This window comes from Eleginops maclovinus, chromosome 23, assembly GCF_036324505.1.
Source record: "Eleginops maclovinus isolate JMC-PN-2008 ecotype Puerto Natales chromosome 23, JC_Emac_rtc_rv5, whole genome shotgun sequence".
NCBI lineage: Eukaryota > Metazoa > Chordata > Actinopteri > Perciformes > Eleginopidae > Eleginops > Eleginops maclovinus.
In genome coordinates, this window is record NC_086371.1 from 18,588,809 (window position 1) to 18,732,987 (window position 144,179).

Genomic DNA, 144,179 nt, shown 5'->3' on the forward strand with positions numbered 1-144,179 from the left:
ATTGCTTGTATGTCTCCTTAACCCTTGTCTAAACATAAATTCCAATTTGAGTCCTAAACCTTCATTTGAAACGAGAAAAAAATATCCATCCTGCAGAAGATTTTCTATCCCTGTGAGGGAATTTGGTCCTCTTTAACAGCAGAAATACAAGTGCACGCACACACAGCTACAGCCGGTTCCCCCTTTGCGATAACTCCTACAAAACGCCTGTCATCCTTACTCAGTCATACACAAGCAGGGAGTCAGCGCAAGCCGATGGATCAATTTACTACAGAAAAGCTGTGGCATTCTTCAAATGTAATGGGCTTTGATGTGACGCTGAGCTGCATTACAGAGCCCTGCTGAAGCCACTGAAACCTCTTTTCATCTGCCTGCTTCCTATGCAAAGGACGCCGGCAGGAAACGTGCCTCGCTTCTGCTATGCTGTGGTTTTTCATTATTATTCTTGTGTTTAGAGCCGTGTGGCTCAGAGCATGCACACATACACTCGCACATCCTCATTTTACTTTACATTAATTTATGTTTTTTCCAGATGCATGTGAAATAACTTCTTCCTTCCAGCTTGTTTCATATGATTGGTTCTGCCTGCCAGCCAAACTTTTGACCCACTTTATGACACTCACATTCGGTTATCATAACAAAAAAAAAGGCCTTACTCTTGTGAGATTTCTCTTTGTTTATAAAGTATGATCCGCCTGTGTAACACTCCTTCCACAGCTTCAGACTGCCTCCTGGTGGAAGGTTGCTTCGTAGCATGTGTGTGCATTGGTACTTTTCTGTGAGGAAGGTTTTGCAAATTGATGACTCTCTGCACTGTCTCCCTTTAAAATATATACATTGGTAAAATTGACTCTTCCAATTGGACATACACTTAAAATATGGGGTCTTTCTTTTATAGCTTTTGTTTCTAACCACAAGAGTAAACCCAAGGCTGCCTTCACCCAGCACCCTGCGGCACTTCACAGTTCTCGGCCATTTTCTGTTCAAATTCAAGTGCCTTTTTATATCAGTATGTGAGACACGTTACACTGCCATTGCCCCTCCTTTTTTACCAATTGTTATCATGCTGGGAATTGCAATACATCCAACCCCTACCATTTGGCTTGTGATGCCCGCTTAATGGCCACACAATTGGCTGACCCAACTTTCAAATCACTTTGTCAGGCTCATTAAATAAAGATAATGCAGAATTTGCTTTGAAAAGCTTTATTTATAATAATACTTAAAAAGTCATCCAGGGGGCAAGCGGATAAACAATAATACCATCAACATTATTTACTGCTCTTGGCTTGGAGGCAGAGGATTTTATACTGATGAATGAGACATAAATTGCTTTGTTTCAGTAGGTAGTTTGTTACTGGGACTAATGGGGAGGTATTTGAGCAGGGAGCGCACACAAATTACATGTATTTTAGTATTGCTCAGAGTCCATTGACTGGTGTTAGGCATATTAAACAATGGTTTTATTCATTATAGTGTTTCATTGGAACATATACCATTAAACATTTTATGCCATACTATACCATGACTTATTTATGCAAAAATATGTCCAAAAATATGTAGGTAGTACAGCACATAATAAGAACACATCCATGAAACTTTTCACAGCCTTTCCCATATAAGTTTGAAAGTTTTACTAAAGAGGGATTCATTGTCGAGAAAGGGTCACTTGTTGCCTTACATGTACAGAATTAGAAGTTATTTATTTTCAAATGGATTGCCATTTTATCATGAAGTAAAATGCACACATGGTGTAGAGATAACGTTCTCCTTCAAACAGAGTAAAAACAACACAGGAGACGGATTACTGTGATCACCAATTTATTCCTTTAAAGTTGGCATCTATAAGAAATAAAAGAGACAGGCAAAATATGAATGATTTGAAAAAGAGAGTCAAACTGCAGCTGAGATTCAGAAAATAAAATACAGACCCTAACAAAGATGTTCTGATAATTAAAAGAGGCCAGAGGAACTCACCTCAATGTCTGTGGGCTTGTAGTCATGCAGTTACCACAAGGGTTTACAAGGCAAGTAATTCAAATATTCTATAGTATCTCAATCCCTTTTTATCTGTGAGAGAACGTTGATAATTTCTGGTAGCAGCAAGAAAGTGACCTTTTATGATTCATGTTCTTTTCAGTGAAATCAACAATTATAGCTTAAAAACAAGCTGTGATATCTGGCACTGTAAAGTCTTTCACTTAAATCTCGATCCTGGAGGGCTATACAAATGTCAGCGTATTAACTAAGGTCAATTCATCCATCTTCAGAGAAAGTGTTCCTTGATCTTAAATAGTGTAAGTGTCCAGGAGTTCAGTGGTCAGTCTGTTTTTTAGGTAACCAATACTGCTCCACTATCCAATAGTCTATGCATTGGTTGGCCCAAGTGGAATATTTCTGAGCATATCTCACGATTACCCATTTTATTTTATTTTACCATTTTATATATTTACCACACAAGCAGGGCTGCTGTACTGCATCACACAAACTGTATCTATGAGTATGTTTTCTAATTCTGACTGTTCAAGGTGATATGTTGGTCATGAAGAGACAGTAGTTCAATATCCACCATACAGAAGGCAAGAGGGTTGATGACTAACATCAGAGTTCATGGTGTAGAGAAGATAAACTATTCCTTTAAATCACATAACATGGGTATATCTATGGCACATTTATCAAGGTAAAAAAAAGCTCTTATGCTTCACTCAGTTAAAGAAATACTTCACCCCAAAAATGACCATTTGTATATTAATTACTTTCTCTGAATTCTTGAAGAAAACTATTTTTATTGCCTACACGATAAAGGAAGAATAACAAAACTGGAAAACATTCTTGATGAATTTAAGTAAATGGGGGCAAAAACGTCCCTTAACATTTTCATTTAGAGGAGGAAGTATTCCTTTAAAGCTTGTATTTGTTCGCCACATTGCTGCGGCGCCATTCCGTGGAATGTAGCACTATGTTGAATAAAAAATCAATCAAGAAAAAAAGAGGAAAACATAGAAAGTGTAAGACTTGCAGCCTCCTGCTGGCCCAGGCACTCAAAGGCAGCATGTCTGGTAGGAGAGGGGCCACACATGGGGAGATGCATCTAGGTCCAGGCACCTCGTCAAACACTCACTAAATTATTTTACAGCTATTTCTACACAACAGATGGTAAACACTTTGTCCCACATTAATTCCTAACCACTGACAGTAGCCATTTTCAATGCTGACACCACGCCATATGAAATTTAAAAAATGGATAATGAGATCATGAAAATGGCGCCAGAGAAAAGTACTTATTTACAGCTGACAGGCATACATACAGAGCTGCATCATCACACAGGACCATACTGTAAAACAAAGCTGGTACAGCACGCCTCCCATTCCTGATCTCCTCAATGTCATTATTTCAGACTTTTCCCGCCACTTGATGACAAATCCAGAAAGTCACGCAGCAGCAGTTCTCATTATTAAAAAAAGATACTCCAATCATTGCCCTTTCATGTGAAACTATAAATTATTATTGCAATGTCTAATACTAAATAGGGACATCTACATTATTTAATAGTATAAAATGAGCCATAGTCAATTGCTGCCAAGACCAATAGACGCAACTAAAGTACCGGAGTTACAAGCAGTGCCCTATGGCTAATATCCAAATCACTGTAATAATGATGCTCATAGTCCTGAAACATTGTCTAAAAATCTCTACAAAGTGTGTTTGCTAGTTATGTTAATTCCCAAACCACGCTATGTTAATGCAAAGAGTCTGATTTGAATAGCCATACATAACAGCTCAGCATACTATCCAAGGTTGGCTGATGCTGCATGTTCCTCATGTATACAATAATTGGGAGAAAAAACAGTGACACCTGGTGCTTAGTCTTATAAACTGATTTAGTTGATCAAGAATTAATAATTCCACCTTCAATGGACCTAAGCAAGAAGCATCTTTGGTCAGCCAAGTACAACGTGTATTAAGGAAATACTCTGAACCCATGGGGATGATGAAGGTGTAAAGAACACATGCAAACTCCCAAACAAGCCCAATGTACAACTGTAATGTGTAAAAATCACTTCTGCTATTAACCAGAGGATTTGGTGATGCAGGGCAGACCCAGCTCCAATCTCTGTGTGGATGGATTCATTGGTTTATCATTGTCACAATACCACTGAGCTAAGGGAGGGTCTAGCTCTGAGAAAAGTACTCCAGGACAAGGCGGAGGTGTCCCAAGCGGTCTTTGAGGGAGGTCAGGGACAGGACAGTGGTTTGATAGGCAGGGTCCAGCTGCAGGACGGACAGCAGCCACCAGCACCAGGCCGGACCATTGGAAGAGGCCTAGAGGATAGTAACACAGGATTAGCATAGAAAAATGCATAAACTATCACGCACAGCCAGTCAAGAATTCACAAGAAATAATACATTTGTGGAAAAAAACTCAGAATTAAGGTCACACATATTAGGAATTGGAAAAAAAGAACCAATCTTGCTGAGAAAAACAGTGTTGTTCCTTGACAAAAAACCCAATTAAAAAAAACCATTCACACCATTTTTTCATTTATTTTTGTATCTGCGAGAGCATCCTTTTTTCTTCTTTTTTTAGTTTTCTTTTCTTAAATGTACGACTAATCCTTCACATTTTTTGTTATTTTTCAGGATGCTCCCTAATTATTCTTATTTCTAAAATTACCCCTCATTTTCAATGATAGTTTCACAAGATGGAAGAAATGTGTGCGATACAGTTTGATTGGTAAAGTATATACTGAATCAGCACAAAACAATAACTAAACTGTGACAAAAAAAATCAATTATTATTTTCCTAGTGATGAATAATTACTAGTTATTATAACTTAAGCGTGTTTAAATTACCATTCCATCACAAATAAATAAATTAATGGACCATGGATAAAACATAATTAAAAAAACACAGAGGTAAGTGGACATACTAGATAGCTACTTGGAAAGTTCTTCGATGCATTAACCTTAGCTATGTTAATAATGACTCACAAAAGGCATAAATAGATAGAAAAGTCATACTGGTGTGTAATAAAATAAAATTTTAGCTGTGGGATACATGAGAAGAGCAAATAATTGCTCTGTGGTTCCTGGAAGTTGCTAGAAAAAGGGTTGTGATTAAAGCTACAGTAAGAACCACATTTGTGCTAACCTGAATGTCCTCATCCTTGTCTGGCATGTTGCCGTACTGTCTGTTGATCTGCTCGCGGATGCGGATGCCCAGACGCTGGTACCAGTCCTGAGCCTGCTGGTACACACTGTCATGGAGACCCTCTAGAAGCTCCAACTCACTGCCATCAACCTGCAAGAAAATTGAGAAGAGGTTCAAGTTGTAATATTTTCAGTGGATCTTCTTTTTGTTTTGCTGTTAGTAAATAATCTCTGTGACCCTGACCTTCAGGTCCTCCAGGTACTCGATATCAGCGGTGTGGTAGCCATCTCGCTGACCTCTCTTCAGCACCTTAAACCTGCTGCAGCCAACTGCGTCCACAAAGGAGCGTCCATCAGGCAGCAGCTCCAGGCTGAGGATCTCCAACATGCAGCCATTGTCTGCAAACCTGAGGCACAGGAGGAAAAATATTACAGTCTCAAATTTATACACTGGTTTATTATTCCTTAATTTGATGTATCAAAACAAAAATAGGTCAGAATAGGTAGCGCTTTCTTTGAAGACCACATCTGTAGTTCATTATGACGATAATTATAGTAATTATGTTGCTGTCAAAATAATGCTTTCGGATTCATCATAAGAAAGAACATTTCTTAACAAAGGGATTGTTTACGATAACATTTTTTTAAAAAGTGTTGTATGTCCTATAAAAGGCTTTACTAGTATGGCACTTAAACTGTCAAAGTGAGTCATACTATATTATATAGTAACAGTGTAGTATTATAAAATACCAAATAACATTAAATCATAGGATTGCACATTCTATAGTGTGCCATCAGTATGTGATTAATAGCTCGTAGTATATTATGTTATAAAAATGTACCTCTCCGACATCAATCAGAAATCCAGGCAGGAGCATACATAAAAAGGTTCAGAAGGTTTATAATAATTTCCTGTGTTTGTATAATCTTAGCAAAGTGGCTTGTCATTGACGTTTAGATTAAAATCAGAAAAATTTCATACATTTAATTGACTTCTTTTTTAAAGCGGGGGGTCCACTAAAATGTTATTAATGAGGCAGACCAACACATAAAGTTTAATAAAATAATCAATCTAATGAGTTGCAGAGGCAGAATGATTTAAAACAACATCATTTTGCTCATTGTTTGCGTAGTTTAGTATTAGTTGCGATGGATATTTATTTATTAACTGCTGGGAAATTGCAGTGGCATCAATACATTACATGGCATCAAACTAGAAACAGATATCTGATGGAGAACGAAAAGATTCCGGCACCAGATTGGTGACCATGCTGCTATTTCCCACCCACTCAGGGTCACTTATGACTGATCTAAACTTTGCCCACTGTGCTGCCTGCTTGTGCTCACACTGCTGAAAATCCCGTCAGGCTCCACCTCGCCTGCCGCAAGCTTCACAGTGAGGTAAATCTCGAAAATAGTCTCCCCATACCCACAGTCCTAATAACTGTACACACCTGTGGAAATGTACAGACCTTTACCTCACTCGTCTAAACTGGCTATATTTCAATGCTGCTTTAGTTAACACACAATTATCTACCCAAATCAAAACATTCTTTATAAAAAACTAAAAGAGTAACTTGCATACCCCTTGCCATGCTCATAGCTGCACATCCCAAACTTTTTGGTGCCAGTCTCCATGCAGCGACGCATCATCAGCCGATATCGAGGTTCAAAGATGTGCAGGGGGCAGGGCACGCCAGGGTACGCCACCGTGCAAACAAATATAGGGATGTCCTTAGTTAGACTACAAAGGAGAGGACAGAAGAGAAAAGAGAATATAAGCTGAGGCAGGAACAAAAAGATAAATGTAAATAAGGGAGAGATTTGTGTGACTAAGCAGGATTAGGGTTACTAGAATGAATCACAGGTGTTAATTGTTTGTGTGGTGGGAGCCTACTTGGACAGTTCTGCCATCTCCATTTCATGGACCTGTTTCCTCTCTGCTAACTGCGAGGGAAAAAGGCTGGTCATGATGTCCTGAAGCAGAACTGTGGGGTTGTACTTCCTGTTTTTAAAGTACTGTGAAGAGAAAAGTGGCCATAATCAGCTATCATTGCAATATTAGGATGCTTATAACCAATAAAAGATACTTTTAAAAAATATTTTTGGACTTCAACACAAAACAAACCCAAGCATTTAAATATATAGTTTGGTGCAATGAAGTCCTGCAAGCAATTTAAAATATGAATATAAGATTTTGGTTTCAGCTTTGTATGCAAGTATTCATCTATTCAAATGGTCATTAAGACAGTGTTATTTATCATGTCCCTATAAATAGATTTACTGAAAGCAACCAACAAAGATTAATGTATCATAGGGCGTTCCTATGGTTTCCGACGAGTACTGACAAATCCTGTTGAGCAGGTAATACATGCAGGTAAGCTTGGAACCCATCAGCTATCGTCTGAGGATCATTTTTATCTATTTATTAGCTTTATGACAATCTGAATCTTTATCCCAATCAGAGGTAAAAACAAATGCTTTAACAGTTATTAATTTTAGAAAAAAATCAAATAAAGTAAATAAATAAAAAACATATACAAAACTAAGAAGGTAAATAAAAATAAAATAGAATGAAAATGTTTTTATAAACATGAGAAGTTGAATGAAAAAAAAACATTTTTTATAATAAAATGTTTTTAATGACAATATAAACGGTGGTGTATTAATGAAAGTATTAATACTGATTCATTTTATTTTTATTTGTATATCTGTTTGTAGAGATAAGCAGCAGACGTCTCTCCATTATAACTCAATTCCTGTGTTTCATGTTGCTAATCGGACTTAAAACAATGTGGGGACCAAGGAAGAGGAATTATTTGCCCTTATATACACTTCCTATATTTGAACCCTTTGAAACCTTTGCTAGGATGATGGCCAAGTACGGTCTGAGATGGTCTTAAATGTGATGAATTGATAATCACCTCTTGTAGTGGCTGTTTACAGAGGGGACAGCGGAGGTTGTGGTCCAGACTCCTCTCTATGCAGTTTTTGCAGAAGGTGTGACCACAGGGAGTGGTGACTGGCTCAAAAAACAACCTTCAGACGAGTGAAACAGCATTTGAAACAGCCAGAATGAGGATGGATGTTTGTGTTGTTTGTAAAGTTCCTAGTGAGTGATTTTGTCGTGCTATGTGTGTTGAACATTAACAAGAGAGAGAGGAGAATAGGATTAACCAGATTTATGACACTAAGACAGCAATGCATTATTGATTAGAGGGAATAGAGGACACCGACCTGATGCAGAGAGGGCACTCAAAGTCTGACACGGTGAGAACACTCAGAGTTTTCTCCCTGCTCTGACCACTTTCACCTGAAAAAGAAAGAGAGCTTTATGATGCCCAGCTGAGGAAAAATTAAGGTTATCATGCAATTTCAAACCATCTGGTAACTGTTACTGCAAAGCTGTTTGTAGCGACAGTGACACAGAGGTTTCATGATGAGGACAATGATGATGAAGATGGCAGTCAATTTATCATAATGGTTTGTCTGTGTGTACACTGCTGTGTGTGCGTGCGTACCTCTGTCTTCCCTCCTCATCATCATCTCCTCGTCCTCCTCAGCAGCAGGGAGGAAGGAGACAGCTTGGCAGAGGCTGAGGCAGCACTCTGTACCCGTATCATGCTTCACCTTGGAACCCTAAACACAGATAAGTTAAGATATCAGAATCAAAATACTTTTTTTTCCAGTGGAAATTGGGTTTTGTGGCACTTAAGAAGAAAAAAATATAATACAAATATTTAAAAACAGAAGGAGTTAAAGTAAGAATGTGCAATAGAAAAATAAAACAAAACACCTTTTTATTTTGGAAGAAATTGGGTTTTCTGTGACATAAAAAGAAAATGTCAATATATATATTTCAAGTAAATAAATATATAAAAAACTGTAGAATTTAAAGTAAGAATGTGTTTTATATAATCATTAGCAGTTAACGTAAACATATCCAACAAATGATAAAATTAAGTAAATTAAAATTAAAAAATGTATATAAATGTTAAAAGTTAAGTAAAAATGTGCACATCATACTGATATATACACCGATCAGCCAAAACTTTATGACAACTGACAGGTGATGTGAAGAACATTGATTAACTTTTTACAAGGGCACCTGTCAGTGGTTAGGCAGCAAGTGAACACTTTGTCCTCAAAGTTGATGTGTTTAAAGCAGGAGAAATGGGCAAGCCTAATGACGTGAGGGACTGTGACAAAGGCCAAATGGTCAGAGCATCTCCAAAACTGAAGTTCTTGTGGGGTGTTCATGGTCTGCAGTGGTCAGTACCTACCAGATTTGGTCCAATGAAGGAAAACCGGTGAACCGGGGACAAGGTCATAGGCGGCAAAGACTCATTGATGCGTGTGGGGAGCGAAGGCAGGCCCGTGTGGTCCAATCCAACAGAAAAGCTACTGTAGCTCAAATTGCTGACATAGTGAATGCTGGTTCTGTTAGAAAGGTGTCAGAACACACAGTGCATCGCAGTTTGTTGCGTATGGGGCTGCGTAGCCGCAGACCAGTCAGGGTGCTCATGCTAACCCCTTCATGGAAACGACAATGGCCTCTTTCACTAGGATGATGCGCCCTGCCACACTACAGAAATGGTTCAGGAATGGTTTGAAGAACACGACAACGAGTTCAAGGTGTTGACTTGGCCTCCAAAATTCCCTCATTTAAAATGGCCGCAAAAGGGGGACCTACCCAATATTAGACAGGTGGTCATAATGTTTTGGCTGATCGGTGTATTACATGTATATTACAAAATATACAGTGGTGTATAAGTTGCAGGAAGAAATTAATGCTGAATTGCATAGTTTAAAAGGGTATGGCTGCTGATGGTGAAGTCAGTCCTTGTGACAATGTATTGACTCATTTTTAAGGTATGTATGTTTTTCCATTCACACCTCCCATGACTGTAAGTTAAAGTGCACATAGCTTACCTGGTGTGCCTCTCTCCTTCCTTTTCCCTCACCTTCATCCCCACACACCTGATTGTCAGGGTGAGTTGGCACCTGGGAGCCACTGAGACTGGTAATGGGGCAGGTCCCTTTCAGGTACTCGGACACCACTTGCAAGATGCAGGACACCTCTTCTGGCACTGCCCTCCCCTCTGCCTCCAGAACCTGCCATTTAAATTATGTTGTAATATAAAATGAGTGACATACGAGGTATGAATGTAAAAGTGTTTTTTTGTACCCAGTTTTAGACACCAATATCAAATATATTTTTATAAGTGTAAAAAAACATATTTTCAAACATGTGATACACTTTGCATGTGAAATGTATTTAAATTATACACTGTTTAAATTCAATAGTTGTGAAAGTAATGTAACTTCTTACATTTGGTTATTTCACTACCACGTATTTTGGACTGGGCTGTAAAACTGAAAAGTCCTAAGACATAAGTTTAAACATTAAAGAGCCACTATTAACCATAAACTAAAACCACCAGACTCAGGGACAGTTTTATCCCACAGGCCATAAGACTACTTAATGCCTGAGCTTGCAATATTTGTAGTGTTTTTTAAAATTTGTTTTATGTCTTGTAATTGCATTGTTGAGGAACCAGTGATCCTGGTTGTTCATTCATTGCATACAACACTGTAGTTCTGTCTATGATATGACATAATATATAAATGTCTGTGCATCTCTAAGCAGTTGACCAATCACAACAGAGCAGGCCAGCTAACCAATCAGAGCAGACTGGGCTCTGGTTTCAGATAGAGGGTGAAAAGAGGTGCTGCAGCACAGGCAGGATGAGAGAAATAAAGACTTTTCTGAACATTAAAGCATGGAACCATGCCACAGTAAAGGCACAAACAACAATTATGAACCTGAAAATGACTCATAACTTATGGGAGGTAACTGATCACCTCATAGACGTGCATGACAGATGTAGAGGTGTCAGTCTGCATCTGGCATTGCTGCTATTTTCACAGAAAAATGATAAAAAGCGAAAATAAAACAATACATGCAACTGTATCACTTTATATAAACATAGCTAAGCTGTTTTGAATTATGATCCCATACATCCCAATTAAAATCTTGGTGTTCCTTTCCCTTAAAGAACCCTTTGGCGAGCGATTACAAAAATCAACATACCTTCTTGATCTGGCTCTTTGCAGGGGCAAAGTCAGCTTGGAGTTTTAGGCAACGGTGGAACTGGATGAGGGCATCTGTCTGCTGACCCATTTCCAGCAGTACATTCCCTTTACGAAAAAAGCCCTGCACAAATAGAAAAGGGACATCACACCACTTCCTGTATGAATGAAAGAAGTCTCTAAAGCATCTCATTGCATAACAAAAAAAAGTCATCAATAAGTCTATGTAACTTATATTTATAATCCCCTATTTTTGCAAAAGATAAATGATGTGAAATTGGAAATGTGAGGACATGTTTGTTGCAAACGTCTCGAAAAAACAATATAAATTAATATATACTACAGGGAGCATTGCTTCATTTGCAGCGAGCCACCCACTGGCTGAATGACATTATGACATACTGTAAGTAGCTGTTTGCATAACTTTGTAAATGACATAACATCAATAGAAGCAGAGAAAATCGCTTTGTATACTTAGACTAAACTCTAAAAATACAAGGGCCCACACCTTTTTCTTTGTAGTTATGTGTGTTGTTACATGCATGTTACAAAACCAACAGTGCAGTGCATTTTTCGGTTCGATTCAGCATTGACTTGCACAGGGTGGTGAACTGAAGTGAAGCCCTAAAATTGGTGTTGTTAATGGATATCTTCAAATAGAGATTATACAAGCGAGAGTAGTGTATCTGTTGAACACTGTCAAAGTCACTCACCTCAGTCCAGTTAGGGCGAAGGCAGCAGAGGTAGTCGAGGTCTTTCAGGGCATCAGAGAAACGCATCAGGCCCCAGTTGGCTTCAGCTCGGTCCATTTTCAAACTCTGATCATGTGGGACTGAGGATGAAACAAAAACAGAAGAGAGAGTAAAATAAAGACATTATATTGGCTCGTTTGGGTGTGACTTGAATGCTTAGACATTATTTACATGCCTTTCTACACACAAACATTACCAATTTGTATTGCTATTACAGAATCAGAATCAGGTTTATTGCCAAGAAGGTTTGCAAATCCAATTAAATATTGTTCATACTTTAAACAAATAAAGAAAAATATTTACATAGAATATAAATATATAAAAAAGTAAAACTAAGCACATTGAAAATATGACAAGATGCAGTTTATTACACTTTAACGTGGCAAACTGTGAATGCTTAAAAAGGAGGAAGATTTATACTGAGATGTGCAAAATTAAAAAGAAGAGAATTTGCTCACATGATGTGCAATAATGTAATTCATAATGTTTAGGAAAAGTTCAAAATATGTTGTATATGCACAATCGCTTTACGGTAATTTTCCATTGTACTTTGTCTTAATGAAAAAAATATCTTATTTCAACTACAACACCAATGTGTGCATGAGTGTGCATTCAAGGAGCCACTATTATATAAAGCTGTTGATTCACTCAAGTCTTTGCTTTGACTGGGCACAGACTTTAATTACAGACAGTCCTTTAACAATGCCCACTTTATGAAATAATAAATCAAAAAGTCACGGCACAACCTCAAACATCCAAAGGCAAGAAAATAACATGATGTAAACAACCAATCGGCCCGACGCGGATTATTGCATAAGTTTGAAGAGGGCTGGAGCGAGGGAAGCAGCAGCATTTAATTGGGTTTGCAGAGATGGCAAACAGGTAGGTTATCCAACAATACACTTATTCACCAAAGCACGAACACTCCCATGATCCTAGGACAACTTCTGACAAGATACACTCATCTAGGGCAGAAGTTGTCTCTTACCTTTTGCTGCTGCTGCATGGAGAAAATAGGGTCAATACAGACAGAGGATAAGTAACTGTGAGGACAATATCATCTGTTTGCAAGGGTGTTTCTATAAATCTAATAAAAATACTACACCACATCCTCATTTCCGTCTTTTCCAACCATGATATGACCACATAAATGTGACAGCTGACATACACAGGCGACAAGTTACACCAGACAGTGCATCTTTCTAATGCAGCACATAAAATGAGTTTTTCTTCTGGAAAGGGGGCATCTAGAGACTTGTTTACTGACCCAGTTATATAGTCAGGTCATCAATAGCTATTATGAATACAAGGCTTCCAGATCTGTGCTTGACCCACCGACACCTGCTGTGTCTCACTGCTGTGCAAATTAGGACTGGACAGCAGAATGGGCTGCACTATCAGTCACCAGCACTGGGCACAAGCCAAAACTGTGAGCAGTGCGTAAAGGTAGGACTCTGAACTGTCTTCCTCCTTACTTAATCCTGGGAAACTGTTTATACAAGCAGAGCTGCAGGCTTGGGTTGACACAAAAAGGGAACAAACGCACTGTATTGTTGTCATGGTGATGTGAATGTGTCCCTTACCTAAGTGTAACCCTTCGTTGGCGATGCGTAAAGCTTCCGTGAAGTCGTTAGATTTGAGCTTCTCCTGTACTTGGCACTTTGTCTTTGTCTCGTCGGGGCAGCACTTCTCGATAATGCTGATGAGCAGGACGTTGTTCTTCATGCTTTTCACCTCTCTTTGTTTTAACCTCTCTTTGCACGACGGGCATTTGGACGGCAGGTAGCCCCCCACGCACCTCCGGCAGAACGTGTGGCCGCACGCCATGGTCACCGGCTCGCACATCAGGAAGAGGCAGAGCGGACACTCCAGCATATCCATTGTGGCTGGGTTATGTCACCGAAAAAACGTCCCACGGGAAAATAGGTTGCTTTTTTGGCAAAGCAGCGAGGGGTGATAGTATTGTCTGTGTAATAGTATTGCATGCGCCACTTAAATAACAGACTGACAGCTAACGATCCAGTTAATGTGTCCCTTCTTCGATCACATCTGTTCGAACCCGACCCGGTTTCTTTCTAGCTAAGCTACTCTACAGATATTAATGAGCTATCATAGAATCTTATGCTCACCCTACACATTCCCTTTGCAGACAAAAATGTATCCATTGACCCTATCCATTCTCAGCACTAACTTAGTCTTTGGTTTGGGACACATTACGTCTTCCCCGTTCCACCAGGTTGAATAAAACAAAACTCAGCTTGCAGGTCAATGCGCCGCTTTCCTCGCCACTCCGAACTCCGCAAACGCAACGCGAACCACACCAGAATATTTTCATATTCGTAGTCTTTCTTTTTAGTAGTCCGTGTCCGTTTTTAACCCCTACAGCGACGTATCCACAGCCACAAAGCTGGGTTACTGTGTTACACCATTACGTTACATAAATAAAGACCGCGTGATGCAGCAGCGCGCAATCCAATTGGATGAAAGGAGGGCTCTCTGCCCTGTTGTGAAACCCAAGGATGCCGAGTTTCATAACATAATGCCTGCGACAAAAGTTCTTGGACTTCTTTCGGTATAATTAAAACATCTGGGAGGTATGTTATTAGTGGATAATGTCATGAGTGTGATCACAGTAGTTTCTATAATGCAAATCAATAGTGCAGTATATGGAAAATACCCTGTCGCGCTGTAGGGAATCCCAGCAGAGGATTATGGCAGGGAGGGGGCGGGGGGAGGATCATGACATATAGCCAGTTGTGTTCATCCCCAGATTCTGCTTATATACCCAAAAAATTAGGCCACGTGTAAAATGGCTTGAAAGTCTAGAAGTGAAGACAATATGCTGTGAGTTACTGTTTCCTGCAGTTTTACTCATGACATGACCTGTTAGATAAACTGTTATACAAGTCTTTCTTTGCATGTCAGGTGGTGAAACCTGTCTCTAGGTCTTGTCATATAAATCCTGGTTTAAACACGTTTTATAGCGATTTACTAATAAGTTAGTTACATAACCTTTTTTCCAATGTGTTACTATTAGTTTGCTTGCATTTAAAAAAATATTATTATTTTAACTACGTATTTGCTTGTTCTTGTTTTTATTTTTTATTTCTAATGTCCTCCTATCACTCACTATCATATTTTTCTATGCCTCTTTAAATTTGAATTACCTTTAGTGTGAAAGTTTTCTTTTTCCTAAATATTTTTGCGTTACATATTCTTCCAGTGCATATCACTCAAAATAGTACTGTCAAATTTTGTATGGATTAATGTAAACATACCTGGGTGAACTTGCATTTTTTCACAGGAGTCAAATAAGGAGGTGTTTTTGAATATTTAAATGTACCTGTGAAGGATTTGGCTTTGCGTTGCAATAAAAACAGTTCCATTGAAAGCAACATAACACAGGTCACATTGTATAAATGCTTTATAAATGCAAAAAGGGGAGGGCTTTAGGAGGACTGACTATGTAACCGTTTTCCCTTAAAACATTGAGTTTAAATGAAAACAGCATGTCACTCCCACTGCAATAGTAATTGTCTTTATTGATTTTATTACAAAAACTGAAAGTTCTCACCCAAGTTGGTCAGCTTTATATTTACATTGCCCAATATCCACACAGAAACGGTTAATATTATCTACATAATGGCTTTTAAATAAAACACCATTCATTTCCAGTTAGGATTTCAGTCCAAGTGAAAACACACCAAATGTGTTCATATACTTGCTCAAAGTACAGCATACAAAAAACCAAACACATTTTTGGTGTACAAAAAAGAAGCACGACTACTCGACAGAAAACTTAAGCAATTTCATCAATAATACTGCACATGGCAGCATCCTTGTCCCACATTTTGTCCCTCTTTGCAGTGGGGATGCTCTTATCCTGGTGACCTGCTGCCATACAGCTAGCCCCTGCTTCATCTACATCCATCGGTTCTGTTTTCAGCCTGGGGGCCTGTCCAGAGGAGCAAACCACACTTGGTGCAGCAGACACACTCCTTGTCTCATCACTGGCACCATCCAGGCCCTCTATCTGTGGTAAGTCATCAGGTAGAGAGGCGAGGCACCCCTGGATCATCTCCACCACCCTCTCCAGATGTTTCTGGAACCTCTCGGCTGTCTCCAGTCTCTGTCTCTTCTGCACCTCCATCATTACCCTCAGTGTCTCCCTTGCTTGATGTGGCCTGTACTCATTTATCAGATGGTGCATATGAACAAACAGTAGCTTCAAGTCCTCCAGCTTCTCCTCACGCTTTATACTGCCAGGGCTTTTAATGAGGATGTCTAGCAGGTCCAGAAAGTTCACAAGAATAGACATGTTGAGCTTTTTAAGCTCTCGTTTGTGGTCAAACTGCATAGGATGGAGCCTTTCGATGCCTTGGCTCTCCAGTGGCCGGATGATGAGGTCGTCACACTGAAACTGGTTGCCAAACATCATGTAGCTGTCTCTGATGGGTGGAGGTGGCTTAGGAGCCAGACCCTTGCGGATGTTTTCATCTGTGTACTCTTTGATGTACTGCATAGGCGGCGGTGGCAGGGCACTAACCTGCTGTGGTTCACCCATGATCCTGATCTGAAACGGAAATTTAAAAAATGTAATGATGACTGTGTTGCAAGTTACATGGAAACAAATGTTTATGAGTGCATCCAACTTGTGCTACGCTCTAGTGCTTATTGTCTATTACACCATTATTTGAGTACCAAGAACACAAAATAATTACAGACAATGGCAATATTCAATTCCCAGAGTATTGATTTGAGTATTTGATTGAATTGTTATTGCTGTGGCCAGTCCAGTGATTCATACGACGTTAGTCATACGTATTTTTTGTTAACAGTGATATGATACGTTTAATTGTCTTCTCTTGTTTTGTATATTAATTATGATTGTCAACAAACGAACCGGTATGGGCTGCTGTATAAAAAAAACCACACATGATAAAATACTAACCTTGGATGTTGTGGAGTAAAATCATAAAATGTATGGATTGTAACATTGCAAGTAAACGCTATTTAAAACTCTAAACCTTTCATAATTAGGTTCAACCTCTTTGTAGAAAGAGTCTCCATAACATGTAATGTGATAGAAAGTTGCTAGTGGTTGGTAACTTAACAAGCGAGCAGTGCAAGTAACGTTAGCGGCTAACTGTCTTAATGATTAGTGATCAGATATGATCATTTACTATCTGAACATGTGTTCACATTTGGATTGTGTTGCTCTTTAGCTAACAACCGGTCATAATTGTTAGCTAAACCAATGCTGTTTAGAGAAAAATAAAACGTAGCTAGCTAACTAGCAATGCGGGCTAGCAGTGGACAGTACTTGTGCTAACCTCTGCTTACTAGCTTATAACCGCGATATCGCACAATAACAAATGACGCGAATGGAAAAACAGCGATAATACTTGTACAAACCTCTTAAAAGACTCCTCAGTTCCTGAAGGTACACTTAAGGTATTAAATGTCACCGAGTTATCAAATTGGACATGTAGCGTTTAGCTACACAGACAATAGCTCATGACTAGCCTTACGTTCACTGACATGAAGGTTCTGTCATTGGCTGACTGAACGCCTTCTTCTTCTCATCTTCCAATGGTTTCATGGCGGGCGGCAGCCTATCGTATGAGGCGCATTACCGTCACCTACTGTGCTGGACTGTGGATAACCAACAGGAGACCATTAATGTGTGAAGTCATTTGTGTAGCACTACACTATGATAGTAACAGTGGTGGGGAAAGTACTCAGATCTTGTAATTGAGTAAAAATAGAAGTACCAGATTGAGGGAATACTCAAGTACAAGTAGAAAAGTATTAGCATCGAAATATACTTAAAGTACCAAAAGTAAAAATACTCGTTATGCAAACCGGTCCATTTCAGAACAATATAACTATATGTTTTGATTATAATTATTGATGCATTAAAGGTATATCAAAGCTGGTAAAGGTGCAGCTAGTTTTAATGACTTTGTATACTGCATGTTAGAATTGGAATTTAATCCAGGTGTAACTAAAGTCTTATTTAAGTGTTGATTATATTTCTTGTTATAAATCAAAATCTGCAAAGTAACTGAAGGTAGTAAATGTGGATAATTAAATGTAAGGGAATAATAGTACACCAGTTACCTCTGGATTGTAGTGCAGTAGAAGTACAAAGTAGCATAAAATGGAAATACTCAAGTAAAGTTTCAAGTTTCAAGGTTTCAAGGTTTCAAGGTTTTATTTGTCATATGCACAGCAGATACAGCGTATATGTTGGCAATGAAAATCTTATGTCGCGTGCTCCTCCAACAACTCAACATACATGGTGCAAATAACATAAATAAAATAGTGCAAAAAGAGAGAAGAATATTTACAGTAACAACAATAAAGATTTGAGGATGTGAAATATATACATATGTGGAATACATTGAAAGTATTTAAATACTTGTGGAATGAGGAGGTATGGGCAGATGCATATATTATGTATAGCAGATGTATATGGCAGATATGTATAATATATAGATATGTGTACTATAAACAGATATGTATGGCAGATGTGTATAATATATATATATATATATATATGTATGTGTGTAAAAAGATGTGAGTAGACATTCACAGAGGTCAGGAGTTCAGCAGTCTTATAGCCTGTGGTATAAAACTGTCCCTGAGTCTGGTGGTCTTGGTCCGGATGCTGCGGTACCGTCTGCCAGACGGCAGCAGACAGAACAGATTGTTGCTGGGGTGATGGGGGTCCTTTAATATCCTACCGGCCTTCTTCCTACACCGCTGGGTGTAGAGGTCCTCCATGGATGGCAGCTCCGTCCTGGTGATGTGCTGAGCAGTTTTCACCACCCTCTGTAGAGTCTTACGGTTGAGGGCGGTGCAACTGCCATACCAGGCGGTGATGCAGCCAGTCAGGATACTCTCGATGGTGCACCTGTAGAAGTTGCAGAGTATCCTGGAGTCCAAGTACAAGTACTTCAAAATTGTACTTAAGTTCTCTACTTGAGAAAATGTACTTAGTTACTTCCCACCTCTGGATAGTAATAGTAGTAACAGTTATAATAGTAGTGAAGTTTTTATATATTTTACACAAGAAAGTCCTTATGGTGGTGCTATTGCATTCATCAAATCTTCCACATTTTATCAGATATCAGGATCAATTGTGCAAGTGTTGTAAGACGAATGTCAGAGGATGGAAAAGTGTTGGTGAAAAAAGTTGGACTTTCCAAAACTTTTAAAAATCCAGTATTTTCCTTCAAAGCGTAGAAATCCATTGTTGTTTGAAGTGATAATCAATAGTTTTCATTACAAAACCAACCAATTACTTGCAATATGTCTCTCCTTTTCTTGTGACTGTCATAATGGCAAGTGGAAAGTGAGATTAAAAAGCAGAGATGGACAGAGGAGGTTAATCAAATTATATTAAGCCAAAACAACAATATTTATTACAGAACACCTCTTCAAAGTGTTCCCTCAATCTTCATTATTGATGCACAAATGCAATAATTTCCTTTTATTGCCTGGATTCTAATATTCAAGTTTAATACACAAGTCCTTTGGTTTTCAAGTAAATTTCAAATGATGAATAAATTATCTTTTGTTCAGGAAATTTAGCTTATATTCTAAATATTTTTGGATGAATTAAAACCCCTGCCAGATTGTTAAAAAATATATATAAACATTGTCCCATCATCAGAATACAAATGTTGACGAAAATTGTTCAAAAGTGCCGAGAATAAAGAATCCACCCCGTGCTGCAAACTCTACACTCTGACTTATTGCGACATAGTCTAAAGTGAAAGTTCATGTGAGCACTTGTATGGTGTGTGTGTGTGTGTGTATGTGTGTGTGTGTGTGTGTGTGTGTGTGTGTGTGTGTGTGTGTGTGTGTGTGTGTGTGTGTTTATATAAACGCACAACCCATTTCACGCCGTAAGGATGTGGTTTACCTAGTGCAACAACCTTTTTATGCCGGAAGCTCCACGGCAACTGTTAATCCTCTCATTTTTTTCTTTCACTGCTAGATACTCAATCACTCTCTGTACGGCAAAAGCCACCACTGTTTCTCGCAGTGGTGTTCATAGCTGTTACCATGTTCCCCAGGGTGATTTTGAAAGAAACTATGATTAAAAAATCTCAACAAAAGAAGAGAACTTCACCATGCAACTACAAGGAGAGGTTTTTTCTTTTGGACACCCAAGAGCTGAAGTATTCTGAATGCCGCCCTGGTGTAAGTATGCATTTAACCCATAAGTAGACTGGATTTAAATGATGAAATTACAATCTGGAGGCTGAATCTGTAAATTGTGCTTCAGAAATCAGCTAGAATTTGAACACATAAAGTTACTTTGATGTTTATTTTGTTCAGAAAAAGCCCTTGCTGAAAGGTTGCATCGAGCTGTCCAGAATAAAGTGTGTGGAGATTGTGTGTAGTGATGCCCCCATACCATGCAACTACAAGTACCCTTTTCAGGTGAGGTTATACAGAATATTTCAAGTGTTATATACAGTAAGTATGATATATTTCTAAGCATGTAGTATAAGTACAAAACACAACAGCAAAAATATAATTTTTTTAATTACAAATGTCTCCACAGGTTTTTCACAACACCCACTACCTATATGTTTTTGCCCCAGACAATGATTGCCGTCAGAGATGGGTCAGAGCTCTTAAAGAGGGTAATACAATAATAACAATTTTACAAAATCATGTTTCAACACTGAAAAAACTGAAACATTGACTTAAATTAAGTTAAATACATAACTGTATTAGGTTACAGTTAAACGCAATAATATTAAGTTGAACCTCTTTAAACTTGATATTATTGCTTTCAACTGACCTCATACAGTTATGTGAAATGTGTTGACATAATACACCTAATTAAAGTAAACGTTTCAGTTTTTTCAGTGAATGACGGTCCAACACATTATTGTGAACATTTGATTTTAATCCGGAAGATGTGAACTTAAAACCTTGCTTTTTTCATTGTGTCTGATATAGAGACAAAGTATAACAGTTTGGTTGAAAAATACCACCCAAACTTCTGGATGGAGGGAAAATGGAAATGTTGCCAACAAACAGAAAAACTGGCGACTGGTTGTCATGTGTATGACCCAATTGGTTTTGGTTTGTATCATGTCTTCACTTCTCTTGTTTTGCGTATGCGTATTTGATTAAGCTCAACATGGCATTTTCCATATGGACCTTGATCTACACAAGTATTTAGCATTCTAAAATGTGTATTATAAAATTGGCTATTTTGTGTTTTGGAATGTACTGAATAGATTTTCAAATGTCCTTTTTCTAACTCCACAGCTTCTAAAAAGCCTCTTCCTCAACTCCCAGATCAAGAGGTACCATTTTCTAAAGATTAAGGCCATGTGTTGCTAAATATTTATTCTTGTTTTAGTTAATACTCTTCAAATTACACAGGATAGGCAAAGTAAGGTCTTTGATATCAATTGTGTTTCCTTTACCAATTGCATATTGGTTTGTTATCTTGTATTTCTAAATTGCTTGACCTCCTTTATAATACGGTGTTGTAAAACACAACATGGTAATTGTTACATTACAAATAACCCAAATATCATTGTTACAATTTTTGTTACGTTTCTGAGAGTCTGTCTCTATGGGGTGTTGACATGCATTTTTTTAAAGAAAAATATGTAAAGCTGAAGCATTTCGTCTTTTAAAAAATACTCATCCTCAAAATATATGTTGCTAAAACCAAAGAATTGATTACTTTGGAGTCATACAGCTCAGTGTTTTTTATCAGTTTTTTGTGATACTTTTTTATTATCACTGCCAGGTGGGACTGCATGACGCAGATCAGAGAATGGTCTTTGCCCTGCAAGACTACACTCCGGTCAGAAATGATGAGTTGTTCCTTCAGAAAGACCAGATGTACACCTTGATTAACAGCTCAAGCTCTAAGTGGTGGGCCGTGCAGGATGGAAAGGGGTAAGCCACATAAAAATGCCCCTCTTGTGCTTAGTAACAACTCAAAATAATGCCGCTTGATGATTAATGAATCATTTTTCCTTACACTTTTTCAGCAACAGTGGCTTTGTACCCAGTAATTATGTGGCTGAAAAAAATGGCAACAACTTCCAGAGATTTGAGTGGGTTTGATTTATTTCTCAGCTTATGCATCAATTTAAGATGTGGGTATCTGCAAATCCTTTCTGCCCTTTTTTAGATCAACTTATTTCTGTGTAATTTGTTCTCTCACAGATGGTACAATAAAAACATGACCAGAGGGGAAGCAGAGGCTTTATTAGTGAAACAGGTAAAACAAAAACAAAAATGTTAGTGTTTAAGAATCCAGTAATTATTCCATTTTCATTTGTTTTTATGCTTGAGGCAATGTTTTGACAGAAAAAACCTGCTCCAAGTTCTAGTGATAATTAGCAGCATGTTGCTTCCCGCGTGACGCAGTGCACTTTAGCTGTGATCCTGCCACATACAGCATTATTGCATTTTGCAAAGAATAATGCAAATGCGTCTGCAAAACATGAATCTGAGAAGACATGGGTGGTAAAAAGATGTCTCACACAACCACAGTGTTTCCTTTAGTTTCCTGCCTTGTTGTGCTTTGCTAATTTTGCAAGCTGGATTAGATAGAAATGAGTGCTGGTATTAGCTGCAGGTTAAACAAACAACCAATTAATATGTCTAACATTTCAGATTTATTGTTTCATTTCTAATATGTTTCTACTGTTAAGGGAAAAGAAGGGGCATTTATGGTGCGGGACTCAAGTCATGTGGGAGTCTACACTGTTTCAGTCTTCACCAAAGCACCCGGGTAATCCTCCTTTATGCGTATTTAACTATAAATAATGACATTTGATCTATTGTTAATATGATACCTAATATATGTATACTGATATATTTGACGAAATGTGACAGAATCTTTGTATAAATAATCACATGTTCTAGAATCTTTAATAATGTCTCGCCACACCTGGTTTATCTTTAAAAGGAACATGACATCAAATCAATGACACGTTTCTTTATCTTGTGCTGTTTGGCGTAATTCGATGTGAACATTTCACACGTTCTCACTTTGGGAACTTGGGCCTGAAGTATTGCATAAAAACATTTCTTTCTTTTCTCAAGATCTAATGGTGAGAAGAATCCGAGAGTTATACATTACCATATCAGACAAACAGAAACGGGAGAGGCTACATTTTACCTGGCAGAGAAATACCTGTTCACCACCATTCCTGAGCTCATCCACTACCACCAACACAATGCTGCTGGTAAGATTCCTGACTTCCGCATACAAATCTCAAGATCAATTGCCAAAAGGAACTTTCATACACATAGTTAAGACTGTCAAAAGAATATGCTTCTCTTAGATGTTTATGAAAAAGATTATGTATTCATATTTTTAAAATCTGTTTGGCAGGCCTGATAACACGTTTGAGACACCCTGTCTCTCACGATGGAGGAAGATCTCCAGACATTGTTGATCCCTCCAAAGGTAGGATGTTCTTTTGTGTGATCTGGTGGTGAATCTAAAGCTCAAAACAATTATGACTTAAATGCTGAGGTTTTCGTTTTTGCTGACCTCTTGTGGTAATCATGGAAGTATACTCAGGGTGTGTTCAGGACTCACTTTGACTCTTTGGTGTTCTGTAACAAACCTGGAACTCAGAATTCTTTGGTTATAATACAAAAAATAACTGACATTTCATATGTTGTTTTTTATTTCTGTATAGTATTATTATTTTAAGAAAAAACAAGAAAAAAAGAAACAGACACAGCTCAGCCTGATATAACAGTACCCAAAGTCATAATTATTACATTAAATACAATGCAGATTTTCTTTATTTTTCTTAATACTTATTACCAAAGATAAGGAGCTTGTACCTTCAATGATGGTTCAGGTTCCATACAATTCCTGAACGCTTAAGAGAAACAATGAACACATACTGTATTTGTAAAGTTTAACAGGTGACCAGAAAAAAATACATGTTTAATTAGTGTTACTAGCCACAAGAGGCTGTGAACTTGTGATTTCACAACAGCTTTGACGTGTTACAATATCAATCAAACTTTAGCTGTTAAAAGGGCTGTTTCCTTTTGACATATAATATTTCATAAGAACAATGTTGCACGCTAGCAGACTTGCAGGCAGAATTGTAATGGTGCTAACGGTTAGCTCAGGAATGGTCCTGGTAATCCAGCATTACTTTTTTAAGAATAAAAGTCTGTTTAACCTGTTTGTTGATTTAAGGAGATTATCAGTGTTGTTGTTTTCTGCCTGTTTGTGCTCTACAGACCAGTGGGAAATCCAACATGCAGATCTGACCCTGGGTCAGGAGATAGGCAGCGGACAGTTTGGGCTCGTGCTGGAAGGGAGATGGGGGGAGAAGAAGGTGGCAGTGAAGATGATAAGAGAAGAGTGCATGTCAGAAGAGGAATTTAAAGACGAGGCAAACGTCATGATGTAAGTGCACAGCATACAGTTTATTAGTACAAAGTAAGTGATTTTACAGACGTTTATAACAACAAACACAGCATGTGGATTTATTTACCAGTTTTAACTGGACAGTTTTATATTAACTTATAAACATAAAAATGTTGCAGTGTGACATACATTTCAGCTGCTGGATCTATGTGTTTAACAGGAGAATGTCCAACCCTAAGCTGGTCCAGCTCTATGGTGTGCGCACACAGTGTTCCCCCATGTGTCTGGTGTTTGAGTTCATGGAGAACGGCTGTCTGTCAGAGTACCTGCGAGCCAGGAAAGGAGAACTGTCTCAGGAAACAATGCTGGGGATGTGTCTGGATGTTAGTGAGGGGATGGCATACCTGGAGAGCTCCAACTTTATCCACAGAGATCTGGTAACCCCGACAGATAGGAACCTTTTATATTTCATTTTTGTATTTACGTTACATTAAAATAATCCTCTGTTCCTCTTTTTCATCTGCAGGCTGCCAGGAACTGTCTAGTTTCAAAGAACAATGAGGTGAAGGTATCTGACTTCGGCATGACCAGGTATGCTTTTCACTAAATCTGTGTCAAACTTTTTTATCTCACTATTAGTTTTACTATATCTTAATGTTGTCTTACATCCAATGCTCTATAAAAATGTATGTCCTCTCTCAATTCTGTAGATTTGTGATTGATGATCAGTACACAAGCTCACAGGGCTCAAAGTTCCCCATCAAGTGGTCGGCCCCAGAGGTGATAAAGTACAGCAAGTTCAGCAGCAAGTCTGACGTCTGGTCATTCGGTGTGTTCATAACTCTATATCTTTGCACAGACTTTTAAGTATTTGTAGTAAAATAAGATCCCTCCATTTTTAAACATTTTTATATTTTGAGATTGCATGTAGAGCTTTTACCGGGGGTCTTGGTCAGGAGTTTTGGTGGCATGCTATAGTGAACTAAAGCTAAACAAGTCTATGATTCAAAACAACAGTCAGAAGCAAACAGAAGCTATTTCATTGAAAAGGTAAAATGTCAAAGGTTGATGGGCATATATGAGAAAATAAAGTTACATGAGTCCTTGGAAACATGCAAAATAGTTTATGCAAAACAGCTTGCATGAAAAAACCACGCTGACCAGACACAGGAATTGATTTTTTTTTTTCTGCATCACTTTAAACTGTTTACGTCTAACAGTTTCTCTGTTGACCCCTGATCAGGTGTGCTCATATGGGAGGTGTACAATGAGGGCCGTCTCCCTTATGAGAACCGCAGCAATGTTGAAGTGGTGGAGTCCCTGAACATGGGCCTGAGGCTTCTGAAGCCCCGCTTGGCCTCAGATGCTGTCCACCTGCTCATGGAGTGGTCCTGGAAGGAGGTGAGCACGGATTTTTAACGTGTAACTAGAAGAACTGCTGAGGTACACAACATGCATGACCCAAAAGTCTTTATAATACTTATTTTTTTAAAATATATCCTCTCCCTCAGAAACCAGAAGACCGCCCAACCTTTGCTCTCCTCGTGCATGAGCTGGCCTACCTCTCAGACCAGTAAAGATGGGATCCGAGGTTGAAACCTATGAAAATAGCTATATTTATTTAATTTATTGATTAATCACCAATGACTTGTCAAATGTCTGTCATTTTGTTTTCATTCATTTGATTATATAACAAAAGCCATTTGTAAATGGCTGGATATTGCACTTTATCTATTTCTCTATACAGTCTTTTCCTGAAAAGTATCACACACTCCATCTACACTGCAGTTTATATAAATATGTTTCCAATATTGTATTAAGTCTCTGTTCACGAATCCGGTGGGATGGTTATGCTATTTAAAAAAACTGTGAATTAAACAGATTTTTACTATACATGTTTTTTTCCTCGCTGATTCGATTTCAGTATATTTAATGCCCTAAACAGTTAAATATAGCCCAATTTCCTTCAGAGCTCATTTTAAAAATGCACTTTGGATATGGTCACTCAGGGAATGTTAAGAATGCTACTAACTAATAATCAATACTGTGACAAGAGTAGTGTGTATGTGGTTCCACAACGACAGATTAAGAATCAGTTTCAGTCTGTCATTCAAATGAAACAGACATTTTGTTCATTTGGTGTAGAGGCCAACAATGGAACTACAGGCCTTGCAATGCTCAAAAAGGAAGCATACAGAAACATACACACTCCCAAAATCCCTACCAAGCCACATTTAGATATAAATATATATTACACAAGAAAAACAGACTTGTTAAATAATTAATTTAGCATCACACAGATCTTGCTTTTTCCTTCAATTAGCCTATTTTCAATGTGGGAAAGGAAAGAGGAGTCAATGAAAAAGACAACACCATGGATTAACACACTGTATAGTAGAATGCATTGCATGAGCACCTTCATGTTGTACTACACCCAAACAGCCAACAAGTGAGTTACCTAATAAAACAGCCAGTCATCCTGCCAGCTACTGAACCAATAATGACATAATTTTCATTATTATAATACTCGAACATCTGTGTAGCCCAAAATCTTACAGTGCAGTCTCATCATCGAAGTGGGTCAGTATTTTTTGTTTATTTCAAACGTCATTGTATCTAACATCTTTAAAGATCAACTCACACACACACTCCAACCATCAGGTCTAGATTTACACCTTAATCCAAATGGCAGTATAAATAATATATTTAGATTCAACTTCCCTTTAGAGGACAATACCCTCGGGCCTATTTCACACCAAGGATCAAAGTTCCCATGATCCCGGGCTACTTCCCCCCACAGACAGACATAGGCCCATTAGGCCTACTTTTAATATGAGTACTATTGTTAAGGCAGGATACATTCTCCAAAAGCACAACAATTAAATAAAAAAAATACATTAAAATTGTAGGCTACCAATTACACAAAGCTCAAAAGAATGTAATCAACATGTCGGGGGGCCCGGCCTCTCATCATCAGCCGTCACTCTGTGTGACTGTCCCTTTAAGAAAATGCACTTGCAGCCATTTTCTGCTCTTTGTGTGGGGTGGATTAGCAGCGCTGGGTAGGTACGGGGCGAAACTAGAGCATCAATCGGCACAGAAGACGAGGGGAAAAAAAGATCAGCAAACAATATATCGCCGTCGCACGCCGCGACACCGTCCGCCTGTCTCTGGATCTTGCCGGACGGACATGCAATTTACAGGTATGTGTTAAATGTAGAGATGGATGGAGCCGCTGCAGCGCTTAACGGGGGCTGGTGATGTGCGCTGGGTAGTGATGATGGCTGGAGACTGGAAGGCTGTTTTTCCCCCCTTCTTCTTCCTTATTGCACCGTGCATCAATCCAGTTAGTTATATATCATAGGCATAAATAATATAATATGTTTGATCGCTGAGAAATCGCCCTCCCTAAACCGGAGTGAGCGTCCCGGTTTTTCGCGGATTATTCTGAATGGGATCCCCGTTAGCTTGCATCGGCATCGTAGCTCACACTGAGATGGGTGGGGTGAGGAGAGAGGGTTCCTGTGTAGCAAGTGCACTGATGAAAGATGGATCACGGTAAAGCTAGACGATTTTCTGACCTGATAACAGCGTTTTCGCCGCACAGAGGATAGAGATGTCCGCTATGATAAGGAGGGGAGCGAATTTGATGCTTCAGACGGCTCGATTTTGCCTCGTCGCTTTTCACTCTTTCATCATTTTCTGCATTTTTTCCTCTCCTCGATCGCCCCCCTGACCGACCCGGATAGTAGGGCACACCATGTATGCACTACAGCCGTTTCCACAGCCATGATGGCAGGCAGGCCTGTTACTGATGCACAAATGACAGCCGGGTTTCACCTACTTCCGTTTCACACAAATGCTAAGCACAGCTCTTGTCATCTAACACCAAACTCTCCACCATCGATACTGTGATAATTATCTAACCATCCACCCGGTAACCTGGAGTAGGGACATGATTGTGCTACTGTTGCAGACTCACCGAGTTGTAGATCTGTATGCCGGCCCCTCACCAGCAAGCAGTGATGTAATGACAGGCTGTGGATGATCTATGCTGCTGATTCTGATCTATAGTAAATGAAAAATAATTATACTATTGCAGTAAATGGAGGTCAATATACCTTAAAATCACAATCATATTCCAAAATGTGTATAGCATATGATGCCCTTGTTCCTTAGAAGCCTGGTTGGATTTTGAAAAAAAACAATTAAGGAGAAAAATAGTTTCCCCAAAGAAGGGACAGACATGCAGTACACTGTATAGGTAACTGATTTGATATGACACTCAATCTTGAGGTTTATTTTCCTCAGTCATGTTGATGTAATGTCTGGCCGTTAAAGACAAAAAGATTCATTGATTATCAGTAGATATTCATGAATTGTAAATCAAGCATATCTCCAAAAGATTTCATGTTCCCAAATGCGATTTAATTGTAAATAAAACGTCTTTGAATTGTGGGCTGCCAGTTAGACAAAACAAGCATCAGCAAAGCTCTGAGAAATCATGACAGACATTTTGTGATAGTTCATAAAGAAAATAACAATTAGTTATATCCCAAAAAATGGCCTGTATGGCTATTGGGACTAGTTTTGTTGTAATTATGTATAGAAATCTTATACAGCTGTGGAAAAATTGAGACCACTTCAGCATTATCATTTTTTGTCTTGTTTTATTTTTTATAGACATGCGTTTGAGTTGAAATTATTATTTGACCTTTTTTTCCTCAGTGTCGGAATTCAACAGACACTGGAATGGCTGCCATACATGTAGAGATAACAAATTTAGAAAAATGTGGAGTGGTCTCTTAATTTTTTCCGGGGCTGTATATGGTATTAAAATAGGATACAGCTCTGGAAAAAATTCCACTCCAAATGTTTCTCTACATGTATGGCAGCCATTCCATTCTAGTATCTGTTGAACTCCAACACAAAATAATAAACAAAATAAAAAAATCATTTTACTCAAACTCATACCTATAAATAGTGAAACCAGAGAAACTCATAATCCTGCAGTGGTCTCAATTTTTTCCAGAGCTGTATACATGTTTTCATGTTATAGCTATAATAATAATACTTGTACAAATATATATATATATATATATATATATATTATTACAAGTATTATTGTAATTGACCCTGACAGACAAGCGGGAGAAGATGGATGGATATTATTACAAGTATTATTATTATAGCTATAACTTGAAACCATGATCATGAACGTTAATGGTACTTTGCCTGTTTTGATTTTAGTACATTTAGACACAAAGATAAAGCCTGTAGACAGAAATGACCAATCAACCAACCAACCAACCAACCAACCAACCAACCAACCAACCAACCAACCAACCAACCAACCAACCAACCAACCAACCAACCAGGGAGCCAAAGAAAACAGAAGTAGAGGTAGGCCTACACCATGCAGAACAGATTTTGAACAGAAACCATTTTTATGTCACAAATCATCAGCCGTGGATTTCATTTTATGTCTTTGTTTACTATCCTCTCTTCCTGTCAAGCTTGGTCATGTGTGCCAGACCTATACCCCCCCCACATTGTATACTCATGTGATGGTTATTGTTGTTGGTCTAAAAGGAGAGCATGACATCATGGGGATCATGAGTCGACAGCAGTTTTGCTGTTGCTGAAATGACAATCAGCCTGTGAAATACCACGGCCATACCAGTGTCCGGCACATGATGACTGCACAGATGCTGCTGGAACACACATGTGACCGGTGTCGATGTGCGTGTTGGTCCTGGAATGTGATTTAAGTGATCATTTGTGTGCTTGTATCTGAATTGCTCTAAGATTGCTTCCACGCTGATCAGATCTCATCTTATTGTGAGGGTGAAAATATATCTTACAAAGCTTGCCTTGGGGGGGAGATCCCATTGAATAGTGTGACCCTGGAGTTGACACACTTTCTCTCACTGTCTGTCTTTCTCTGAGGCAAAATGTATTACACACATGCCTTGCAGCACATGCAAGTCATGCTTTACTTCTACAAATGCTGCTTTTTGCTATTTTGGTACTTTTCCTACTCTGCCTCATTTCCATTTTTTTTTTGGGTCATAGTATTTTAAGTGCTTCCTTGAATCCCTTGGAATATTGTAGTCACGAGGAGATCTGATCCAAGCATCTCATGTTTATTACAGTAGCTTTAGTTATAATGCCAGATTGGCCGGAGGGAATTTTGCTACGCATATTATTGATATTCAAGTAAAACTACTGTATGAGAATATGTTGTTCCATCGGAGGCAACTGGCCTACTGCTATGTTACTAAGTGTCCAGAAGGGAATGAAGGGGCCCTTCCCTTGCTTTTGTAAAGATGCACACACACACAAACACACCAACTGTTGAACAGAGTCGGGTACAGGGTGGGAAAGTTTACTCAGCCAACAGGCTTCCGTCCCCGTCTGTATTCCCAAGCACAGATGGGAGTTTAGTAGCACTGAGCATGTTTGTCTGCCTGACAGAACCCCTTGTAGCAAGCTGCTTGTTTCGTTTTCTATAAACTGAACAATTAAAAATAACCAACTGAGTGTTCATAGAATAAAAAAATTAAAAAAAGCGAAGTGTGAAAACAGGTTGTGAAGCCACATAAATGGCAAGCATACTAATGCAATTTAAATCTGCATGTATCCATATATATTTTTCATACTTGTGTTCTGTCAAAATTGGTCAATCAGTTAATGTGACTTAGCAGAAATCTGCCAATGTCTAAAACTCCAATTATGTCAGTGTCCTCAAATGTTCACCATGAAAATACAGTATTTATGTATTTACATAAATATATTATATCATTTGCGAATATAACTAGTACAAATAATGGCAGTTTGGGAGATACAACAACATTGATACTCAGAGATACTTACTCTGGATTGACTTATTAACATCCCTTTGTGACTTGCATTTCTTTGTCCAAACAGTGAAGTGTTTCTCACTGAGTTATTTAAGACTAAGCCATGTCTGAATTTTGGTGGTTTACTTCATATACATATCACTTTGTATGTATGTATTAATGTTTGCTCACTATGACAGTAAAGTCATTCTACAGGAAACTCCACCCAAATCCTTTTCATGCTTTTTGTCATCATACAGTATTACTGTGCAGACACATCTGCGACAAAACCGAGAACAATGTGTCTCCTTTTATGATGTAGGCATCTGTCTACATGTTTTGCAAGTAACATACATCCGTGATAGCTACAAGAAGACTTCATTGTCATTTTGGTCATTATTTGTAAGATATAAATTGGTTATTTACAGACAGGGCAAAAAAAGCAGTTTGACTATCCCCAAACTTTATCCGTTTTGAATATGAAATGACTGTGTACATAAACAATTATTACTTAATGCTGCACTTTGCCTACCTATGGCAAGGAGCAGAGAGACCGTGATGTTTGGTTTTATCTACCTCTTTTCTCTTTGCTGTTTTGCCCTCTCGGTTCTATCTGTGCTCTCTCTGGCTGTGAATATTAAGCTGATTATCGGCCCTGTCAGCCTTGTCTGCCAGGTCAGATGTAAAAGACACACTTCTGAGAGGCACGTGGTGTAAGGGTGGGTGCATACACACTGATTTTACTCACTGCTGTGGCTAGGTTGGTGATTTGTAAGGAAGAATAGGGCACTGCAATGCTGTTCTGTTTAAAGGATGGATCAGATGGAGAACTATCATTAAAGTAGCTGTTTAATTTCAAGCCACATGCATTGTGTGCACGTAGGTTCTGTTTCCATATATATTTCCCCAAATTCATTTCAGTAAATCACAAAAATATCAGTGATAGTCTATGAAAAAAATCACTTTCCTTGGCAGGAAAGCGAATGTTGTGTTTTTCAAATATCATTCAGTGCAATAACATTTTACACCTCTATAACCAATGAGATTTCAAGGTCTTTGCATTTCAAGAATTATATGCTTCAAGTATGCCTCTAGTCAAATGAAAAGAAACGGAAACAGCAAAAGGCTTTTTTTGCTCCCGCTGATTATAAGTCTGATATTGACATAAAGAGAAATGAGAAAGGATACAGGTGCATTGTGAAAACAGTGATATACTGCACCGCATAGCCAAGACAGGGTTTCAAAAGAGGAAGTGGTCACATCACGTCACGTCACGAGAATGTTTTGCCCTACTTGTTTATGAGTGATAAGCACTAGCGTCAGTCTACAAGCAAACATTGATATTTTGATATTTCACATCACTGACACATTTGATCTATTGATTTAGCAACTTCTCATCTGAAGCTGGATGTTTCACCATCAACAATTTTTCCATTAGGCCTATTTTTTAACAATTAAGCTAACTATTGCAGACATTTATCAATTTCTTTTAGCAAAAGATTTAGCTTAATACGTTTAGCGTAATGGTTATCAGGGCATTTAGCTAATAATGTAGCTAGGTATTCAAACCATGTACCCATTACTTTAAGGTTACAATTTAGCTAACTATTTTAACAGATTATCTATTACTTTTAGTAATCTTTTTCGACTGTTCATCCATTACTTTAGCTTAATGATTATTTTCATACATCCTGGCATACATAGTTTTCAGCTGTTCTGACTCAATATGTGGATATATTCATTCAACCCAATCATATTCTCTTTCATTAAATCTATAACAAAGTGTTTTCATTTACCACCCAGCAACTTCAGAATGACCCCCTATTGTACAAGTATTACTGGTTTTATATTCAGTCTTATTTTGCACGTTTCTACTTCCTTTAATGGAGCTTTTAATGCAACTTTATCTCATATGCTCACTCTATTTTTGTCTATTTCTCTCAGACTGGGGTGTTGTGTGAGTGACGCCTTGTTGTTACCATGACGACCCACGTGACCTTGGAGGATGCCCTGTCCAATGTGGACCTGCTGGAGGAGCTGCCCCTCCCGGACCAGCAGCCATGCATCGAACCCCCTCCCTCCTCTATTATGTACCAGGTACACACTCCCACTTGCTGTCACCACCACCCACCATCACATACAGTTGTTCAGCCATTTTCAATATACCCCTTTCACACTTTTTTCTCTCCTTCTGCAGGCTAATTTTGACACCAACTTTGAAGACAGGAATGCATTTGTGACTGGCATCGCACGTTATATAGAGCAAGCTACGGTCCACTCCAGCATGGTGAGAAATTTGCACCAGTTTAAGTAATTAAACATGCCATGTTTTGCCATCATGTTGTTCTTTTACATCAGATTGGTTGAATCAATTTTGGTTGTCTGTCTTGAATAGTTGCTGTTCTCCTTTCAGTAAACACAAAAACAACTGGGAAGCAGCCTCACTCCCTTAAAGAGAGCCTTGTTTGTTTGTGAATTGATTATCATTTGGCCCTTTTGTAAGGATTTGGCTAGGCCTGTGGCCAGACACACACACACACACGCACACAACACACACACACACACACACACACACACACACACACACACACACACACACACACACACACACACACACACACACACACACACACACACACACACACACACACACACACACACACACCACCTTCACACAATGAGGCAGGCAATGAACCACTAAACCTCTTTCCCCTGATGGTGAGTGAGCAGAGAGTGTGATTTGACTGGCAAAGAGGGGAAGTAGCGCTTTACTTAACCTTATTTAATCAGGAATTCCCATTGAGGTTGAAGCCGATCTATTTGAGGACACTCCTCTCTTTAGCCAGAGCCAGACTCACACTACCTCTGAATGGAAGAAATGTTCCCTTGCTTAAATATTTATCATGCCCCATTCATCCTGGAATATGTGCCTGGTCTGAGACGTAGGAAATATCTTGGCTGTCAAGTGCGTATGCTAAATTTCCATTTATACAAAACAAACGAGTAAGACACACATACTGGCTCCTTACAAATACATATCAAGCTTTACCTGTTTTGTCTGTTCCATTAAACATTTGTATTAACTGAACACATTACATACTTTTTTGTGTAAAGGAATGAAGGTGCAAGTATTGTACATGTCTTTAGGTCAGATGAGGCCATCTCTCTTAGAAATGTATGCTAACTTTATTTTGTCCATTTGTGCAGAATGAAATGCTGGAGGAAGGACATGAGTATGCTGTGATGCTTTACACATGGAGAAGCTGCTCCAGAGCCATTCCCCAGGTAATACACACACACACACACACACACACACACACACACACACACACACACACACACACACACACACACACACACACACACACTTTTAACAACATAACTTATCCTTTGCTTTTATTGTATCCACATCAAATGTTTTTTTTGGACAGTCCAGCATGAGTATGGTAGAAGTTGCTTAACGCAAACTGTGTTACCAAACCTGATGTCATTTAGAGGACTGCCTCCTCAAAATGACCATTTGTATAAGTTACCCTATTTTACCTTGTTTTTTTTTCCTTTCATTTTCAAATTTCATGTAGAAATATTTTTTCTTGCTTGAGGAAAGTATGGATGTTGATATAAATGGATATACAATGTATATAAAATTGACATACAAAGGCTCATTTCTGTTCAAAATCCCCCTTCTTTTCCATGAGGACTTAATCAGAAACAGTTGACACATTTTCTCATTATTGCACATAATATGGGTCCCCTAAATTGAACCATGGCACATAATACAAACATATATATAATATCTACTGTATGAAAAAAGGAAATCTTTCTTGAGGGAAAAAATTAAATAAGAGCAAGAATTTTGCATGAACTAAACGGACTGTCCTGCTTCAAAATAATGACGCCCTCTTGTGTTTTGCTAGGTGAAATGCAACGAGCAGCCCAACAGAGTGGAAATCTATGAGAAAACAGTGGAGGTGCTAGAACCTGAAGTGACCAAGCTCATGAAGTTCATGTACTTCCAGGTAAGACTCAGCTACATTATGTTGTAGTTTACACCTTATGATTGAAATGAACCAGAAAGGTTAAGAGACATACACGGGTAGAATTTGGCTCAAATGATGATGCAAAGTACCCTTTGCATGTTGAAAGGTTGTAGGTAGTGTTTTTGTGGTTGCTTCTAATAATTCCGTCTATCCCGATTCTTACAGCGGAAAGCCATAGAACGTTTCTGTAGCGAAGTGAAGCGCCTGTGTCATGCCGAGAGAAGGAAGGACTTTGTGTCTGAGGCCTACCTGCTCACTCTGGGCAAATTCATCAACATGTTTGCGGTGCTGGACGAACTGAAGAACATGAAGTGTAGCGTTAAGAACGATCACTCCGCCTACAAAAGGTAACGAACCAGAATATTGATGACTTCTAATTTATAATACTTAACTGGAGTTATTTTTTTGTTTAACGTCTCTTCCTCTTCTGCCTCCAGGGCAGCTCAATTCTTGAGGAAGATGGCTGACCCTCAGTCCATCCAGGAGTCCCAAAACCTCTCCATGTTTTTAGCAAACCACAACAGGATTACTCAGGTTGGTGTGCAGACTCAAGACTGTTTTTTTAGGGTGTGGTCAAAATATGGATTATGGACAATTACTTTTTGCATTAACTAGAGTTTTTGTACACCATACTAAAGTTGTAAGAGGATTCAAGGCTGTTTCTTTTTACCTCAAAACACCTTGTGTCTTTAGTAATACAGCGTTATGGCAACCTTTTAACATAATACTCCAGGAAATGAGTTGCTAGACAAGCAGATCAGATGAGATGAATGACTCATCACATTTGTACTCTCTGAAAGGGTGGCGTGAGGAATAATGCAGTCCGAATAAAAGTGTCTTCGGAATCCATTTAGCTCTTTATATCAACATGTGACCGGCTGAAGAACTGGTATTCAACTTAGACATTTGCTCTAATAATAATGGCAAATACAAAAGAAGAACATTTGTTTTAGATTATTGTCTTACGACTGTAACCTGGCAGTTAATTTAAAATTCAAACACAATCATAATGTTTTAAATCATATTTGTTATTTGTTTGATTAAAAAAAAAAATCAATGTTATTTAAAACAAAACAGTTTTCTTAGTGACTAAAAGCCCATTTCACACATGATTTAAAACGTATCATAATCAAACAACCATTTTCTGTAATTGTGTTAAAGATGCTTTTCTTTAGTTTCATTGTCAATGCACTAATGTCATTGTTATTGTTTGTCTACGGACAGGATGAGTCCTTCCTTCTATGTATGTGCAAATGAATTGATGTGAAGGTGACCTATTTTTCGTCTCTTTTTGTGTGTAGTGCCTGCATCAACAGTTGGAGGTGATTCCTGGCTACGAGGAGCTTCTGGCAGACATTGTCAACATCTGTGTAGACTATTATGAGAACAAGATGTATCTGACACCCAGTGAGAAACACATGCTGCTTAAGGTACGCACATCTTTTCCTACTGCCAACATATAACAGTCAAAGGGTGATCTTCTGCTGGCCAATCGTCCTTTACCTGATGTAAAACAAACCACCTGTGTGTGTGTGTGTGTGTCAGGTGATGGGCTTTGGTCTGTACCTGATGGATGGGAACGTGAGTAATATCTATAAACTCGACGCCAAAAAGAGGATCAACCTGAGCAAGATTGACAAGTTCTTCAAAGTAAGCCTTTCTGCTGTTCCTGCATCTCTTTCATCCAGAGTTGAATTTGTGTGCACGAGATGAATGTGACATTTTTTCCCTCGGTTTTTCAGCTTCAAGTGGTGCCTCTTTTTGGAGACATGCAGATAGAGCTCTCCCGCTACATTGAGACAAGTGCCCATTACGAAGAAAACAAATCCAAGTAAGAGGATGTCTAGTTTACAGGAATGCATTTCCCTTTATTTGTCAAAAGGATTGTGAACCGTACTTTTAGTCAGCCGTGCATCTGTCTCTAATTGGAGTCCTTACTTAACAATTTAGAAGAGCAAGTCTATTCATTTTAGTCCTGTCATTTTATCTTTGGCCTGACACTTGGCCTTTAGGAGTGTCTTTGTAGCACTATGATAGAAAATGGCATTGCATTTTTTGCCTCCTGATCATACTGTTGGCAATATTTGATTAAAGTTCAAGCTCCTTCTACCTTAATCAAGAGCGATTTGGTCAGATGGAGTCTTTTATAAAGACAAAACCAGCAATTCTTCACCATCGTGCCATCTGCTCCCGCTCACTACTTACCCTCCAACTTCTCCATTGTGCCCAGGTGGACGTGCACCCAGAGCAGCATCTCACCGCAGTACAACCTGTGCGAGCAGATGGTGCAGATCAGGGAGGACCACATCCGATTTATTTCAGAGCTGGCGCGCTACAGCAACAGCGAAGTGGTGACGGGCTCGGGCCTTGACAGCCAGAAGTCCGACGAGGAGTACAGAGAACTGTTCGACCTTGCTCTGAGGGGTCTGCAGCTGCTGTCCAAGTGGAGCACGCATGTCATGGAAGTTGTGAGTAAAAAAACAAGACAGGCTTGAGCATTATGTGTGGGATCCTGTATGAAAAGTTTGTGGTTTTGCCATTGATCGTAGAATCTCTGATCTATTTATAACTTCCTTGTGTCCTCCAGTACTCGTGGAAGCTGGTCCATCCCACGGATAAATTCTGTAATAAGGACTGTCCTGGCACAGCTGAGGAGTACGAACGAGCCACGCGATACAATTACACCAGTGAGGAGAAATTTGCGCTGGTGGAGGTCATTGCCATGATCAAAGGGCTACAGGTAAAACATTGGCAACCCTAAGTGCCTCCTTTTTTATGCTCCAAACAGCTAATTTTCATCTTTTAAATTTCACACAGGTTTATGAAAGAGTGCAGAAACTGTTAGAGCTCTATTTTTTCTGAGACTTTTCATTTTAGTAAGGCAATTCTAACAGATTATTTGATTTAAAAAATGACCATTTGGGAAGTCATCTGGACGTCATCTTTAGTGAACTAATCCACTCACGCTCACTTAATTTCCTGCAGGAAAGTGAATACATGTATCTTCCTACATGTTAGTATGTCAGTATGTTGTTCCTTGAATACCGAAATGATGGTCAGTAGCCCAAATACAGAGATGATGATAATGGTGTTGTTATGATCTGCCTAGGTTTTGATGGGCCGGATGGAGTCAGTGTTTAACCAGGCCATCAGGAACACCATCTACGCAGCGCTGCAGGACTTTGCCCAGATGACCCTCAGGGAGCCTCTGCGCCAGGCTGTACGCAAGAAGAAGAACGTCCTCATCAGGTACGGTGATTATTCGATCACTTTAAATTTACCCTTGTGGCTTTTGTGGGACTCATTAAGACCCAAAGCACTTCTACAACACCGTTATCTTTGTCTATAGTGTTCTTCAGGCCATTCGAAAGACTGTCTGTGACTGGGATGGGGCAAGGGAACCTCCAAATGACCCCTGCCTGAGGGGGGAGAAGGACCCCAAGGGTGGATTTGACATCAAAGTGCCCCGCAGGGCTGTAGGACCCTCTAGCACACAGGTATGACATGCAATAGATCAGTGTGCTCAGGGAAAATATTCTATGTGAAATGGCTCAAACTTGGGTAATGACACATTTGTTCTAATGTTCACATGCAAACAAATTCAGTTTTTAGTATTTAGTTTCTCTTTGAGTAAGGCTTTTATTCTGAAGGTCAAAAATAGTTGCTTCTCTTTCTTTTCCTTTTCCTCCTACATTTCTTTCTTTTGAATCAACCCCATGCCACATCAAAGTATAAGCAGCAAATGACGAACGTTTTCCTATGTTTCTTATTCTTCCCTCATCAGCTGTACATGGTGCGCACCATGCTGGAATCATTGATAGCAGATAAGAGTGGCTCCAAGAAGACTCTCCGCAGCAGTCTGGATGGACCCATAGTGGTGGCCATAGAAGACTTCCACAAACACTCCTTCTTCTTCACACACCTGCTCAACTTCAGCGGTGAATAGAGACAGAAAATGACATATAATCTGTAACAACTATGGCCAAAATCTCCCTCATGTGTTTGAAAATTAGTCATTAAAGTCCTTCTGCTCCCTGATGTATTTCCCTGGTGCAGAGGCCCTGCAGCAGTGCTGCGACCTGTCCCAGCTGTGGTTCAGAGAGTTCTTCCTTGAGCTGACCATGGGTCGCAGGATCCAGTTTCCAATTGAGATGTCCATGCCCTGGATCCTCACCGACCACATCCTGGAGACCAAGGAGCCCTCCATGATGGAGTAAGACAAACACTTCTAGCCAAAAACTTGCATTATGTTTTTAACTCAAGAAAACAGCACTATTATAACTACCATTCTTTCTCCTCCAGATATGTGCTGTATCCTCTAGACTTGTATAACGACAGCGGCTACTATGCTCTCACGAAGTTCAAGAAGCAGTTCCTTTATGATGAAATCGAGGCTGAGGTAAGCAACAAGATGAATACATTTAAAATAACAATGCAACAATCCTTTCCACAGTGCCCTCAGTGTTTTCTTTGCTCTTAGGTAAACCTCTGCTTTGATCAGTTTGTCTACAAGTTAGCTGATCAGATATTTGCCTACTACAAAGCAATGGCTGGAAGGTAGGAGAAGTGACTTCCTCTGTATTTGCTCGTAGTTTTTTGCCAATGCTGCCTGTACAGTCTTTATTTTTCTAAATCACATTTGTTTTCACAGCGTTCTTTTAGATAAGCGCTTCAGAGCAGAGTGTAAAAACTATGGCGTGATCATCCCGTACCCTCCCTCAAACCGCTACGAGACGCTGCTCAAACAGAGACATGTGCAGGTACTGGAGACATGAGAGCAGTCCTCTACACCTTTTTCTTTGTGTGTTTCACTGTATTTCTTAACCATTCGTCCTGTGTCTTGCAGCTTCTAGGCCGCTCCATTGACCTGAACCGTCTGATAACCCAGAGGATCTCGGCAGCGATGTACAAGTCCATGGACCATGCCATCAGCCGTTTTGAGAGCGAAGACCTCACTTCCATCGTGGTAAGGTCACAGACCAGGGATAGCATTAGGGGGGATTATTAGCAGGACTATAGTGTGAAATACATTGGAAACTATAGATATCCTGCTATGCACTTGAGCACACCCTTTTTGGCCACCTTTCACTTTGTGTGCGGGATTCAAGTTCCAAGCATATTGTGACTTAAAAATATATTTTAGTACATCATTTGTACAGGTAGCTGCAGTACTGACTAAAAGTAAAAAAGAGAAAGGTAGTGGAATGGAATGTAGCTCTTGCTCTGACAGGTAAAAACAAGATTAGAGGAAGAATAGTTCCTCTTCTCCAACTTCTGCTTTTTAGCATGCCACTCACTCACAAGCACAGGTTGAATACTGTGCAGTGCATTCCCAAGCATCAATAGTCCTAAAAATAACACTGCATTCTAAAAAAAGATGTTGACATCAGGATATAAACATTGTCTGCATCTTCAAAATAAATTGTTCTGTTACAGAATACACAAGTGTGTAAAAAATGTAAATAAGTCTTCTTATGGATATAGCTTTTGTCTTTTCTTTATTTCAGTTTAAGGTCATTTAAAAGTATTGGAAAGTAAAAGTAATTTGGTAAGGATACATCCCTGCATGTATCCTTACCAAATCAACATTCTGTTCTCTTACATACCCTGTATTTCTTCCCTACAGGAGTTGGAGTGGCTCCTGGAGATCAACAGACTCACCCACCGGCTCCTTTGCAAACACCTGACACTGGACAGCTTCGACGCCATGTTCCGCGAGGCCAACCACAACGTGTCCGCCCCCTACGGACGAATCACACTCCACGTTTTCTGGGAGCTCAACTTCGACTTCCTCCCCAACTACTGCTACAACGGGTCCACAAACCGGTGAGTTCAGTTTGCAGATATTTTGTTTTATTAGTAGCTTTTTTTTCAATCTTTTGGTTTTTAACGTTGCTTCCTCTCATCAGCTTTGTACGTACAGCCATTCCCTTCACCCAGGAACCTCAAAGAGACAAGCCAGCCAACGTGCAGCCTTACTACCTGTATGGGTCCAAGGTATGGGGCCACTGATGTTTGTATTTGTAAAGACTTTCCTTAAGACTTGTAGCAGTAGGTCTAAAGAAAACCCGTCTTCCTACTGTTCCACATTAACACTTCCTTCCGTCTCTCGTTTCTTCCTCTTTTCGCAGCCTCTGAACATTGCCTACTCCCACATATACAGCTCTTACAGAAACTTTGTCGGCCCGCCCCACTTCAAGACCATCTGCCGTCTCCTTGGTTACCAAGGCATTGCTGTAGTGATGGAGGAGCTGCTCAAGATTGTCAAGAGCCTGGTATTTAACTCTATTTTCCACTGCACATGGCTCCTTCCTCAGGGTGCTTGATTCTCACAGTGTTTTTGTCTTCCTTGTACCCTATCTCTACTTTTACAAATTATCTTCCATGTCACTTTGCAGTTACAGGGCACCATCCTGCAGTACGTAAAAACACTGATCGAAGTCATGCCCAAGATCTGCCGCCTGCCACGCCATGAGTATGGCTCCCCAGGTGAGCTCATAGGCCCCTCTGTTCAGGCAAATAGAGTGCATGCAGGCACATACATATTGTATTAACTTGGTGGATATATTGAAAAAAGTCGCACATTCAAATGAGACTCAAATCAGAATTATATTAATGTGCTATTGGGTTTAGTTCATTTAATTTGTGGCTACGTTCAGCACACTTCCACACTGTCCCATTCCCAATGTAATAATAGCTCTTTCATCCTCCTTGCTAAGCACTCTAGTGTTTAATGCAACTGCTACCTTTTTGACTGCAGTCAGGGCTTGGTAACATTACTGGAAAAAGCTATCACTTGAAGCAGCAGTTAAGTATTTACAGCAGCACAAGAAAATGCTGACAACATGTAAACCGCTGCATCAACAATAACCTAACAGCCAGCAGTTGGGAGGTGTGTAAACAGGCCAATAGGGGAAAATAGTAATTCTGCTGCAATGTAATCAAGTTTTGGATAGGTGGTGTCTGTATGCTAAATTCCATGGGGATTTTTTTTAAGCAAGGGCTCTACATCGAAAGTGTGATTTTATGTAATGCATGGTTTTATGCTGTAGGGCTAGGGTTGGGGGTAGGCAGTGATGTGAAACATTTGTTTTTAATTATCATTTTTTTTCATTTAATTATTATTAGGTCTGAGTGTTGGAATTTTTCTTACAGTTGTAGACTTCGATTTATAATAGGAGCTCAGGAAGAACATCCAATTAAATCAAATAAAAACTCACACCCTTGCCAAAATGTATGCTACTGTATATGAATTGACAAAGCAATACATGTTCCTAGAGATGCATTAGTGTTAAAGCGGTGTTTTTAACTACTTACTTTCTGCTTTTTGACTGGCTCTGTGTGTACAGATTAGAGCCCAGTCAGATGCCTATTATGAGGAGGGGGTTAGTAATCTCCAGATTAGTGATGGTTTACTGCATGTCATCTTAATGTCAGCAGTTAATGATCCTCCGCAGGGGAGCCCATAGCCAAACAGAACCGATTGTTACCTGTAGCGATAGATTATTCTGACCTGCAGCAATAGATTAGTAGTGACCAATGAGCATTAGCAGTGGCTTACTGCATGGCTGTATGTTTGACTGTAAGAAATAAAAGGTTGATAGATTAGCTTTAGCAGAATTTCATTTTTTTGTTCGTGGTTTCATGGGTTTATTTTTTCATTTCTTCCATTTCAGGTATTTTGGAGTTCTTCCACCATCAGCTCAAGGATATCATTGAGTATGCTGAGCTGAAGACAGATGTCTTTCAGAGCTTAAGGGAAGTGGGAAACGCCATCCTTTTCTGCCTGCTCATCGAGCAAGCTCTGGTACGACATTTCCTTTTGTTTTTCCCTTCAAACTATTACATTACTGTATGACACTATCGACTCTAGCTTCCACTTTTATTCTTTCTTGTTAGAAAGGATGATTATTACTTTCTTGCCGTATTTGTTGTCTCCCCTTATTTCACTGCTTTCCTAACCTCTACACTGTTAAAATCCCTTAGTGTAGCTTTCTGCACTGCCACGTGTTTGTGTGGCCGACCGATAGGCCCTGGGGGCCTGGTGCCCCGTAAATTTGCTTGATCTTTGATGTGTTTTTTTAATCTCTGAAATCCAACTCTATTTTTCATTACACGCTGGCTACTCCCTCAGGTGGTAAGGATTTAGGCTTTCTCTTTGGTACCAAAATAACCCAGACACTGAATGACTTTCTCCCTCTTTTTATCTCTCGTTGGTGTGGGCTGCTGTGTTTCTATATATTCTTTTTTTTTTTCCACTATGCTAGTTTTGCACACACGTTTTAACCTCCAATCAACCATGGAAGCAAAGGGACTAAGACAATTTTACTCTTTAACTGTATTTGAAATTAAGTAAAATACGCCTTTTCACTCAAAAACCTGGAAAAAAAGGTATTGAATTTGAAGCAGGAAATTCTAATGTCCTTTTCTTCCATGGATGAGTGCTGTTATATATCTGGTTGGTTGTTGGTACGGTTTTGTGCTTAACTTTGCATTTCTTCCTTTATACTCTCTTTTGGTGCATGTCTACATACGTCTACTCAACTGTCACTCTTCTATCCATTTCTGTCTGTCTGCACGGATCTGAGTGTGTGTACAGCGTTTTTTCTGTATGTTAGTTTGGAAGACCTGTAAGTGTGTGTGTGTGTGTGTGTGTGTGTGTGTGTGTGTGTGTGTGTGTGTGTGTGTGTGTGTGTTGCTTTTTCTACCATTTGCATGGCTCGTTTCTCATTCAGCACCCTGAATAGGATACTGCATGTAATTTGATTCACAGCATGTTGTCTTCACTAACATCACCACAACTAACACCTAGATGATTAAGAATGACCTCACATAGCACAAATAGCTTGAATATTACTAACACACTGACATTTTACCCAGAAGCATTAGTGTTTATTAAAGCTGGGGTTTGCAGTTCATTTTTACTAGTCAATGGGCAATAATTTAACATATTGTAACTTGTTATAGTGTAAATAATAAAGTGGCCTTAGAGAAAACAAGTCTCCTGCACCTCTTCTTGGCTCTGTTTTCAGGCTTTAAAAAATCTAGCCCGTGCCAGGAGACTTGGGCTACTGATGGATAATTTTAGGGATAACTAGACATGCATGTCCTAGATGTTGAACACCTCATTCAAGATAGAATATCCTGCAGCAAAATGTTGGTTCAAGCATTGGCAACATCTTCTTACACTGGAAAGCAACCCAAAAAAGAAGAACAGACGTAGTAGTATCAGGAACATTATCTGACAAATAGGCAATGCTTTTCAGAGAAAATGGTTTATAGTTTATATTCTCCTGCTAACCGAAGCAAAAGGCCCAAGGCTCCTGGCTGCAATAGTAAGAAGAATGTTTGACAAATAGCAAAACATTTTCTAAACATCTCTGAAATGTTTTGCCAGATTTGTAGGTAGCGATGCCTTAAATCAAAGTATGCAATTAAAAATTGCTTAACAGTACTTCAAAATTGCAAAGAAATTATAGAATATTGCTCAATGTTCCCAAACATAAACTGCCAACCTCAACTTTAAGATGTATGGTAAATTGACTTTATGCTGCTAAACCAGATTAGGTTTTGTATTGTAGAGTGTGACACATTTATAATTCTGCCACATATTGGCCTGTCATTATAGATCCATGATAAACACACTTTCATTCAGCCATTTTATCTTCTCCGCATAAGCTAAACATACATCAGAATACAGCATGGAGCTCATGGCAGATTTCTTTATTCATCTTAAATATGCTTTTTAAGCTATCGCTCTAACATTTTAGGACTAAATGAATGTGTTAAGCTAGGAGTGTTGGGGGATGGGTTCTATAATTCAACATCATCCTTGTGGCTACCTGTATGCTCTGTATGGTAAAGCAAAGCAGGTGATGTTCTTTGATTTGAAATGACCTTTTTTATTGTGTTTTGCTTAAACTTTAGTCCCAGGAAGAAGTGTGTGATCTGCTCCATGCCGCCCCCTTCCAGAACATTCTGCCCAGAGTCTACATCAAAGGTATACAAAAGGTTTAAATGCAAGGCAGATGGTGGAAAAAAACGAACAAATTATTCGTCAACATGAGTCCAGTTCGATGCCCGTTGATTTGTCTGTTTTTTTGTACCTTATGTACATCTTCCCACATTTTGTTTTCTGTGTTTATACAGAGGGAGAGCGTCTGGAGGTAAGGATGAAAAGGCTGGAAGCAAAGTACGCCCCTCTCCACCTTGTGCCTCTAATTGAGAGGTTGGGAACCCCACAGGTTAATATCAAGTCATTTTTATAAGAAAACTTAAAGATGTATTTATTTCTCATTCATTTATATACCACTCTTGATGAAAAAACTTTACTTTGAATATTTTTATTGAAGTATCCTTGCTGTTTTTTTTACCAGCAAATCGCCATTGCCCGTGAGGGGGACCTGCTGACCAAAGAGCGTCTGTGCTGCGGCCTCTCCATGTTCGAGGTCATCCTGACGCGCATCCGCAGCTTCCTGCAGGACGGGGTGTGGCGCGGGCCTCCTCCAACCAACGGTGTGATGCATGTCGACGAGTGTATGGAGTTCCACCGCCTGTGGAGCGCCATGCAGTTCGTCTACTGCATCCCTGTCGGCACACACGAGTTCACCGCGGAGTAAGTGGCCCCTGATTAGTGTTACTGAAAACGTTCTTTTGTTTGTTGATACGGTATACAAATGGTTTATGTTTTACTCTGACTTTATCGCTATATTTGTTTTTTTTAATTTAGTTTTAATGCTGGATTAGTTTACTTAGTGAAAATAATTAAACGAAATATTGCAAAATTCTTTACTCAAAGCTCAGAAAGAGTTGGCATTTGTATACAAATAAAAATGTATCAAAGTTTTCTTTTAACGTTCTTCCTGCTAATACTCGTAAAAAATTTAAAAAGAATTAAAAAAAAAATACGCCATCTTTGCGTCTTGCTGACCATCAGCAGCTGATAGAAACGCTATAGCCTACTCTTGAATCGGAGGAGGCGAGATACTGACACATTTATGTCGTCATGATACATCTGCTGCAATTTTTTGACATAAAATCTGTACTAATCTGCGATTTCTATTGCTTAAATTTCTTAAGCTCACTTCTCACTTAAATGAATACATAATTAATGTGTTATATTTTCTTTGGCTTTTAGGCAGTGCTTCGGGGATGGGCTGAACTGGGCCGGCTGTGCCATCATCGTGCTGTTGGGACAGCAGCGTCGCTTTGACCTCTTTGACTTCTGCTACCACCTGCTCAAAGTCCAAAGACAGGACGGCAAGGATGAGATCATCAAAAATGTGGTGGGTATATTTCAGCTCTACTTCTGATGTTATTCACCTTGTGCATCAGAACAAAATGTGTTTATGCACAGGACGTGAGGCATATTATGTTCTTAATTTTTTGGAAGGAAACACAAGAAAACGAGAGTTGTTAGAGCTACAAATGGCAGTGTTTTTAGATGGATTTTGCCTTTAAAAAAATCAATAACAAACCTTTTAATTATCTTTTTCCAAGACATGTTTTCTCTCTGTTCATTAATCATCACCTGCTCTGCTCCCCCTCTCTACCGCTAAACGCATATCATGTTACACCTCTTGCTTTCCAGCTTTTCCTTCATTTTCTTTCACTTACCGTTTCATAAACACAACTCTTGACATGTTGGATTTATTCCTTTTTATTTTTCTTCACAGCCCCTGAAGAAGATGGCTGACCGCATTAGGAAGTACCAGATCCTCAACAATGAGATCTTTGCCATCCTCAACAAGTACATGAAGGCGGTGGAGACGGACAGTTCCACTGTGGAGCACGTTCGCTGTTTCCAGCCTCCTATACACCAATCCCTGGCTACCACCTGTTGAAATACACCCTTCACACATAGTGCACACACATACTTAAAACAAACATAGCTGTGATACTAATTTCTGCCTCCTCGTGGTCTCCTAGGGGTATAGAATACAATCAAACAGTTCCTCTATCTAAAATGTGGCTGTCTATGAATCCTTGAAGCACTCAGAAGTGGACCAGGCCAGAGGCAGAAGTGTATACTCACACCTTTATCTTTTTTTTCTTATTTTACTATCTGTGTGGCTCTCACTCAGACTCATGCATGCCTTGTCTTACTCCTTCCGCTGCACACATGTGGATTGGACACAAATGCCAAAAGAGAATCTCTATCTTAAAATCTGAAGCCACTTGTTTGAAGTCCAAGCTGTTGGAACTCCTAAACGCCTTTCAGAATTGGCAATCAAGAGCAAATAAAATCTAACAAGGTTTAAGAAAAAAAAGACTACATAATGCAACAGAAGAGCTAATTTTCTAAGTTATATAAAGATATTTTAACATGGTGCACTTAAATGCTACTACAGCTACTAACCATTCTAGCACCACTTAATAACCTGTGCTACCATAGTGTCTCCTCTATTATGGCCCAAACCTGTTTGTTGTGATCAAACTCATTTGTATAATAATCTGATCTGCCCCTTGTTCATGGTGCACAGTGTCTATCATGATGCATTTACCTCACCTGCTTGCTTTCAAAGGTACATTGCATTCTTGATTTGCTTTTATTTATCACTCCCTCTTCTCCCACAATCTGTTTTTTCTTGCTTCCTCCTGACACATTTTTATTTGGTACCAATTCCACTGTAAATTTCACTGTTGAACTAAGTGAAGTGTTGAGTGTTGTAATTGTTATTGTTTTTAATTATTAATATTTTTAATTTACTCATCCTTGGTATACTTGCCTCTCTATTGGCTGGAAAACCTCATCGTTTTGTTTTTGTCTGTTGAAAAGATTTTTTATATTCTGTACATCAATACAGTGATATTATTTACATTTTTGAAAAGACACATCTTCATCTGGGCAAATGCGTTTGCTTTTTCAAAAGTAAAAAAAAAACAATTCAAGAAGAAGATTAGAAAATACCTCTAGGTTGTATAAAGACAGTGCTAGATTAACCTGTTCTGAGTGTGAATGGATGATGTTTATCTAGCAGACCTCTAGAAATACTCTGCACATAAAGGAAAACTTAACAAAAATGTCAGCTATCATTAAAGGGCAGTTTCCTAATATAGTCAGTATTTACTATTGTTGGCTTTAGATTTAGCAGTGTTATCAGAATATGCAAAATTTGTCCTTATTTTTTTCATATGAAGGAAAACAAATGAATGATTAAGAAGTAACTATCCCTAAGCTGCCCTGGGATCTTTTTCTGCTCTGTTTTGAATGAACAAACTTTCTTTTGTAACTCCGGTGTCTTTTTATCATATTTATTCAACTCGACGTATTGTTCATTTAAAGGTTAATCTAGTAAAAATGAAGGTACCAATGTATCATCTCAAAACCTTAGCATGGCAAGTGTAATTTATTGTCATCAATGGCTCCATTTGTGACATGAGGCTTTGTTTATGATATTGTTGTACAAGTGACCATGTTTTGAAGTACAAAAAAGTGGAGAAAAGAATATAAAATGTACAACAAGGGTCCTGCAAAGGATTGAAGTATTGTTGTATTTCCATGAAATAAAAAATGTTTAACTGAAAAAAATTGCGATTATCAGTTTTTTTTATTTCGCTTAAACTCAGTATTCAAGTTGTAGCCGAATTTTGTTTAAGTATCCAGACACGGTAAACTTAATATTATATATGCAGTCATTCTTAATGGTTAGGCTGAAAACTTGACAACTGATAAGAGCATAAGATGTCATCATTTTTGTATCATGATATTAAACAATAGGACATACCCTTTTAAGAGTTTTTCGTCATTTATCAGAATATTTTTGTGAAAATGTTTCTTTATGAAAAAGTCTAATTTGTTTTCAATATATTCGATTTCATGTGCCCCAATGACTCAAAATTAATTAATTGTTGATGAAGTTAATGAAGTGTTACACTAGACAATTAAGACACCCTTTTTTTCTATTTGAGATGATATTATTTTACTACATCTGAAAAGGACATCTGTATTTTATATGAATATTGTGACGAGAATTAGGCAGTTTCTGTACTGAAAAGTCTCTTTTATTTTTTAATTGAAGCCATGTCATGTGACCCAATGACTTCAAACCAATGCAGCGCTGTTTTCCCACATTTAAAAATAATAAATGAAACTTATGAGTTAATGAAGATGTCAACATAAAACGTACTTCACTGGGTTGCAAATGTTTGCTGGCAAGGTTAGCGAATCCAGCCCCCCTGTTTAGAATAAGCGGTTATATTGCAATCGTCTTTGATCGAAGAAAAGTGTAAACAATATACAGACTTTATAATAAGTCCACAAAAAGTCTCTTAAATCAGTTATGTACTTATTATGAATATGGGTTTGGGCGAAAATGTGTGCGACGCAACGAGGGGCGGGGCTGTATGGTCCAGGCAAGGCTCCCTATTGGCCATACGTACATAAACGTACGCATGACGTTATTTTGAAATTTCAGCGGTGAAGTGTCTGTTATTGTGTGTCACTCGGAGCTGCCCTGCAGCCTTCCTCTTTAGGTTTACACATATTTACTTAAAGTGGATAAAAATGTCTTTTCCAAGAGCTCCTTTGAAACGGTTCAACGAAAACGTAGGTAAGTGATGTTTAAAAGCGAGTAGCCCGAAGTATGTTGGCAAATTATCCACTCAGTTGATCAACGGTAAGTAGCTTATGTTAGCTGAAATGCCTAAGTAATCTAACGTATGCGGTGGTGATTGTTTGGATAACGTTAACCAATTACACTTTGTCAGTGCTCGTTTCTGTCATGTTTATTGACAAGTCATAATGCATGAAGTAAATGTTTGCTTTTCCTACAACCAAGTAACGCTTCGTAGAGCTAACTAAGTAGAGGCGGCTAACGTTGTGATTCTGTCCAAAGGTTGTGCCCCTCCACCCGGGACCTATGATATCAAACCTGGGGACCTTAAGGGAGCCGCTTCCTTCGACAAATCTGATCGTTTCAGACATGTTAAGGCTGGTGGGTAAATTTGATGAGAACAAGACAACAACAACACATGACCAACAACAACGTTATGATCTAAAACCTAACGTTTTGCGTCCTTAATTTCACCATCCTGTGTCTCCAGCGGCTCTTCCTCCACAAACCCCCTCCAGAAGTGGCCTCATGTCTCCTGTCCGTAGGACCATGTCGGTTGATGGTCTTGTAAGTTTTATTTTATTTAAGCTTGTTAATACACCACATGATAGCTCCTCATTTACATGTTGGTTGTTCAATGACTGCTACTGTCATAAAACTAACCCGCTTGATGTCTTGTGAAAACCTAGATGGACAGTTCAAGTGTAAAGAAAGAGAAGAATGCCATGACTACGGAAAGGAAGCAGCGGAAACTCGTGGAAAAAGAGGTACACTTCATCAAATCAACATGGGATTTACAACTATAGATTTTATAATTCCCTATCCACGTTATTTAAAGCATTACTGAGCAACTGGTTATAGATACATGTTTTCTTTACCATTGTTCCTACTACTGCAGATGTTGAAATCACACCCCTAGCTTTGTTTCCATCCAGATACGGTCCCTGGTTCAGCAGCGAGGGGAGCAGGACCGTCGCTTGCTGGCTCTGGAAGAAGAGCTGAAGAAGGTGGAGGCTAAGCTGCTGGCTGCAGTCAGGGAAAAGACGGGCCTTTCGGCCAATGTTACCACTCTTGACAGACAGCTGGTTGAGCTCAAGAAAGTCAATGAGTTCCTCAAAAACAAGGTGTGATTAGTTCTGATGTTTATATCAAGTGTAATAATTAGAGATCTTGAGTCTTGATTAAGCTTTGATCGGAGCTTCTTCAGTGCTCAAAGCATGTTTGAGTTCCTTGCTGTACTGCATGCAAAGTGTGGCTGAGTCAACGCTTTCTTTTTAGGTTTCTGCTGACACTACAAAGAAGAGAATTGTATTGCTCACAACAGAGTTGACGGAGGCCAGAAACACTTTGGATGCTAAAAACAAGGTATCACTTATGAACACGTCCTTTAAATATTTTGCACTACAAAAATCCTCCATCGGCTGAATCACAACTGACAGCTAATCACGTATAAAATGCCAACTTAAAGTGTCTGTGTGTGTCCAGGAGTTAAAGGTCCTGCAGATTAACACTGAAGGCAAAGTAAAGGCCCTTAAAACTGACCTGCAAGCTGCCAGGGCAACTGTCAATACTCTGAAGGACAGAAATAAGGACTTGGGTAAGATGTGAGGATGTAAGTAATGAAACAGACATCGTTACATACTGTATGTGGAGGAACAAAAGTAACCAGGTGTTTTCCTTCTCTCAGAGGACCTACATCAAGTGACCAAAGCCCAGAACGCAGAGCTTGAGAACGAGAACGCTAGATTGCATGGTGAGTGTGTTTGAGTACTACTGATTAGTACATTGGTCTATTATAGTGTACAAAGTATTCTTACTCATTCTATATATTTTATTTTAGTGTTTTTTTTATACCTCGTGTATAGCCTGTTAACATGCTGCTGTCACAAATTTAGGGTGAATAAAGTATATCTACTGTAAGGATGTCCTTGATATACAACACCACAGGTTACATGTAACTTCCTGTTTCTGCATGTGTTTGTGGGTTTGCTTCCTAATCCTATACTTTCTGTTCATTTCCAGGTGTGATTCGGGAGCTAAGGGAGGAGACCCAAGTCGTGCAGGAATACCTGGATACAGCCAATGACCAGATCCAGGTATTAATTGTCTTTTAAGAACACATCTTACAAAGTAAGCATCTTTTAGGCATATTTGTGATCGTCATGTTTGTGTGTTTGTAGGATCTTCGCTCGACGCTCAGAGAGAAGACAGTGGATGACACTGTTGCTGGTTCTCATGTGGAGAAAGTAAAGTAAGAGGATGTTCAATTGTTTGTCCAAAACAAGTTGATTATTAACTGCATGTCATAGTGTTGTCACGATACCAAAATTTTTGTTTCGATACCGATACCAAGTCAAGAATTGCAATTTCGATACTTTTCTTAAAAAAGGGGAAACCGTCTTAAGTGTCATTATAAGACGGCCCTCTCCCCCCACTCCTGAAAGCCAGTCGTGTCCGTCTCATGCAGCTCAATGATCCAGTAATGAGTGACCTGACAGTGAAGAATAAACATATGTATAACTAGTTTAGCTAATTTCAGATGTAGATAAGATAGTTAAGTGTGTTAGGTCTTAACTTGAAGTACGTGTTTTGCTCTGCACACCGGTCCCGTTACAACGGGCGGAGCTGCGTGTTCTCCGTCAGCAGAGATGTAACCAAAGCAGTTCCAAATTTAGTTTCTTGCGTTTTTTTTGTCAACAAGCCGAGGTGCATCGGCAATAGCACTCGCACTCGCAGCCATGCTGTCGTTTTGTCACATGATATGACAGCTACGGCGTGCATGAGAAAGGGGAGGCACTGCACGCACGGCTGCAGGGAGTGGAAGCAGAGCGCTTAACACACACAAGAAATACGGCTGTTATTAAAACAATGTCATTCTTAAAGTACCGATACTAAAGAAATCGGAGAATCGTTGCATTTTGAACGGCAGGGTATTGCGATACCTTTCTAGAATCGGTGCACCGTGCAACACTAGCATGTCATGACAGCAAGACATTCCCACATGCATCAAGTCTTATCCATCGGGAATCAGAAAGTAGAATTTGTGCAATCATACAAATATCTCATGACAATTATTGACTCAAACTGTATCTCTGAACCAAACTGTGACGCTGTGTGCAAAAGAGGGCACCAGCGTCTTAGGACACTGTCCTATTTTAACATTGACAAAACCATGATGATCATGTTGTATCGTGCTTTTATCAAGTCAATACCGTCTTTACATTAATGTCATGGTTCGGTAACCTGACTTTAAAGAGCAGAAACTCTCTCGGGCAGATTATAAAGTGGTCCAGCAGACTGATTGCTGAACCACAGCTAAACCTGGAGACCCTGTACCTCAGGCATTAACAGCGGTTATCCAGCTCCATATTAGACGATAACTCCCACCCTCTGTACTTTAAGCTTCTTCCTTCGGGCCAGAGGTTGGTTGTCCCAAAGAGTAGAACCAAGCGGTATAAAAACAGCTTTATCCCAGCAGCCATTGCTCAAATTAACAAATCATAGCAGCGTCCCACAGATGCCTATTTATTGATTTATTAATTTGTAATGTCCAGGTGTGTACTAGTGTTTTTTAAATGTTTTGAGATTTGCCGGAGGGGGGTGTACTTTTATTAGAGATGTTTGTGTTGTTTTAGATTGTGTGTCAGGATGGATCCCTTTTCTTTTTATGTGCAAACTAAATCTACCTACGGGTAAAAAAAAAATAACCTGAATCTGACACTCACTCGCCACTTCTCCGCAGGCAACTGGAGACCGACCTAGAGCAGCGCACCACTGAGCTAGGAACCATCCAAGATGTGCTCAGACGAAAAGAGGAGGAGGCAGAGCAATTCAAGCAAGAGCTGCAGGCCTCAAAGGAAGTCTTGTTGGACGTGGAGACGAGGTTGGAGAACCAGAAGCTGGAGCTGAAGTCTTCACAGGAGCAGATGCAGTCAGCCGACCAGGAAGTTCAGGAGTCTCAAGCAACAGTTCGCCAGCAGGAGGCAGAGCTCGCCAGACTGAGAGAGGTGCTCAGGAGGACGGAGAAGGAGCTGGACGAGAGAGTGGCTCATCTGGAGCAGAGGTGTCTGTTCTCTGAGGAAGAGAGAAGTATGTGCACCCAGATCCTATTACGTTGGTAATTCAAATAATGTCAGAGGACTGTGATATAATAAGATGTTTTTTAATTTATTAGGCAAGACTCAGGAGGAGGGAATGAGGAGAGTTGAGCAATTGAAAGCAGAGCTCATCTTGCTAAAGGAAGCTAGAAAAGAGGAGCAAAACAGATGGACCGAGCTCCAACAAGAACATGCTGCACTTACAGAGGAGCTGACGAAAGAAAAGGTTACGGAGCGGCTTTGGCTCATTCTTTTTTGATTCCCATGATCGCTTAATTGTAACTGACTCTTAACTCTTTTCTACAGGCGCTTGTGGACTCCCTGTCTGTGCTGGTGGAGCAGGAGAGGGAGGAGTCTGAGGAGCGGCTGAGGCAGCTAAAGGAGGAGATGGAGGAGGTACTGGGGGAGCTCGCTATCCTGGAGGAACAGGAGCAGAAGAGGCAGGAGACGGTGGAGAGCGGTCAGGAGGAACTCCAGAGGCTGCAGGAAGGCAACGATGAGCTGGAGAAACAGCTCAGTGACACTAGGGCACTGTTTGAGAGGTGAGCAAGTATAGGCCAAGTACAGCTCCGAAAAAATCTAGAGACCCCAAATGTTTCTTAAATCTTTATCTCTACAAGTATGGCAGCCATTCGAGTGTCTGTTGGATTTCAACACAGAGAAAAATGGTCAGTAGTAAAAAAAAAAATCATTTAACTCGAAGACATAACTATAAATAATAAAACAAGAGAAAATGATAATGCTGAAGTGGTCTCTTGTTTTTTTCTGGGGCTGTATATTAGATATGTAGGCATAAATCAAATTAAGAGGACGTTTAAAATCATACTTGTATAGAGTCTGCTTTTTTGTTTTCGTTTCCACTGTCTGTGTATTACAATTAAAAGTCACAAGCAGTTGGAAGTGTGTCCCAGTATACACAGTACAAAGTCAAATGGAAAAAATAATTGACAGGTTGCCAATTCAACTCAGACCTGACACAGTGGGTCACTGTCTATTTTCTGCTGGGCCCAATTTCAAGTTTGCAAGTCACCTTCCGACCTCATCTCTGGAATCTGAGGGAAACGACGGCATTGTAGGGGAACACGTGTTTTGTTTTATTGGAAGGTTGAGAGTCAGTAAAAATACTGAGGTGGCACTCAACAAACATCTTGTGCTGAAGGTGAACCAACTATGTCTGCACCTTTTCAAAAACTATTTTCATTATCAATTGCTTTGTCTTTTAGTCCGGCAGTGGCTCAGTCAGTAGGGGCTTGGACTGGGAATCGTTGGGAGGCCGGTTCAAGTGCCCGAACAGACCTAAAATATGGAGTGTGGACTGGTACTTGGAGAGGTCTCAGTTCACCTCCTGGGAATCCCCTAAATCCCCCCACCCCACATTGCTCCGTGGGCGCTGTACAACAGCTGCCCACTGCTCCTACTACTAGGATGTGTTAAATGCAGAGGTCCAATTTCACTGTGCTGTGTGACTAACGAAGAGGGTATTATCCTCCGATTCTAATTCATTATAAATTCATCTGTCTTTTAATTGCTGGGTTATTCAATAATTGCTAAGAAATGCTAGAGCCCAGATGACTCCAGAGAGGGAATTCAAAGATATTCACTTTACTGTCATACATAACATGACAAACAAACAGCAAATTGCCCCATTTCAGAAGCTAGGAAGCAGACAATGTTTGTCATTTCCTTCTCGTAAAATGACTGTTTGTTTATTGCTTCTCCAAATGGTTGCATGTTGGTTTTTTTTCCAATAGAAAAGCATTGTTAGACCAGTTCTCTTTAGTGTCATTATCAACCAATGGAGACCTCTAGATTTTGTATTGACATTGTCTTCACAGCAGGACAAGTATTTTAGTATTACAGTGTTTTCACAAATTGTTTAGCGCTTTTAAACCACATTGTCACAAGTATGAGGAGTCTGTCAAATTTTAGAATCAAATTGAAACATGTAAAATGCTAGGTTTACTATGCTCAGTAAAGATAACGTACTAAAACTGTGTTTGCATTTTTAGTAAGAGCAATGAGGTGGCAGGTTTGAAAGAGGAACATTTAGCAGCCATCACAGAACTCCAAGAGGCACACACAAACTCTCTGAGCACGATGGGAGACATTGTCACAGAGCTTGAAAGGTGAGCACTCCAGTAGTCAGTATTCGTGGAATGTTCAGATGAATTCAGTCAATGTGTACGCTTCACAGAATGCTTCTGTACTGCTTTTCAGCGCCAGGGAGGCTCTGCGGGGGGCCGAGGGAAGGCGGCAAGAACTGGAAGCGGAGGTGGAGAGGGTGACGCAGCAGATGGAAGAAATGGAGAAAGCGCTTCAACAGAGAGAGGAGGAGGTCGACCAACTGAAGGATGGGCTAGAGGAGCACCAGGAGCGGCAGTTAGCCGAAGCAAAAGCCAGGGGGGAGAATTCAAGGTATGCTTCCAATTCCCTTTGTGTAGAAATAACTGTTGCTCTTTCTGCTCTTTTTTTACATTATCTTTTCCTTGACTCGTTAGGAAGTTGCTGGAGGTGCAGACTTGCCTTGCTCAAAAAGACGAAGAGATGAAAGCCAAGGAGGCGAGCCACGCCGCCCTGATCAGTCAGCTACAGCAGGAGATACAGCTGCAGACAAACGAGAGAGAGGAGGCACTGGGGCACCTAGAGGAACAGAGAGGTCAGGGTCTAACTCAGCTACAAAATGAAATGGAACAAGCCCAGAAATTGGTAGAGGAAGTCCGCCAAGAGAAAGACGAAATAATGGAACAGCTCAAACAAGAAAGAGAGGAGCACCAGCAGGTCAGGTCAGAGGTGCTAAGACTGAACACCCAGAGTGAGAGAATAGACGAGGAAATGAAGAGTGTTTTGTCTCAAGTGGAAGCCAAAGAGCAGGCTAGGTTCGCTCTGGAAAACCAACTAAACGTGGCAGAGCAGGAGAGAAACCGCCTGGAGGAGGCCGTACAATGCGGCGTGAACTTCCACGCCCAATTACACATCATGGAGGAGAAGACTCTGACTCTGCAGCGTGAGTTGGAAGAACAGAGGAAAGACAGGCTGACTCTACAGGAGCAGGTGGAAGTTCTGACCCAGGAAAAGGTCACGCTGCTGTGGGAGATGGAGGAGCAGCGACAGGAACTGAAAAGACAGATAACTGAAGCCCAGGAGGAAAGGTGAACAAGTTTGGATCCTTTTTGTGTGAGCAATTTTTAATTGTGTGGTGTTTTTTTTGTTTTGTTGCAAATTGCACATTTTATCCCTTCGTTCTTTTGTTCTCAGCTCCCCAAGTTCAGAGACTGAAAAGTGGAGGAAACAATATGAGGAGCTTTTTGCGAAAGTCAGGCCTTTTCAGGTCAGTTATAATGTAGAACATCGAATATCATCTTTTATTAAGTCCAGACTAATCCATGTTTTTATACGAATGGAAATCGTCCATCTCTGCAATTCCAGAAACAGTTCACAGGGTTTGTCTGAACCAGGTAACAGGGGCGCTGCACCCTCACAACAAAATGCAGATTTTTCATAAAAAACGCTATAATTACTCCAAAAAATGAAATTATTGTCAAACCGGGCGTCAGACGGCAGAGAGCTCTGAATAAATAGGGGATGGCTGTCCATTGGGTCTGGGTCTGTGGGTCACTGGACGAGTGGCAGGCAGCAGGCTCACACTGAATCTGAGATTTCTGAATCAGATCGTTTCTTTACTGTCCTTTTTTCTGTAGAGGAAGTAAAGAAACCGTAACTCTGGATATATTTGTTGTTTGAGGTGCAATATATGACTCTGCAGGTTTTAGACATGAAGAAACTTAGTATCTGCTTCGCTTTAATGCATTATTTTCGCCGGAAGGGGGACAGGGCTGTAATTTCGGCCGGACGTCAGCCACATCATACTATATTCTTATAGAAAAACCCTGGTTTAGTAAGGCTGGAACCAACAACTACACAATTACATTTTTACCTGCTGGTTATTTTCCTAGAATAATGATGGATCATTTAGTTGGTAAAGTTCAAGAACTGGGAAGGACATTTTTCACGTCCAAAGTGGTTAGATGTCTTGTTTTCACAGTAAAAAACCCCAAATGTTCCGTTCTAATACAATTGAAAACATAATTGAGCAGGAAAGCTTTACAAGTGAGGCAGGAAACAAGAAACCGTTTCCTTTCATTTCCGCCTGAAAAATAACTTAATTCCTAAACAATTATCAAAGTAGTTGGCGATTACAGAGTCCAATCTTTTGATTTAGTTTCACCGCTCTAATTAGCCTATTTTTTGCTCTATGTCAGTGTTGTGTGCACAGATTGTTTCATTGCCCCTAATTGGAGAGAACAACGGTTTTATTGCATGTTTAAGTTGAATTTATTTAGCGCATTAAAACCCTCTCCTCACGACATGTACCCACAGGAACAGCTGAACGCGTTTGCAGCCGAGCGGAACGCACTACTCAACGAAAATGGAGCAAACCAAGAGGAGTTGAACAAGTTGTCTGATGCTTACGCTCGCCTGATGGGCCACCAGAACCAGAAGCAAAAGATCAAACATGTGATGAAGCTCAAAGACGAGAACATCTCCCTAAAGCAGGTGAGCTTTACCAGAGGAGCACTGACTGCACTCCATACCTCATACACTCGTTTTGTCTCAATGTGCCTGCACTCTCTAAAATGTATTCCTCTGCTTGTGTGCAGGAGGTGACGAAGCTGCGGTCCCAGCTGAACCGGCAGAAGATTGATCTAGAGCAGCTCAAGTCAAAGCTCTCCGGTTCTCCTCACCGCAAGTTTGATCCCAGCAAAGCCTTCAAGCACGACAAGGAAAACGTGAAAACTGAAACTCTTAAAGAAGGTGAGTACTAAACTGCAACACCCTGAAAATATATTGGATCTTAGGAGATATGAGATAATGTAATATAGCTCACCTTAATCAGTTGCTGAAATATTTGTGTGGATGCCTCATTTTTTAATTATTTTTTTGTCAGGAAATCATTATGCATAATGGAGCCCTCCTGCCGGACGAGAACTAACTTGTATATTACATCTTCAGTTGTGGTTTTAATAGGAATTTGTACAAAATAATTTGTGTCCTTTTTAAGGCCAAGCTTTTCCATAGAGCCGGCAAGAATGTATGTTTTGTTTTAAAGATAATTGTAATGAGCAGATTGTACATGTGCAGGAAAAATAATGAGCAAACAGATGGCTGCAAGTATACACACAATCCAGAGGACAATAGCATAGTCAGCAGTCAAATATGAGAAGTGTTTTTACTTTTACTCTATTCTTTTAACTATCTTAGCAATTCTTAGGGTGGGGGTAACAGAACAGTTAGTATTTCATGCTGTATAGTTTTTGTTTTTAATCTTTCCTCTTTGTAAATAAAGTTCTAAAACTAATGTGATTTATTAACTTCCCAAGTGTGAAAACACTGTGTCATGTCTGTGTTGAGCCAATAGATGGCACTGTAGGACTACAGCCACAGATTGGAGCCGAGCATATGTCTATTGCACACGTCTACACTATATATCTGCTACAAAGAACACAAACTCACATCTCTGCAGAGAGGAGCCTCGGGTTATGGGTCATGAAGCTTTATTTCCTTTAGTTGATAAGACATAGCCAGCGAGTATCGGGTCCACAAATGGACTTTTTACAAGCTATGAGTGGTGGTAGTTGTGGAGAGATGGGTCAGTTGCAGTAGCCCTCAAGGTGGTAAACGCTACACGGCTTATGGCAGCACTGCTCCACGATGCCTCTCTTCACCTTTAGCTCCTTGTGGCCAGAATTAGCCCTCCACGGCCGCTGCTCCCTTTTAGACAGGAACCCTTATGAAGCAGAGAAAGATTCCATAGCCATGTGTTAAATCCTGCTGTGCAAACCTCCAGTTCACTCAGACCTACCAGTTAAACTGTCCACACTTTAATGGAGACTTAATGGCTATGCAATCTAATCTTCCAAATCCATTTAGTCTTGTTAGCCTCCACTTCAAGAGGAGAATATGAGGGCGATCCCAACAGAGGCATATCATAGCTCACTCCTCTAAAATCCACGTTAAAATATCGATGGAATGTTAGATGCGGATAATCCAAAATATGCAATTTGGGAATAATGTTATGAGGAATTTTTGGGATTTTTGCAAGTTGCATGATCATTGGATTTGTCACATGCATATAAAACCAAAAGCCCTACGCACAACACTGAGAATTCAAAAGAGGCCTGAGTCGTGCTTTGCCCACGAATGATCCGACAAATACATAGATTTCAAGCAAGTTATTTTCTCTACCAGCTAGGATCCAAATTGGCATTCTCATTAGACTGAGTCTGAACTTTGAATGTGGGCAGTGTCTGCTGGGACACAAAACTAGCCTGGTATGTCGGGGGCAATGTCGCATTGTTCCTCTCTGAACTCTCGCCATCAGGGGGGCCATTAGAACTTATTTTACACAAGTTAAACAAAGCTGTTCCCAGAGTTTACTTGGCCTTACCGAGCATCTCTTCAAGATCTCGCTTATGAGGTCGGTTTGGACTGTAGAAAAAGCCCAGCTCCCCACATACGAAGTAGAGGGCGTCCACCAGGTGGGAGCCGCACAGGTGAAGGGCAGGAGCAGAGGACACCACTGGAGAGTAGAGCGCCAGCAGAAGCAGCATGGACACTGCATATGGTACGCTGGCCATAAGAGGCACACCTATATCAGAGGGGAAAAAGTACATTTGATAACAATTTCATTATGCTAGGTTTCTCCAACTGATTCAACCAATCCATCAATCCATAATCCCTCCAGGACAGATGGTTGAAAGCTAAAAGAAGAGATGTTTGATCAGACGTTTCTTAATGACACACGGGCATTATGAGCCCACTTTCTTTTAATAACTTTGGATATAGATATATTTTTTGCGATGTTCCTGTGAATTTCTGCCAGATAGCTCCAGGCTTTGAGGGTGTAATAATAACAACTCAGAGACAGCTTTGTAGGCACACAGCAAACACCCTAACTCAAAATAAGGGCTTTGAAGTGAGCAGAAAACTGAACAATTCATTATTTTATTGGAAATCAAAGGGCAGGGATGAAAGGCGGTGGTGAAACAAGATCTCCGCTGAAAAGTCATTTGGTGAGATTTGACTCAAATCTCTGTCTGACAAACTAGCTTGAGCCACAAGCGGGCAAAGTCAAAGATTCAGAAAAGGGATGGGTGCAAAAATGCCATCTGGTATTAAGCTGTTATTCACTGTGGTGATGTAGTAATCGTACATCTGAATCCCCCCCGAAATTGATATTTTTAAAGTTAAAATGACCCCAGGGCTGTTTGTTATCTTTTTGATATTGCACATTTTAAAGTATTTATGTACAAACAGTATTTTAGAGATCAGCCACCCAAGGTTTGATGTTAGTTCTATGCTGCTCCTTTAAAGAAATTTGAAAATTGATTTATATTTGATACCTTTGGCTCTCCTTTTATCAAACCACAATCTGTTACAAAAGTGCATCACCGTTGTGAATACTGTCAGTGCATCTCAAGGTCACTCCACACCTGGCTCGCCCGTTTAGCGACCAAGTGCTCAAGAGTGGAAAGGATCAATCTAAGATTACAAAATTGTCATTATTGTTATTAGCGAAATTCCATTTGTGATGGATACGCTCCATAGTTTGAAGTGTGGTTCCTGTTTCAAGGTGAAAAATGTATTTAGCAGTCATTTGGAAACTATATAGACCTTTTGTGGACATCTTATAGTGTACAGCAGATTATTGGATTGAAAATTAATCATTTTAACTGTGTTTTTAACAATGCACCTGTGCCAGGCATTAAAGCATTGGCACAGCGCTCTCTCTGGCCGCCACTCCTTTTATCCCTCTTGGCTGTGTGCCAGGATCCTTGGCACAGTAAGTTGGTGGAATGATAGATCCTGCCTGTGCTACTCTTTACTTTCATCCCTGGTTATTAAACACATCAATATTAGAAGTTGAAATCTTGAGGGAATACAGAGAGTTGGCTTACCTGTGTGTGAGGCCTCAGTGCAGCAGAGCAGGTGGTAGGTACAAATGAAAAGGGCCCAGGACTATGAATGTGCAGAGAACTCCACGTGGCTTCTCTTTCACTTTTTAATTCTCCACGTCCATCTGGCTCTTTATCAGCGTCAGTGGACAACGCTAGAGCCCTATCATTAACCCATTGACGTGTAAGCATGTTAATCTGCTCCCATGTGGCACTACAGTAAGTCTTTTTGTGGACGGACAGAAGAGTTACAGTAAGATATATTTTAAGTAAGGTAAGATAAGGTAAGTTTATTTATATAGCACATTTTCAGAAGCAGTTCTAAGGGTTTTTCATCAGCATTAACACACAATCAGAAGACAGAAGGAAAACATAATAATAATAATAATAATAATTAAACAGTATTTAAACTCAGTGGAATATAAGATTCATAAAAACCATGCATAAAAGAGATACAGGATAGTTACACAAGCAACATTGTAAATACAGAAGCTGTTGCAATAGGGGTATGGATAAAACATGTTAAATTATTTCTGGGTAAGCAGTTTTAAAAATAAAGGTTTTTACTATACACAAGTATTCAGGGTGACTGTGATATATCTATTTTATATTATATTGGTAATATATAATACACCTTTATTCTTGTGTACCAGGAGAATAACGTTACTTTTGTCTATCTCTTATAATCGGAAATAATTAAATCAACACTGACTATCAATAATAAAATGTCATAACAGTAAATATTGTAATATGAAGTCTAAAATTATAATAAGGTAAAATACAAAAATGCCATGTTAGAAAGGGGGTTACACGAAACACCAGTAATGACGATATCAATGACATTTTAAATATTCAATCGATATGTGAGTAATACACATGTCAGTATAGTGAAAATAATTCAGCATCTCTTAAACAATCACCATTTCCTGCTTTATCAATCGCTCACACGTGTGCAATTATTTGCAAAAATGTAAATGAAATGATACCAGTTTTGGGAATTTATTTTATAAAACTCTACAAGGAGAACTACTGGAGCACCCCAGCTCTATATTTAAAGGTCAAAATGAACGACAAATTTGATTGCATTAATATTATTATCGTTAACAATAATCTTTACCTCTACAACCTTGGTAAAAATCTGATACTGTGATTTTTCCTGGTTGTATTAACTATGTTGTGAATAATGGGCAATAGTGCATGCCATTATATTACACAAGTGAGGCATTAAATACAGAGCATGTGTGATGTGTCAAATTAGATTTGATTTTCCTTCAAACTATTTCTTTTTTTTAAAATTCTGGGCAAGTTGTTTTAGTTCTCTTCTGGTAAAGCTTTTGTTTTACTGCACAGGTTTTGACTTGTCTCCTGTCATGTGTAGCAGCTGTTCATTTTAATTGTAGTCTGCTGATGGTATCTGAGGGTGGGCCAATTTTAGATGAGAGGTGACACGCTGTATAATTTTATGTCTAATGATAACTCAATTGTCAGGCCCAGAGGAAGCAGCACAGCTCGCTACTACCACTACTTTGATACGAGGTCCCACTCCATGGACAATGTGTTGTTATGCAGCGCCCTGTAAACGAACACCAGCTTTAACATGTGACTAGAAAAGAGGATGATATCAAAACTGATTGCATTTAAACTAACAACTGGAATCAGCTATGCTGGGGCACCTTCATTTTTTTCTAGGCATATAAAAACTGATGACTAGTTAATATTTGTAAAAAGGTGGGGCTGAACATTTACCATAGACAAAAAGGTCTCTTAATGTGTAATGCTATTTATAAATTGAACTCTTACATCTAACTTTTTATAACATGTATAAACTATAATTAGTTACTTTTAATTGGGCAAAATCATAAAACTTTTTTAAAAAAGACCAATCTCATTGCCTATTCATTGCGTGTGGAGCAGATATTTTATCTTTCAGTGGCCTTCAAATAATTTCCTCCCAAAAATGTGTTGCGTTCCCCTTTAAGCTGTCATCCAGCATTGGATTTACAGGCATTCAGAAGCTGCATGCTCACCTTGAAAATGATCCAGTGGCCAATAAATTCAAGTCCATTTTAATAAGTGAGACAGATTTCTGTAATTATATGTAACCCAATGAACTCTAGATTGATAGAGCTTTCACTTGTTATAGACCTCAACTCCTGCAGGTCCTGGATCCTGTTACATGATATACGTTTAATCATGATATGTTATGAATGGCTAATGCAGATCTATATTTGCATGCTGCAAAGCCAGCAAGGATGAACATACATTTCTTTAAAGAGATAACAACACAATCTAATTTGCGTTATGTTTAGCAAAGGAGTCAAGCTTTTATGATGCCTTTTTTTATTGTGAAAATCTTAAACAAGACCTCTATCATTGACAATATCAAATCAGTATCCACCTGGCCTCCTGAACCCAATTTTTTATTTTTGCCTCACATTGCATTAGATGTTGTTCAAATAAATGGGTGTTCAGATAACAACACTATATGTTCCTTTGTGCATATTCAACGTTATATTTATGAAAAAAGCTGGGAACTCCTCTCATCTGCATCTTTCACACTCAGCTGTCATACTGACCTACTTTATAATCTGATGCTATTGGCATTTTAATTGCCGTTACTCCTAGGCCACTTCATATTTTCCATTAACCAAAGTCTATGCAGCCTCAGTAGTATGTAAAGGCAGTTTCAAGACAGAAAACCAGAGGCAAAAGTTTTCCAAGTGGCAATTTCACCCAGCACCGTCAGAGACTAATTACAGCGAAGTTCAACTTGAGGAATCAAAGCTGTACCTAATGAGTGGACTGTAAGAATTGTGTAACCTTTCAGCATTTTTGATGTAAAATAACATTATATAAAGCAGGGAGGATAAAACACTCCTACTATATATCACAATAGGATCAAGGGGTGTTATAGCGACCTTTGATCACAGAGAATAGATTATCTGATGTTCATTTTCCTCCTATGACATGTCATAGCTAAGGAGGGACAGGTCTTTCACATCCTGAAAGTAAAAAGTAGTTCTTTGGAGGAATGATAAAAGAAAGAAGGACGAAGAAAGACATTCAGCCCCTTGGCACTGTGATTTAAGAAGGTGTTAAATGTAGAACCAGGAAAGGTCCAACTTTGCCATGCTTTGAAAGTCGTTCCTCCAGGGAACTGAGCACAGTGACAGGGTTGCAAACAAAAAGGCACATCCTACTAGCCCCGGTCACATGGCTGCATCAAACACCCACATCAAATAGCAGAGGACTGCCAGACGCCCTCGACATGCAGAGACAGACAGAAGTTGGGTGGAAAGTCGGCTGGGTCCCTAAGGTGGGAGTTGCGTAACTCGTCTTCTCTTCTACTGCGTTTGAGGAGATAAAAGGGAGTGAGGAGTTCAGCCCAGTGAGATATTGTTAATCTGCTCTGATAGCGAGAGTCTTTTTACTCCCATAATTATCCCAGACTTTGTGAGGATGGAGACTGACTTCAGTGAAACATCAGAGAAAAAATCATTTACTTACACAGCAGACAACAGAAACAGCTTGGATCATTATGTTTTTATGTGAGTTGGAGCTGTAAGAAGTAATGAGACAGATTTCCATAAGTCAACTCTCAAAACTGGATACCGATACAAAGGCTTCGTGAAGATTCGTCTGTGCGTAGATGGAGCAAACCTTTGAATTCCTAACGACTGCCAAAGACTGTGAAAAAGTAATTTTTCCGTTTTTGTATCTTTTGCAAGGGCAAACAGCTCTGTCATATTCAGACGTTATCTCATGCATGTCTGCGCGTACAGACTGGTAGAAGACAGACTGGACATGGCGACTTGTTCCAGACACTGCCCTCCATGTGTGTCAAGGCCTGTTGGCTCAGAACCATGACAGAACGCCACAGAATTTCAGAAATAGTTGGTCTGTGTGTGTGTGTGTGGGATTGTGAGTGAGAGGGCTGCTCCGGTGTCTGCACCCTCCTGTCCGTCCAGTGACAGTCGCTAATTCAGTACTAACCTCTGTCATGACCTACTTAGCTGCCTGGACCCTTACAGAATACACACACACTAATAATGAATAAAAATAATGAAATCTCCTTGAAATTCAAGACATTATTTAAAAACCTCTACTTGATTCACAGCGCACGCACACACGCACGCACACACACACACACACACACACACACACACACACACACACACACACACACACACACACACACACACACACAAACACACACACATACACACACACATACACACTGGGGCAGATTAGAATTAGAAGTTGACAGGTTGGGTTGGATATGGAGCTTGGTAAAAGCCATGGTTTGACAGCTTAGAAAATGACTACATGTTATAAATCTGACAAGTCCCCAAGAGAGAGGTGAGGTAGGCCAGAATGATGGCCAGTTTGATTTTCAGGCCAGAAAATAGATTTGTATTTAAAACCTCATGTGACTGGCCTTTTCAAGTTGAACTCAGCGCGAAACAAGAGAATTTAATTTGGAACTGGCATTTTTTCTAGTTTGTGCGAAGCGATCTTTAGTTTGATGGATTGATATGAGAGCTCCTCGCCTCCTCTCTGAAGGGAATACTTTTTTTTTCACATCACATCTGGGGGGAGAAGGATGTGTTGTGTCTTGTATTGCAACCCTCCCAAATGGGTATTATAACCCTTCAATGCAACAATGAGAAGTACCATTAGCTTGAAATGTGCTTGATCGCCTACATTCCTCATCGGAAGTGGGTGTTTTTCACTTCTGCTCGAGACTGACATTATACAGTGTTTGTCATGGTTGATGTTGACTGTATCCATCAATTTTATGGGTGCATTAATTTTAAGGCTTTAAGACACGGCATTCATGGCTGTGACTTGATGACTGTGTAGCTGCCTGTGCACAGCTATGCCTGGAGCTAAATGCTTATGTCATCATGCTTACATGCTCACAGTGACAACGTCAACATACCGATGAAATTAATGTTTACCATGCTCACAAGCTTAGTTTAGTGTGTTTGCATAATGACATTTGCTCATTAGCACTAAACATAAAGGAATGCTGCTGCTGATTGAAGTGTCAAAAACGTGTGTTGCATAGGTGTGGACTTGTGTCACATGACTCTGACAAGTCAAAATTGTCAGGAGCAGATGTTTATATATGACTTTAGACTTGACTTGAGAAATGAAAGCAAGAATAGTTACTCTACTTGGACTCTAAAGGGGGCCTATTATGTTTTTTGGGGTTTTCCCTTTCCTGTAGTTTGTTATAAAGATGTTTGTGCATGTAAATGGTCTGGTTAGCCCAGCGAGGTATCTACCAAGAGTGTAGCTATACCGTTAGCTAACGTCACTCTCCACAATGCATTGAACTGTAACGTTATCTCCACTAACGTTGTCAGTCTCAATCTATCAGTAGGCTAACATTATGAAAGGGGCTAGCTTTATTAGCTAGAGTCAGTGTGCGAAATACGGGGGGGGGCTCGACCCCCTCGATTAACCCATGACACCTCCTGAAAGCCTCAAAAGCAAAATTTCAAGGAGGTCTCAAAGGAGGTCTTTTTTAAATGTTATTGTCACTAATGGTCACTAACATGTTTTTAAGCTCACCATGTCCAGTATTCAGAATTTTAAACATGTATTCACAAATATGTTTACCAAGCAGAGCCAGCCAGCCCTGCGCACAAATGCAAATTAGCCATGCGTGTAAAAAGTTATGTAAGAAATGTTCGTTTATTTGAAGCCCAGGAGTCGGTTTAAAAGAAAGAAAGCAAACCTCCCTTAAAAGTTATAAAAGGAGTGTTTAATAATGGATGCAGTAGTAGGTTTTACAAAAGTTTCACAGCTGTGGCTCAATAGCCCGGGACACGCGTCCACAGGCCACTGACTGAGTGGAGCTCATCAGTAGTTACTGTCTGGCGGTCCGGAACAAAAGAGAGCCAAATTCTACTATAGAGCTCCTGCAGATGATGTCATATATGCTGGTCACGTGACGAGATACGACAGGGGCAGCCATTTTGGCAGTCATCGCGGCAGTAAATTGACAGGCACTGGCAGACTGTCAAGGATGGTGGATAACTGCTGTGCACCAGGTTGCACAAATAGGCGTGGGAAAAAGAAAGGTGTATCGTATTATCGCATTCCTAAAGACGCGGAGAGGAGGGAGAAGTGGATTGGAGCGATTAAAAGAGCCAGGAGCCTTCAGAAAAAGACTGAAAGATGGGACCCCCCGGCCGTTGGCTTTCGCTTATGCAGTGATCACTTCATATCAGGTGGGTGAAGGAATACAGTACAATGCTACAAAAAGTTTCTGGTCAGTTTAATTAAATTTAATTAGTTTAATTTAAGAAGTAGCACCCAGTTATTATAGCTAACGGACACTGTGATGTCCCTGTCCCCGGATGACACTTCCGTAGCTAGCCAAGCTAATAAACAAACAATGCTAACGTGACACTGCCTATCAAACTGGAATAATTTAATACTTACCCTTGCAGTGATGATGCCGAAGTTTTTGGATGTAAGACTCCACAGTTGAATGTTGTTTACGAAGCCGGACTGACACCATTTGTAAGCCTCCAAGCTTTTGTACGCTCTGAGGGAGTCTCCTGAGTACACTGATGGAAAGCTTACAAGATAGCTGTGGATGTCTGCGTAGCGCAAGTCGGGTACATCGTCTTCAGAGCAGGAGGTTATGCTCTTGAAAAGCACACCGGGTGAATTATATGGGTCGCTTATATTTAATCTCTCTAATTTTGTACTATAAAGCCGAATTTCACTTGAATTAAAATGAGAAGTATACTCGCTCGGTAAGAAAACACTGGCACCGGTGGTCATGTTGACTGCCAAAATGGTGGCTCCCAACCAAAAGTCACGTGACCGCAGGAGCTCTATACAAACATGTTTTATAGAACCACCCCTTTCTGACCATACAATAAACAACTTCAAAATATGACGCGCTCCGCTCTCGTGCTCTCATTGGTTGGTAGCGGGGGGCTGGATCCTGTTGGCCGCTTGTCACATGGGGTTCTGCGGACTCTTCCATAGGCTGACGTCGTCGGGGACGGGTCCTCTTATGACGTCACCGTCGCCATCTTGTTAGCGAAGTCCTGGAGCTCTCATCTACAATATTCTATTATGCAATTCTTCTGAGGTTTATCAGTTATTAAAACAGGCAACTGTATCATTGCGGCATCAATGAGTGAGAGGTAGAGGTGGTGTGTTTAGTATGTAACGCCACTGGTCCTTCTCCCTCTTCTCATATATACAATACAATATTAGCTTTATGCTATCTGAGGCTAAAAACAACATCCGGTAATACTACCGGAAAGGGACAAATATGATCCGTCCAGTGAATTATCTTTTAATGTTCCGCTCCAATATATTGATTATTTCTAACAGTTACAAAAGATGTAACGTTGAGAAGTCATACTAAAAATGGCTAGCAAGCGAAAGCTAAACCAGAGTGTATCACTCACACACTTTGGGTTCACATCCAAAAAGGTGGCCCTCAGAGATGAAGAGGCACCGGAAGACGACGTTGGTGCAGCTAGCACAGTTGGCCCACTCGCTACCAGAACATAGGATCCTCTCCCACCAGTGACTCCCCAGAAGAACAACGTGAAGTTAAGGCCGAGTGCTCCGAAGACGCAGCAGGTGCTGAGGTAACGTACCACTAGCTGCTACTGCTGCTAGCTCAAGTGACTTGCCAGCTGGTAGGTCAACTTGGACAACGAAGCAGGTGGGCGAATGGAAAGACCTGCAACCATTGGCTTGACATTAAGGCAGGGAAATTGGGGTGTTTAGTATGTAGAAAAGCAAAAACGTTGCTACTCTCTGAAAAGGGACTGGGTTTACACCTCGCAGAAGAATGGATCAAAGGTGATGTTAGTAGCTCTGAGGCAAAGAGGCTACGGAAGAAGATACTTACACAGGGACAGCCAGGCCCACTCAAGGTCAGTGGAAATAGCCCAGATGAAACAAAGACACCCTCCCGAACACTTTCATTGTAGTGTTATAGGCCTTCTGCATATGGAAAAAATGTAGATCGGTATTGCGCAACAATCGGGAGATGGGTCCCCCCCGAATAGTGAGGGGTATTTCGCACACTGGCTAGAGTAGCCTACCAAAAGCTACTTTAAAAAAAAAAATCTTTTATTTATAAAAATTGCATATTTACAGTATATTTACATTTTTACAAGTTCTTTTTTTAAATTCTTTTTGTATTGTTTTTCCCTTTGTCACTTTACACACCTTTTCATCATACAATCAGCATTTTTCCCTCCACCCAAAACCAAAACTGTTACCAAAATGAAAAAAAATAAACAAAACATAATCATGCACAAAGACCCATCACAAACAGGCATGACATTCCCCACATAAGAACATTGTCTTTTCTTTTGTTCGTTCAGAGTCCTCTTTCTCTTTTTTTCCTTTTTTTTCAATTGTTATTTACAAAGTTGAAATTCAACACATCCTCCTTAATGGTTAAAAAGGAGCTTCCATACACAAAGTCTTCCTTGAAGCACTCTCTGTCAATGCTATTATATAGCATTTGAATGTCTCTTTTTGTGGTCCTTATGAACAGGCTCCAGACATTTTTCAACCTTCCCTCATAATGGGCACTGTTCCTCCTTATTTTTACGGCGTATCTTGCGTGGCTCAGAACATAACTCAGCAGAGACACATTGCATTCATCCTTCTTCACAATCGCACCAAACAACCACAACTCCTTCCATTCCATTTCTCTTACATACCATTCATTCCAACATCTACTAACTAACTCTTTCATCCTTCCAAAATACTCAACAAGCTCTCTGCATTCAACAAACTCATGCATACAGGTTTCAACCTGGTCCTTACATACATCACATTCTCTCTTAACCGTGGGATCAAATTTGCTAATGACCAGGTTATTAAACACCCTATTCTGTCTTAGCATAAAGTCAAAGTGATCACATTCAATACTGTTCCACTTCACACTCACATTTCTCCACATCCTCCTGCCTGTCAAACCATCCACTACTCTCGTCCACACACTCTCTGATGCAGGCCTTCTAATTTCATCCCCTCTTAACCATTTATACACATACTTTGTTTTCACATCGACCAACTTCACACTCACTTCTCCCTTCCCTACAAACAACTCCACCTCACTTTCATCCTCTATATTACATTCACTCTCAATCATTTTTAACCATTCACTCGGCATTCCTACTTTTATTTTTTCCAACATGCTTTCCGCTGTCCCTAAACCAATCTTCTGATCTATTTCCCTAACCTCATCAACTATCACCTGTGCCCTCATAAAGCCTGGTACATACTCTAGTACTAAGTCCCTAACCCTCCTCAACCCCGCTCTCCACATCGGTAGGTTGAACAAGGAACACTGCTCATGGGTGATCCTTGGATTCAGGAAGAGGGGCTGCTCCCACACCTGCCTCACATTCACGCATTCATACCTAACCACATCCAGAAACTCGCCCCATGCATCCAAGACCTCCCTTTGATAATCACTCATTCCATTCAACATCCCCTTCCTACATTTCATGAATATCATGCTTTCCCCACACCCTCCACATTTCTTTATCCTCTCCCCCAGAAAAATCTTCCACACCTGGTCTGTTTTGTTTGTCAACTATCTTTTCATCATTTTGATCCTCAGTGTTTTTATTTTCCTCCTTAGGTTTATTAATTTCAAACCCCCATCCCTACACTCATTCTCTAACACTTCCCTCGCTATCCTAACCCCTCTCCCATCCCATATAAAGTCACTCACTAATCTATCTATCTCTTTTACTACTCTGTCCGGCACATCTAAGACTGTCATTATATAAACTACTCTACTCATTATTAACCCATTAACCACCACTATCTTACCCCTTAATTTAAGTTTCCTCAACTTCCAAAAATTCAAAGTCTAGGGCTACACTGTTAATAAGCTCCTCATACTGTATATCCCTTCCTTCTACATCCTTTATCCCTAGATTTATTCCTAGCACCCTAAAATACTCTTTATTCGCCTTCAATCCTATATTACATCTACTATCCCTCACTTGTCCTATATACATGACCTCAGACTTCTCTATATTCACCCTGGCTCCCGATGCCCTACCATACAACTCAACTGTCCTCAATACTTCCCTAACACTCTCCTTATCTTTAACCGTTATAGTTGTATCATCTGCGTACTGATACACTAAACTAACCCTCCCTCCTGGCACCTCCACTCCTCTTATGTACTTATTCCCCATCAGCAGAGTCGCTAGGGGCTCCGCTGACAGGGCATACAGCATGGCAGAGAGAGGGCATCCTTGCCGGACTGACCTCCCTAACCTAAACACATTGGTTACCACCCCATTAACTTTGACACAACTGACTGCACTGCTATATATCCTTCTTACCCACCCTATTAGTCTTCTCCCAAATCCTGCCTTCTCTAACACTCTATATAAAAGCTACTAACTGTTCATCAGTAGCTGTTGCTGGTGCATCTGGAAAGATTGCGGGTTTTTTCGAAGTCGTCTGGTCTGAAATGATCACTTCACATTTGCCACTTGAGTTGAGTCCCGCCGGTGGGTTGATGTCCAAGCCAGCAGCAACATGCCACAGTTGATTTCTTTCTGGATCTCGCACTGGACATTTGTGCACACTTTGTGGTGCTCATATGTAGCGTTTCTTTGTACAATGTGGAAATGCACACTGAATCACCATGTTGCCTAGTCGTTCGTTTACAATCCAATGCTTCAATCCCACTGTACTATTGTGTCCCGACTGGAGTGCGCTTCTGTTTACTTTTCGGTGCAGCTTCGTTACTAGTAGTTACACAACTAACCGGACCAAAGTATAATTCCGCCGCTTCTGAGAAACTAGTGTTCAAAATGTAATGCAATTATTGCGATGCAAGGATAGTTTTATTCCTTACATTATTCTATCAACACAGACATTTACATCGATAGTCTGGCATTTTAATTGATTTGCCTTGGGTGTACTGTGGAGTGGGTAAGACAGAAACTGTTGATTTGCGCTAGCCTAGCACCAGCGAACTCCGCAACTAGAAGGACTGGATGAAACGTGTTGAAAACGGTCTCCACTGATAGCACACCGGCTAACTTGGAAATGAGGTCCTGTGTCCACAATTCTGAACTACCCCTTTAACACTTCCCTTGGATATGCGAGTGTTTTGACTTCATAATAATTTATACTTTCCCCCGAGACAAAATATTCAAAATTATGTTATTTCAAAAAGTGTACCATAAATCAATGCAATGGACACTTTTATTTAGTTACATCTTCCAAATTGCAGTGAGCAAAACATGCAGGTAACAGATGGAGATGCATTATGACTTTTTGTGACTAGTGTTTGCAAACCAATGACATTGTCCCACCCTCTGTTTGCAGGTATTTCGATTACAATTCATCATATTATTTAATTCATTAAATCATAGAGGTACAAACTCAGGACAATAAAAAAAGTACAGGTATATTTGTCTAAAATAAGCCAAACCATGTGCTGCTGCATTAGTTATAGAATGGGCTAAACTCATTAAGTGCTTGATTTTTCTTTTTACATTCGATGACCAAGTTAAAGGGGAAACAGGTGGTTTTTCAGTTTGCTACGAATGATGTGTAGACTGCTGTCATGAAGTCAATTGGAAGCTTGTTCAACTATTTTTGAGCCAGCTAGTTGAGGGGTACATGGGTAAGCCACCAACATTTAAAAGGCCACTCCTCCAATTTAGTCATGAAGTAGTGGAGCAAAGGCACTTTTTGATTGAATGGAAAAGCATTCCCAACAATTAAAATCCATCAATAAATGGAAAAGGAGTGCATACCTCATTTTACATGAAGTATTGGTCAAGATATTTCCGTCTGGACCAAAGATGGACGGTCTGACCTGCTGACATTGCCATAGCAGTATCTTTCCATCTAAGAGTATTATATGGTAGAATGTTTAGTTCTGGGTCCGAATGTGTATATATTGATATGTTTTGTTATTTTTTTTCATATCACAAATCAACTTGTGGTTGCGGTGCAGGTTAGATGGAGTTAAATCATGGGGATTATAGCAAAGCTGTGTACAGCCACACATAGGGAATGCCTAGGTGTGTGTGCCTGTGCATGTTTGCACAAATCGATAAGGCTGGTATCACCCCCCTGAGTCTCTCTCCCCCTTGCTCTTAGAGATAAAGTAGAGAAAGCAGACCTACAGCCAGACATATGAGTGGGATTAACAACAGGCGCTTATTTGGGGAGAAAGTAAAGAGGCCAAGGCCAAGATAGAGGGATTTCAACACTTCTCATTATTTTGTGGAGAATGTGTACAGCAGGTACTGTCAGGTAAAAGGTCAGAATCAATCAATCCAATGTTCTCTGCCAACCTGCCTCAAATTGCATATTGACTCGGTGTAACGGTCTCAAAACCGTTGGATTAGATGCATGCTGACAGCTTTAATGCTACAGTGGAGCTTTTCTGGAGAGGTATCTATACCCTGTTAACAGATATCTCAGGGAGTTTGAGTTGATGTTACTAAGCCCGAGTTCTTCCTCTCACTCCCTCCCGCGCTATCTCTTCCTATAAAACTTTCTCTTGTGCCGGTTGCTGATGCGATTGAGAGAGGAGCTGAGGGGTTATGGAGCAGAATGCCAAACAAGTTCATGTTTGCGTGTATGTTCTTGTATACTTGACACTTGGGACTTATCTCGATCTGTAACTGCCTGCTATCTGCAGGAGCTGTCAGCGCGATATATATAAGTCTTGTGTAGCGTGAAGAGAGGGGCTGTACGTTTGCCTTGTTGGCTTCCACTGAGTTTGCATATAGCATGTTGAACAGTAGGCACTGCAGCTTTGATATGTTGATGAGAACCTTTTATGTTGTGTGCCTATCAGTGTGTGTGTGTGTGTGTGTGTTGCATGTGTGTCTGCGCATGTGTTTTACTCTTTTGCTCAAGAGGAGGAAGGCGATGCTTCAGATGTGTTGTCCTTTCATTCCAGAGTCCTCCTTTGAGGTAAGAGGATCCCATGGAAACTTAGCATTTCATTGTGGTTTGCCGCGGACAAAGATTGAATTATCTGTGTTCTCCTTAAATCCCCATTCAATTTTTCTTAACAGGGATGAAAGATTTTGTCTGCAGCGCCTGAGGAGCTGTGTACCCCACTGTTTGGTAATATCTGAAATTAATTCCTTCAACCGTCCCAGTTGTGCCTAAACAATTCAAGGGCAGTGTTAGATCCACAAATTGAGAATTTGCTGAAAGGCCTTTGTACCAGAGCCAGTGATAGCGTTTTTTGTTAGGCATAATTCCATTTATCATTACTGTGTCCTAGCACAAACTGGCTTGTATTGCCCCAACAACAAACTATATGTGACGCACAATCACAGGGGTTGTTACCCATTAATGGAAGTAGATTTTTTTCCCAGCGTTGGCATAAAAGAAAGGTGAAGATAATTCTTGGAAGTGAAAGCAGAGGACTCTCCTTTGAGTTGCAGCAAACACAGATTTGCAAAGAACAGAAAGCAGCGTGGGGGATGAAGAAAGGTGAAAACAGAGGACTTCTTGATACCGTGCATGAATACTTCATTCTTCCCAGGTAGGGCCTGCTCCATAATTCAACAGTATCTGGACCTGAACTCCTTACTCCATGATACACACACACACACACGTGCTCAATCACCCTATACACTAGGTGATTGGCCTTTGCCCTGGCCTTGTCGCAGGATGTGAATCCTTCTGAATGCAGATTCTGCATCATGGACTTTATTTAAGCTGGAAATATAACTAAACATAGACATGGGTAGTATAATGTGGCGGTTATGGATGTCCTTGGATGAGGTTCAAAAAGCGTACTTTCTTGCTCTCTATCATATTTTGTGGAGCTTTGAAAATGATTAAGCCAACATTTCCTCGCTCTGTTTGTATCTTTTCAAAAAACCTTAAAGCTGACCCCTCAGAGAAACCTTCATCAGGTCATGTATTTATTTCTGGTTCACTAGGGGATAAACAACACATTGAAATATTAAACACTTTTAAAAATCAGTATGGGGAATGTGTAAGCAAGCAGTGGCTTATTAACACATCCAGAAGACATAAGCAACATTAGCATTCATTTGAAGTTTTGTTTGTGTCCACCTGATGAATGTAATCCCATGGTCTGCTCTCTCTCAAACACCTTCTGAGAAAGGTTCTCTTTCTTTGGCTGCTAAATGCTCTTTTCACCTGAAGGTTATTCATATAGCACCAACACAAGGCAATTCAAAGTGCTTGACAAAAATGAAAAACAATAAGAGAATTAAGATATACCGCAGCGGAATTCCATTTTAAAATGCCATTTAAAACACAGTTATTAAAAAGTGAAGATTATTAAATACAGATAAAACAAGCTAATATAAAATAACACATGAAGACAATTCAAGAATAAAAGAAAGTGGCTCTGTCACATCGTCCTGGAACGTTCAAATGGGCCCTATATATCTACATAGGGAGCAGGTCCACTTTCACTTCATGTTGCATCGCCAGGTTTCTACAGTTGCCCGTAACGAACAAATCAAACTCTGCAACCTAGCTGTTACTCTACTCAGTCTTTAGTTAAATTTGCTAGTTTTATCATGGCAGTTTTCGCTTAACTGGCACAAAACTATGTTTGGACTACTCTGTGGGTGGTGACCCGTTTTAGCTGACAACACTAATAAACAGTTTTCAAGTCGGGGAAAATTACATAGGAGGCCCTTTTGTGGTTTCACACTCAGTCAATCAACATTATAAAGCGACTAGAAAATAATACACTTTGGGTGCTTTCACATATTTCAACATATGCCAAACAGCTACTGGATTAAATACATTCTTCTGCACAGGATGTCAACGAGAGGAAACATCTATAAAGTGAGATGACAGAATTCGCTCAAAGACGAGGGTAAATATGAGGTCCGGAGCCTTCACATTAACACCAGGGAAGGGGATTGAAATATAACTCAAAGTTAAAGATTCCAGCTTTAAGCATCACAACGGGCAAAAAAGAGATTTAATAAAGCAAACAGCAGCTATGATTTAGTGTGGCCAACCTGACTTGTCACAGAGGCAATCCTTCTAATAGGACTGCTCTGATTTATCACCGAGACTCTCCACAATGGAGACCGTAATGGGCTTTATTCATATTTTTATTTTATGAAACACGATGAAAGGGGTCATGGTGGCCATTAAGTGAATTAATGGTATGTGTTGGGTAAAGAAGATGCAATAAAGTCTTAAAGTTAATGCTGTCATCTGCGGTCTGCTGTCCTGATGGAGTGGGAGGGGCCTCGCACAGCTAATAGACATAATTCAGCCAGGTAATGTCGGACAACTGAGGGACAAGATGGATAGCCCTTGGCAATGTTATGGGGCGTGTCGTGGCGTGCCGGCACATTTACGCGGGTTATTTATGCTCCATAATGAAGAGCATAATGAAAATTGGACACACCTATAAATATGAGCAGGAAAAGCGTAATGTGGAGGGATAATCATCGATGCAATTAAGGTGTCGTACACGTGCAGTGTGAGCCTGGCCTCCTGTGACTTTCTCTGCTCCCTTTCACCAAGGCTGTATTTTATCCTAAAACATCACATTTAATCAGCCGCCGGATGTCAGCATAAATCCCCTGGTGTTGCACAAGGACGCTGGCATTTTAAATATGTTAATGCCAAAGTGATAAAGCCTTGGTTAATCTATCTTTGAGGTTATTGACAACTACTGGTACATTGTTAACGGTGTTTATCGCTCTTAATTGGTGCATGGATGTGTCTCTGTGGACGCAGTTGTTCAATGTGTATGTACATGGGGAAGAATGAAAGAGGAGGAACATGGGCTGCACATTTTGGCACACCGTCAGGAGTGTCATTCTATGAGGGAGGGAGAGAAAGTCAGGTCAGGAGATCTGGTAGGGGGAGAGATGGAGACAGATGAGGTAGGGAGTCCGGGAGCTGAAGTGACCCCGCGGACAAGATGCTGATAAACTGCCATCACTGAGCGCTCTGTCAGCTCCCGCTCTCATCTGTCACTGTCATCCTGGTGCATTTCACCCTTTTCTTCTACTCCTACTCCTTCTTTACTTATATCTCTTCCTCCACCTCCTCTGCACTATCATTTCTCCCACCTGATTCATGTGTGCCTCTCTCTTCATTTTCATGTTACACATCTATAAGTCAATATCATTTGTGTTTTCAGTAAATTAACACATACTTGCTGTTTGATCCTGTGTGAATGCAGCATGGTTCTTCATGAAAGCATGAGGTGAATGCTCGAACATAATGCAGTCCATGCCTACATCTCTCTTTGTAGCAATGATCTGATAGTGTGTGACAAAGATGATAGAGAACAAAGGATTTCTTTTTGAGCTTGACCTTGTAATATAGTGTGTGGGTGTCAGGCAGTTTTTAGATATGTTATATAAATGATTTGATGTAATGTCTGACACATTTTTTTTGTTGTTCATTTTGTTCAGATATTGTACCTCCAAAGGGACATAATTGTTATTATGAAATTATAAAAGTAATGCTATCTATTTAATTACTGTCTGTTTCTTTTGGATTACCTCAATATCAAATGCAATGCAAATAAATAGGAGAGAAAATAAACATCAACAAAATGGCTTTCACTTCAAAACAAGATATTTCATGTCAAAACATGTCACTTTAAATTTTGGATAGACCTACAGAATGGAAGTTTACCATTCCAAAGCTTATAGTTTGATACATTACTTAAAAGCTATAACTGTTATTTTGTGAAAACAAGTTAGGTGTTAAATGACCTGATTACAGTACATCTACCAACAATATATTAATCTATATTCTTAAATGCATTGTAACATTGGTATCCTACGTTACAAGGGAACAACGTTCCCTTTTTGGTTTATTCTGATTGCGTAATCCAGTTACATGTCAATCGTTACTCCCCAAGGCAGCAACTATCCTGGCTGTCACAACCAGACTGGGACAGCCACTTACAGACTCAGATGACTTTGTTCTGTCCCTGTCTGAGAAATTACCAACTGATTGTGTGTGTGTGTGTGTGTGTGTGTGTGTGTGTGTGTGTGTGTGTGTGTGTGTGTGTGTGTGTGTGTGTGTGTGTGTGTGTGTGTGTGTGTGTGTGTGTGTGTGTGTGTTGTTCAATGCTCTAAATCTTGAGCCTGTGTGTGTGTGTGTGTGTGTGTGTGTGTGTGTGTGTGTGTGTGTGTGTGTGTGTGTGTGTGTGTGTGTGTGTGTGTGTGTGTGTGTGTGTGTGTGTGTGTGTGTGTGTGTGTGTGTGTGTGTGTGTGTGTACGTACGTACTTTTGTGTATTTAATCGTTTCTAGAAAAATAAAGCCACATAGAAATTGATTGTCTCTTCATGCTTGTACCCACTTTTCCATGGCGGAGTGCTGAATGTAAGTGTGTGTGTGTGTGTGTGTGTATACACGCGCATACAACATGGCATCCTTATTCATCGGCCAAACCTTCATTTTGCGCCTGTCACTTTGTGTTAAGTGTAGCTCACACTTCCTTCCCCACATTCCCTTGTTGCCTCCAACGTCAATCCAGATGCTCATAAACAGAATTTCTCAAAATGGCATCTGATTCATCACACCCCACCAAACACAAAGAAGTGAGAAACACCTCCGCCCCCACAACAACACACCAACAGTTTATGGTATACTGCCAATTCTTAATTTCTTTCACAAGGTAGTACTTGATACTCAGTGAGCGACCCACATTAATGAGAATTTTTACTATTTTCACAAGTGAAGGCTCTAAACTGCCCGAAGAAGGATGTGACTGTAAAATGGCGGAAGCTATCCTTTTACTGTATTCAGTGACACGCCTGGAAAGTTAATTGAGAGCATATTCTAGTGCTTAAGCCATACATTAAAAATAAATTTGACTACTATTCTTTCCAACATCTAACCAAGTTGTTGTGTTGCTTAAACTGGTTCTGCAATGCAGAGGTTTACACAAGACATTTGCAGGAAAATAGGTAGTCATGGCCGGTAACGCTCATTATATACATTAGCTCAATTCCAACTACCCCTAACATCCATAACATCTATCTATCAGAATTCTGAAAGCCTTGCATTGGCGGCTGTACACACAGATACATGCAGCTCCTATTATATAGTTGAATGTGAACACCAGCTGTGTCAGACGCTGTGTTAACTGAACAATCAAGTCAAGCACATGTTTTATCCGTCTTTCATCTATATGCGCTTATTCTTTCAGCATCCCAGGTGGCTGGAGCTTATCCCAGCTCAAATTGGGTGAGATGCAAGGTCAGTTTATGTGTGTCGCCTGAAATCACAAATCAACGTTTGCCTCAGAGGGCTTTTCAATCTGTATAACATACAAGACCCTCTATTCTTAGACGTGGCTGATTCTTTAACTGGGGCATGAGGATAAAGTTCCACATACTTTTGAAAAGTGCAAAGGCCAACGGAATAGTTGATCACCAGCCATGAAGGATTACTAGTGAATGTCACAAGTTAAGGAGGAACTATTGATATTTTATCGTTTTCTATTGAAGATGCAGGAGAAGTAGGATTATTGTAAATAAAAGCGTGTGGAAAAATACAAAAAATACAATTCTCAGCCCCACCTACCCTGTTAAAATGTCCTCAAGTGCTGATGCCTGCCATCCTGAGCCGAGTAGCACTCAGCAGCCCTAAAAGAAGAAATCATTTGATCAGGAATGACTCCCTCCTCAATCAGAGTTTATAAGGGCTCAGCCACCTCAACTAAAATTGCACTATAACCTTTTAAATGCAAGTGGTTTGTTTCGGCTGTTTGGTCTCAGTCTTTTTGCCAGCCTTAGCTGGGCAATCTACAAGTTCATTCATGTATATTATTTAGTATATGTTGGAGAGAAAAATACGTGTTGCAGAATTTCTACATTATAACCCCAACTCCCTTTGTTTCCCTTTGATTTTTAAGATAATAAAACAAAAACTTGAGTTTACTATTGCCTCACCAGTTGAATTGAAAGCTTATGTGCATATGTTCTATTCATTGTGATAAGATAGTGTCAGGCTGTGGTCTCACCTTTATGATCCCTAAATATTCTTCTGTCGTGACCTTGTTTACATTCAAACAGTCATTTTCTGTCGAGTGGTGGTTAACTTCTTGCTCCCCTAATCCCATCACTCTCTGCCTTCAAATGGTGTTGTACACAGAGACATTTGAAGAACTCATTTCTGCAAATCACTCTTATGCAGAGCCAGCAGGACAGCCAATTACCCCTTGGTCACACATACATGCAGACACATGTGGGAGAGGCTATCTGATGGTCTGCTTGCCAGCCAAGTACTGTAAGGCAGGATTCAACTATATGCCAAGACACTTTGCAGACGTGGGTGCAGAAACAGTGGGAGTCAATGAAGACAAAATGAGTACTTTTGGAAAGGGAAGCATCAGCCACCGCTGGGCAAGAATATGAAACAAAACATTTATACACCACAAACACATCAGTGCCCTCTGCCAGAGGAAATGGAGAATGAGGACTGGCCACGGGAGATCAAACTGGATTCATCCTTGAGGGTTTCTCTCTCACCTCCAAGGGTACTCGGACAATGATTCCTAGAATGCCATACGCTGCTCTACTACGAATACAATGTGCCAGTTCAGTTGTTTACACATCAGGCAGTGCTCAGCAATAAATATAGTGATTCCTCAACTGACGCATAGACTGTTGATGTGTCTGAATTTGGTTATCACCCTTTGTACACTTCCAAGTTGTACACTGAAAACACTTATGTGAATTTCGACTGGGTAGCGTTGTCTCACAATTCAAACTGCTGTGCCTTCCACGGAGGTGATGATCGGCACTGATCGCTAGCTAGTTGAAAACTAGCTAGAACACTTTTTGTTTCACCCATCTTAATTCACCCAATAAATGAATGGTGGCTTCCTTTGACACCAGTATAGATGTATGTTTATTAAATAGTGTACTACCAACTAATTAAAGCAATCGTGACTGGTTCCATACTTTATCTTCCACTCGGCCTGTGTTGAGGTACAGAAGTGTCCATCATTCTACACTTAGCTATTTGACCGTTATGATAACACGGACGCTCATTAAAACAGACAAAAGAAATAGGGAAGTTTGCAAATTGAAACACAGCATAAAATAAAGAAAATAGTCAATGTCATGTCACCCATTTGTTTAAGAGATAGGAGAAGTCATTCAGTTTCAGGGACGGTCCTTTTCAGCTGCTACATGCTGCACGAAGGTCTTTAGCTAGTCACTTACTTTATTTGTTGCCTGTTTGGTGTTGGTTATATTACATTAAGGGAAGGTCAGAGCCTTTTATTGGAAACAGCAACCTGCTACAGCTGGAATTAAGTTTGATCAGAGGGCCATTAGGGAAAAACATGTCTTAGGAAAGTAAAGGATAACAAATGTAGTAAAAGAAGAGTAGTATGAAAGCATAATAGAAAGTTGCCCAGGAGAATGCTGTGACTTTAGAATAAACAAATGAGTGGGCATTCATTTTAAGTCATTTATAAGTTAATGAGTTGATAAGGCAAGTGTCCTTGATTAATTAACTGCGACTGACTTTCCATTTAATCACTGCTACAGATGCTGCAGGGCATAAACTCCTTCCAATGGGCTGTGTCTTATGATAACGATATACGAACGTATGCCAGAACTGAGGATAAAATAAACATATTCTTGTGGTTTGTTAATATTATGATGACACACCAGCTGCAGACATCCGTAAATGCTTTGAGGATTTTTGAGGTAATCATATTTAATTAATCATTGTTGTTGATAAAGATGCATGACATTTGCTGAAGTGCCCTAGGGGCCTCGAGAGGAACACAAAGTACACATAAAGTTCCCGCTGATCTTTAATCAATTCATCGAGCAATGAGCTGCAGAAATAGGTGGTGGATGGCACTGCATTTCAATTCTGTTTCATTTCACTTCAAAAGAGGTCTGACATATTTACAAAAGAAAAATCAAACTATTTGAATGCATCATTTATTGGGATATCCTCCTGTATAGTCACTAAAAAATATGTATGGGAAAAATCACCTCTAATGTGTCATTCGGATCCAGACCCCAGAACATTCCCAGACTGTTTCACTGAAATGGCATTGCTAGGCAACAGCCTTTTAAAATGTTTCCATATGGCTTTTTCTAACTACTTCTCTTTGACCTTGATGGAAAACAGCATAGGGGTCAAGAAAAGATGTGAAGGAAAACTCACAGCCGCTGTGCTAAGAAACAGCTACACTATTGTTCACATGACAGTAAAGCCTTTGAGTCTATGAATGGATGTATGTGTTTTTTTTTTTACTATTCACAAAAATGAAGGGAAAGGTCTTTGCTGTACACTTCAAGTAGGTAATCCTGTTCGAAACAGAACATCAAGTCCTAGGAAGTTGTTTTTTAACCTATACGTAATGTACAAATGAACAGTAACGTAGCATAGTATTTACTGACAAATGGTTGTCAAAAGTAATTATTGGACGGGTTTGTGGTTTACTTCATAGCTTATCCTAATTCAATCAGAACAGCTTTTACCATCAAAAAGGAATTTTACTGATGTCATGTTTCAAAAATCTAAAGGAAATATAGACATATTTCTTACCTTTTCTGAGGCTCCAGCTGTAAAACATGTTTCAATACAATGCATTTCCGGCAGTTACCCTCCCAAACCTTTCCCCAAGTTTGTTTGAACTTGTTGAATTTATAATCATAACAGTTGGTTCAAAGGAGGTCTAATAGGGTGTAGACCTACTAGACCCAAAACAGATGTAGGATAATCTTGTAATACTTTGCTCATGCATGTTCAAACACAGCTGAAAAAGCAAAATAAAACATGTCATTTTTCCTTCTTTGGTGATATTACAATGCTTTTCGTGAAGGTTTTACCACTTCAATACCTTTTGTCCATGTTGTGTTTCCATGGTCAGATGTAAAAATAGAAACATAAAAGAGCATGGCAACATGAGCAGCCCAGGACATTTTTTTTCAAAACAGTATCAACAGAAAAGGATACAATTGCAAAATATTAATACAGATCAATAAGTTAGCATACAGTAAGAACCTGATTTTCTAGTAGATCTTATTTCCAGTCTGAAATGCTTCCGTCTGTTCAGCATCAGATTGGTTTTCTATATTTTTTTCATGGGAAACAGAATACGCCTAATACCACTAACAGATTGCTGTAGAGGTTGCTGGCAATTGATTCAAGCAGTATCAACCACATCTAATCCATGTATCCCGCATAAATCAAACACTAACCTTGAACGTTGCTCAAGCCAAACTCTCCATCTCTATTAAATGTGTGGATTTTAATTAACATTGCCGGTCGAGTATATCAGTTACCGTGGCCATATGCTCATCTCCCTCAGCTTCACAACAGCTGATTCAGTGTCCGTCTCTTTTAACCAGAAAACACAATATGACAGCTTTTGGCAAGGCTTGTTTTTTCCTCATAATGCCACTGTTGGAGCCAAAGCTACCTTCACTTTGTGAGGAACTGAAACTGAGTGGCAGCAGGTGGCAGTGTTGCTCTTCTACAGTTCTCACGCAGCCTCTGCTAAGGCCCAACATTGATTAATTGGTTTATGGAATGTTGTGTAGATTTTGGTGTATTGGCTCTCGTCCGCTTTGGCTCTCCAAATTTGGTCGCAGACAAATTAACAGATAAATGGATGGCCATAGATTATTCGAATGTGTAGTGCAATCAATATCTATTGTCCAGTAATGGCTTCAGAAAAGAGACAAGAATCTTCTCCTTAATTCCAACCCTGAACCCTCAAAATTAAACATCCTACTTTAACACCTTAAGAAATGGATCATTTTAAGAAAGGCTGTTTTTCCTTTGACTTGAATATGTAGAATAATGCGTCACTATTCATCAAAACAGTTGAGACACTGTTCAAGCCTTATTCTCTATGTATAATGTTGCATGAATAAAGAATACATCTTTCTTCAAATAGTCACTTGAGGTGATGGAAAACCTTTCAAGCTTTGCTAAATTGCCATTGGTTGTTAAGCATATTGTTAATTTCAATGAGAATTAATTTCCTTTCATTTAAATTTTGTAAGGTCAACTAACTTTGAATAGCTTAGTGAGAGTCCACCATTATCATTAAATGTGTGCTGATTGGGACTGGCCTCGACTGAGCAGTTTATATGCTTGAAATAGAAACAGGAAATTGTGGGTGCAAACCTTCTGGGAAAACGATAAGAAGAATCCTCTTTTTTTAATGAATCAATTGTGTTTCCTACAAAAAAAATTAATTACATACCTAAATATCGCTTATTGAAAAACACAAAGAAGTTAAACACTCAGCAATCATTTAAGACAGAAAGGCACTTCATTTGTCAAATAAATGAAATAGTGAATGAAACATCATTAATTAGCAAGAACAATAACAGTAGTTGTTTGAAGGATACGGCGAAGGGTAAAGGCATGCTCTCTTGATCAAAGCTCTTGAGTTAAATGAAACTTTCGGATCAAACAAAACACTTAAATGAACAGCTCCTTTAGTAATGGTTATACAGTGCAATTATATGCACATGCAGATATGCAGGGATAACACAGTACTGTGTGTAGTAGTACAGTAGTATTAATGGTGTTTGAGTCATGTTAAATCATGTCTTTATCATATCATTAGGAGCCCTGATGTAGGGCTATACCAAAGTTTGTTTCATAAATGGGTTTCTTCCTTCCCTGTCAGAATTTGGAGTTATGAAGATGTTAAGATTCTGTGAGGCACATGGACAGCTGAGTGTTTCCCTTCTTCTCTAAGGAGAAGAAAAAATATTATGACAGAGGACTGTGTTTTCCTTCCTCCCCGACAACGTGTCATGCATGTTATATACAAAACCCTCCTCGGGTGAAACAGCAGGACTAGAGGTTCCACAAATCTGGTTCTCCGGCTGGATCGTTAAATAATTGCTGAAGCACCGTTTGTATTAGCGAGGCAGAGTGCCCTCTTAAACCAGGGCTCTGACTCTTAGACAGCCTTTTTAAGAGAGTCACGCCATGAAGGTCATCACTAATTCAATACTCTGCACCCTGACCAAGCAACACAAATGTCCCCCCAGAAAGAAAAGAGAGCCACTGTTTAACATATTTAATACCAACCGTGTGTGCGGATCCGATCATACCCATTCTCTTTGAAACCGTAGAAAATGGTAATTAATTTTTCATGGTGTGAATAAGAATCCTAATTTGGAAATGTGAGATCAAAAGAAACAATTTCAATAGCTGGCTAGTGGAAGTAATCCTTAGTGGCCAAGGACAAGAGGCTGTGGTGTTCAAGATATCCCCTGTGGCTGCTTCACAGCAAAATGCAAAGAGGGATTTACTAGTTTTTGCTGAATCACATTAATAAACCATGTACCTATTAAACCACAACAACATTCATAGGAGTAATGAGTCATGGTTGTTTTTCAATTATTTATTTCTTAAACCACCTGCCTTTTTTAAATAACTCCAACAATGCTGCATTTCTAAATTGGTCAATGAATCAGGCTGTAATACATATTTGACAGTAGCTAAATGAGCAGTGCACACATTCAGTACATTGCAATAGGAGATGTTGCATTAGGTCGGGATCAGTTCTGCATGCTGGATAGAAAAGGTCGCCCAGGTTGTGAATCGCGGAGGAATCCTAATCAGGCCTTGTTGCAACTCTAATTAATTACAGCCCAGAGGGCACAAGATCATACAGAGACCTACAAGATAGCAGCACACATGCTAGCACATTCAGAAACACACTCACACACACACACACACACACACACACACACACACACACACACACACACACACACACACACACACACACACACACACACACACACACACACACACACACACACACACATCTATATGCTTGGATTGTTATATAGAAATCAGCCTGAGATGTTGAATTCTCTCCAAGAGTTAGCTGATGAAGTGTAGCTTGACCTTATAATCTAGTACTTTCTTCAACTTGCTGCCCCAGTTACAAATGTGCTGTGTTACCAGATAATGACTTTTGACAATCTTCAGAGCACTTGCCTGGACTTGTTGCATCCAGCTGTTTTATGTGTGGGCAGCAGCAAGACAGCAAAAGTTTACGCTTGAGAAACCATGAGAGTCACAGTTGCTGGAAAGACAGGAATCAATTCAGAAATCAATACCAGTATCTTTCAGAGCAATTTAAAAAAAAGTGAAACTGAGAAAAATGTTTCTCATCAATGTTGAAAAAACGGACTCATACTTGACATGTTGATATATTTATTTGTATTAGGTTAACTGCTCCAGTTGCAGCCATGAAAAAAGCCCAACATGATGTCGACAATAAATAGTCTTCTAAACAACAAAATGGATCCAGAAATGGACTGCTAACAGCAGCTCTGCAAATGGCAGCTGAATGTTTGTAATGTTTGTCCGCTTTCTAAGAGTTATTTGAGGAGATCAATGCCACATTCATGAACAATAAATATAAGACCAGCAGACTGCTAAATTGCAGTAGCTTAGCAAAAAACAGGTTCCCAAGTCCAATATCGTCTCATGTGACAGACATCTTTTCAGAGAGTTTGTTTTCCCTGTGTCAGATGTTGAATTACTGTATCTATAACTCATTGCTTATTGCCCTATAGTTTATGAAGCCAACCCCATTAATTTTCTTTTGTCTTCAGACACTGATATCATCAGACTATCAGGGTAAACAGATGTTTACCATTGAAACTACATTTGAAATGCCCATCTCCCTTTGTTTAAAGTGTTTTCTGTGAAGATAAGCCCTATCAATCTCTTTCATTGTTAGACTTTTATATAAAGAACACAAGACACTTGGAGGCATGACCCCAAAAAAATTGCGACATCCGCCTACCAGGAACTCTTTAGCTAGCTAACACAATTTCTCTTTTATTCAATTTGTATTAAAACAAAATGGTAACGAAAATAGCTTCCAGTTTTACATGTGTTATGACCTGGATTCTCTTTTCTTAGAGCAGTGAACTCATTCTCCATTGGCGGCTACCAGTTTCATGGTGACACTAATGCTGTTTTTTTATTTTGTTGACAAGTTTGAATGTTTCAACATGATCAGCGAGGTGAACTTACTTTCTGTCATGAAGTCTGGAAGCTTTGAACAAGAAAACACTTTATGTTTTGTATAAATAAATTGTAATTGCACAAACATATAACTAAATAAATGTGTCCAGGGATCCAGCACTGCCCAGGAATGAATGCCAAGGCAAAAACATGTTAGTGAGTGCTAGTATTTTTTTCTATCCAGTAAGAAAGGGGCTTAACACTTTGAGAAGGCCCTCATGCAGATTAAACAACCTAAACAGACCTTAAGCATGTTAATTAGTGAATTTAGGAGGTGCTTGTAAGCAGATTTTGTTAACTTCAGAAAGATCCAGGAAAGCTGTTTCCCTTCTTTAATGTCTTTATGCTTAGCTAATCGCCGCCTGGCTGTTGCTTTATATTGACTAGACAAATATGAGGGTGGTATCTAACTTCTCATTTAAGTCTTGGTAAAAATGCAAAATGCCTATTTCTTCCTAAGTGTTTTTATTTTTGTATCAGATGAGACGATAAAGTGACCTTAGTTAAACACATGGTGAACCACATAGAATAGAGTTGGAGAGAGACTTTGCTCCAGAATACAAAATGAACGGCACAAGCTTGTTGTCTGTTTTCATGTTGGACACTGCACTTGTGTTTGTGGCAGCAGCATTAGAGAGGCCAGTGTGTGGGAGCTGTGATTAGCAGCAGAGAGACCAGCCAGAGGCTTCCAGGGCAGCTCTGTTTGCAAAGAGAGAAGAGCAAGGGCAAGCCAAAGCAGGAGATCACAGGGATGTGTGTGTGTGTGTGTGTGTGTGTGTGTGTGTGTGTGTGTGTATGTGTGTGTGTGTGTGTGTGTGTGTGTGTGTGTGTGTGTGTGTGTGTGTGTGTGTGTGTGTGTGTGTGTGTGTGTGTGTGTGTGTGTGTGTGCGCGCGCATGTGGGTGTGGGTGTGAATGTGGGTGCATAATGATATTTTTTTGTAAATTAGACAGCATTGAGTAAGACTTTGCTGACTCGTATTCTGGAAGTCTCGCCCTGATCATCATTTGCTGTAAAATTGTGATCTTTGACAGGCCTGAGATCAAACTATACCGATCCAAAAGAAATGATGGTGATACATCATTGACTAACAAAAAGGATGTCCACTGTGAATATGTTAACCTTGAGTTTAACATTTTTGCTAATGTGCTGAGTAGGGTAAAAAACACTGACTTAACTTCAATAATGCCAAGTTCTCAAACTCATACTGATGCAGAGTACATATTTTCCTAATCGATTCGGGAGCAAATCCTCCACTGAAGGCAAACAGGACTTTAGTATTCATGGGGGCATGTTTGCCTCTCACTATGTTAATAATGCTGTCTTCAGACAGGCTCAGGCTATAATGAGGATTTGCGAATTCAAATCACAGTCGGCTACATATGTCAATGCCATCAATATACCACAGCTCGAGCCTTACAGTTTCCTCTCCGATTCTGACACAGGTCGACTTCTTGACCTTTCCCAGCCCAACAAGGAGGCAGTGAGGAAGTTATCGCTGCTCCCGTCAGATAATGACAAGATGGCGACAAAGTGATGACTGGCCTCTCGCCCCGGCTTCATGGTTTACAGGAGAGGGCACAAAGGGATAAAAAATAGAAAAGGAAAATAGGTCAGAGGATTGCTTTTACTAGTCAACAAGCAAAGGAGTTTCATTCAGAGAATTCAATAACCTGCACCTTTGGATAAATACTTGTACCAGGCCATGATCCTTTTAGCTATAAAAATAGATACTTGGTGAAGTTTCTGTTTTGTCTGGTTTGTTTTTACACTGCAGATAGACAGACAGACAGACAGACAGACAGACAGACAGACAGACAGACAGACAGACAGACAGACAGACAGACAGACAGACAGACAGACAGACAGACAGACAGACAGACAGATAGATAGAATGATATAATTACTTTATTGATCCCAATCTGGGAAATGTTTTCGTTGCAGCAGATGTCTGTCCAGCTGCAGGTGGAGAGGGTGGGTGGGGTTATCCTTGATGGATAACAGTGTGTTGAGTGTCCTCCTCTCCACCACAGCCTCAAAATTGTCCAGTTTGATTCAGATGACAGAGCCAGCTTTCTTGATCAGTTTATTGATTCTGCTGGTGTCACCGGCCCTGATGCTGCCCCCCCCCTCCAGCAGACTGCAGCAAAGAAGAGCGCACTAGCAACAACAGACTGGTAAAGGATCTCCAACATCTTGCTGCACATGTTGAAGGATCTCAGCTTCCTCAGGAAATACAGTCGGCTCATCCCCTTCTTGTACACAGCGTCAGTGTTGGCCCTCCAGTTCAGTCCGTTGTCAAGGTGCACTCCCAGGTACTTGTAGTCCTCCACCACAGCAACATCCTCTCCCAGAATGCACTGGGAGAGTGGAGACGTCGTCTTCCTGCTGAAGTCAATGACCTTCTCTCTGGTCTTGACCACAGAAATCAAAGAAGAACATGGAAATCAATAAGTAAGGGTGAAACACTTTGTACTTCTCTTTGTCTGAAAAAACTTTATACATTTCACTTTTTGTGGTATTTATTTAGCATATTCTTTATGTTTTCTTTGAACTAGATGTCAAGCGAATGTTGGACTCCCACTCATGTTAACCTGTTTCCAAAAATATGCCCAGGCAACTTGTAATCCCTGTGTTTTAGCTACTTACTGAAATGGGTTGGATTATGTTTTTACTTCAATAAAACCACACTGTTTACTTTGAAAATGGTCAATGACCATCTTTCACAAGCGGTTTTAAAGTAGTTTCTTTTTTTTACTCACCACATTCCGATTACTGTGTTTGAAACTGCCCAAGCAGTCGCCCCAGGGGTTGAACCAAACCGGGGGTTAAACCAAACCCAAGTTTGATTAACCAAACACATTTTGGCTTGTGAAAATGACCTTCATTTCTATTTCAGTTACACTGTTGGGCTTTTTTTTGTACTGCTTTGTTTTTGTACAGTGAGACAGAATCCCTGCTCTAACTATGTTCAATAAATGTTTAATAGGATGGGTACATGAGAGTCAATCTACTTTAGCCTGCCTGCTCTCTGGGTACTGAACAGTAAGTGTTTATGTAAATGTGTGCTGGCTAGCTATTCTCCCTCTGGTCTGGTCTCAATGGTTGCTATTTATTCACATGAAAAAGAGGGAGTTTAAAAAAGCATTGTTTAAACATCAAGTCGGATGCACACGCGTGAATTGTGATTTTTTTTTCAAGCTGCATTGCTGGCATGGAGAGGACCAGGCAGATTAACTACATTTCCTCAATATCATCAGTATACAAAGGAAAGTTGCAGTGTTTATTTACTACATTATCCTAAGGTCTCTCTTTAAGCTTCCCATGCTATTCTCTCTATTGCACTTTAACTTCTAAATAGTTACTTTGAAGAATGAAGTTCGGGTCATTATAGCCAAAGTACTTGATTAATTAAGTAGTTAAACGAGAAAACACAGAGCAGTGGTTTGCTGCCTGTTGGTCAACACTTGTTTGCTGCTGTTTATTAAAAAGGATCCTTTGGGTAAGGAGACCTCTTAAATGGGGTTAGAGCTTGTTGAAAGCAGGATTTGCTGGTGAATAATTGGATTGCCGTGCTGAGAACGTGTGTGTTTAAATGTTGGGATCGAACAGTGCCTTGGGTGTGTTTACCTGAGAAGGCTCCATCGCCCCCCTCCTATCCTTCTTTTCTCCCTCCCACCGTCCATCGCTCCTCTCCTCCACTCTAATCAGTCTGATAAAGGATATCCTTTGCAGTCCCCCAGCCATAGCTCTGCAGCAACAGATTAGGCAGTCTGCACGTACGCACACACACACACACACACACACACACATTGTCTGCTGCGGGGAGACGGTGAGCTGCTGGAAATGACCAGGCAGAGGCAGACAGAATTACAGATGGACAATAATACAAGGTCGGAAAAAGTGCAACTACACAGATTTAGGATTTGTCCCCCTTTTTTTATATCCAATGAAACACATGTATCACATACATCCAATTCTATACACACTAGAATTAACAAACTCTCAGGCTTGAAGTATTCTGCTAACAAGTAGGAGAGAGTGGCTCTGACAAATTGGTGTGTGCTGATGAATTGTTGCATGCATACTTTGGCTAACAACACTTGGAGTAATGAGCAGGTTGCCCCTAAAGTAACCTCTGCATGCTGAGTTACAGAGATGGATGCCGCCTTGGACGGCTGCGGCCAAAAGCACATGGTTACACATATATGTGTGTGTGTATACGTGCTTTTGTAACTTTGCAGAGGAGCAAGGAGGATGAAAGGACTTTATAATTGGATGCATGACGTGAATCCTCTCGGGCTCACAACACATGTCCAGGACTTTTTATGTGATGAGTCCAGCACCAGGCTATTTGTGCTCCTGTAAACACCGAGTACAGCAGAAGAGCTCGTTCAGTGGCTTTTGCTATTCTAGGGATGTTATACGGAGACTGTTTGCTCATCTACAAATGGTTTGCGAGACGCCAAGTCGCCAACATTAGTAGATGGTGTCGCTGATTTCAGCATGAAATTGCACCACTCAAGCTGTTTGCGGCACTAGAGCTTCTGATTTTGTAACCTCCTGGTGGCACTCGGAGGTCTCCAAACCCATTGTCCCAGAAATACACATGCCAACACTGCTGCCTCTGTGACAAAGCTATCATGCTTTACTTGCAATGGCTTTTATAACCTCACAGAACAGGCCAGCGGAGAATACTTTACAGCAGCGTCTGTCTATGGCTGTGCGTTCATTACCAGCCAGCTCGCCGTTTTATGCCATTCTTTATCAAAACAATGAATGCAGGCCTATTCGTTGTGAGATATTTATATTGGACAATGCTTGTTCACTGAAATTACTCCGTGTTGGCTCCCAAGTGAGACAAGTGAATCCGCTTGTGCCCTCATTTAGACTTTCCTGTTGCTGTATGGAAGCTGTTACAAGCCCAGGTTCTCACAAGCAATCGGTTTAAATCACAAACTTTTATGACTCAGCTTTCTACCCTGACATACACGACTGAGTAGGGTGACAAGCTTTATAATTGGAGAATTGCTGTGCCTGATTCACCTCTCAGTGAGGTGCTGCGACTGTACGTGTCTTTAGATTTACAGTTGATGGAGTCATTAAAAGCAAGTCAGTGGTGCCTTCAATGCATATTGTTTCATGTGAACTGCTATAACAACATGACACAAAGGACTGAACACTGATTCACAGAGTTGGCAGTGATGGTCGGGGCTCTCCTTGACACGCTGGTTTATTTACGCAATAAAAATGCACTGTTAAAAGTCAGAGGTTGTCATATTAAGAAGTTACCTTGAAATAAAGTGCTGGCAGGTTATTTGAGCCAAGCAACATTCAGGTAGCGAAACGAAGCTGAGAAGGAAACTTTTTTGTCGTCCATGCTTGCAAAATTGGAAATGTACAAATACAGAGCCATGCGGAGAAAGGTTACACCTTTTGAAGATCAGAGGGTTGCTTTTTTCCTGGGATCGCGCCTGCTTTTACACGTACATGCAGATTCTCTTTATTTAAGGTCCTGAACTTCATCAAGACACACAGCATGGTGGCATTATCTGCACCCACGGAGCCACGCTGGGCACCAGTGGCTGATTGGATTACGGAACAAAGAGAATCCTGGGATTAGTCCGGTAAGGCGACCATTTTGTTTACCTTTGTTTCCATCTTTTATTCCATTTCCTCTGTGTTGTGTTGTGACTCCCTGTCGGGGGGCAGGCGGAGAGTGATATCTTGTTTGGCTCCTGACAGCACCACTTGGAGAGGAAAATGAAAAGAGATGGTGATAACACAGAGACACATGCATTCACACACACCTCCTGCAGGCCTGTCCACCCCACGCTGTTCATAGGGCAATTCAGGACTGGCAATTTAGGGCCAAGTTAAAGTGGAGGGAAAAGCCTAAAATAGTGAGGCTGGGGGAAAGAGAGGGGGAGAGGAGGGAAAAAGGAGGCCTGGGGAGTGATTGGTGGAATGGTGAGGGACAGATTTTCAGACAACGGCAGGGAAGTGATGTCATTTTCTGGATGCAATTTGTGTGTGCTTGTGTTTGTGTGCATGTCTGTGAGGTGCGTAATGTGGAGCAATGCAGATGCTAAAGTAGTACTTGGATGGAGGAGTCATCAACAGAGAAACAAAATATCCCCTCTTGGCTTTTTGGGAGGCAAACGTGGGTTTTTCGTGATATAATGGCCACCTTCAAAATAAAGGGAAGGTTTTATTCTGTCTGTAGGCTTAACTAGTTGGATCACAAACACATTTGTCTGCAGACTATATTAAATGAGCTTCCACTGAAAGATTTATGATTGTAACTATATTTTTCGTTTTTTCTTCTTGCTTTTCATTTTAACAACCCGGTGATAAAACAACATGCACCACAACTCTAATCTGCCTCAAATTAGGTTTAAATTTTGGGAAGGACACAATTGATAACGCAATCAATGTGAATTGTGACTTTTATTTGGCTTTCTCTGTTGGACTTGACAAACTAATGTTGTACAGGGACAACATTCTTGGATGCATTATGCTCCTGGCTGTCTTGGTAGACAATTAGTCTGACAGATGAATTAAAGAATACGAGGCCATTTTCTGCAGGAGATGAATCCCTCCTGCCGAAGCACATATCCATTTATGGGGGGGACTTATTTTCATATCATAGCAAGGAGAAACATTAAAATTTTAGCGTTTGGTAATTGAATAGTTTAATGGCAGCACTTTCAAAGTGAATCAAGGACATCTTTATTTTTTTAATTCCAACTTTGAAAACAAACTTTGAATGCAATAACACTGGTCTAAAAATAATTTTAAAGGATAGAGCCAGCTATATTTCTATTAAATCCCATTAAAAAAAAAAAGATACATTTATTTTAATAACAAGTATAGCCTGTAAAGTTCAATGAGATGTTTACTATGGCAACTTTCATATTACCCATCCTAATTTAAATGGATATTTTTCAATTACAACACCTTCCGCTGTTGTGGAAAAAAAGGAGGAGGTTCATTTCATGGCTTTGTTTGTCAACAGGATTTAGGAAAAACTTATTGCCTGATTTTCATGAATATACATTGTTGCTCAGGAAGGTGGAATGAAATATATTTGACCTCTTCTCTTGAAATGATCTTGAAAATGTGATTTATATAAAGTGTATATCTTCTCAAAACTTTATTGATCCCTTCCAAACATATCAGAGTGAAAATGATTAATAATAGGAATAAAAAGAGGAATGTGTCTGAAAACTAAATTGCTCCATCTTTATGGGCTACAGTATATTTGATAAGGAAGATCCCATACCATTTAAGAGCGGATTTAAATTATGGAATGTATACACAAACTGTCACTGTTTTGTTTGGTGTTGGAATAATCAGTAATATGAGTTTCCGGCCTTGAAAATCAGTGTGAACACCCACTTATTATTGGTGGTAGTCTGCCTTCTACGAGAGTGATTTTAGTTGTTCCAAAAATGAGTAATTGAATTTCTTTTTAGATGTATAAGAATTATAAAACTTCAGTAAACTATACAGTTTTTGCGATTCCCAAGAATGTATCAATTTGTTTGATCGATTCAGTCAATTGTAAACCTCTATCATTTCTGAAGCCTGATTTCTCCATTGTCCACTAAATTCACTCTCCAACCTTTAATTCAAATCAGGATTTGAGGCAGGTCACGTTTGAATCCTTCCTCTATAACTGTGACTGATGTTGTCCAATTTATCCAAACAACGCTGATGATGTCATTTGGTCACCATAAACATGGCAAGTCCATCTCCAGCTATTAAACTGTCCTCTTACTTTATCCGTCTCTCATTATGCAGACAGCAGGTCAGCCAAGAGGTCATAGGGTGTCAGAAGCAGAAGACAGATTCTGCTTGGTACACCTCCTGCTCTCAGTGCATTAAATGGGCATAGTAATGCTTTATTAGGCTGTTCATCATAGGACTGAGTAGTTAATTTAATAAATCCTGTTGCCAGAGATTATAGTGAAAGGCAGGTGCATTGCAAAAGCCCTCATAATCTGCTCGGATAATTCGGTGCTTTAAAATAAGACTCTATAACCAATCACCGATATAAGCAATTTTTAAAGGTGTAAACACACGAGTCATGACTTTGTGAAATCACAAAATCTTTGCAGCCGAGCAGATTTTATTTGAGCGTTCACCTGAAGATAAGACAGCGTTTATTGGCTCCTCCTGTGACCTCCTCGTCCTTGTGAATCTCAGCGGGACTGTTAGTGTCTTGATGGAAGGTTACCTCCTAGTATAAAATCCCCTTCCTCTGCAACAACAACTTTATAGAACACCTGTGGGAGCGGGATTTTATGAGCTCATCGGCTGCATGATTTTACATTTTCCAGTTGGCAAAGTGACATATGCTGCAGGAGGCAAACACTGAGTCCTCGAGACAACTGAGCTGCATGCAGATGGCTTGAGTCATGCTGGTCCATACCAAAACGCTGTGACCTTTGCTGTCCTGCTTATTACAGGGAATATACATTAAAAAGGAATCTTAAACCATGGAACTGATCCTTATGAAGGATATGTGATGATCCTGTATCAACCCCAAATGCAGTATTACATTTTGCCATCATAAACGACAATAGTCAAGTCAAAACGATGAGTCAACAACAGTTGTCCAAAGTGTTAATACTCAATTAGCACTATTTTTGAGAGGCCTCCAATAACTAATCCCATTTGCATGCATTTTGCATACTCAAGCCAACACAGAAATGCAGTAGTTATATATCTCTTGCGGCAGAGCACTCTGATTCTTTTGGGGGCATTTGAAATTCTGCAGAAGCCCGGTTTTTATTTTCATGGCTGCATTTACATGCTGTCCTCCTGTCTGCCCCTTTGAGTTATATCAGGGGGCTTTATCACCTGAAATAAAGCAGGGATAAATGTTGCTGAGAAAGTGTAACACACACACCTCTCAACAGTATTGTGTGTGTGTGTGTGTGTGTGTGTGTGTGTGTGTGTGTGTGTGTGTGTGTTTGTGTGTGTGTGTGTGTGTGTGTGTGTGTGTGTGTGTGTGTGTGTGTGTGTGTGTGTGTGTGTTGGGGAGTGGTAAACTATAAGCATTCTGCAGACTCGGCTTCTCACAGCGTTCTTGTGGTTTTGCTGAGGATGCGCTTTCGGCTCTGGGCTGCAGGAGGTCACTGTTCACACACAAATGTACACACACACACACACACACACAAACACACACGTGCCCACATTTGTAATTTTCCTGACATTTGACACAGAAATGGATCCAGCTGCCTGTAAAAAAAGTCTATTCCCTTGGTGACATTTACCTGGGGTTATCAGATATCATTAAGGACAGTTTTATACCTCCTAAATAACAGGGGTCTTGACATCTATTCCCGTCCATGGACTGTATAGAACATGTGAATGCACTGAGCTACAACATCCTCTGAAATAGATCTGACACATTTTAATGAACACTATGACTCTAGAAATACACCTCTTATCACAAACAGACTGTGCATATGCAATTTGTTTTGCATTAAAACAGTTTCTCACCATATTAGCAGTGTTGTGCCAGTTCACAGCTTTTCTGAACTAGTTCAAGTTCAGTTCATACATGCTCAAAGTGAACAGTTCACGTTCAAAGTTCACAATTTTAATTCTGAACTAGTTCAAAGTTCAGTTCATTTCACTTTTTTCGTGAGATATTCAAATAAATACTTTTTTTCACACTACGAGCTAGAAATCACTATACGTTCTTTGAAACTGTTCATTGTAGACATTTGCTCATAACACTGCTATTGTTGGTTTCTTAACAGGTGCTGAAACTTGTAGCAATACAGACAAGATAGACCAGTTCTATACTTAGTGCAATGAAATCTACTAGCATTCAATTAAATAAAGAATATATAATATGAAATATGAATATATTATTTGATATATATGATATTATATATACCTATGTGTGTGTATGAAATGAGCAAAACTCTTGAATTGCATTCACACTGGATGGATGTTTTAATTCAATGTGCCGTTTCAAATTCGAGAAGGACGTTGTCGATGTCCTAACTTGTTTTTGCTGCGCAGGTGGACACATCTTACACAGGAAGGAAAGAGTTTTGCCGTCGGGGTCTTGGTTTGCAAGAGTGTAAAATTGTTTTAAATGTTCGTGAGGAGAATCGGAGTCCGTCTCCGTGCCATCACTTCCACTAGCCATCTTGTTTGTTTTTTTTTTTAAATCGCAGCGCTTTCTCTCACTCTCGTCATTGGTCTCTCTCTCTCTCTCTCTCTCTCTCTCTCTCTCTCTCTCTCTCTCTCTCTCTCTCTCTCTCTCTCTCTCTCTCTCTCTCTCTCTCTCTCTCTCTCTCTCTCTCTCTCTCTCTCTCTCTCTCTCTCTCTCTCTCTCTCTCTCTCGAGCCTCCAGCCCTCCGCGCTCTCGGCGTTGCTATGCCTAAGCCGCTCTGCTGCAATTCATCATGGGTAACGTCGTGCGGAAGCCAGTACGTTTCAAGTATTCAACTCAACTATTCTCAGCCGGACACTACGTTGCCCGCAATGCATTGCGCATACAGTGCCAAAACTATCTCTGCGTTGATACATGATTTAAGCGGCACCTACAGGAGGGAGGAACTTTCTCTCTCGTTGCGTTTCAAAAGAGAAAACAGATGTCACTCAGTTTTCAATGGAAAACAAATGCCAACGTTCATTTACAGTGATGTCTGCCGTTCATGACACATAATGTGAACTAATTCACGTTCAAGTTCTTTATTGAAAAATGTGTTGCGTTCAGTTCAACGTTCACGAAAAAATGAGCGTGTTCAATGAACGCGTTCTTTTGAACTCGTTCATGCACAACACTGCATATTAGCTATATTAGGGTCCCATACTCTGTTTGCCTGACTGCACATATGGAGCCTCTGTTTTCTCCTTTGTACCTGCCCAAACTTAAACTCTTTTATTTTGGGATGTTTTTATGAACTTTTGAATTCCTCCTGAGAGGCTGACTCCACTCCCTCTGAAAACCCAACTCTAGAGAATAACAGGGGAAAATCAAAGGGCTTTGCTCTGAAATATATGGCAAATAAACAAACAATTGTGTATGTGTTGTGTGTGTGTGTCTCTCTATATGTCTGCAGCTGAGAAGTAATGAGTACCAGTAGAGGGATTTAGAGGAGGCTGATGCACACAGGCCTTTCTGAATAATTATTTTTCTGACTAACTCACTATTCCTTTTAGAAAAAACATCAAATCGTATGGCCCCGTTTAATTCTATATGCACAAGCTTGATTTCTCAAAATATATACAGCAGAGCTTCCAATGACTTGGTTTCAGTGCAGCTGTGATGCATAGTAATAAGGAAGTCCATGCAGAAAAAAAACCCCAGCCTTTATATATCTTACAGATGCAAATGCCATCATCAGACGGGAGTCTCATTGGCACACTCAGTTTACAGAAAGGGACAGCAATATTCTGATCATGTAGCACTGGCGTAAGTTATTTCTTTTTCTATCTCTCCCCCTTTGTCAGTGATCCAACTAGGTAGACTGGAGTGTCCGTGCAGTGGTTAACTGAAGACTGCAGAGGATCACTAGTCATTTAATGACACAGCACAACGCACACTGCAATAAAAAATAAAATGAAGAAATTGTAGAGTACTATTCTTCACAGCCTTGCCTGAAACCGATTTTCATCACTGTTCTCTCTGCCCACATTTAAGCAATGTCTGCACCTACACAAAGCTACTTGCTGCAGGAAAATAAGAGGACATATCATGCTCATTTTTCCTGTTTCATATTTGTATTTTAGGCCTAAACTGTGACATATTAACATACTTTGATTTTCAAAAAGGTATTTATACTTCTCATCCTGCCTGTGCTGCAGCAACTGTGTTCACCCTCTGTCTGAAACCAGAGCCCAGTCTGCTCTGATTGGTTATGTGTTTTGTGATTGGTTAACTGCTTAGGGATACTTTATACTTTATTCTGACACTAATAAGAACTACACACTGATCTTTTGCCAAGCTGTGCATGACTGAGTTGACCGTGAATCATTCCCCAAGCTACATTGAGACAGGATTGGAATAGAAATGACTGGATTCCCTTGTATTGTCGCTCGAAGTCCACTTGTATTGTTTTTGGGAAGGAGGAACGGATGCAGGCTGGTAGGACGCTGTCCATGAGCTCTAGGCTCTGAAGAGAGGCTTGTTATTCCTCTGTACTCAGCACTTCCTGAGGCCAGTGGAAACAAACTCTGTTCAGACACAAAAGAGATTTCCTTTCTGTCAGCACAATTCTCTGTTTTGTTGGGTCTGAAATAGCCTTTTAAAGGATACACACAATCACAGGCACACACAGACAGTGGAATTCAATTATCTATCATGCAACCATATAGCTTACATTCAGGCTTATGTCATTATGTGTGTTCACAGAGAGAGGTGAAAATGTGTTGCAGAAAATGAACCTGCATTCTCAATAAAGAAACAACAAGTAGTACGATTCTGGGAGTCCTGCTCTTTGGGCGGAGAAGAAACATTAGTGAGGTCTCAGGGAGCTGATGGAGAGGACTTTCTCTTTGTTCTGCCTGAGTCCTCCCTGTGACGTGTGGAATGAAATACTTCAAAACAGTATATTCTAATGACTTGATAATTATACGGTTAGAGTCGTAATTAAGGTCACAAATCCTGAATATCAACATGTAACTTCACATAGGCTCGAACAATTAATGCTGCAATATAACCTCCATAATAGCTAGCTATCAATATAAAGTGAGTTCCAGTAATGCTGCCTGATATGTTTAGATTTAAAATGAGAGCTAATAGTTTATTGTTATGCATATAAATTATGCCAACAAACACAATAGTGGATTTGCAGCACCAGCTATTTTAAGAGAGGGCTCAAGGCTTAATGGGAGGCATATCTGGATACGCTGTTATTCTGAGATCTTTTTTAGTCATTAACTAATCTTGTTAGCAGGCAATGTTCTGGTATTGATCCAGCTAACTAATTTTAAGCTAGTTGCATTGCGAAAGAGGATAATCTTTTAAACTTGGATGAGGAAAACTTGGCGTAATAGGTGTGTGTGTGTGTGTGTGTGTGTGTGTGTGTGTGTGTGTGTGTGTGTGTGTGCGTGCGTGTGTGGGTGTGTGTGTGTGTGTGGGTGCTGAGTTTTTTCTGTGGAAACAAACACAAAACACCGCCTGTCGTAATACTTCTGCCCATTAAGTTGTTACGTTCGCTGTTCGTCATCCTACCTTTACAAGCTGCAACGTTTTATATTGTGAATTTGGTGAAAGTATTTTAAAATCCAGAAAGCCTTTTAAAAAAAAAAGTACAATCAGAGAAAACCCCCCTGTCCCGGACTTTGCAGTGTTACCTTTAGCCTTTCGTTTATGGTTTCAGGAAGGCGTAGGGAGGGAGAGGGTTCAGTGATGATCACAGAAGAGTCTTTTGGGCTTCAGAAATATATGAATCACCAGAATATTGCAATAAAAGCTTCATTCTCTAAAAGCAAAGACCTTCTTTTATTAAAAATCGAACAAAACACACGTTTTTGACATATCTCCACAATTATCTCAACCGATTTCTGACACATTCCTGATTGTGTGTGTGTGTGTTCGTGTCTGTGTGTAAGTTTGGTGTGTGTGAAGCATAGCCTCTTACTTCCCCTTTCATCTGTTTAAGTTCATGAAGCAGACTCATAAATCCCTTGGATAGGTGGAACATTTTTGATCAAATTGAAACACTTTGAACTTGCCTGTCTTTTGCATCATCCTCTGCGAGTCGGTGTCCAACTGTGTCACTGCACTGAGGATGTATGCATGGCATCGCCTCAACATTCATCTTGCATTCTTTCTGAAACAGCACAGCCCTGTTTATACAATAAAACGGTTTCTGATCAGTCCACACAGTTTTACTTCAGGAGGCTGTCGGCTGATGTGAGTCAAACAAACAGGCATTGCCCCATGACACCACTGTTAGTTTCCTCTTCCAAACCAAAAGTGAATGTTCCCTCAATTTGAATTAATGCAGGCTACACAACTGAAGTTAAACCAACTAAACAAAATAAAGTAGTAGAGTGTATTTACAATTTAATGGTAATCTTCTTCTTCTTCTTCTTCTTCTTATAGCTGAGATATGTCAGTGTGGAACTCACACAGATCTAGTCGATAGCAAGGCTAAAAATGCATATATATATATCCACTCTATTTATTCACAGGACAAAAATTACGATCATCCTGCAGAAGACTCTTTGAAAGCAAAGAACGATCTGCATCCTAAGCACAAACATTAGGTACCCCATGGGCCATAATATGAACTTTAGGAAAGCGAGTGAATTCCATCTAAAATTGATCCAAATAAAATGAAACAATTAAAAGGGTTACTGTGAGGACACTTGTGAATTCAGCGCCTTGGTTTGTTTAAGTGGTTTATGTTAACTGTTTTGTACAGCTATCCCTGCAAGTAGTTTGTCCAGGGGAGATCTCATATTTTATTCACATCAATACAACATCTGATGTTTTTTGTTATTTTGTAGACCATGTTTCACGAGAGTATTGAGAATTGAAGTCTCTGCATGCATTTATCAACTTTGTCAAACTTGCCACAACACTCCACAAGGGAAGTTTCCTTGGTGTGCTCACCAAGCAACAAAGTCTCCCTGATGTACAGTATGTCTGCATTCTACATGTAGAGACGGAGAGAAGGTATAGTGAACAGTAGGTAGACAGGTATACAGTTATTGAAGCCAACAGTGATTGATTTAAACCTCATGGCAACATTTGGAGCTTCTAATGCAAAAGTGAACTTATTCCCTTTCTAATGGCCGGCAGTTGGCGACTCCACTGGTTGCAAAATAAACGGTACAGAATATTCAATTGGGAATTTATGGGGCCCATTTAGAGTTACCAAGCAGAAAACAAGATGGCGCCAGTTTAAATACAAGATGGTGACAGCCAAGACACCAAAATTGATGCTTCCAAACCTAAACCCACATACCGGTGAAGTCAGGGAGATCCAATCCACTTCTCATAGACAGCCTTTGATTTGGCCATATTATTATGGAAGACCTGGAGAAGCAAAACTTGAGTAGCATTTACTAAGCTAACAGTAGGCTAACTGTATTATGTTTCTGTTTCTCTGTCTATCTCTCTTTGTTTTTATTCTATCTCCTTTATCCTTTTTTCTCAGTCTGACTTATACGGATACTTTCCCACATAATGTACAGTAAATACTCTTCTTGTTCCCCTCCCCCCACGTCCACCTCCCACCTCAGGTTCTCTCTTTGCCCTTTATCTTGCTGCCTTCAGCTGAAGTCAACACCCCACAGAACCTTTCTGATCTCCCACCCTGTGTGTATAATTCCCTCAGGACTAATGAGAGCACATATATATGCTTGCGAGGGTGCACACTTCCTCCAGCAGCAGTAAAGTCATGTTTCTCTCCCTGGGCCTGCAGCCAAAGGCCAGCGACAGTGTTTTACAATGAACCACCATGGTGGAGCGGGTGGAACTGCAGCGGCGGCACTTTCCCACTTCAGTCCCTGGCCTCCTCACCACTTCCCTCCAGCCCCGCAGCCTCCTGGGGATCTGTGGAGATAAGGATTGAACATCTCCGGATGCCACTTTGCATAAATGTTTAATAGCAGGGAAAACATTAGCATCAGTAATTAAAGCAGTAATTTAAGCCTAGGCGCCATCAACAGGCAAGCTACTTCCACGCTGGAATAACACCAGTGAAACACAGTAATTAGCTTTGAGCTGATTGGACTGGAGACTGGGTTCATAGAATGTGTGTGTGTGTGTGTGTGTGTGTGTGTGTGTGTGTTCACTTGTGTACATCTGCATGCACATTACAAATGAGGAGGTACTTTTCGTGTTTGCCTACCGTCCTTGCAGGAGAGTTTTGCAAATAGCTCTTGCTTGCACTGGTTCCACGATTGATCTGCTACTCCCTGCATGGCCGTGCTCCAGATTGATTGCGTGTAAATGTGTGCACATAAACCCAGTGCGTGCATGTGTGTTGAAATGGCATTTGACATTGGTTTGGACAGTGTTTAACGTTGGCCCGAGGAGGTCAAATATTGTCTAGGACTTCCCTAAGGAAGCTGATGTTGTCCTATGTCATCATCCATGTCCTGTGAGCCTCTGCCTGCCTCTAATTCCCCCTAAACTCTAGACTCTAACCTTTCTATCTGTCTAGGACCTCTGGGACAGTACCCTGCATTCTTTTTCATTAAAGTGCTATGATACCAATATGGCTGTGAGGGGCGGATGATATGTTTTGCTTTTTTTCCACTGGCATCAAAAATCGTTAGGAGTTCAAGGAGGTCAGCCTGGCTCGTATCTGGGTTTTAATGGCTCCTTAAAGCTAGGCCCCAGGGATGGGTGTACACACACACTCACACATACACAAACACAAACTGCAGGGTGTCTGAAACCAAGCCAAGACCTTGCTCTCATCTTGCCTCTGTCTTTATTTCAGAGTTTTTTTCCTCTTTATTTCCTGTGCTCTTGTAAAATAGCTCCAGCCTTTGATGTATTGCAAAAGACTATTGCAGGAGCATCAGCCCAATTGTATGATTCTTATTCATCCTCGGCGCTGGTTGAAGCTGCACTCATGGTTGTTTCTTTCTCAATTACATTCAATAATTTTTCTCGTCTTTTCAAAGCATGCCCATTCATAGTGTATTTATTTCAGGCTGCTGTCAGAATTATCTTTTATTATGTTCATGTGTAGACACAATTAAATGTATGACCTTTGACCCTTGAGGGAATTTTTTAACTTTTGGTAGCACCCTGCTGCTTCTTCTCAGTATGCTGATAGACTTTGTGTGCAGTTTAATTAAGTGTATTGAGTTTGCGTCAGCAGTGGGGTGTTATATGGCCAGCTGGATACGCACACACTTGCATCAACATGCGCGCAGGCTTGCCAACGCGCCGTGCCGCGCTGCCATGCGCACTCCTATCCATCCCAGCTGACAGCTTGTTAATTGCCAGGGGGTTAACTGGAAGTGGTGGTGTAATTGCATCAGAGTTTTTAATTTACCCAGGCCTCTTATTTATTTACCTAGTCGTAGATTTTAAAGCAGCATTAATCGTCTGTGTGTGTCAGGTCAAAGTAGGGATCGACAGGCAGGATGTGAAGTCCAGACTTCGGTCCAGACAACAGTTGGGTTAGACCTTTACAAGAATAAATGAACTTTAATGTGACTGTAATAAAGTGCAGCATACTTTTGAGGAAGATTAGTTAAGGCTTATTGAAAAAAAAGGTAATACTTGAGTCACTGTGATGTTCTTTAAGGCTTCAGGGTCTTTTTTTCCTCAACAGCTACAGTGTTTTATAATCTATGGCAGTGATGAATGACTTGCTGCTACATAGCTGTCTTATTATCAATGCTTTGTGTAGCTCGACTATTCTGTAAAATACTGAATAGTGCTGCTTATGAGGCCTTGGTGCTTGAATGCGTGGCATTTTATGACTGCATTGACTTTTTTTTCCCTCAATGCTTATTTACAAATCTGACCTCGGGGAAATAGCAAAGCGGCAAGGCCTTGGTAATCAAATGTATTTGACAGGGAAGAAACTTAAAAGCTCTGCTGCAGACTCGCCTCTAGTTCAAGGCTTTGAGATGTAAGAGGGGGAGACACTCGAATACCTATGAAACACACTTGAGAAGAATGTTTTCCCCTTGATCTATCTCACCACACTGGCTTTGACAAATCACTAGATTAATTTAAAAATTATAAGATGTGTTGGAGCTAGGGTTTCTCTTTTTATGTTGAAGGGATTCTTTGTATCTGTCTGTGTGCGTGCGTGCGTGCGTGTGTTTTCATACTTTTGTGTGAGCTTTACTGTGTTTGCTAACATTGAACATCAGAATGGTGCTGCGTGATGCCTTTATCTACCCCTACTCCGACCCCTACCAGACCCCAACATGTACACACACAAACACGCACACTCACTCCTATGAGCCCATCCATCCATCTCCTTGACATGATTGTTCCTCTCTTGTTACTTTATGTGCTAATCCATCCGCTATGAGTAAAACGGCAATTACACCCGGCCATCGATGCAGCCGGCAGACAGAGTCAGAATTATGGCATGGTGCATTACTGCAAATTGCTATTAAAGTTCCTTTTTTTCCCTCTCTAGAGCATGGGGAGCAAGTGGAGAGTAATGGACACTCATAATAAGGCACATCATTAGGATAGATTTAGGCATCCCACAGTTTTAATTGCTGCCTGCACATTTCCAAAACATGCAAGAGTGTCCTGTAGAATTTGAGTTGTGGGTTTCTTCTTCCTGCCCAGTTGGCTTCCAAAGTCAAAGTTCTTAATTTGTCTTAAGCGACCGTGCTGCTTCTGCCGACTTTTATCACTACTTTTTTTTCAACCGCCTATGTGCAATCAACCTACAGCAGCTGGGGAAGCATCAAAGCCAATTTAGATGCTGACTGTTCACTATCTTCTCTGGACTAATGCATGCTAAAAGGTAAAACTGCAACATGAAATACGGCTTCAGCTCTTGATACATCCGTGATACATGAAACTCTGCAAGAACAGCCACAAATTTAATTACTTAATGAGCAACAGAATAACCTACTAGCATCACGCGTAGACAGGAATAGTGCGATACAGAATAGATGGAGGGAAAGGTGAAGTGATGAGCGTTGTCCTATAAGCCAGTGCTCGAGGAGATGGATGGTGTGTGTGTGGGTGGAGTTGTCCTTGGTGTGGTGCTGATTGTGTATAAGGTGGTGCTCAGCAGGACAGATGGTGCTAGTGGGCAGATGAGTGAATAATGATGTTTCACCACAGTGCAGTAATTACCTGCTCCCAGGCCCGCACAGGCACATGGATACATGCATATGGATGCTTGCACACACACATGTATGGCCTCATGAATCTTTACGTACATAAACACACAAATACTAACATATACAGAACTGACAATGCCCTTCCCCACCCTCGAGGGATTGATCAAGAGACTTATCTGGTGCAACACTGCCAGTGATGTGCGCGGTGATGGCAGATGTGTGAGAAGTTTAAGCACATATTTAGGCTAAATATATGCACCTGCATGTACATTTATGGCATTGAAATATGAGTATATTCCTACAACACTATCAGGGTAGCTAATAAATCCCACAGTTGGAATTTGGTGTCTGTGTTTGTCATAACGTCACTCAAACAGACAGAAAATAGCATTAGCGTAAGAAGTGTATTTTAGTGTTCACCTTAGTTCAATGGAATTGTGGCCATTTCAAATTTTATTTGTGATTCTGTTTTGGTGAGCTGTAAACCACACTTGGATGATATTTCCTGGTGGGAAGCCAGTGTGGGATCATTTCCTTAACGATCCCACACTGGCTTTGTAGATTAATGGACTAGGAAAATTGTAGAACAGTTCTAAGCTGAAAACATCAAAAGAAGGTGTACCTATTTGTGATCAACGTCTCAGTTTGTACTTCAATCAAGGTTAACCCTAGACAGAAAATGCATAATGTCTTTAATGGACTTAATTATTAATTATGCAAGTAATTGTAAGTCAGTATATTATAATTATTACTATTATTATTAGTTTTATATTTTTCCTTATATAAAGCCAATATAGTTAATATTTTTATATACACTGCCACAACAAGCCTGTGGGGGAAGTGCTATGATCTGGGGTTGCTGCAGTTGGTCTGGTCTAGGTTCAGCAACGTTATGTGCCCAAAGAATGAGGTCATTCGACTACCTGAATATACTGAAAGACCAGGTTATTCCATCAATGGAGTTTTTCTTCCCTGATGGCACGGGCATGTTCCAAGATGATGATGCCAGGATCCATCGGGCTCAAATTGTGAAAGAGTGGTTCAAGGAGCATGAGACATCATTTTCACACACGGATTGGCTACCACAGAGTCAGGACCTGAACCCAATTGGGAATCTTTGGGATGTGCTGGAGAAGACTTTGTGCAGCAGTCCGAATCTCCCTTCATCAATACAAGATTAAAAAAAAAATAATGCAAGACAGAAATAAATGTTGTGACTTTGCAGAAGCTTGTGGAAACGATGCCACAGCGAATGCGTACCGTAATCAAAGCTAAAGGCGGTCCGACGAATATTAGAGTGTGACCTTTTTTTGGCCGGGCAGTGTATTTGAATAATATGTAATGTGAAAAGATATTTCTCATGTTGAAGAATCCAAATATAATACTTATTAAAAAATCTGCACTTCCCCTCAGTATATGGAGCAATTTAGCTTCTAATAAGTTACTTTTTCGGTTTTATGATCAGCAACTCTACTGGTTTGATTCCCTCTCACCACTTTCATCAGCTTCATTTCCGCTAGAAGCAGGCAGCTGTTTTCTGTGAAAAAGCGCTAATAAATCTAATAAACCCTGCTCAGCACCAAAGAGCTGACAGACAAAGTTAGTGACTAGCCAGTGAACACACTGAACCATTTAGCGGCTAAAGAGCTGGATATTTCCCAAGTGCACATAGCACTTTCCAGGTGGTCCAACACAAGACTTCAAATGACTGCTAAAGTTGCTCATTGCCTGTTTTATTAAGCCACACCAACCTAAACAATGATTTATATCAGTGCTGTGTTGACAGAATATTTAACCACAAAAAAAGTAGTTAATGCTATTTGAAAATGGTTGAAACCATCAGCTCTTGAAAATATATCCATATTGCACAATTTATTGTGGTGGAAACTTCTGAAGTAATGGAGACGAAACCCAGAGAGACACGGGAAGCGGGAACTTGATGCCAAAACACAGATGGATTTATTTGGAGTTGCGGCCGGAGGATTGACAAGACATTTAGGTTTAAACTAATTCTGAACGGACAAACAACATTCTTCAGTCACCAGACTAAACAAATGTAGACCCAACGTCTAACTAAAACTGTCACCTAGGTCACAAATAAGGTGTTTAACATCTGGGGCCAGATAAACCTGTGCCAGCTGTCCCTAAACAATAAAGCCAATCTTAGGTCAGCATGAGCTCGTATCCAGTATGGGAACAACAAGGCTTCAGAAGCCCAGGCTGCCCCTCCTTAATGAAGATAACAGCACCTGCAAGGCCATGGCAATACAGACAGAGGAAGGAGAAAATGATGAAGGAGGTCAAAGGTTAAACACCTAAGCAAATTATTCCCTAACATTCATGAGCAACTAACTAGTTAACAAAAAGTCTGTGTTATAACAGGGGGAGAAACAGAACAAGGCTGAGGATGTTCTTTGAATCTGTGATTGTCATTACTATCCTGTTTTGTGTGCTGGGATGCAGGCTGAGGGTAGCAAACGCCAAGAGATTCAACAAACTGAAACTAACCTCTCTAAAAATATGTATTTTAGACAGGGAATAATTACCGGTTTGAATTTCAAACACTAGCTCTAAGCATCATACAATTCATAATTAAATGACCACCTTGGACAACAAATTAAAAATAATTATGTTTGGAAGTTTTGACCATTTACACTGAACTTGTGGCAGTTTAAATTATTTGTCAGGATTTTTCTGGATTGTGACGAAAAAAGTTAATCTGGGCCCAATGAGGCGCCAAATTTGGAAAATGTTGTTCCTCTGGTCATAATATCTAATGGCTGCCCTGCAACTAGTAATTCGAAGCACTTTTTTTAGGCCGATCAGTTCTTCTGCAAAGAAGTCTTCATCGGGTGAAAGAAAAAGGTGAACTTTTGGGGGCAAGAAAGATGGTGTTTTTGTATGTTAAAAATGTTTCACTGTTACGCCCACACAGTCTGTAGAGAGACTACCAAACTGAATGTTTTTGTCTGCTAGACTGAATGTGAAAAACCTAGTGTTTCAGACTGCATACCCTGCTCCTCAATAGTGCCAGTCCTCTCTACCCTGATCCCTGTCCTGGGTACAGATGAGTACAGAGTTATTTCATCAAAAAGAGCTTCACTTTTTATTTATTTATTTACATGTTTAGTTGCCTGCCTACTAGGGAATAACCGAATGTTGCTGTTGCCCTAATAAATGGGGTTTAACAGCAGCCTGGGAAAAAACACTCCCAGGAACGAAGGGAAATTTCCCTAAATGATAAATGTCGTCGTCAAAACTTCACATATTTTTTTAAGAGGCTCGGAATAATTTCAGACTGCCACGGGTCACACAGACTACCTACTAGCCTGACAAGTTGACATACTGCAACAGGCCATGCACCGTTTTAACTGCAGATAATTAATGTCCCTGAGCTGCAGAACTATTGTAAAATGTTGAAACAAGCTTATATCATGTTCCCTGTTATGCTTGCTAAAAGAGCTGCTTGTGGCTACTTAATATGTGACTTTGTTTGCATTTTACTTTTTAAAATGTAAACTTCCTGTCAGCTCATTTGCATAAGGTTGGAGTTGGTGATACACTGGAGATTTGTCAGTGGTACTATATACTTCAAATGCAAACCCTGTTGAATACATATTTGCTGGTTGATATGGATTAAAAAAAACACTAACACGTAATTAAAAGTGTCTTTAAAAGTTTTGTTGTGATTTAATTTCATCTCACATGAGATCTTTTATGATCAATTATTTGTGAATATACCGTATTTTCCGGACTACAAGGCATACCTGAATATTAGCTTAATAATAGCTTGCCGCACAAGCTAAAATTAGGGGAAAAATCCTGTTTTGTTCATACATTAGCCGCACCGGACTAAAAGCCGCAGGTGTTTTAATGTTTAATTACCATATGTAAGAGAATATGCACAAAGGGGATTGTCAGGAAAGAGATGGCTGTTTGGGAACACATCCCTTTTATTAACATTTTGAAAAACAAGTTAACGGTACATATTTGCATAACTTTTTACGTATATGTACAAGTACCGGTAATTACAAGTACGAAACATGTACTGTGCTGTTCAAACGAGTAACAAATGTACTGTATAACAATAACCTACAGCACACCAGAAAAATATAATCGGCCTACCTTTTGGGCTAAGGTGCAGTAACACGGCTTTAACAAGAAGAAAAGACAGTCATTCATCGCCATCTTTGTCTTCTTCCTGCGCACTACAACCACCAGAGTCCTCTTCTTCAGTGTCGGAAACGAACAGGCTCAGGGTGGCTTCGTCATCCACTCTCCCAGTCTCTCCTTCGTTGTCGCTTTCAAAACCAAAGAACTCCTCGTTGTCAGTGTCGGAATCGAACACCCTCTGAAGGGCCGTGGCGGTGTCCTCTTTTCATCACGCAGCAGTCCAGCCCTTCGAAATCCGTTGGTGATCGTGGATGTTTTGACACTTCTCCACGCTGTCAGGATCCACTGGCAGACTTGGGCAAAACTTGCTTTTCGCATGCAATCAGTTTTGGTGAATGATTTATTGCCGCTCGTCATCCACGCCTCCCACTGAACGCGTAGTGCTACTTTGAACGCACGATTCACACTGATGTCGAGTGGCTGCAGTTGCTTCGTTGTGCCTCCAGGAATCACAGCTGGAATCGAGTTTGTGCTCTTAATGGCTGCTTTCACAGAATCTGTGATATGGGCCCTCATGCTGTCCAAAACGAGCAATGCTTTTTTTGGGCAAAAAGAATCCTCCAGGTCGCTTCCCATAGCACTCTTGCAGCCACTCCTTCATTACGCTTTCCATCATCCACACTTTCTTGTTGACTTTAACAGAGATGCCGCTCGGGATCTCTTCTCTTGGCATCGTCATCCGCTTAAAAATCACCATTGGTGGAAGTTTTAACCCGGATGCTGTGCAGCCCAGAACACAAGTGAAATTCGTTCTCTCATGGCCAGTGGTTCTCACTGTGATGGATGATTCACCTTGCTTGTTAACAGTCCTAGTGAGAGGCAGGTCAAACGTCAAAGGCACTTCATTCATATTTATGATCTCGTCCGGTCCGATGGAATATTCGTTTATCTTTCTTAGTGTGAATTTGCGGAAGTTTGTTATTTTTTCCGCGTAGTTGGGAGGGAGTTGCTGACACACAGTCGTCCGCGCCCTGATGGACAGTCCTTTTCGTTTCATAAATCTGTGACACCAGGATGGTCCACCTCTGAAATGTTTTATCTTCATTTCGGTGGCGACTGTTTTGGCTTTCAGTCGGATCTGCACAATTGAAACACCTCGCCCGTTTGCTCTCTGTGTGTTCACCCAGTCTTCAATAAAGTCTTCAATAAAGTCTTCAAGTTTGGGCCATCTGCTTTTATTACCTCTGAAAGCTTTTTTCGTATTTTTGGACTGAGCCAGTTCTTCACGCTGGCGTCTCCAACCTCTCACCATTGAGTCGTTTATACCAAGGGTAAGTGCAGCAGCTCTATTTCCCTCGTTGAGAGCCAAATCGACTGCCTTTAATTTAAAAGCAGCATCATATGCATTTCTTTTGTTTGCCATAATGAGGGTTTGTGAATGAAAGCTTCCTTTGCTCCTGTAATACTCGTCTTGCTCTTGCTAATCTAGTCTCTTTTTCGCGCTAATTCGTACGGCACTACTTTTGCCTGGCGGACGGACATGTGACCAACATACCACTCTTTTCCCCCGTGACTGTGTGTCTGATCACATGCCCTTCCGTCAGGCAAAGTAGTGCCGTACAACAGCGGAAGAAAACCAAAACAAAACCTCTTACGATATCACAAAAATCATGAAAAATCCATAGAAAAGCCGCACCGGACTATAAGCCGCAGGGTTCAAAGCTTGTGCAAAAAGTAGCGGCTTATAGTCCAGAAATTACGGTACATAACTATAGGCACCGGCTGACTGACTTTTATGGTTGATAAAATATTTAAGTAGTAGCTGCAGCACTGACTACTCCCAGGTGCCATAATGTGGAATTATTTATAAATCTCTTGGCTGAGCCGGATTTAAGAGTCAAGCCTTCACGTATTCTGCCTTATTCATATGATTGTGTTCAAATATCAGTTTCTCTACCCTTTGAAGAACTTTGTTTCTAAATTGGATGAACATTTTTGAATAAGCTCGTGAACTTGAAGTGGCTTCACTTTTTCTAATGCTGTCAAACATGTTAAAAAGTTTAGGTCTAAGAGATAGTGATCTACAATGTTAAGTACATTGTTAATGCTCAGTGTAGGCATTCATACTTTGCACAAAATCAAAAGTTAAATCCTTATGATTAATTATTTTTATGTTGACCTTATATTCAATGACTATATGTAATACAAAGACTGCTGTTTTCGACAGCTGGAAATTATTCAAATTATAGCAAAACTCTGCTATTCTCATTGGTAGTTAGAGTCTCTTTTAGCTAATGCTTAAGATTATTTTAAATAATAAGTCAGCCTTATTTCTGGAAGGGGGCTTTTTCAGTAATATCACAAAAATCATATGCACAATACCTGCCTAGCAATAGTCAAACACACAACGTTACATCGAGCTAAGGTACAGAAAAGTATGCTGCTTTCTTCCTTTGGTTTGTGGAGGAGACCAAAACAGAGCTAAAAGCAGATACAATGTTGGACTTGCATTGATAATTTGGCGAGAAACATGAATACAAATTCTTACAAATGTTCACTTACAATATGGAGATAATATGTCAATAATAGGTTTACAGCTTGTTGCTCTAATCCAAAATGGCCCACAAAGTCAATAAAGGCTTTAGAAAACAGCTGAAGCCAATCCACTAGCATTTCACTATTTAATTATAGGTGATGGTGGTGATGAAATTGTATACCATCCATACAACAGCAGACACAACCAATGGTTAGTCTTAGATACTCAAAGAATCAATGAGGAGCTGGTTTACGTGACTCTGCAGTCTGAGCTGTATAACACTGTGCTATTCTACATTCTGCAGCTGTCGCCCCATGGTCCAGACAGAAAACAACTTCATCATAATCAGCTGCTGTAAAGTCACACAAAATTACCCACAGGAACCTACTACAGAGCTCGAAATAGCAATCAATTTCACTGCTATCACAGCTGATGTCATATGCGGTAAACACTGCTGTGCATAGCTTATGCTAATGGCTGCGAGGGGGAGGAGGAGAGAGATGGTCCTTGGATGATAGCGTCCTTTATTGTGATCGGTTAAGTGATGAGGGCTGGTGTGAGATGCCAAAAATAAATTTGCCGTTGGGACACAATACACTCACATCAGTAGATCACTTGTAAAAGTGATTTATAAAATCCTAGATCATGGGATTATGGCTTTCCATTGCAATGCATAGAAAAGACCTCAGGGTTATTTTCTTCAAAACATCTTAAAGACAACATCAGGGATCATGTTCACACTTTAATGTGCCTTTGCAGATTTCTAACGCAAACTATAATTGCCATCATGTACCAGTAAAACTGTGTTTCTTTTTAATCTCTCATCATTATGATTAAATAGTACTGCAATCTCACATCATTAACAAGCTCTCTTGCTTTCATGGCTCTTTACAAGTTTGTTGGCTGGAGCGGTTCTAATAGGATTTGGAATCTTTTTCTAGTTCAGGCTCAGCATATGAAAGGAGGAAGCTACAAAAAAAATGCAGGCTTTGTTTTTCTCACAAGACTTTTTGGAAAATGAAATCGGGTTGTCAGGATGTTTGTGATTAGGCTTAAATGGGGGATGAGACAATGTGAAACTCTGAGACTGCAGAGGCAATGACCTGTCAACAAGCTAGGCTGCAGAGCACAGCTGCATACTCCTCTGATCCTCCCCCACATCCCTCCCTGTCTCCTCTCACTCTCAGGGGGGATGTATCCACATCTCAAATGCCACTGCGTCACTCACTCGACAACATGCTATTTTTGGAAGGAGGAAAAAGTTGCCAGTTTGTTCCTCTTTCATCTTCACTTCCCCATAGGCTATGTAGTGTCGGTGGACTTGTTGTACATATAGCATACTCACTCAACTCAACCGGTTCAACCTATATCTTCTAGGAGATCACAAAAAGCTCCCAGGGAAAAAGAAATCAAGGCATTGCAACTCTTAGCTTTTGTAAACTGCTTGAGTGAAGTAGTTTGTTGGATAAAAGTGAGCGTACCACCTGTGTTTAAGGCAAAAGCAGCAGGCTACAATTAATCTACTCGTTCACAGTATTTTTATTGTTCGAATAATGTTAGAAAATATCCAGTTATGCCCGAACATTTAAATGTTTTATTGAAAGCTCACCAGAAGACAGGTGGAACATATATGGCAAAGTCGAGAATGGACTGATGCTAGTAGGGTGGTAGAGGTGTGTTTGACTGGTCCTCTTCCTGGACTGATCTGTAACTGAAGTGGCAGGTCTGATCTTGCAAAGGTCATCCATGACATCAAACTCGGCTGCTTTGGGCTTGATGCGTATTGGTGCTGATAGCTGCACACTGGTAGAAACTCAAGTCCTTTCTTTCTCTCTCTCTTTCCCTTTCTTTCATTCTCCTACTCATCCAAGACACACACACACACACACACACACACACACACACACACACACACACACACACACACACACACACACACACACACACACACACACACACACACACACACACACACACACACACACACACAATTCCATAAGCAAGCCTCAGGTATTTAGTGCATTTGAAAAGGTCGGTTCCCACTCATTCACTCTTTTTACTGCTGACCAGTGGGAGTGTGCTATAAAAGCTTTCATAATGTCCTTCCATGCAGGAGGAAATGTGTGTGTCTACCATTCAGGCTCAGTCCCCCACCAGGTAAGGTGGGGGACAAGTCAGGACAAATTCTAAACAACAAGCTAATTGAGATTCAAACATTTCTTTTAAACACACTTACTACTACTTACTACTAACTATCTTGCTGAGAGTAAGATGAGGTGATTCATAAAGTCATTTCCTAAAAAGTGTCTTTTTGTTACTTCAATATCAGGAAGAATCTGGCTGTAAATGACATAAAGTGCCTCATTTAAGATATAATTAATTTCTTAATAAGTTAAATAAATAAGTACTTTGTTTCATGTTATATCAAAGTCGTTGAAGTGTAGCATAGTTTAGAAGGCAGTTTGTGTTCTGTTTGCCAGTGCATCGTGACTGTGTGTTTCTGTGGTTTGGAGCCTCAGAACCAATGTTTGCTCGTTGTGTTTTGGTACTGCCCTTTATGTGATGTACTGTGAAGCACAACGTGGGCAGACGTCCTTATTGAAGCTGCTGTAGCAATGTCTGTGGTATCAGCAGAAGAAGACATTTTTTTAAGATCAGAATCTCCTTTCATGACAAGCGGCCCACAAGGTATTGTTTATGTGTTCGCCATGTATTATTTTCTGTATTTTGTTTGTTACTATAGTTCTCACGGCGTAACGGAAGAGGGAGGCTAAAGTATTAAGGCCAAGAATAAATGCCCGTTTCAAAGAACTGACCTGTGTCTGCGTGGTGAAAGGAGCTACACGGGCCTTTGTTCGGAAAATATTTTTTGCCTATGCAAAGGTAATCAAAACTGTATATCTTTAAATCCTTCTGAGGAGGTTCAATTGTAAAACGAAAAAGAAAAGGAACTATAAAATACAGTTAGGTCTCATCAAGGTAAGTCAAAAATGGCTTCAGCAACTGTAAAAAATATATTTGTGAATTGTTTACAATCAAAAGCTTTTCCTTGAGCCACCTCCTGAAAAGTTTGGATGTTGGAGACATTCAAATATTGTTAAACTGCCTGAATCTTAATTTCATATTGTTTAGAAAAACAGTGACAACCAAGAAATTACCCAGTACTCGAAAGTGCTCAAATTAGTTTAAGTGATCATTATTTCTAGTGTTCAGTATTCTCTCTCATGTGGATATACACAACATCAGTGCAAAAGATTCATGTAATACTCACCACTCTAATCTCCCTTTCCTTTCTTTAACTAAAATACATTGTCATCCTTAAAGATATTCCAGTGCTTCTACTTTGTGTTTAACACAATAACTCTCAAGCGCCACACTACCAAATGTCTTGTTATCAGTTATTGGTAAAGGCTAATGTCAACAATTGGCAAAAAATATGGAAAGGTGGATAACATGATAGTTTTTATTTTATATATAAACTGAGCAGGAAAGTATGTCATCAAGTTGTTGTTGTAGTGACTGTGGAAATGTACATTTTGCCATCCTTTATAGGAGACCTGCCTTTATTTGTTGGTCCCATCACAGTGCATATCATCTGTGCCTTAAGTGTTAAGCTAAGGTTGGTAAGTCTATAATATGGTTAAACTATAATAGCAACAAGCATGTACAGAGCTAGGCTGGCTAGCTGTTTCTAAGATAAGCTAACTGACTCTAGCGTCGCATTAAATAATGATTTCCCAAAATCTCCAACCGTTTCTTTCTTTATATAATTAATTATAGATGTCATGTAAGGATAAGTTAAGTGGGCAGTGTTACTCATGCTTGCTTAATCAAAGGAAATGGTGTAGTGACTCATTTCACTCTCATGGCTTAAGGACAGGAGGCCTTAAGAGGCGACATGCAAACGAAAGAAAATGTTTCCCATAGTCGACCCACTTGCTCAGTGCCCCTGCCTGCCTTGTCAGTACACACTGTTTGTTCTGTGCATCTCCATGAACAGCAGAATACTCCTCAGTCAAGTTCAGGTGAAAAGCAGTGGTGCCGCTAATGTTAAGTAGCTTTTTACCCAACGGGGAAACTCGAAGCTCTGACTGCTCTAATGTCAGACGTATGGACAGAATGGATTTGCCTGGACTTCACCATGGTAACCATACTCATCAAGAACTACTCAGGATGCTTTTTGCGTTGTTGTGATTTCTCCTTTGAGCCTCAGAAGTTCCCGGCCACTGATGGGTTTATTTCTCTTTGTTTTGTCCTCTCCCACTTTTGCTGAGAATGATGAAATGTAGAGACATTTTTGCTTAACCTTCATAAACCATGATGTAGGGACTGCCGCTGCCAAGCCATTTTAAAGAGAGCGGTGTTAACCCGCCCCTACACACACACACACACACATAGCATATCTCGATTTCTCTCACAGTTGTGTCATGATGAAGGCTCTGTCACTCCATTCTTATTACCAGGAGAGAGGTCAGTGCCAGTTCACCCTTACATCACTCAGACTGTGACAGCAGCAGCACTCTCTGCTAAGAGAGAAAAAGGAACAGACGTATATAGAGAGAGGGAGAGATAGAAGAAAAGAAGTGATTGTAGTTTATGGGGGGCTATATCCATCGAAGCAGCCCTGTCTCCCACCGCTAGCCATTGTCGATGCGAACTGGAGGAGTCAGTCAACCAGCTGAGTCTGTGTTTGCCTGCCATTTAGTAAGATGTGGAGACCCAGAGTAAAGGAGGAACGAGAGCTGTACAGCACATATCACAGGAGGAAGCTTATGCCTGAGTGCTTCTGTGTCTAGAATACCGAAAGGAGAAAAAAATAAAACACCCACGGAAAAGAAAAGCAGCATAGAACGGAGAAAAGGATCTCCCATATGCTTTTGTAAGAGACTGTTGTTACCCAAACTTCACATAGCATTGATTTTCAAGGAACTGGATATGGGGAGCCATATTTTTCCACTTTACCTTTTCAAGTGTTTGTTTGAAGAGTGGGCATTGAAATCCTTCCTGTACTGCACTATTTCCAGCACACCTGGAGGGCAAGCAGCGCTGCTGTTGAACATATGTAAGCTGCTAACCATTCGCTCCTGTTTTTCCACTCTCTCCATTTGATCACTCCTTTCTTTATTCAACATGACCTCTATTTTAAGTCTTGTACTTCACTCTTCTCTCCAGGACCTGCCCTCCGTCCCCTCTTTACTTCTCTCCCCTTCAAGTTACTCTGCCTTGCTGACTCTCTTTTACACCCTATAGGAGAAAGGTAGCTCCACTGAGTTACCTGCACGTTGGTTTTATTCTCCATTCTTAAAACTCCCCAGGTAACCACACCTTCTGCTCTTTTCCTTTCCTCTGTCCTCCTCCGCCTCCTTTTTCCTTCTTTTGAAAGATATAAGCCACACAGAGTCGTAGTGCAACAGAGAGGTCCTCTGTTCGCCTGAAGTGAAATGCAGGATAGGGAAAGGCCAAACTTTGTTTTATTATTGACATAATCCTAAAAGCTTGCGCCTATGAAGCCAGATCAATTCTCCGCACCTTATCCTATTATTAAAAGCTGGCCTGAGGGCTAAAGACATCCAATCTTGAAAGTAGAAACAGAAGCAAAGGAAAAACACATAGCGAGGAGGATGGAGGCTTACAGACACCAGCCTTCTCTCCTGCCAGCGTGAGCTGATAAAACATGGATCTAGTATGAATTAGATTTTCCTATACTGTCATTAATAGATGAGCTAGCTGGGGCTGGGGTTGTGGCCTATGGAGCGGGCAGGCCTGCTGTAATACTCACAGACAGGAGTGAAGATAGAGACAATCACGCCTGCTATGAACAACACTTCATCACTGTCACGTTTGGGCAGAATTCAATTTGCAGATGTCGAACTCGCCCCCCTCTGTCTCCGAGCCATGTCTGGATATTGAGAAAGGCACACACAGACTCACATGTGCATGTGCAAAACCCCCACGCATACACAAATGGTGCTGGCCATTATGTGCTTCTTACAGTACAGAGCTATATCTGGCAGAGATAAGAGTGTTGTTCAGAATAGACGGTGGGAAAAGGGGGGATTGAAGAGCGGAGGATGTGCACTCAAAACATTTTTCCGGTCTATACATAAGACCAATGTGCTCTTTTGTGTGCTATAGCAATATGGTTTGTGAGGGTTGCATCTTACCTATAGTATAATGTGAGTATACTGTATCAAGTATATGTTATATTTGAATGGGAAACACATTGCATTCCCTACCACAGTATTAAAAAATAAACAACTAAATACACACATTTAAACCCAGAGAAACTTTTTTTAAATTGCATGCTGCACAATGTGTAATCAGTAATCAGAGGCATCTTTCACTGCAGGGTTTTAGTGTGCATTTTTCTTAACAACAATAAAATAAAGCGTTTATGATTTTCTTAATAGTTTGATTTAGTAGACTCTAGAAAATTGGAAACCAGAAAAGAGCAGAGTATAAAAAGAAATCACCCATCCTGCAATTATGGCATGTGTAATCAGCCGATGGAAAATTACGATGTGACGCTGGATGAGCAGCAGCGTAAGTTGAAAGCGTGCTGTCGTCTGTAGATATATAGTCTGTTAACAATATCTGTCATCTGGATGATGTGAACCTTGGGTAGTGTATTGATTTTTATTGATTATTTCATCAAACTGACAAGTTTTTCAGGGCTTCATTATCAGCGCTTGTTGTGAAGTCTGCTCTCTGCTGACAGTGGCTGAATTTAATATTGATGTGCTCATATGCTAAGTGATTAACTGCAGACAAAAAGATTTGAAAATGAAAGACATGGCAGATTATCAAGATTCGATTTGCTACTTTCTTGGTGTGGGATATAATAAACATTTTTCAAATTAAAGCATCTCAGTGTTATTTTTTACATATGAGTGAAAATGGAATATTCTATTGGCGTATACATTTGGGTATTTAACTACAAGCACTTTTTAACATTATCTGGAAAATACTAGATAATTACAGAGTGCAAAAAGGACTGCTTTACTTAACAGCCCACATACCCCAAACGTACACTGCAATGAGCCCTTTCTCACACATTTATATTTCTGCGTTCTAGTTGTTGTGCAATGTTGTTCTCCATTGCTTTGAGAGCCATTCTTTATTCATGCTTTTCAAAAAGAACTTGGTAAAAAAAAGAGAAAATTGATACCTCTTTTGTTCATTTTCTAAATGACTCACTACCCTTTTATCTCTTTTATACTGTATGATGTTCAATAAATTTGATGGAGTTGTCTGTGAGGGAGTAGCTGTATTTGGCGCCAAAAAGGTTTGCATACATTAATATTACAGCATACAACGAATTCCTTTGCGAACAATTAGTACAGTAAAGGCTTACGTAGCAGAACATGAAGTAGCTTTCCTTGTGTCATTGTTGTAATCCAAGTTCCCCCATGTTTTCTTTATGGACCTGCTGCATAAACATGTTGCATTTTCATGTGAGTCCATGTGTGTGGCTAGCTAATGGTTGCTGCTAGACACTGCGCCCAAATAGCGGTTACCGCTAATAATGCTGTTCTGACTGAAGGGGCTGTCCTGGAAGCGTAACACTGTTATCTATGTCAGCTCTGTTGTCATTGTTTTTCACTGTCTGCTATGTTAGCACCTTTAGCTGCTAGCACTGGCTCGGCTCGGCACTTAACAAGCCACTGCCATGTTAAATGCCGCATAGATAATCGCTCAGTCATGATTTTTTTTACTGAATCCTGCATTTAAAACCTTGTTTATAATAAATACAATGTATAAGCTTGTCTTCTTCTCTGGCATCATTTTTTATTATCATGATTTAAATAGTATAAAGAAATTATAGCTACAAGTTGTTAGCTAATCTCTGCATATATATATTTATTGTTCAGCATGAATGCAAAAGCTTCCTTTTAATGAAAAGAGACAAAAGTTATATGACTTTGTTTATTGAAAATGGTTTAAAAGGTATTTTATGTCCACAGAAACTATTAAAATGACTCTTGCAAAGTTTAGGCTACAAAGAGATGGCCAAATTTTAATTCATGCAACTTGAAATAAGCTTTGCTGTTTCCCAATATTACATGGATAATAAAAGTGGCAAGGCTGTCAAACGTTTCCCAAACAGCAAAAACATCCAGATCTAATAATTGTAAATCACCCTCTGTCTTGGCTTGTTTGCCTTTTATTGCATAGGGGTTTGAAGATTGGACTGGACAGGAAAACAGTAGGTTGTAATTCTGATATGACAGTGTACCATTTCCCTGTTAAACCAAATCACTTTTCTCCCTTCCAGTCTTACTTCTCCACCGAGATTGTAAAACCAGCACGTTGAGAAAAGTTCACGTTGATTTGTGCATGTTTATAATTTATCACATACAATGGATTGTTTTTCTGTCTGGGAATTGACACAATAATGGCCGCCTGTGATGTATTCGACCACTTTGTTTTTTACTTTCAAATCACACACATAATAAGTGGTGATTACGCCAGCCGAGCTGCACAACCAAAGCAAATATTTCCTCTAAAGTATGGAACAGTTTGAACCCCTTTCAGCCCAACATAAATGGAGTCGATTAATAATTGCCTTTTCTTATTTGACAATGAGTTGTTATTTCATGTTTTCATTTGTGTAACATTTGATTTGTGTGGCTAGCTGGGCAAAGTTTATGTGTGTGTGTATCCGGAGACTCAAGCCTGTGATTTGTTGCGTTGGTACCTGGGAAATGTATTCTTAATTGCATCGAAACCTTGTTACACCGGCAGACTGGCAGGTCACAAATAACTGGCCAGCTGCTCTGTGGCTGTGGGCACACAGGGAGAGGAGAATATAAAATGGATAGATGAGAGAATGAAGAGTTCGGAAGGGATGAGTACTTCATCCCCTCATCAGGTAGGCTGCAGGTGTCCTGCTGTCAGGTCTGGATGGGCAGGGGTGTGATGTGAATGTCTATCTACACCCCCTTTCTTTGAAAGAGAGGCTGCCTTCAGGTGTTTATGGACTCTTATTCACTGGATCTGAAACATGTTAACATGATGCAGAGTTGTAACAAAACAGATTAGTACAGTACTATGGTAAGATGAAGATAAGGCGAGATACCCCAGGCAAAACATAGTGTTTCATGCACTGGTTACAGGCTATTTGGCTTCTTGTCTTCTTTCAGACAAGAAGAAAGAAATCAAAAGTACACATGCTAATTTCCCTTTGTCTGTTTGTTTCTGTAGGTTCCTGCTAACTTCACCAAAAGTTAGCATTTGATAATGACTCATTTGCATACAACATTTCAGAAAATATACAACACATTCTCTATCTAAATATTGTAAGTTTCATAGTTATAGCAATAATGTAGAATTTGTCACCTCATACTCTGCAGGTTTTCATAAAGGCTTTTGTTCATGTATCCTTCACAGCCTGATTTACACATCCTTTTATGTCAAATAACATTATGAAAATTGAGGTTTTCTTAGGGCTTTTGCCAGTATTCTGTTGTGAAATGATACTTAATGTGTGCAAAATTCCTCTGTAAAAAAAAGTTTGACTGATTTGTAAGCAAAATAAAACAGAAAAAAATGGAACCTTTGAACATGAATTATAAAATGTATAATATTATAAAGTAGGTCATCTAGTGGAATAGTTTCATGGTGATATTTTTCTGTTAAAATGTTTTCCCGTGCCTCCTTTAGTGTCTCCCCTAAATACAATGCGTTCTTGTGGATGTTTTTTTTCTGTCTTTTTTTTTTAAGCTTGCAAGCAACATAATTGTTTTTGATTGATGAATGCATCTCCATATGTTCAGATGAGAAAACGCATTACCTCACTTCCTTGATCAGGCAGATCAAACACTACACAGGGGACACCCCTTTAAAATGTCCCATTGATTTCTAGCCCTATCCATGTCTTGGTGATTATGAACAAGATTGGAGTGTTAGCTTAAATGGAGATGACTGATGTTTATTGGCTGCTAATAAGCTATTACCTCAACCTTGCTGCAAGCTAGAAGGAAATCCATGCTCATTTTACTTGTAAGAAGAAGGGAGGGGTAGGAAGAAGGATGGTAAGGGGTGGGGAGGGAGGTTTGAAAGTATTAGGGAGACAGAGGGCAGAGTTAGATAAAAAGGAGAGAACATCCGTGTTTGTATTTCAATGTGCCGAGAGTAAGCCGCAGCTTAAAGCAGTTTATACACCTGTGAAAAATGTGCCAACCATTTAATGGCTGTGGAATTAGCTGGGAATGGAACAGCACCTATTTCAAGGGCAGGACTGCTTGCAGATAAGCATCACCATTTACTGTAATATTGGAGCTGGAGGATAGAGTTCTGTTACGGAGGAGATTAATGAGGCCGGCGTGTGTGGGTGTACGTGTCTGTGTGGATATTGTATTTATATCTTTCCTGGAAATGTTAGGGTTTCCAGGAGCAAAGAAATTAATATTTCTTCGTTTTTGACACAGTACACCACATATGAATTGATTCTAGCGCTTTCAAAAGGGAAACAAAAACTCATAACAGTGCCATCCAGTGGATGGAGATCTCTTGTGCACCTGTGTGTGCCAGCACTTATGATAGAGCCAGCATTTTTGACCTGCCCTACTCTGCCTTATTTGCAATATTGGAGCCTTAATGTAGAGATACATGCATGCACTCACACACACACACACACACACACAGTCACCGAACATTTTCCCCCTTTTTTTTTATTTTTATAAAAATGATAGATGAGAGTACAGTTTCTGGTGTATTGATTGTATGCTTTTATGGAATTACATCTTTGGAGCAGGTTGGGCTTTAGGGAAGACAAATAGGCCTGACTAAATGAGAGTAAGCACAATCCACCGTGAGCTGGCTGGATAGATTGGGCGTGGGGGCACCCAAGGGCCAGGACCAGTTCCAGCACCGCAGACAGACATCCATCCTTCCTGGCCTCCTGCATGTCATCACTCAGGAAAGAAAGATAGCGGTCCCCAAGTGGAGATTTTTTTAAATGGAATCCACTCCACTTCCTCGACGGTACATGCTCCACTCACTGATATGGCAACACAGTGCAGCCCTGAAAGCATCGGTTCAGCTTGATGGGTTTCTCCTATTGCCATAACATTTAAATGGACCCGCTCTATTTCCTTTATTGATTATTATGAAAGCATTTCATTATACAGGAAGTTATATGGCCAACAAGCAATTATGAATTCAATACCGCAAATGTAAACTGAAATGTGTCTTCGAGGCATGTGAGAGAGGTGAAAAAGTCATTAAGCACGCTCTATGAACACAAACTCCCCTAAACACACACACACACACACACACACACACACACACACACACACACACACACACACACACACACACACACACACACACACACACACACACAAACACATTAAAAGTAAGGGGAGGGGGGAACACCGCCATTTTTGGACATTAACTAATTCACTCACTTGGCTGGCAGTGTGGTGCCGGGGTAATTTGGTGATGGCAAGGCAGTCCATTTTCAGAATCCGAAATATGGAAATGGTGCTTACTTAAGCCGTTTCCCATGGAAAGGCTTCAAACAGGCACCGTACTCCCACCCCCACTACCTTAACCTCCACCTGTGGCATGGACCAGCTAATGTGAGTGGACGCTGCTTTTAAAATCATAGCAAAAATATGAAGTAACATATTTAAACTATGTATCTGAGATGTAAAGAGATCCAAATGCAGTAGAGATTATGGACACCATGTATACTGTACATCTGATCATAACCGTTATGTGATTGTAAAACACTTTATTCCAAAGGAAATTATTATGCTGCTAATTGTTCTGGGAGGGCCCTTCACAAGATATTGGATTATTGGTGAGAGCCTATGGCTACAGGGATCGGTTTTATTGGTAAGTTCCTTCACACCAAACAGGACAAATTATTTCCTTCTGTAATTCTGTTTTCTGCATAGAGGGACATTTTCATTTTAAAAGAGAAAGGGGCATCCCCACACAGCCACAAAGTTGGAAGCACACTACTCCCAGGGCTCCAGGTATGTTCCTCAGTCAGATTGGAACATTTTAATAGTCTTTAGAGTCCAACAATTGAAAACTGTCCAATATTGCGCAGCGAAGAAGGACACTAATTACAAAATATCAGATAAATCACACCACCTTTGAGTGTTCCCTTCACGATCCCTTTATTAGACCCCAACGCCTAGCTCAAATGCACTGGTCATAACTGATTGTGGGTGGTAGTATTAATATTCCTTAAATCATAGCTAAAGGACTTACATATTCCCCCACAGGAGCAGGGAGCATGGTGGACCCAAATGAAGGACACAGGTGTACTTAAAACATAAAACAAGGCAAACAGACCTTAACATTCAAGAGGCCCTATAAGGCTTTCCTGTAGTGTGTTTTATAGTTTTAGTGCATGTAAATGGTCTGCAAAGTCTAAAATCCCAAACTTCTCTCCCACACTCCCCTCCTTTCTGAAACGCCTTGATAGGACTCCTTTGTTTACTTCTGTGAAATAGTAACATCAAAATGTAATAATCATGGATCCATGGATCTGCCAGAGAAAAAACTGAAAACCAGGCTGAACTATTTAGAGGTTAAAGCAGGTGTACAGGATGTCAGGGGGTTGCAGGACTCAAGGTGAACAGGTGAACAGGTGAAACTAATAAGGCCAGGAGAAACAATCAAAACAGTTAAGAAGACACACAAAGTCAGGAAGTAAAAATCAGGCATCTCCCACCGTAAAAGTGTATAATGCTTTTTGTAAGCAGATGCATATAATCAAAATAGATTTTTCCCAAAGGTAAATGTTAAGTAATTGGTTGTCCTCCTTAATTCAGTGATTTCCTGTATTGACTTTAAACAGATATTCATACATGCCAGGGACAAGGTCAGCTTTAACTCACATGTTATAACAATGTAAAATCATCAAAGGATTATTCACTGGATTTAAGGCATTAGGGTGACTTCTCCATTTAAACAGTAATTTGGTGGAAAGAACAATCAACAATATTTATCTGTCACTGTCCTTCCAGACAAAACAAGGGGTAATGAAGGCAATCCATCCTTGTTTTGCTTTTACAGCGTACGATGTTACATTTTGTGCGTCTGCTTTTTGGACTACTTAGGCTACTGTCAGTGTGGATTCGGTATCTTGCCTCTTTCATGTGGCCAATTACCCACATGAAAAAGGCAAATACATCATTAAACAAATGTGACCCATGAATGCAACTCAAATTCCCCAGAGCTGTTTTTTGCCCAACCTTATTAAACCTTTTTTGGTTCCTTTCATCATACTTTTAGGTATATTTGGGTGAACGCTACACCCACGTTTACTTCACATGTATTTATAAATTCATCTCAGTCATAAATGGGAATTTAGATGAGGGGATTCATTGCAAGCCATTTAACCTTTGAGCCATTTTTTGACAAGGATTATGCAAAACCCGGAATACATAATGCCAGATAATAAACTGAAAACTGCATTGAAATGAATACAAAATGTAATGTTTAAAAAGTTTCCCATTTAGCAAAAAACGGACATGTAACTTTTCTTAGGCATGAAGGGGCAAGGGGAGAAAAATCTGAGCTAGATGCAAGGCAAAGAAGGAAGTGAAGATTTGTGCTGTTCTTAGCGCTTCAATCCCCTCGAGTGATCCTGGTGAGCGAGAGCAGAGAGAAAAGGGAAAGATGTTCCTGCTGCAATTTCTCTGCCTGATTTGTAACAGACCGATAAGCTTGGCAAGCATCCCTGCAGGACAACTGACCAATGGCAGCCCGCTTCTTAAGCTGAGAAAGGACAGAGGCGGAGGAAAACACGCGCCGTATCACACTGAGAGCTTTCCCCATCTCTCAAAGTCTCTGATTGTCATACATGAACCGCCTCCAAGGACATACATTTTTAAATATGTCCCGCGCCTGATGTTATTTGTTTGCAGTGATTTGATATTTCTCCATATCAAAGCCTGTCGGGGGGCACGTCTGCGAGCAACGTTGGCTTATCACATGCATTATACAAATATAAACAAAATGAAATAAAGCGTAGCACAACAAAGGGAAATCATAGCTTTTGTATGCTTTTTTTCTCTAATGTTAACAATACTGTTGGTGGTGTGATTGCAGTGGCTAAATACATGCATTGTAATGCTGCCTGCAGATACCTTTTGTAAATGTAAATTGGCTTTAATTGTGAATATGGAGTTAAAACAACTGAATGCATTTGCTTTAAACTTGTGGACCGGTTGAAGCCCCCACTGCTCTGGACATAATTGTATTTACGATAATCAGAGCCCCCATGGGCAAAGAATACAAATTGAACGATAGTATTAATATTCGATTTGCTTAACTCAGTCACTGTTCTTAAATAACATCCGTCATACACTGCCCTTCACTCTGTGTGTGTGAGTGTGTGTGTGTGTGTGTGTGTGTGTGTGTGTGTGTGTGTGTGTGTGTGTGTGTGTGTGTGTGTGTGTGTGTGTGTACAGGAGCAAAGCTACAAGACTGATTCTGAAAGGCTGGTCTTTTATCAGATATATCACCGGGAGCAAATGAACACACGTGGAGTCAAATAGCCTCAATAAGAGGTCTGAAACGACTCAACACAATATTCTCCTTCCACCAGGAATCTATAAATGGCCCATTTAGCATCTGTGACCCCAGTGCCTGCTACTGAAGGAGAGTTATATCCTTTCAAAAGGAAACTATCGTAGATTTTAGTGAAGTAAGAAAATGTCCCCAGGAAGTGCTCGAGCAAATGAAATTATGCATGACCCCCTCATTACTTGACTTCATAAGTGATCTATGCACTGGGAACAATAAAGATCCAGATGTCATGGAGACGTATGAACAGGAGAGATAAAAAGGGGATGAATAAAATTCACAGAGCTACATGGTTACAGAGATTGCATGAAAAATCTCATTCTTTCTCTTTGTCATTCACACTCGCACATGCCAAGGACTGTGATATCTGTCTCTCATTGGTATTCATTGACCCTGGGATGGAGAAATGGGCATCACAGCTTTCATTTAATCAGACTGTTATGGGGATCAGCTGTAAGCGTTTGTGTGTCTGTGTGTGTGTGGGGGGGGTTGAGTGTGCTCTGTGGACATACGCTGTCAGCAGATATTAACGCAGACTTGTCAAGGTGGAGGAGCAAAGAGGGCACGGAACCTGAAGCTGGGTTAAGTAATTGGATTCTTGTTCAATAAAAGTTGGCCTGAGAGTGTGTTTGTGTGTGCCAGTGGATGTATATGTGGGTTCAATGTGCTTGCATGTGTATGTTGAAGGGAGGGTATAATTGGTTTTGTGTGCTTTGCATGTTCAGTGCTTTCTGCATGCTTAAAAGTTTAACTTTAAGATGCCTTGCGGGTATGTGTGTGTGTTTTGGGGATTATGTGTTGTTATGTAGGTGTTTTCAAACGGCGGGGCGTCCCTCCCCTTTGGGGCTGTGAGAAAGACGTAAAGCAAAGACACCGCATGAGGAGAAAAGGACAGGTGCATGTCGATGTTCTGAAACAACAGGATGTTAGTTATTTAAGTTTTGCCTGCTGATTTTGCCGTTGGAGCTGCAGCTGTGACACAAAGCTCTTTCAAACCCATAGCAACGTGATTGCGGCAATTTGCATATAAACTCACACCCTTTCGCTGAGTCATAACAAATGTGAAAACACAGACGTGAGACCAATATTTTTAGATTCAGTGTGACTTACTGACTCCTAGATAAAAAGAAACTCCTCTGAAAAGGGTTATTTTATTGCCACACAACTAGGCTGGTTTAATTCATTTCGGTCCATTGTAAACTAAAGCTGCTTTTAACTTATTCAAGATATTTTAAATGCTGCCAATTTTCAAAGGAATGTAGGCTAAAGAAGTGTGTCTCAAGTTGTTCACAACAGAGCTCACTTAATCCATACCAACATTGTTCTTCACGTTTGCATTCCACACCTGTAGTTTCAGAACTCTTTTCCTCTGACAAATAACGGCAGATATAATCCCTTCTTTTGACTTTTTTTGTCAGGTTTCTTTGGGCTGGCGGTTGGGTTGTCAGACTTTTAAAACTCATTGTTCATAATATACAAATAGACTATGTTTGAGTTCTGGAAATATAAGATTGTTTGAGCATGTATAAAAAAATGATCATCAAAAAACAGAAACTAAAATTAGACTCAAACAAACCTTTTAGGGAGACATCATTTATAAAACATCATTAACAAAACACATATTGGATTCATTTCTCAAGTTTTTCTAGAAGGAAGACAGTTTGCCTCATTGAATCCATTTGGTTCAATTGTGTTCATTGTAGAAATACAGTAGCTTTCTCTGTGTAACATGATCAAACACGTTTTTCCTGTACATATGAGATGCTGGAATTTAAACAGCTGGATACGGAACTCTTGAGGAAATTTGGCATTTGGGCTTTTTGTCCAGTTTGAAATGTTTATCTGTATTCAATGATCTCCAAGTTTGTATCCTGTGGCATTGAATGGTTCTTTTTGGCTTTTGATTTGAAATCCAGGTCTTTCTAAGGTTTTGCCCCATGACTGCAAAACATATTTACAAAAAAATTAAAAAGTGAAAAAAGTCCATGGAGGGATGTCAAGGTCAGCAGTAACTTGTTGGGGATACAAGCGCTCGATAGTATTGAGCTGTTCATTGCCTCCAAAGCTCATTTAAAGTAACCTATTGTATATTCAAGCAGTTCGGGCCTTTTCACTTGCAGTTTTAATTCCCTGAGGCCAGATAGGGAGTCTACCGTGTGCTAGCAAATGGTGGACAAAGCAGATGAGCAGAGTATCACTGAGGCACACTCCTGAAGGCCCCAGTCAAGCATGATCCTTTCTCTCTTATGTGCCCACACAACCCCTCTGTGACTTGCAATAAGAAAACTGACACATTAAAAGTCCTCTGTGAATAACTCAATGGTCTTGTAATATTTAACTAATCTTGAGTGTAGCAGCCTCAGTGAAATCCTCCATTGATCCATCCACTGTCCCATCCTCATTAGAGTCAAGCATGCGACAAAGTATGAACGCCTTTTTAGCTGCTCACTGGGAGTCCCCAAACCAGCTGGAAGTTGTAGACCCTTAAGCATGTCCTGGTTATCCCAGCAGTCGGCCATGTCGTGTCAACCCCCATAGCAGATTTCCCAGTAGGTGTCTTTACCCTTGTCCCTGATCATGCTATATTGATACCTTAAAGGTAAAGGTAATTTCTAACACCTAACTCTTACAGTGTGACATGCTATAATTACAACAAGTAACACATTGTTTTTTGTGAATGCCTATATGCAATTAAAATCGATTATTGTAAAATTTGTTTAAGATATCATACCAACTGTTGCAGGAGGATTTCTTGCCCCGATTTTCCTCCCTTTCACCCTTTAGTATTAAGAAGTCGTAGCCTGACCTTGAGGCTCTCTCAGATTGGGTGCAACCAATGGACCTGGGGAGAAATCAAGTATTGGTATGTCTATAGATTCATATTTACTTCATAGTTACTTTCAGCTTCACTTTCACTTTCATTTTCGACCAAGGGTGATGGTCAAAACAAAGAATTTGATGGGAAAATGAAGGTTTTGCCTTGTGTCTCTGCTCTCCTTTTGGCAGTGCACTCCAGTACAGCTACTGATTATCCTAGCCCTTGCACTAAAATGACAGTCAGTTTCATCATTTTCTTCAAGGAGAGAATCATATTTGTTCTGATATCAAAGAACAGAGCATCACCCCACATAGATGGAGACATCCTGTTGTTTAAAGCAGGGGTGTCCAAACTACGGTTTTAAATTGGCCCTCAGATAATTCATGATGTCATTTATGGCCCACAAATTAAACTTGCGCTTGTCTTATAGTGAAGTTAAATATAAGACAAGCGCAAGACAATTATGTCAACATAAATAACGCTGTTTTGATGAGTTAATGAGCCCCCTTTTCAAATAAATTCACTCAATTAAAGTTGAAGACATTTTCTAGCAAATCTAAGTTGATAAAAAAAGCCCAATAACTTATTTACATAACAAGCTTGAAATATACCCTTCATTTTCCCCTTACTGTAATAACTCTGAGCGAGCCCTACAGAGAGCTGTGATGTAGTCTGTTTTTTTCTTAAAGCATATTCAAGTATCAAGCATAACTTTCCTACATTTGATTGATTTTGCTAACTTATAACCTAAGTTATGAGGCAATGTACTTGACCAATAGTAAGGGGCCCAGACCTTCAGATATTGTTCTGTATTTGGACCTCGGTGAAAAAAGTTTGGACACCCCTGGTCTAAAGCTTGGGTTGGATAAGTTTGGGTTGGGTTAGGTCATATTATGCTTATCTGCAGTTTAATATTTGTATTTTTGGTTTCTGCTAGAACTTGTTTTTATGATTTCATGTTAAGAAACACATTATTTTTCTCATCTGGTGTGTATAGATTTAGAGAAGCACCTGCTCTTTAAACCCCCTTCACCATGAGTGCTTTAATGCTCTCTGCACCATCATTACATTCAGGAAATAATTGTTACGGCACTATGACAGCACTTTCTACCTTTATACATAGTTGAGACATCATAAAATTACATAATTCCAGGCGTCTCGAAGCACAGTTACGGGCTAGATTTGGTTCTTTGATGCTTTCACAGTGTTGAAAAAGCACCTAGACCTGCTTTATAAAAAAACATTTGCTTAAAAAAATAAATCATAAAGTTCTCACTTTGTACAATTTGGGCCCTTTGAAAAAAAGAAATTAACCAACAATTACTGAGTGTGACAAAGTCATCAGAACTTGTCAGAATGTGTGTAATTATGTGTGTTTTAAAGCAGCTTCTTTGGATAACGTTTAGTTTTTGTGTACTGCATGAAATGTGGTAAAACACAGATCTAGTCAAAAACAAACTCACCACTGGCGCTATTCAGTGGCAGTTCTGGAGCTTTCGACCACATCACATGGTTCTCCTTAGCCAGTTTGAGATGTAATTAAAGATATACATAAGTCTATGTTTCTGACAAATGTAAGAGTTTCTTCCCCCTGTTTTCTTCAAAGTTCAGATTTACAACACATTTCTTACTGAATAAACTAGTGTAAAAGCCCTTTTTTTCCACAGAAGAAATTTTGACATGTCGCAGAAATGTGTTTATATAACAAAATGAATCAACGAGTACTTCCGTTTCACGGTCATGCTACTGTGCCAGCTGACTTGCACTGACATGGCTTACTGGATAAACTTGAAAAGACCATTATTAATATTTTTAGTAACACATGAGCTTTGCTAGAAGTCAACATATCTGCTTTCATCTCTGATAATTAGCTGTTAAATGATCTAATGGCATTGCAGTAAGTAAACAAAAGCACGTTTTTAGCTTAGGAGACAGACGCGATGGAAACACTTTGAAAAGACGAGACATTAGGAAGGATAAATAAGTTAAAGTATGCAGGATTTATCTAATGCAGATAATAATACAGTATATATTAATTATTTTAAATAATGATTATCACAATTTGAGTAGAAGCATATTTTTACAATTCATTCACAATTGATTATTTTTTTCAAGCAGTGCGGTGCAGGTCTTTGGCTTGGTACAGAGCAGCACTCAGTCTTTATTACTGAAGAGCAGGAGTGTCTGACTGGAGCCTGGAAAGCTCAAGGTAGCATCATAGATTTGACCAGTCAGTCGTGTAGAGCACTAAGTCCTTCATTTACTCCCCACATTCCCCTGCCTGCCAACCTCACACCAGTGCCCTCATGTGCACAAAAAAACACACCCAAACACACTAAACACGACGTGCAAGCACACAGACATGTTTTATGTAGGCAGTGCGTCTGCTCATTCTCTCTCGCACACACACACACACACACACACACACACACACACACAGTCCTTGTTTCCTAACTCACTCACTCCACTTCTTCACACACACTATTTTAGCAGCCTTGAAAAGCTAAATGGTGTGAAGTTGAGTGTTGGTCCATCTGTCTCCTGGGTGTATGGAAGGGATGAGAAAGACAGTTAGCAGTGGGAGGGACATTTGGGGAGAAAGATTGGAAGAAGAAAAGGGAAAGGAGGGATTGGGGTCAGGCCCATTAATATGAATCACCAGCAGAACCCCACAGCGGACCCATCTGTGGTTGTTCTCCGCCCAGAAACAATTCCCATCCCAGACAACAGGACATTAATAGGTGAATTGGGGTAAAAGGCACTTTTGTCATGCATGAACTTCTGACAGTTTTTGCTTGCGGTTTACAGTTTCAGTGGCATTATTGTCTATCTAAGATGCAGGCAGTAGATAAAGCGATGAACAAAATAAAATGTCACTGCTGCACCTTTCTGGAATAAGCCCAAAAATTGCAGAATAATCTTTAAACTTCAGAGTTTTAATATGAAACAATGATACAGTATGCTTCCTGCTAAACGTAGTTTTCAGTAAATAGGTTCGGACTTACATGTAAGAAGCAGACCTGAAGAGGCATTTTATGGTGTAAATGTATTCTACACAACATGAGAGTAGAAGGACTTCAGACCATCGAATTCTCCTTTTACATATACTTTAAACAGTGAATGCCCCTCCAAGAGGCAGGGATATAGAGCCAGTATGTGCCACACACACATGCACACACAGGTGAATGTCAGATTACTGAATAATGCAGGCCTACTATAGATATTAAACATGGCAGAGGGGAAGATTTTCAGTGAAGGGTTTTGCTTTATACAGATAAGAGCTGCTTTATATGACATTACAAACCTGTTCTAAATGCATTCATAATGCAAAATGCATGAGGAGACAGAATAGGCCAAAACATTTGTGAGAAATCAGATTCTTCTGGCATAGTGTTACAAAGAAAATGTAAAATAGGACCATGTTCACTGAAAAGTGTATATGTCTTAATAGCCTTTAGCTCACCTATTATTCCGCTGTCTGCTTTTACTACATCCAGATGGAAACTCCTCCATAGTTGCATGCAGGTAGTCACTAGAGCAGTTTCTTTGTCTTGATCATTTTGAGGCTCTAGTTGCTAGAATTTATAAATCATGAAACTTCTTTTTCATTTTTCGGTAGCTTTGGTAACTTACAATCATATACATCTTAGAAGTATTTTACCCCTCTATGTACTGTTTTTCTAATTGTGTGTAGACTCCAAGAGGACTTCTAAATAATATATAAAGTCCACAGTTGTCAAAAATTCATTATAGAGCTAAGAAAAGTTTGCTACAGTATGCACAGCAGTGACCAATAGGATTTTTCCAGGGGCTCAATACGCAAGCTGCCTAAAAAAGTCTTATGTACTCTATAGTCTTGTGTAGTGCAGTATATCTATTCTATTTCCTTTTCCATTTGAAATGTCCTGCATTTCTACAGCATCATATGTTTTTGGTAATATTTGTGAAATGTATGTGTTTCCTAGAGTTATAATGACTTGTGTTAGTCAATAAAGTGTTGTTCATCATCTGGAAATACGTATGAGACCATGTTTCTTAGCAAAAATGCACAATGAATTGTTTTCAGACAGTTGTTTTTGAGTTTGGAAGATATGGAGTTGTTTAAAGTTAACTTTGACAGAGCTTTGGTGTACTGATAACATTTGATTAATAATTTAATCACTGAACAATCAAGACAAAAAAACCCTCATTATTTTCATTGAAGGACAACAGTACTTCAGATGCTAAAATATAGTTGGAAATATAATGCTGTGCTGAACCTAGTTTCCTGATATATTGAAATTGCTTGAGCTCCAGAATGTCCCATGGCATGTATCTGTGTCTTTCTGAATATATGTTCTTAGGCCCTCCAGTTTGACAAAGTACCTAACGGCCATAAGACAAAGAATGCAAGGACAGAAGCTGAATTATAAACCTTAAAGTTTACTCACAGATGAGGATGAATGCGCAGCCCCAAGGCTCGTCATGAGGGTGATGCATCATATCTACAGAGTGCTTTAGGATGACTATAAAATGGTGCTGACGAAACAAGGTGGCTTGTGCATCCTCCACATCATTAGACTTCAGGAAGTTGTTTAACTTTAAATCTGCACGCGTTCCTCAGAAGCTTGTTTTATCCAGGACAGCTGGATGAAAAACGATCACCTTCTCGGTTTTGATAATCACAAAGACTGTGAGGGCTTCTGCGCCAGTAATGTGCATCCAGGCCAAGATTAGATCTCCCTCTGTCCAGTGTGAGCAAAAACATTACTGGGTGTATTTAGGGGAGGCTGTCAAAGCTGTCCCTTCCAGACTATGTTCAATTCCAGCTCCAACCCCCAAGGGGTGGTGTCTGGGAATTAAAGCTGTCTCATTGTCTCTCACCCACCCACCTGCACATAAATCCACACACACAAACACCCATGTTGGCCATGACCCATCTGGTTTCTTTTTACTTCTGTGCTTTCCAGTGTCTGAAAAGGGAGACGGAGCTGGTTAGCTGACAACATTACATTTAATTACCCTGCAGCATCCCACCTTTCCACAGACAGGCAGGTCGAAAGACATACAAACACACACACACACACACACACACACACACACACACACACACACACACACACACACACACACACGCACACACACTCTGTCTCTCAGTCTTTCACCTTGGTTTTTGGCCTTTCCACCATCATATCACCTGTCTCGCTCTGACAGTCTTATGTAAGTGTCCTAAGGCGGGGGAATATCTCACTGTGCACATACAGTATGTGCGCACGTGCACACACACACACACACACACACACACACACACACACACACACACACACACACACACACACACACACACACACACACACACACACACACACACACACACACACACACACACACACACACACACTTGAGCAAGGGATTGTCCAGAACTACTTTCTTTTTGGTCGAAGAGTGGAGGGTTGGCCTGTGAAATGACCTGTCTATCCACTTTAGCTTGTTAAAGTCTTGAGGGAGTAGATTGACTGTGACATGTCCAGTCTACCTGTCTGGAGATGGTTACATAATGAGTGAGTTTGAAGGTCTTGAGATTGCCTGATGTGTCAGCTCAGAGGATGTGTGTGAAGACATGTCCAGGTTTAAAATATAACGATAGATAAGGCCAAAAGTAAAGGCAATGACTAACAAGTAAAAGTTTTACTACTACAGCATACATGGTGCTTGGAGCTGATGTGCTATGGGCAGTCGGGTGACCTACATTTGATCAGTTTGCTTTACTTCAAATCCAAAATAGATGAAAAAGTATTTTTGGAGAAAACAGGAATACTTGTCTATAGTTTTCTTCGCAATAATCTTTAAGAACACCAACAAGTATCAGTTCTATATTTTCATCCATGTATCAATCCAAGGTGCTCTACACAGATAAAGATACATATTTATTTTATTTTGGACATGTGAAGTTTTTGTTTTTGTGACAATGTATTTAACTAAAGTAGTGAGTTGTGAACAGTTCAACTGACACACCAACCATCGCTGGAAAATGAATGATTTGAATTTGTGTACGTCAATGAAAATCTTTTCCTGTAGTTTCCAACCCTCACATTTTATAGGGATGAATAAATGCTGTGTTCTCGGTTTTAGTATTTTTCAGTATTTAGTGTGCATATGGCAGGCTCACATTAAAAATGTAATAAACTGTTTACTAAGATTGCAAAGCAATTTAGCAGTGTGACAGCAATATGATTCTTTGCTGTAGTAAAACAAAGGTGTGTTTCCAGAGCCTGGGGCCAGCAGTGCTAACAGTTTGGAAAGGCCCCTGCCGAAACACTTCATGTGCAGCCTGGTGACCTGGATAAATCAGTTCAGGCCCGCCTCAGGCAGCTGTGAAAAGTGTGTGTGGGTTTAGAAAGGTGTTAAAATGGGGTGGAAACCCCTCTGTATACTTTCACTATTTATGTCAACACCCCTGCTCAGACGTCTAAACAGCATAGTTTTCAAGAAGCTAAATGGATGCATCACATTGCCATTTACCACCTGTTGTATAGTAAATAACTCATGAAATTACTTCCCACCACCAGACAATTTCAAACAAAGTACAAACCCAACCTTCACAAGACTCCTCACTAGATATTCAAAACAACAGCTCACTCAATATGTTCCAGGCCAGAAAACTAGGAAACGCATCTTGACAAATGTCTCTTGTCTTCTTAGAAACAAATCCGATTCTATCTCAAACAATACCACTTGCTTTCAAATCACATCATTTCAAACAGTGCTGAACGAGAGAAGGAAAAGAAAAACTCACCCTTGGTGGTTGTAGGACCTTAGATTTTAGATTTGCTAGTGCAAAATTGACTTTGTCAAACCCCTTGACAACTCAAAATAGAACATATATTTTTCTGACAATGATAACATGCTGCTGAAACAAACTGTGTTATTTTGACTCTGAATTGAGCCTTAGTAAAAACAACTCTAAAATTGGTTGTATGTTGGGGACTGGCAAAGCAGAATATAAGCGAAAGTGATGGAAGGACAGCGGGGAAGAAATTGACGGCTGGGTATTAACGGAGAATGAAAAAACAGTGAAGTGATTGCCGAGCTGAGACAGGTGGATACTAATAGAGAATGGTGTGAAGGCAGCAGGCTGTGGAGGATATGCATGTCGAGTATCTTAAGCAGACAGGAAGACACATCAGTCAGTCTGCAGGGGCGTGGCAGGACTGCAATCCTTTTCTGTATCTCATCTTTCAGTCAGTGTTAGGGCGGAGCCGGGGTCAACATGTCCGTCTGTTAGGGGACAAGCACATCTGTCAAACAGAAATAAAATCATACAACCAGAGGTAGGCTGATGTATGAAACAATGTCACAAGTGACAGACAGTGATCTTTGGGTTTGATAGCATAATATATGTGTTTGGTTTAATTCCAACATTAATGTTCTCATTGCTACCAAGATGTGCGTCCACCCTCACACAACTCCTGAGATGGATCATTAAACACATCAGCACTTAAAGTAACCAGGCACAGCTGGGATTTTTCATATAATCAGTGGTGCATGGAAATGCTTCCAGCCTCGAGGACAGGCGGGCCATACACTCCCTCACACACACAAACCGTAAAGGACAACTTAGCTCAGGTAGTGCAAAGCAATCTTGGCAGGCAGCCTTGGCATATTCGCAGCCTTTTACTATCAACACAGTGAAACGGAGGGCTGACTCTCACAGCGCGTTGGCAAGGTAAGGTGTCCTTGGGTAAAGCGACGTACAAACTGCAGACAGGAAGAGATTCTATACCGCTCCTAGATTGTAAGGCCTCACCAGCTGGCTTATGCCTCTGTTAATTTGAAGTTGGCGAAAAGACAACTCTTAGTGTCACTCAGGAGAAAGGCTGATGGAAGGAAGTAAAGAAAGTGGGAAAAAAAGTCAGAGCGAGAATGAGTAAGAATGAACAAAAGCTAGATAGAAAACTCTGACATAGAGCAACAGATGCTGAATATTGTGCTCATTTATTCAGGGCCTGCTGTGTTAATGGCTATGTAAATCTGCTGGTCTCACTGAGTGGTAGAAACTAGCATTGGCAGGACTCAACAATGCAGCCTAATTGGAGATAAGCCTGAACAACAAGCACATAGTATGGTCCCATAAATTACAGCTCCTACACCACCCAGTCCGTTCCTGCTTTTGTTTTTTCATATTGCTTCTTTCCTTAACTCTTTATACCATTTGTTGTTGGCTCTTTTCCTCTGCTTCCTACCCTAATCTTACCTCTTATTTGTTTCATATTTTTCTCTAATTCCACTCTGGGATAGGACCATCCTCCACTCCTCCTTCCATTCCTTCCCTCTTCCCCACTTGCCCTGGCCTTCCCTGGGTTGTAAAGAGGGCTATGCAGATTGAACAGTAAATTAAATTAATGTAGGCCATTTCTCAATCATTTTTCATCCCCCTAAAATGATTAAGGCTGACGTAAGAAGTTCATTAAAACAGAAAACATTAGGCTCATTAAAAAGCCATTAAAACTATCGCAGAGAGGTGATTTATGCCTGAGTACAACTGGGGGAGGAAATGATTGGACGGGGTGGGGAGGCGAGTCCGAATAGGAGGAAATGGGAGACAGGAGGTTGATGGCGGGGAGTCAGCTTTTAAAAGGGAGGCCACAAATAGTCAACTTGGAGAAATTAGAGAGGAATTGAGCAAAATGAAAACAGTGGGTGTTAAACATTAGAGGTTTTTAAGCGGCAGGACTTTTCCTTTCCATTGCACCTAAACCAGAGCTCTGCCTGTTAAAAAAAATAGGTCCCTCCATCTTTCTAATGTCTTCACACTAAATCAGCGGAGCCTCCAACCAGACATCATTAACTGGTCTTAACTCTACCCATTTGGCTCTGGCATTTACCAAACTAAATGTCATTGTTCCTAATCATCATCTGTAAAGCAAGACACAATGTGTATGCACGGGACAGCATGCACTTGCAGAGGCACTCATGCATACTAATGCCTTACATTTCACCCCTGTCAAAGTGAGAAAACTCTTACACTTGTCTTGTTCTATATAATCCATCCTTTGTGAGGTACATCTGTTCGTAATACAGCGCTTTCTGAAAGATAACATCTCAAAGCCCATTCTCTTCTTTTGACAAGGGCAAAGGGAGAGCTTTCAGCCTACTGTTGCAGGTACAAAGTGGCAGAGAGATTGGGTAGAGGTGGAGAGGCAGAGGGGAATGTTTTGAAGAAGGTCTTTGAAGCAGCAGGCAGCGGTTCTGTGTCGGATAGATTTGGATGCATGCTTACGTAGCAGCCGGTGACTCAGACAACAGTGAGCCAGGTTTCTAGAGCTGCGCTCACCTGGAGAGGCTCAGCAGATCGGTGGTTAGATTCTGCTCACTCTCAGTCTTGCTGGAGGCAAGGTTTCACTGATATGTCTGCTGCTATCAAGCAGACAAGCTGTCTGTGATACTAATGCATCAGTGCATATTTCACTTGGCAAACATTGTGGACTCCCTGTTATATTATTATGGTTTGTAGAACTATGAGACTTTGGTTAAGACACTTTTGATCCAGGTCTCTCCAGAGGAAACAAAATGAACAGTACTATATTTATTCATCTAAATACTTTAATTTTTGTTCGTCTTTTACTTTGCACTACATGTCCTCATTTTTTAAAGGGAAATAGAATATAACTAGCTGAACTTATCAGGAGAATAAATCCCTTACACATTATTCATTCTGATTCTGTAAAGCATGGTCTGTCGGTTTGCAATTTATTCAAATATTCACTGTTCTCTTTGAATGTGGAAATGCATACATATTGTTACCGTCGGACATATAAAGCATGCAGAGCAGGCTTGAAGGGCTGATACACTGCAGCTCTTTTGCTCCCCCTAGGTATTCTCCACTCTGCTGCATTTCCTCCTTTGAATACAGAAGGAACCTTTAGATGCAAATGTGTTTCGTGTGTGCAAACAAACACATCGAGCCAAACAGGCTTACACTTTCATGCAGATGTTTTGGTGTTTGAACAGAATTCCAAATTGCGCCATATGATTAATGATAAGCCAGTTGATGCTTTTAACCCTGAAGGGAGACCATTGCAGGCTTCCTCATTTTGTGTGAAGCTGCCAACTGTTTTTGTTTTTTTTCATCGGTGTGTGTTTAGTGTCTAACCATCCAGCCGACAAAGACACACTTTGATTTATTGGCAAACAGTCGAGCTAGTTAGCGGTTTGAAGAAATGGACAGAGTTTGTGTATGTGTGTATCAGTAGCCTATGAAATAAAGGCTGAATATTTTGTGTGACTGGTGTAGCCCCAAACAGAGAATGTGGAAGATGCTGTTGGCCGCTGACAGTCACATAGCCAATTTGCAACAGTTCAAAGTAAGTTCACTGAGTAGCTATATGTCGGCACTGTCTCCAAGAACTTCCCTCTATATATCTGCAAAAGCTAAAATGTTTTGAAGTATACTAATGCTGCCAGGATGTTTGTTAAAGAAGAAACAATATTGATGATCTTGAACAACATTGTCACTAACTTGGTGACGGTTCTCTTGAGGCACTACATGCAAACTGGTTAAGGTTAAGGAAAGATTGCTGTCTGGAGTGAGCGATGAACAAGTCAACAGAGACTTGAAGCATGAGATATGACGAGTTTGGTTTGACATTTAACCAAACTCATAATCTTTCACTAACCTTTAGGAGAGAATTTGACATTTTTGGATTTTTTTTCCCTTTTGGGTTGGGTTAGATGAGAAGATGATTCCATTCACATCTCTGCAACCGGAGAATGCATTCACACCAAATCAGGCATTGCACCTATTAGCAGGCGGTTATGAGTGGGAGTGTCACTAAATGAATGGCTAAGAAGCTGCGCAACTTAAAACAGCTTTACCTGTACTCCCTGAACTGCCCCCAGAAACAGTGTTGGCCAACGCAACCTTCTCCGATATTTAGGTTTATTAAAGAATATTAGTTTTTTTCTCCTTTTCCTGCTCCACTAGATTGTTTTCACGCATCCCCTTCAATGCTGACTGCTGCTGCCCATACAGAATGACCTCATTTATTTCCCGTACTCTTGTTGCAGAGCAGGTTTGATTTGGTTTGACCCATTCCTAGTATGAAGTTTGTGCTAGCAGTTTGCTATTTTACCTTAGCTTACTGTTAACTGGTGAAGCCAGGCAACCTGAAGAGACTTCAGAAGGTAGACCGACTTGGCCAAGAAATCAGACAGAAGTGACAACTGTTGCCAAAAGAATGCAAACAGGGGAACATTGTTTTTACAGGGATTTGCGGCCAAGCTACCAGTAAAAATACTTTAGGGAGTTACTAGTTTCAGATAGGAATTTGACTTGAATTTAAGTCTAATACCTTAAAAAATAGTGATTTTTCGCTTGTATCTTTGATTTGTGTTTGGATTAAGTTAGATAACATTATATTAATTGAGTTTTAGAGGTGCTGGTTGGACTTTTAAAAACAATTTTGGACAGAGCTAGGCTAGTTTACAGTCAGTACAAGCTAGCGGGCTGCTAGCTGTTGCTTCATATGTACTGAACAGATTTTAAGTGCAGTTGTTTTTTTCTATCTCGCAAGAAAGTACATAACATATTATCCCAAATTGTGAAACTATTTTTTAAACCAAATTGCTTTTGTTGCCCATACCTAACCTCATGTGAGACTCACAATGATGCAAACCCTGGTTTCAAACAGCAAAATAAAGTAGCTGTATCTCAACTTGACTTCTAGGAGACAGGGTTGCATATGTAATGTCATGTTATTCATTTGATCTCCTTCAGTCTTCAGATTATTTTGAAACTTTCTCACAACTGTACTTTCCTTTTATAATTTCCCCTTTCCCCCTGTCACTCTATGCCTTTGCTTTTATTGCATAATTTGTTCACAAAATTCTCTGATCTGTTCAGCTCCAAAGGATCCTGTTGACACATGAATTATGGATTTGGACAATGTTTGACATTGTTTCGGGCCCCTCTTTACATTTTGTTGCCATGTATCTATTGGTATGAAGTGCAAATCAGAATAAAACATGACAGGGACCCTGATTTTTAGTTGCAAAGGCTGATGCAATGTTTGCTTAGAGCTGGTCTGCACAGCTTCTGTGCGGTTCGGCTTTAAACACACTGTTCCCCTACAGAGTTGTGTACAATAATGCATATGCAAACGTAACTCAAGGTGTGTACCAGAGAAATGCATTATATCTCTATGGGGTGAACACATTAGAACTACTTTCGTATTGTCTTGTGGCTTTCTGAGCAAACATAGTTTAGAGGTGTGTTGAGCCCCTTGGAGTAAAAACAGACTTGGCTGCATGTTCATGGTGACTGTGGTGGTATACATTTGTGACTCTTTTATTCAGTGTAATTACAACTGACTCTGAAACCAGCTTGTGGTGTGTGTGTATGTGTGTGCAGCACTTCCTGTCAGGAGAGGTGGGGTGGTGGTCAGCATGAAACACAAGTTTGTCCACCCAAACTCAAACCACGATATACTGGACAGCACACACACACGCAACCCAGGCCGAGTGTGTCCAGTAGACTACCTCATACCCAATGAGTGACATGCAACAAAGGCTTTAGCTTTTTAATGAATTAGTCATAACTGCCATCATCAATCAATCAATCTATCAATCTCTCAGTCACTCCATCAGGGCTGCTATGGACACATGCATAATGCATAGTGTGTTTGTTTGAAAAGGGAGACAATCCGCTCATTTCACATGCATACATTTTCGTAGAGCTCTAAAGCACCTGTGGTAATCTTATGAAGCGTTAAGGTTTGGAGATGCTAACGGCGAAACACCAGCTGCATGAGTGAGTAGAACTTTGATGGAGTGACTTGCAGCTACCTTGACTTCCTGACAGCAGACCATCAGGTGATTTTGTCTCACTGATACATGTCACCCTTGATTTGGTAACTGAAATATTGTTACCTCTTATGGGCTACCTTTTTTTATGGGATTGATATATTTATTATTGAGGCTCAATGCTTTAAAACATGAATACATTTGAATCCAAAGGCCTCTGTTGTGCAATATCACTTATGTGCATTGTCTACCACTTTATGATTATAACTATAATTACAGCTGCTATCTGTAAGTTAGACTATTGCTGCACGAAATCTGTCAATAACAGCAGGTTTAGTAGAGGGCCCCAAACTTCCCGTTCCCTGGCCACATCAACCAGCTCTGACTGGGAGATTCTAAAGCGCTCCCAGGCCAGCGTAGAGATATAATCCCACCACCTGGTCCACGGTCTGCCCCTCAGTCTCCTCCCAGCTGGACGTGCCTGGAACACCTCCCTCCTAAAGGAGCAGCAGTTCTTCTCTGAGTCCATCCCGGGTGACTGCACTTCTCACCTTAAACCTAAGGAAGATGCCAGCCACCCTCTGGAGAAAAACGGTTCAGGCACCGCAATATTGTTTGTTCGGTCATGAATCATTCTTTGTGACCATAGGTTAGGGTAGGAACGAAGATGGAGAGCTTTGCCTTCT

At 40.1% G+C, this 144,179-nt stretch overlaps 6 protein-coding genes across 7 annotated transcripts; 3 read left to right on the forward strand and 3 right to left on the reverse strand.

Annotated features, from left to right (window-relative positions):
* Positions 1-1,804: 1,804 nt before the first annotated feature.
* On the reverse strand, positions 1,805-14,434 carry lonrf4 (LON peptidase N-terminal domain and ring finger 4). Its single transcript, XM_063876776.1, has 12 exons — positions 13,581-14,434; positions 11,959-12,077; positions 11,247-11,369; positions 10,085-10,267; positions 8,674-8,791; positions 8,390-8,465; positions 8,077-8,191; positions 7,050-7,171; positions 6,738-6,896; positions 5,397-5,559; positions 5,154-5,303; positions 1,805-4,324 (listed from the first exon to the last, which is right to left on the reverse strand). The coding sequence occupies exons 1-12, from the start codon at positions 13,876-13,878 to the stop codon at positions 4,175-4,177; spliced, it is 1,776 nt and encodes a 591-aa protein (XP_063732846.1). The 5' UTR covers positions 13,879-14,434; the 3' UTR covers positions 1,805-4,174.
* A 1,085-nt stretch (positions 14,435-15,519) lies between these two features.
* Positions 15,520-17,574, reverse strand: med7 (mediator complex subunit 7). Its single transcript, XM_063877344.1, has 2 exons — positions 17,413-17,574; positions 15,520-16,570 (listed from the first exon to the last, which is right to left on the reverse strand). Exon 2 carries the CDS (start codon positions 16,559-16,561, stop codon positions 15,797-15,799), a length of 765 nt encoding a protein of 254 aa, XP_063733414.1. The 5' UTR covers positions 16,562-16,570; positions 17,413-17,574; the 3' UTR covers positions 15,520-15,796.
* Positions 17,575-19,948: 2,374 nt separating this feature from the next.
* Positions 19,949-26,290, forward strand: itk (IL2 inducible T cell kinase). The gene is made up of 17 exons (XM_063875957.1): positions 19,949-20,211; positions 20,350-20,454; positions 20,579-20,660; positions 20,983-21,108; positions 21,298-21,335; positions 21,791-21,942; positions 22,038-22,103; positions 22,216-22,270; positions 22,707-22,786; positions 23,101-23,243; positions 23,393-23,467; positions 24,268-24,436; positions 24,618-24,834; positions 24,924-24,988; positions 25,108-25,226; positions 25,641-25,798; positions 25,909-26,290. Exons 1-17 carry the CDS (start codon positions 20,074-20,076, stop codon positions 25,972-25,974), a joined length of 1,854 nt encoding a protein of 617 aa, XP_063732027.1. The 5' UTR covers positions 19,949-20,073; the 3' UTR covers positions 25,975-26,290.
* A 1,129-nt stretch (positions 26,291-27,419) lies between these two features.
* cyfip2 (cytoplasmic FMR1 interacting protein 2) lies at positions 27,420-49,014 on the forward strand. 2 transcript variants are annotated; one of them, XM_063875955.1, is made up of 31 exons: positions 27,423-27,600; positions 29,648-29,800; positions 33,184-33,336; positions 33,437-33,526; positions 34,447-34,524; positions 35,157-35,258; positions 35,445-35,626; positions 35,717-35,813; positions 36,581-36,709; positions 36,825-36,929; positions 37,022-37,110; positions 37,510-37,747; positions 37,867-38,019; positions 38,389-38,528; positions 38,629-38,776; positions 39,064-39,217; positions 39,336-39,492; positions 39,582-39,678; positions 39,760-39,836; positions 39,931-40,039; positions 40,126-40,245; positions 40,906-41,105; positions 41,189-41,276; positions 41,411-41,554; positions 41,678-41,768; positions 42,956-43,088; positions 45,206-45,279; positions 45,429-45,523; positions 45,656-45,894; positions 46,417-46,564; positions 46,955-49,014. In XM_063875955.1, the coding sequence occupies exons 3-31, from the start codon at positions 33,220-33,222 to the stop codon at positions 47,120-47,122; spliced, it is 3,762 nt and encodes a 1,253-aa protein (XP_063732025.1). In that variant the 5' UTR covers positions 27,423-27,600; positions 29,648-29,800; positions 33,184-33,219; the 3' UTR covers positions 47,123-49,014. The 2 variants fall into 2 exon arrangements, with proteins under 2 accessions (XP_063732026.1, XP_063732025.1); XM_063875956.1 differs by lacking the exon at positions 29,648-29,800 and having other exon boundaries at positions 27,420-27,600; positions 42,956-43,086; positions 45,207-45,279.
* Positions 49,015-49,706: 692 nt separating this feature from the next.
* Positions 49,707-59,287, forward strand: hmmr (hyaluronan-mediated motility receptor (RHAMM)). The gene is made up of 20 exons (XM_063877289.1): positions 49,707-49,831; positions 50,117-50,215; positions 50,325-50,401; positions 50,524-50,601; positions 50,770-50,958; positions 51,113-51,199; positions 51,320-51,431; positions 51,522-51,587; positions 51,857-51,930; positions 52,015-52,085; positions 53,577-53,923; positions 54,009-54,157; positions 54,238-54,473; positions 55,941-56,057; positions 56,149-56,346; positions 56,430-57,080; positions 57,187-57,259; positions 58,309-58,485; positions 58,590-58,743; positions 58,877-59,287. The coding sequence occupies exons 1-20, from the start codon at positions 49,786-49,788 to the stop codon at positions 58,891-58,893; spliced, it is 3,018 nt and encodes a 1,005-aa protein (XP_063733359.1). The 5' UTR covers positions 49,707-49,785; the 3' UTR covers positions 58,894-59,287.
* Positions 59,288-59,490: 203 nt separating this feature from the next.
* Positions 59,491-61,987, reverse strand: insb (preproinsulin b). The gene is made up of 3 exons (XM_063877290.1): positions 61,887-61,987; positions 60,377-60,577; positions 59,491-59,716 (listed from the first exon to the last, which is right to left on the reverse strand). Exons 2-3 carry the CDS (start codon positions 60,564-60,566, stop codon positions 59,580-59,582), a joined length of 327 nt encoding a protein of 108 aa, XP_063733360.1. The 5' UTR covers positions 60,567-60,577; positions 61,887-61,987; the 3' UTR covers positions 59,491-59,579.
* Between the last annotated feature and the right edge of the window lie 82,192 nt (positions 61,988-144,179).

Coding starts and splice junctions, on each gene's coding strand:
- lonrf4 (XM_063876776.1), bottom strand. CDS start 13,878: ATGGATATGCTGGAGTGTCCGCTCTGCCTCTTCCTGATGTGCGAGCCG. Junction 8,466..8,673: donor GATGAGGAGGGAAGACAGAG/GTACGCACGCAC, acceptor TTTCTTTTTCAG/GTGAAAGTGGTCAGAGCAGG. Junction 5,560..6,737: donor AGCTATGAGCATGGCAAGGG/GTATGCAAGTTA, acceptor CCTGTGCCTCAG/GTTTGCAGACAATGGCTGCA.
- med7 (XM_063877344.1), bottom strand. CDS start 16,561: ATGGGTGAACCACAGCAGGTTAGTGCCCTGCCACCGCCGCCTATGCAG.
- itk (XM_063875957.1), top strand. CDS start 20,074: ATGTTCCCCAGGGTGATTTTGAAAGAAACTATGATTAAAAAATCTCAA. Junction 21,109..21,297: donor GTATGACCCAATTGGTTTTG/GTTTGTATCATG, acceptor CTAACTCCACAG/CTTCTAAAAAGCCTCTTCCT. Junction 24,989..25,107: donor TCTGACTTCGGCATGACCAG/GTATGCTTTTCA, acceptor TCAATTCTGTAG/ATTTGTGATTGATGATCAGT.
- cyfip2 (XM_063875955.1), top strand. CDS start 33,220: ATGACGACCCACGTGACCTTGGAGGATGCCCTGTCCAATGTGGACCTG. Junction 41,106..41,188: donor TACAACGGGTCCACAAACCG/GTGAGTTCAGTT, acceptor TCCTCTCATCAG/CTTTGTACGTACAGCCATTC. Junction 41,277..41,410: donor ACTACCTGTATGGGTCCAAG/GTATGGGGCCAC, acceptor CTCTTTTCGCAG/CCTCTGAACATTGCCTACTC.
- hmmr (XM_063877289.1), top strand. CDS start 49,786: ATGTCTTTTCCAAGAGCTCCTTTGAAACGGTTCAACGAAAACGTAG. Junction 51,200..51,319: donor CTTTGGATGCTAAAAACAAG/GTATCACTTATG, acceptor GTGTGTGTCCAG/GAGTTAAAGGTCCTGCAGAT. Junction 58,486..58,589: donor AGAACATCTCCCTAAAGCAG/GTGAGCTTTACC, acceptor GCTTGTGTGCAG/GAGGTGACGAAGCTGCGGTC.
- insb (XM_063877290.1), bottom strand. CDS start 60,566: ATGGCCAGCGTACCATATGCAGTGTCCATGCTGCTTCTGCTGGCGCTC. Junction 59,717..60,376: donor AGATCTTGAAGAGATGCTCG/GTAAGGCCAAGT, acceptor CTGCTTCATAAG/GGTTCCTGTCTAAAAGGGAG.